General features: G+C 46.6%; 1 protein-coding gene across 4 annotated transcripts; it reads left to right on the forward strand.

Moving 5' to 3' along the window:
• Positions 1-1,304: 1,304 nt before the first annotated feature.
• Positions 1,305-112,922, forward strand: YAP1 (Yes1 associated transcriptional regulator). 4 transcript variants are annotated; one of them, XM_042904530.1, is made up of 9 exons: positions 1,305-1,616; positions 4,891-5,141; positions 56,580-56,695; positions 76,389-76,502; positions 90,788-90,975; positions 93,116-93,163; positions 103,200-103,330; positions 107,034-107,146; positions 109,211-112,922. In XM_042904530.1, the coding sequence occupies exons 1-9, from the start codon at positions 1,305-1,307 to the stop codon at positions 109,447-109,449; spliced, it is 1,512 nt and encodes a 503-aa protein (XP_042760464.1). In that variant the 3' UTR covers positions 109,450-112,922. The 4 variants fall into 4 exon arrangements, with proteins under 4 accessions (XP_042760464.1, XP_042760465.1, XP_042760466.1 ...); XM_042904531.1 differs by having other exon boundaries at positions 90,788-90,963; XM_042904532.1 differs by lacking the exon at positions 93,116-93,163.
• The last annotated feature ends 30,373 nt before the right edge of the window (positions 112,923-143,295 follow it).

Raw genomic sequence — 143,295 nt, forward strand, 5'->3', positions numbered from 1 at the left:
TTGCACAACCCTGTGAATACACTAAAAATACTGAATTGCTTAAATGGACGGTGTGTATGGTATGCGAATCACATCCCAATAAATCTGTTTTTTAAAAGAGCAGATTGAATGCATTTAAAAGCAAATTTTCATTGCTTTAGAGTGATTTCGATGGCCTCCTCGCATACAGGACACTGCCACAGGAGAAGCAGGCATCCAGAGCCCCCTGTGCCTGGCGTAGGGAAGAATGCGTGTAACCTGAGTTCAGCCCTGATTTTTTCTGCGGCCCAGGATGTCATGACTAGGTTCCAAGCTTGAATGCAAATTAAAAAAAAGTTTTCACTTAAAAAAAAATAAACACTGAGTCTCCAAAACTCCTCCCATCCGGGGGCATACAGCCACTCCCCCGCAGTCCCCCTCCCCCCGACTTCCCGCACCCGGGCTGCCGCCGCCCCTCCCCCCCATTCCCTCCCCGCCCCCCACCTAGGTCCCCGGGGTCCCCCTGCCCCCACGCCATCCCCCCACAACCCGCGTAGCCGGGCCCCAGTACCCGCACCTGGGCCCCCGGGTCGACCCCACACCTGGGCCCCTGTCCCTCCTCCCCCTGGATCCCCCCGATCCTGCCCTTGGGCCCCCGCCCGCCCCCCCACCTGGGCCCTCCCGCATCCGCACCTGGGTCCGCGCACCGGCCCCCGCGCCTTGGATTCCCCGGCACGCGGGCCCCCGCGCCCCTCGGATTCCCCCCACCTCCGCCTCCGCGCCCCCCGGATTCCCCCGCACCCGGGCCCCCGGGGTGCCCCCGCACCCGCACCTGGGCGCCGCCCGCCCGCCCCGCCTCCCCGGGGGCCGCGCGCGCGGGTGGGTCACGTGCGGCGGGCCGGCGGGGCGGGCCGGGCGTCTGCAGGAATGCGGCAACTCGCGGGCGAAAGTTCCTGCGCGCGCCGGCCGCGGACCCGGGGCGGGCGGGCGCGCAGAGGAAGGAAGGGCCGCGAGGAGGCGGGGCCGACGCGCCGCTCGGGCGGGCGGCTCTCTCAACTTTAGTTTTGGCGTCGGCGGCGAGTTTCTGTCTCAGTCGGGCGCAGCCGCCGCCGGGGGAGAGAGAGGGAGGAAGGAAGGAAGGAACTCCGGGAGCAGAGCGGGCAGCGGGGGAGGGGAGCCCCCGCCGCCCCTCCCGAGCGCAGCCGGCGGGGGCGCGGGCGGGGGGCGCGGGGTCGCGGCCTGTCCCCCCCCGGCCCCGCGAGCGCCCAGAGGGCCGCCGCCGCCGTCCCCCCTCCACCCCCACCCCGGGCGGAGCCCTCGGCCGCGTCGTCGGGCCGGCGCCGAGCATGGACCCCGGGCCGCCGCCCGCACAGCCCCCGGCCGCCCCCGGCCCCCCGGGCCCGCCGCCCGCGCAGCCCCCGCCGGGGCAGGGCCCACCGCCCGCGCCCGGGCCGGCCGCACCCCCGGGGCCACAACCCCCCCCCGCCGGCCACCAAATCGTGCACGTCCGGGGGGACTCGGAGACCGACCTGGAGGCGCTCTTCAACGCCGTCATGAACCCCAAGACGGCCAACGTGCCGCAGACGGTGCCCATGAGGCTGCGGAAGCTGCCGGACTCCTTCTTCAAGCCGCCGGAGCCCAAGTCCCACTCGCGGCAGGTAACCGGGGATGGGGGGGGCGGGGGAAACCGGGGGGGCCCCCTCCCCGAGTTCGGCGCCGAGGTTTGCCGTCCCTCCGAGGTTCGCGGCGTGGCGGCGGCCTCGGGGGCCGTGCGCCCCCTCTTCCTTTCTTCTTTTCTTCCTCCCTGGGACTCCCGGGGGGTTGGCGGGACGGGCGGGGGAGGGGGAGGAAGGAAAGGGTGGGGGGCGGCGGCGGCGGCCAGGCCGCGGTGGGTTCGCACAATGCGCGCGCGTCCGCGCCCCGCATCTCGGTCGCTGGGACGCGGGCGGGGGGGCGGCGGAGGGAGAGAGGAGAGGGGGCCGGGGGGGGGGTACCCGGTCAGGACGGGAATGCGAGGGGGAGAGAGGGGGCCGGGAGAGGGGGAGGGGAAGAGGAGAGGGGGACCTGGAGGGGGGCCGGCTAGGACTGGACGGGAGGGAGAGAGGAGGGCGGGGGGGGGGGAGGAGATGGGGCCGGGATGGGGGAGGGGAGAACCGAGGGGGCCGGGGGGAGGGGCGGCCAGGACGGGACGGGGGGGGGGTCGGGAGAGAGGGGGCCGGGATGGGGGGAGGGGGAGAGCAGAGTGGGTCAGTGGTGGAGGCGGCCAGGACAGGGTACGAGGAGAGGAGAGGGGGGGCCGCGACGGGCTGGGGGGACAGGAGAGGGGCTGGCCTAGACGGGAGGGAGGGGGAGAGGAGACGGGCCCTGGAGGGGGGGAGGGGCCGGCCGGGACAGCCGCGGGGAGGGAACGGGGAGAAGAGAGCAGAGAGGGGCCAGGGCGGGCGGAGGCGGCCGAGTGTACAGGCCTGGGTGGGGGGTCGTGGGGGGGGGGCGGGGGGAGCCTGGCCGGGGCGGGCGGGGGGGCGGGGGTAGGAGGGTCCGGGGAAGTCCGGCCTGGGAGGGGAGGGGGAAGGGGAAGAGGGTCCGGGGGAGTCCGGCGGAAGAGGGGAGAGGTGGGCTCCCGAGGGAACGGGGGTGGGGGGCGCTGGCGTCCCCGCGGTGAGCGGCCGAGGTGGCGGCGTGGAGCGCGGGCCCCTGTCTTGCGGGGCACCTCGGGCCACCCGCGTCTCCGGGGGAGTCGGATAATTGTTCTCTTGTTTTGCCCTGTTGCTCGGGGTGGGGGTTGGAGCTGGGCGCCTGGTTTCTGGCTCTTTCTCCCGCCCGCTCCCGAGAGCGCCCGGCGGCGTCCAGGCTTTCCTGGAAGGCGCTGCGGGCTTAGCGCGGGGGCGGCCGGGCGTGGGGACCCAGGGGGGCAGTGCGGAACTCTGGAGGGGGCACGGGGGGCCTGGGGGGGGGCGTGCGGGGCCGGGGGGCGCCTCGGCGGGCGGGGGCCGGGCTCTCTCTCCCCCCCACTCTCCCGCCCGGGACCCCGGGCGCTCTGTGCGGAGCGGCGGTGACCAGCCGGAGGCCGGGGACACGCCGCCGGGAGAGTGTTCGCATTCCGACGGTCTGGGTCCTCCGGTTTGGTCACGTCTTTTCTTTTTTTTTTTTTTTTTTTAAAAGAACTTGCTGCAGGCTAAGCTTCAGCGTAGGAACTTTGCCCAAACGTTAATTGGTTTTCCAAATACTGCGACGTAGTTGGTGCAGTAACTCGATCGGGAGGAAGGGTTCTGGCCTCCGGTCCCCCCGTTGGCGCTCTCCTGCCGCACAGCTCGGGGTTCAGGGCCCAGAGAAACTCCCTTGAGGTGCTGGCAAAGCCCCGGGTTAGGCCGGAGCGGGGAACCGCCGCTTCCTTTGTGAGAGGTCGGCCCAGGTGTGCGGTGCCCCCTCCTCCGAGCCTCGTGTGGGTAGAGGTGTGCTCCGATGCAGGTTACTTCCTGCGCTTGGAAAGCGTAACCCACGCAGGAGGATGAACTTCCCATTTTGTGGCATCTGTAGGCCACAAAGAATTGCAACGGAAAAGTTGCAAAAAAAAAAAAAACACACACAATTTTTTAGTAAATGACTACGAGAATTTCCGTCGGCAAGTTTATGGATTCATACTATTCGTAATCTATAGTTTTGTTTGGTTTAGATAGATAAGTTTCTTAACCAAGTGTTGTGCATCTGCAAATTTGATTTTTATTTCTGCTAGGGATTTCCTAATTCGAGTTTATGCTGATCAAGAACTCAGCAGCCCAGCTGATTTTAAGGCATAAATGCCTCAGCTGATTGCTTCCAGTCTTTCCCATATGAATCTAGGAAATTCTTACTTTAATAACCAAACCCAAATTCTAATCAGGAATTAGCTATGCTAGATTATGAAAAGTATGAATGTGGATCGTAAACAGTACTGTTCACAAACTATTGGATATAAGTTCATTTGTGTATATATATGTGTATATACATATCTGTAGATATATAGATGTATATATGTATGTGTATATATATACACATATATCTGTAGATGTATACATGTATGCGAGAAGCTGTTTGCAAATGAGAAAACTGAGGCTTGCGGAGACTGAGATTTGATCTCTGTCACACTGGCCAGTTTGGACTGGAACTCAGATCTTTGGGGTCCGCTTGGAAAGTTTTTTCCTGCCATTATATACTTGTAAACATGTAAGTGTGTATATTCTTACTACATTGCAGTTAAATTGTTGACATTTTTATCGTCTGGGTACAACTGCGCTGTTGTTTTCATTTTGTTAGGTGTCTGTAAGAACATTTGAAAGATTCTGAATCTTTCACATTCATTAAAAGTTGTGTAGTTTGTGATGGTTTTACTGATGGCCTTTGTCCATAGGGAGAAAAAAATGACAGTTGTCCTGCGTTTAGGGCTTGGCTTAGGAAAAAAAACATTGCTTAAAACCCAGTTGAAAAAGAAAAGAAAAAGAACGCATAGTTGTTACTCTTTGGGTTGTGCTCTACCGGGAACATTTTAGAACTCAGAAGAGCACCCATGCTGCCTTGCTCTTTTAGAAATTTGAGAATTTAGAAATTTAGAAATTTTAGAACTTTTAAAATTCAACATATCTTAGGAATGTTCCATCCGTTTTGTACTATTCTCCTCTTAAAATCTGTAGAAGGTACATGTAATGTATACTAGGTGGAAATTAAGTTAGATGGACTGCTAATCAGTAAAGTGACAAATGTTTGTAAAAGTGCACATTAAAATCACGTAAACCATTGAAAAATACACAACTATAAACCTACATTCCTCTGTGTTGACTTTTAAATTTTGCCTTGGTGCTTAGTTACTTGGTTGCAATGAGAATCTTGTCAAGGAAATTTAAAGGGACCCCTTTAAAAACCATTTTTAAGAAATTTTCGTTTTAATCTTCCTCGTAGGCCAGTACTGATGCAGGCAGTGCCGGAGCGCTGGCTCCCCAGCACGTTCGAGCTCATTCCTCCCCAGCTTCCCTGCAACTGGGGGCCGTGTCTCCTGGGACACTGACCCCCACTGGAGTGGTCTCGGGTCCCGCGGCTACACCCGCTGCTCAGCACCTGCGACAGTCTTCTTTTGAGATACCCGACGATGTCCCTCTGCCTGCGGGCTGGGAGATGGCAAAGACCTCTTCTGGTCAGAGATACTTCTTAAAGTAAGTGGCAATGATGGTGGGAGAGTTTTCTAAGAACATATTTTGGAAAACACAGTAAGGTGATATCGGGATGTAGAATGTCACTTATGTTTATTTTACTTTATATTTATGTCAGGCTTAGTTTTATATACGTGTATTTTTCAGTTGGATGTGACCTAATTGCATTCTTGAGCTTGGGTAATATTTTGAAAACTCGATTGATTCTTGGTTTGGAGACTTTTAATAATCTTTTCTTTTGTGGCAGTTTGGGTGTTCTCATTTTGCCTTTGTTCCAAACCTATTAATGAGCTTGGCTTAAAACTGAAACAATACTCTGAAAATTTTCAAATGGTGAGATTTACAGGCTGGCAAAGTCTAGGGAGATGGAGGGCACGACTCTGAGTTTCACGTGCACCTCTTACTGGTGTAGTAGGACTTCGGGAGTCAGATCGCACAGCACTTTAGATGGAGACACGACAGACCCTTTAGCTGCAGTTTGATGTGATTTATTTCTCCTCCAGCCCCCCCCCCCCCCCCCAAATGTAAAGAGAAGTTCACTTTTTCCTGTTGGACACAGTCACTCCGTGGCAAACTTCATTCAAGGTAGCAGATCCTCAAAAACAAAATCCTTCTCTTCTGGGAAAACAAAAACAAGGCTACTATTTATTTTTATGAGCCCTTTTGTCATTAACAGAATGGCAATATTTCATTAAGTCTGAAGAGGTCAAAATAGAATTTTATCCTTTTTCGCTTTGAATTTGTAGGTAAAACCTTCTATTTTTATCTGGCTTATTGGTGCATGTTATAAACTGAAATCGATGTTTTTAAAAAAGTTGTTGATCAGATTGACATAATAAAGTGAGAAACGATCCTTTAAGTTTTGATGGAGATCTGTCTTGACGACCTCCTCCTAAGGCAAATGTAACATTTATTTATTAGCTCAGATAATACAATTAGTGATACTGTTTTATTGTGTGAGTCTTAGTATTTTATGTTGTTTGTCTTTCAGGGTGGGGTTGTTGGTAATGTAAGATAGGGTTTTGAGACCTGCTTATTTAGAAGAGCAGAGAAAGAAGTTAGATCTTGAGAAGTTTCTACTCTTTTTTTGCCCCCCTTTCCTGTAATATATTTCCTTTTAAAATTCGTTTTCTGGTGTCCTGGTATCCATTTCAAAGGGTTAGGTTTCAACCAGAACAATAAAGGGCCTGAGACTGGAAAGTACACACAAGTCTGGCAAACTCATCTGCATGAGCAAGATGGACGACCAAAGTAAATGATTGAAAGAGCTGCTAGCTGGGAGGGATGCATCTTGAAGGGAAAAGGAATGGAAACAAACCAAGTTGTTACAAGGAAACAGAAAAGCTATACTTTCTGAACCTCTCCCTGCTGGGTCATGTGCTGACCTGGGGAGTTGTTTTTTTTTTTTTTTTTTTTTTCAGCACTTAATAGCCTGCTTGTCTCCTGTCTTTAATTGATGCTGTAGCTAAAAGTGTAAGGTTTTTTTTTAAAGAGCAACATTTATGCTCATCTTAGTCTTTTGTATCTTGTAGTAATTGCTTATAGGTGACATCTGCCTACATTTTCAGTTACTTTGAGCTGAAAGAATTATTCTGTACATTTATTTTTAAAAGTTTCCAATGTATTTTTCTTTGGGAAGAAATACGTCTCTTAACGATATTGATAAAGATAAGATAAGGAGGGATATACACAAATACACCACACCACCCTAAATACCGCAATTGAATAGGTCTGTGGGGATGGTAAACCAGTCCAAAATAATATGGAAAGGTATGCCGTATGAAACATGGTTGTAGGAGTGGAGAGAAGCTTACCTGGAAAAGAAAAAAAAGAGAGAGAAAAACATGATTGTTCTTGAATGGAAAAAAAAGAAAAATTAAAAAACAAACAAACATGATTGTTCAAGGTTTTTGAGGGTCTCTCCCATGGAAGTGAACTTGGGCTTATTATATGATACGAAACATGAGCGTTTGGGACTCCATGGAATAATTTTCTCCTATCAAACCTTTCAGAAATACAGGATTTTTTCTGAGAGGTAGATCTTTCCCAGTAAAAGCAGGCAAATCATGAATTAATTGGTACTTGTCAGGAATTGTATCGAGGGCCCCTAAGCATTGGTTTGTGGAAGATAGGTCCTGTGGGCTTATAAAATTTTATATTCTTTTAAAGAGTGTCTGCTTACACCAATATGTAATTTGAAGAAGTTATAAAAAGTTAGTTCACATCCAGTTGTTAGCTCCTTTCATGATGTCCTGGGTTGGATGAGTTGCCATAATAAACAACTTACTTTGGTGTACCGTGCAGGTAAAGGGATTAATCTGTCCTGTGAGTCAAAGATGATGATAAATGAAGCTTTTGGAGCCAAGTTGCTGTTGTCCAAGTTCATTTTTATCCTAGTTTTGTTGTTTTCAAGTTACAAAGTACATAATTGACTGACATTTATACTTGGCATAAAGAAATCTGACTATGAATGGTTCAAACATGGAAGGTGATGTAATTTGGTTGAAAACTTAGAAGTGTTGACTTTGGAAACTAATTGTTGCCTTGTGATCATAGATGAATGACTTTTTGAAGTCACTTGGCCTTTAGTCTCAAGGCAGGATAATTACTGAAAGATTGATCATTGCAGATTTGAGCCCCCCGACCCCCCCACCCTCCCATAGCACATGAGCTGTTCCGGAGAAGAGCGATCTTCGCTCCACAAGTGCGACCAGTGCAGTAGCTGCTACTCTTACCAGCAACACGTGTTGGGGCTCTGGCGTGATTGTGAGGATGGTGGGAAAACTCAGTCTATGTTTCATGTAATATTTGTGCTGCCGAGGTAACGGTTTTAAAACTAATTTCTTCAACATTGTATATTGAGCTTTTATTGTACAGGAATCGTTGGTCTGTGTTACTCTGAGAATTACTGCCTTCTTCAGCTGTCTTAGAGTTTTCCTACAGGAAATGGTTCTTCAAGTAGGTGGTCAACAACTTCCTATTTCTTTATAAGCTGCTGAATAACTTCCTGAATTAGTATTCTATAACATGTCTGGTTACAAGGAGTGTTTTTACTTCTCAGATTTTATTTTATTGAATCTGATACCGTGTAACTATTAATGGTAATAGTTACAAAAAATTTCTTATATATAATGTACCGCGTGGAATTACGATTTTAGGAATTTGATAAAGTGATCGTAAAAGTTTGTGTATTTCATTGTTTTAATAACGTTCTAATTTTTAAAGGTCATTTTGTTTCATTTATATTACTTGTTTTGTCCAATTATTTTCTGAATAATTGGACAGTGTTTTTAGTCCTTGAAGGTTCAAGGTTTCTTGTGGCTGTGATTTGATTAAAAGTTATATTATCTGGTTTTTTAAGTATGTATGTACGTATTTATTTATTTAGTGAGAGAGAGAGAGAGAGAAAACGAACATGCGAGGGGAGGGCCAGAGAGAGGTAGAGACAGAATCCCAAGCAGGCTCCACACTCAGCTCAGAGCCCGAAGTGGGCCTTGAACCAACGAACCCAAGAGATCATCACCTGAGCCGAAGTCAAGAGTCTAACACTCAACGCCCTGAGCCACCCAGGTGCCCCAAAAGTTATATTGAGTATCTTAATCCACAGTTTTAAGAAGGCATTTTTCCGGAGATCTTCAAACAGCCAGTATTCCAAGATTAAATGAACTTGCCTTGCAGATGTTATTGGTAACTGTAATTGGTTTGTTCCTTTTTTTCTTTTTCTTCCGGTTTTTTTTTTTTTTTTAGCTACGTGTTATTTCAGGAGTGAATGTTCCACTGCCCTATTTAAAGCTACCTCGGAAATGTATCAGTTAAATGAGATGAATTAAACCCTTTCCTACTATAATTTGACGTTTGCTTCCCTACTTTCTACTGGGCACCCTCGCCCAGTAGAAGACTAAAAGCATAATATATGTGGTTACCATAATAAAGCTGAGATGTTTTTCAAAGGAACAGCTTCATAAAGAATAAGGCTGTTCTGTTTTCTGGTTTCTTGATATGTTAAGTGTGACCCAATGATTTCCCATTAAAAATGAAGAGCTTGGAATATTGCCATTAAATGTCAATGGAGCTGCAAAAACAAAACAAAAACAAAGCCCTCAAATTGCAGTCACAGAGTGTTTTCTCTGTGAGGGGAGGGCTGCCCATCCCTCTGTCCTGCTTCTCTGTCCTGCTCCCTGGTGGTGGAGGGGGGAGACGGGAGTGTGCCCCCACCCTCTGCTCAGTAGGTAGCCATCCAGGGAAGAAGGGCCGTGGGATTTACGTGGAAAAACTGGAGACCTTGTTGAGTACAGGGGCAGAAGAAAAACACTTTGGAGGTAGCGGATGTGACAGAGTAAATAGAACATAGAGATTAGTTTATTTCCTGAGGAGAATAATGAGCAGTTTTTGTGTGAACTAAGAAAGATCATTAACAAACCAGCTGTGAAATACAGCAAACTCCCAATTGGCTGCAAGATGGTAGGCTAATTTTCTATAAAAAATAACATTCAAAAAAATACTCCTTGCCAAAAGCCTCGTATTAATTAACTTAAGAAAAAAAAGGTAGGTAGCATTTGAATAGTTGAAACTTAAGAAAAAGTGTTTTTGAAATCTTGAGATCAGTCCCCATAAGTAACGTAGAGTAATAAGTTTCACTTGATAGTTAGGAACACAGTGTAACGTAAAATACTATTGCTAGCATAAATCTGAATTGCTTTTTACCTTAAGGTTTTTGGAGACAGGCACATTTTAAGCCTGACCTTTTAGTTGTCAAAAACTGAAGTTTAGACTTAAAGCAAAACCAAGTGAAGTCGTTTTAAAAATCAGTTTAAGATTTAAGATTATTTATACTTAATATTATAGTTGAGTCATTAATTACGGCTCGAAAGTTGAATAATGGTTGGGTGGCATTGGCTAAAGGGAGGCGAGAGGCCTGACGAGCTGTGCGGTTCGCCAGCGGTTCTTACAGAAGGGGCCCCGGGTTCTGGGGTGAACTGGAACTTCAGGCCCTGAAGGGACGTCGCTGTTGTTAGGGAGAAGAATTGTGTCCTGGTCCTGTGGCACCAGGTGTCCCCGGGAACAAGTACTGTGGTGGGAGGTGGGGGGGAGCACTTCTGTCTGCGGAGGGCTTGACCCCCGCTAAGAGCAAACAAAGAAGTTTGGTTTAAATCACAATGGTCCTTTTGCTTTTTCCCTTTAATGTTTTAGACCAGAAAAAGTGGTCAGTAGTTTAATCCTCGTTTGGCTCTTAGCATGAGAAGAATCATAACCTTTCATAGCATCAGTTGATCGGGTGTTTCTCTGAATAATGTGGAAACTTAACAAAATAATGCAGCTAGGGATGTCTGAAAATACCGACATTTTCAGCTTTATCCGGCTGCGGCTGGCACGTCTCCCTCTGCACGGGTGCTGTATCACTGGACTTAGCAAATTCTTCAGTGGCGTTCTGATTGGGGAGCACTGAGGGTACGTTTTGTTAGAAGCTCTATTTTTCCTCTTGCAGTCGCTTGCTTAACCTACAGTGAGCAGGGTTTTTGTTTGTTTTTAAGGTAAAGGCTGTATGAGACCAATAAGTACATTAAGAGAGATGTGCTTTTTGGCGTAGATCTTTTGGTGTGGGGTTTGGAGTAAAGATGGCTTTTTTTATTCAGGGTGCTCCCACGTGCTCCCATAGATCTGAGCGTGGACCACAGAGTTGTTTGGAATTGACCTCATCACGTGTGCTGAAGTGCCTGTAATGGCTGGTGGACTCCTGGGGATGAGCTGAACTAAACCCTGCCACCCAGGAGGAGGGGACGTGGGGACTCCTCTCCCTCTCCGCGCGAGCAGGAGTGTGGGGTTTTCTCTTATACTTACAAAACTGTCCTTCCTCTTCTTACCCGTGCGTCTGATTTTGTGGATTTTTAGCAAGGTGTTTGTTTTATTATAAAAGTAATGCGTGTTCATTAGAGAGAATTGGAAAATTCAGGAAAGGGGAAAGTAGGGGCGGAAACTCCTAGATTCTACCACGGGGAGTCTCATATCTAAGTATATATTTTGATATTTAATTTTTAGTGAAGGAACATATACGTAGAATTAGAAAATCTCCTAGTAATATAAGGCTAATAAAGAAAAAAAGGCATTTCTTGCCCACTTTTCTTTTTTTAAGTATTTATTTATTTATTTATTTATTTATTTATGAGAGAGCTCAAGTGGGGGAGGGACAGAGAGAGAGAGAGAGAAGGAGAGAGAATCCCAAGCAGCTTCCACACTGTCAGCTCAGAGCCCAATGAGGGTCTCAAACCCACGAACTTGAGCTGAAACCAAGAATCAGACGCTTAGACGGAGCCACCCAGGCGCCTTAGCCCACTTTTCTTTATCTCTGGCTTGCATTCTCCAGAGGCAAACACTTGGAACTCCTTAGAGATCTGTTCCCTCCTCACATATGTAAGAAAACTCCTTACTTATACAATGTGCCCACTGCTGTCCTTAAAATTTCTGCCTCCCCTAAAATCCGTTGCTTAATCCTCACAGTCATTTGTGTAACTTTTTTCTTTTTCTTAAAAAAAATTTTTTTTTTAAATGTTTATTTTTGAGAGCGAGAACGAGCGAGAGACAGAACATGAGAGGGGCAGGGGCAGAGAGAGAGAAGAGACACAGAATCTCAAGCAGGCTCCGGGCTGCTCCGAGCTGTCGGCACAGAGCCCAACGAGGGGCTCAAACTCACGCACGGACGGTGAGATTGTGGCCTGAGCCAAAGTCGGATGCTTAACCGACTGAGCCACCCAGGCGCCCCTGTGTAAGTTTTTTCTTAAGACCCTTTGTGCTGTATATGAGTTTCTGAACACCTTTGATATTTTCTTGGAATTGTTCATTGCCTGGTTTCTTCGTTAGTATTTTCGTTGGTGTTCTGCCCCATTGGAAACAGACCTGAGTGCTCTGTGCCCCTGCTCTGGACTGGCTGCTCCATTCTGTCCTCCTGCGGTTCCCGTATTGCCCTTCATGGTTGGGTTCTCTCTTTCCCACTTCCCTTTGTTTGCTCACTCCTAGAATTGGCTCATCCTTTAGGAGTTTCCTGAGGAAAGGGGTACATGGTAAGTAACTGCATTGAGATCCTTTATGTATAAAAATATTTCTGTATACATTTGGTGGGCAGTTAGGCTGTAGGTAAGGTATTTTCTCTTGGAGTTTTGAAGGCCATGCTCCATTTTAGTTTAGCTTCCTGTTTTGTTATTGAACAGTTCAACCCATTTTGCCTCCTTTGGGGATTTCAGTGGTGTGTGTGTGTTTTATTTTTTAGTTTTTATTTTAGAGAGAATGAGAGCTGGGGAGAGGGGCACAGGGAGAAAGAGAGAATCTTAAGCACGCTCCACACTCAGTGCGGAGCCCAACGCAGGGATTTTAGTTTTTTTTGGTTTTTTTTTTGCCTGGGGTAGGGGGGAATCTTGAACTTCAAGATATGCCTTGGTATGTGCCTTTTTTTATTCACTGTAAATATTTCATGGCTTGGAAAGTCCGTCTCCAGTGTGAATGTGCCCCTTGAAGATGTGTGGTGAATTGTCTGAACTGCCCTCTGGTCCTGGGAAAGCTTTCTCTTATTAGTTCTTGGATAACTTCTTCCAGTCGGTTCTGTTTTCTTTTTCTGGAATTCCTGCTAATCAAAATAACTCTTTAATTGTCTTGTCTTTTCTCTGTATTTCTTCACTTATCCTTTAGTTATGTCTTCTGGAGGATTCCTTTTCACTTAGCTTTTAATTTTTTAATCATTGTTTTGTCTTTTCCCAAAAAGCTCTTTATCATTCTTAATTTCCAGAGATTCTTTTGCTGCACTCATTGTTCCTTTGTTGTTTGTAATGACATGCCATTCTTAATTTCATGCGTGTAGTAATATCTCTCTGATGATTTTATAGTGGGTGTGGTTTTTTCTTTTTTTTTCTTTTTTTGTCTGAGTATGGTGGATGTTTCTTTTTAAATTTTCATCTGCTTTTATTTCTTAAGTGGGCTTCACTGTAGACGGAGAGAGCTGGGACCACCTGGGCCTGCCTGTCAGTATCTAGTTAGGTTCTCCTGTGGTGGCTGGTTTCTCCAGATAAACATCTGCCAGTCCCTCCCCAGCAGACAGTTGATGGTGATGCATGTGAATGCCCACCACCAGCATTTGAGGACAGAACAGTTTGGGGCCTGCGGGGTTTTCTCCCTTCTTGGTTGTGCTTTGCGAGTGTCTGAATCCAGAGCCTCTGGGTCCCTCTCTCTGTAACATAAATTTTCCATCTCCTGCTTGGGCCAGGGAGGGGAGCGTGCAGTAGTTTTTTTTAAAGTTTTATGTTGGGGTGCCTGGGTGGCTCATTCGGTTGAGCGTCAGACTCTTGATTTCGGCTCAGGTCATGATCTCACGGTTCGTGGGATCGAGCCCCGTGTCAGGCTCTGTGCTGACAGCGTGGAGCATGCTTGGAATTCTCTCTCTGTCTCTCTGCCCCTCTGCTGCTCATGCTTGCACACCCACTCTCTCTAAAATAAAAAATAATAATGAAAAAATAAAAAGTTGTATGTAAAATGAAGTTTTGTGAATCCAATTTGTAATTATTAGGTCGACTCTGTAAATGTGCCACGTTTCTAAGCCCAGAACAATGATGACTGACAGTTTCATATGATTTGACCTCAATATCCCGGATCACTTTTTAGTGAATACTTAATTACATGCTTTTACTAGGCATGTGATCAATTGCCTTTGTCTCGTTTAATGATGGTTTTGCTAGTTTACATCCTAATGTGTTAGATTTTCCTAAAGGTGGGACTGTATACTTTGACAGCAGAGTTGGCGTTGCGCATTGTGTGAATTTTGTTCAGAGGCTTGGATTCTGAAATAATGTGTGGGGCAGAAGCACTGGAGGCCTGATTTCCTATTCCTGTATGTGACAGTGGGGCCACGCCTGGTTTGCATTGGTGTAGACAGTGGTAGGATAATGGGAATATTTGTGCATATCTAGATTGATTAGATGTTCTTGGTGTACTTATGTAGGTTAGCCCCAGACGTACATAACTTGGCTTTGAGTTAGTTTGGGTGTTAGCTTTGCCTAAGTGCTCATTCTTCAGTAGACCATTGTATATGTCCTAAAACAACATAGAATATTTTCTACTTGTGATATAACCATGGGAGTGTAAGTAGTTATAATTTCATGAAAACTGGGTTTATTTTTATTTTTTTAATGTTTATGAGAGAGAGCGAGCGTGTGTGTGCACACGCATGAGCGGGGGAGGGGCAGAGTGAGAGAGGGACACAGAATCTGAAGCAGGCTCCCAGCTCTGAGCTGTCAGCACAGAGCCAGGTGCGGGGCTCGAACTCACAAGCCGTGAGATCGTGACCTGAGGTGAAGTTGTGCGCTCAACCCACTGAGCCACCCAGGCGCCCCAACGGGATTTAATTTTGAATGGATTCACCCACAGTAGTGTCTGAGGCGTTGATGGAATTTCAACAGCCTCTGCCTTGATTACATATAGAAGTCCTTAGTGGAAAAAGAGGAAGCAAACTTTTTTAAAAAACTGCATAAAATCTTTTTTTTTTTAATGTTTATTTTGAGAGAGCACATGGCGTACAAGTGGGAAGGGGCAGAGAGAGAGGGAGAGACAGAAGCTGAAGCAGGTCTGCGCTGTCAGCACAAAGCCCACTGTGGGGCTTAAACCCACAAACCGTGAGGTCGTTACCTGAGCGGAAGTCGGACGCTCAACTGACTGTGCCACCCAGGTGTCCCTTTTTAAATTTCATTTATGTTCAATAAAACCACATAAAATCATAAATGACCAATGCAAAACCAGACCAGAGCCCTCTAGCTATCAGAGAAGAGAGTTATAATGATACCAAAAAAATGGCAGTTCTGGGTAGTAAAAGGTCTTAAAATGAATGGTACAGAAGAATGGAACAGAATCATTACATGTTAGTTAAATACGTAGACTGAGGAAGTACATTAAGCCATATGTTAAGGTGGGAAATGAGCTAAATGAGATTTCTGAGACCTGCGTGGAACTAATCCTTAGCATTGGTGGGGGTCACAGTTAAAATTTACTGAACTCTCTTGCATAACTTTCTTTTCCCCAATTAAAAAAAACAAAACAAAACAAAAAAACAAACCTCTGGGGAAGAGTTGGCCAAAATACAGATGTTTCTGTTTTTCCTCTACACATGTTCAGACTGATACAGGTTCTGTTTCCGAAATCGTGTAGTTTGGATGGGCTCCAGATGATGTAACAGGATCACTTTTAACCCCTCCCAGGTAGAGGGTGTGCAGACTTTCCTGTTAGGACTGGTACAGATCTCTTCTTATTGGGGGCAGAATAAAGACGGTTACTAGACGGTAATGTGGAAAATTAACAGTACTGTCTTCTGTGTACGAAGACAGAGCCCCGCTCTTGCGTACCTGTCTATGAAGTTTCCAGTTAGTGTCCATCACGCCGTGGGTAGGAATTTGCACAGCGTCATCTCTCAGTAGTCTGATTACCTCCACTTCTTTTCCCAGAACAGACCCGCTTGGTTCTGGATGGTGTGTGTTGGGGCGCGTGTGTTCACATAGTTAATAGTTTCTTTCTCCTGCTCTTGTCTTTGAATTCAATTTATGCGCTCAGAGGTCTCTTGATTTCATAAACACCCGCTGAGTGGTTTTATGTAGCAGGCGTCGTTTTTGAGGGTTCGCTGGGTCCCGCTCTGGGGTTGGGACAGGGTGGGTCTCAAGTCTCCCCTTTCTTGAAAGGGATCCTGTTTGCCCTTTCGCTGCTAACTCTCTCACTGGAGAAACCGCTGAGGCTACCTGCTCGGAGGCTCACTGAGGGTGGACCTTGCCTCTTTGGTCAGCACTATGCATATAGCTCTTGATGTGTTTGCTGACAGATGGCCTCACTTAGACTGCTCATGGATCGCAGAGTCTGCTGCTCCATGGCTTCCTTAGTGTCTGTGCTCCCTGCATAATTACAGTGGCTTTTCAACTCCATCTTCAGAAGATGCCAGAGCATTTAGTTTCTATATTCTGAAGTTAATTTTGTAACGTTGAGGCTCTTCTTAAACTCAAATAACTAGGACTCCTAAAAAAATTCTGCATGTTTTCTGGATATGAATGAATAATGGTTCTACTTCAGGTTATTACAAGTTTGTTCCATGGACAATGAAGAGTTGACTGGTTTAGAATTCAATGATGAAGAAATAAAATTCCGTTGTTGGAAAAGTGATCCCAGTGGGAAGACTGCTCTGGGGGGTCCAGGGGAGAGGTAATAGGCAGTGAGGCCCTGAAGAGGCATACTCGTGTTGTGCTCAACGCAGTTAGCGTTTTCAACTCCGTGCGTAGGCGTGCGGAGTCCACACTGAGCTGCAGACAGGTTTTCTGGGAGCAGACAAAAGGTTTGCCCTTCTCTTGAATGACCTTTGCATCTTTAAGAGACTCCCTCCTGGGGCACCTGGGGGGCTCAGTTCAGTGTCGGACTTCAGCTCAGTTCATGATCTCACACATCAGGATTGTGGGTTCGAGCCCTGTGTTGGGCTCTGTGCTGACAGCTCAGAGCTTGGAGCCTGCTTCTGATCTTTGTCTCTCTCTCTCTCTGCCCCACCCCTGCACGCTCGCGCGCGCGCGCGCGCGCGCGCTCTCTCTCTCTCTCTCTCTCTCTCACTCTCACACACACACACACACACACACACACACACTCTTGCTCTCAAAACTAAGTAAACATTAAAAAAAAAAGACTCCCCCCCTCTTCATCAAAATGAACCTATTGATGGTGGTTAAATCTGTACTCTGACTTTGGTCATTAAAAAAAAAAAAACCCAGTTCCAATGTCATAACACTTGAAAAACCATTAAATGGTTTCGTTCTAGGGGTGCCTGGGTGGCTCAGTCACTTTAATGGTCTGACTTCAGCTCAGGTTATGATCTCACACACCAGGATTGTGGGTTCAAACCCCATGTCTGGCTCTGTGCTCACAGCTCAGAGCCTGAAGCCCGCTTCAGATTCTCTGTCTCCTCTGCCCCTCACCTGCTCACGCTGTCTCTCTCTCTCTCTCTCTCTCTCTCTCTCTCTCTCTCTCTCTCCCCTTCAAATAAATAAACATTAAAAAGATAATTTAAAAAAAAGGTTTGGTTTTATTCACTGCTTGAAAAAAAAATGCTTTAAAAGTGAGGATTGCCCATTATGTGAATGTTTTCTAGTACAATTCTATTCTGTATGCATTTTGAAAGTTTATTTTGATGTTGCACGGTATCTTAAGATTTGTTTTTTTTGACAGAGAAAATGCTAGTTGAAAGGGTTTGTTTTCATTTTTCTCATACTGTTTAAATTTAGCTTCCTGTTCATTTGTTTACCAAGTAAACTTTACTAGCATCATGCAAAGTGAATACAAACCCTTTTTCGTACATTATTTTATATGCTGCACAAATACAATTACTAGTAAAATATGGTGTAAGAAGTTACAATTTTTTAAAATTCAAGTAATCTTTATACCCCATGTGGGGCTCGAATTTAGACCCCGAGATGGAGAGTTGCATGCTCTTCCGACTGAGCCAGCCAGGTGCCCCCAATTTGTTTACTTCATAAAGTTGCATAGGGAAGCTGCTGATAAATGAAACATGTTCTTTCAGAGATTTAAAGAATTAAAAACATTTTTTTTAAATTTTATTTATTTTGAGAGAGTGGGGGCAGGGGCGGAGAGAGAGAGAGCTAGAGAATCCCAAGGGCTCCACGCTGTCAGCACAGAGCCCAGCCTGGGGCTCGAACTCATGACACCATGAGAGCACCGCCTGAGCTAGAACTAAGATTTGGCCGCTTACCCAAGGCCACCCAGGTGCCCCAAGAATTTTTTTAAATTAAACTTTAGACTTCATTTTAGACAAGCAGAATCAGATGGTTGCATCTCTTTTATGTTACCAAATCCAAATAAACATTTGAGTACTTGTTTACCAATCAACTTCATTAAAATAAATGATAAAATCTAATATTCTGCCTATCATCATTTTAAGTTAGTGTGGAAACTAAGTTTTGTTTTTTAAAACACTCTAGCGTTTTATTTTTTTAAATGTTTACGTATTTTGAGAGAGGGGGCGAGAAAGCACGCACGAGTGGGGGAGGGGCAGAGAGAATCCCAGACAGGCCCCCCCCCCCCCCCCGCTCTCAGCGCAGAACCAGACACGCAGAGCCGGACGCGGGGCTCGAAACCACCAACCCGGGAGATCGCGGCGGAGCCGCAGTGGGCGTTCAGGGGGCTGCCCTGCCGGATGTTCACGTTGTTAGCGGCAGTTCTGCTGGAGCGCGGTGCTCGGAGTTCCACCCGGAAACCGCGCTCGCCGCGCTTTGGGAGGAAGGAGCCGGAACGGGGCCCGCGGCGCAGCTCCCCCGGTCGGCCACGCAGACGCCGCCGTGGCGTGCGAGCGGGAGCAGTCGTCCAGGGTTTCCCGCGGTCGTGGTGGCTTGAAGTCCAGGAGCAAGGGGCCAGCACGGCGGTCTTCCTGCTGAGGTGTGTGCCCTAGGGTCGAGGGCCGTCGCCGGGCTCACGTGCCGTCCTGGCGCCCAGAGCTCTCCTTCCAGGTGAGTGGGAACCCGCAGGGCGAAGGTGTCCGCTCCCATAGCGTTGCCAGGTTGCGTGCTGTCGCCTGAGCTCTGAACAAGGTCAGCCTAGACCGGGGGTGTGGGGAGGAGACTGCTACTTGGGAGGCGCCGCGGGGTGTTGCCGCCGGCCCTTCCCGTCTACCACACTTGATCGGACGTTTTAAAAAATAATCTTCAGGATGGGTGAATTATCATCTGAGGCCAAAAAAACCCCAACCACCCAACCAACCAACAAAACCACAGCTGAGGGTGGAACATAATTTCACGGGAAAAGTTTATACTGTTCAGTAAAATGTCATGTTTTGTGAATAATACGAGGTGATAGGTGTTTCCTTTTGGGATACCATCAGATCAGCCCTTATTTTGAAACCATCCAGTGGGTTAGAACATGGGCTTTTTGGTTCCACTTGAGGGTTTGTGTTCAAGACCATGGATTCCAATTAAAGTGTAATACTTCTCATCCTCTAAAACTTGCCTCTTGTATTTTATCAAAAAGCCGTCTCATTCGGAGTTACTGAGCTTTAGATGAACTTAGGTGTGAACCCATGTGGAGAACGGCCGCAGATGAAGCGGAGCCTGGATTTCCTCGCACTGCCTTGTGTTTGGCTTAATTACAGCGTTGCTTCCTTTCCCTACCCGAATGCAGTCTCCACTGTTACAGCCCATGCATCTGACTTTAGTAATTGGCTGTTGGTTGAGTTTTCGTTGGTCGAATTTACCGACTGGTGAGTTGTCTGAACTATCAAGTTAAAACGTGGGTATGTGTGTAAAAATGCATAAACAAGGCAGCGAGGGAGGCAAGTCCTCACAGCGACGTCAGAACGTTGATGATCTGTGACCACAGTGTATCGTGTAGGCTCCAGGTAGCATATGAACGAACACTTGGGGAGCACTGCCTCACTGGGAGTTCACGAAAACGTTCTCAAACAATTTAACTTGAGAACCGAGTCTGTATCTCTTTCTTGAAAGGCCTATAAACATAGCTGCTCTTCTTCCTCTTCGTGAAATTGAGTAGTTATAAAAATGGGTTTAATCCATTGTAATCTATGTTATCTAAAAGTTGAATTGAAACAGTGAATCACATCTTAGCCCTGTGATTCATGCTCCCAAAATGAGTAATGTGGTTAGCAGGATATCCCTAGTTGTTCTCTGGACTTGGAAAAAAAAGGAAAAAGGTCCATGGTGATCCCTCCATTTTTGGTAGTGGAGTTGTATTAGGTCTGTGATGAGGCTTACAAGAAAAAAGAGCAGCTATTTCTGGAGCATTTCCTCAGGCCTGCAATTTGAAGCCATCATGGCAGAGTTGCTGAGTGAGTTGGTGATGACAGGCCAGCGCTCACTGCGGCCCCCGCCCTGCACGCAGTGAGCGTTCAGGACTGCTGTCCGTGCAAACCCAAGACCGGATACACGGTAGAAGCTGGTTTCGGGGTTTTCAGGAAACTGTTCAGCATCCAAGAATACGGTGACTCCCCCCAGTCCCCGGCCCCTTGTAGTTGCGCACAATCGGGTCAGTCTTAGAGGCAGGACTCCAGACCTGTTGCTCAGGCTCCAGGGAGCAGATGCTGGCAGCCGTCTGTCAAAGGAACTGCGGTTCAGTGTGTACGACCCTGACACCTGTAGTCTGTGTTTGACAGGAGTTCCTTTTGGGGATTTACATAAATTCATGGCTTACCTGGGAAAACCTCTTTTGTTTCTCTAGAGTGTTGGGGTTTTTTTTAATGGTGATAGAAAGTAAAATGGACTCACTTGTGTTTTTTGGTCATCTGTGTGAAACTGAGTTAATTGGATGTTGGAAATTATATTTGATTAGATAACAGCAGTAATGAAGTGAGGACGAGTGAACTTCATTCTGCTCGGGATAAAATTAATAGCGGTTTTATCGTCAGGGCATTTCTAATTTGTGATTCTTACATCCTTTCTGCTCTTTGGTGTCAAACTTTTAAAACTTAGTAGGTTTTCTGTATTATAGCACGATGTCTTAAAAAATTTAGGCATTGTTCCACAATATTCTCCACCTTATAAAAAAACATTTTCCCACTGTTCTGGATTCAGTTTCAGGAAAATTTTCAATCATGGAGAAAAATGGATTTTAGTCCTACCTGTAATTTTATTTTATTTATTTTTGCAATACCTGTAATTTTAATTTCAAGGAAGCATCATCTGATAAAATCAGGATTATTGTTACAAGAATTGAAATCTTCTTTGAATTCAAATTCTTTGAAAGTGTTGACATTTGGAGCTATAATAATGTGGGATATTTGAGATGGTTTTCTATCATGGACATAATAAGAGATAAGTATTTCCTAACTTAGGGTCTCTGTCAGTCTCCCCTTCCCCCAACCCTTTACGCAAAACAGCCCGTGACTGTCGACAACACAGACTAAAAGGAAAAAGAACAGTGTTGTGGCAGGATGTCCCCCACATTATTAGGCCTGTTAAAAATGGCTCCCTAATCGCTGAATAATCCTTTTGAGTTTCACAGTTAGATTGTGTGAAGCAGTGAGCTTCAGAGCTGTGGCAGTTAGAATTCAGAGAAATATCTTAGTTTTCAGCCTAAACCGAGATTTTAGACATTTCTGTCTTTCGCTCAACGGTGACTTTTGGGAACTGCTTTTTGGATTTCGTCACCTGTGCACCTCTCTTTTCAGAATTTATTTAGATGAAATACAAATTCTCCTAGAGTGTCTTCCAGATTTTTCCTGGCCCCAAGTGTGAAGTGGAGTCCCCTCTTCGGCCTCCTGTGGGCCTTGCGCTCAGGGAGTGGGGTGTCACAGCCTCACCGGGTCCCCCGCTGAGCGGCCACAAACTGCTCACCACCCAGTGTTGGGAATGTCTTGTAACTGTTTTCCCTAGTCGTTTCAGAAATACTGACTCTGTTTCCTCTGTTCGGCTGCCTTCTGGAGGCTCCAGCTCCGGTAACAAAAGAATCTCGAGCCCCGTGGTCTCTCCTCTGTGAGCAGGCAGGCGTGTGGGAGCAGTTAGAGAAGGCGTGAGCCGGTATCTCCTTGACCCTCGGACAGCGCGAGCTCCCCGACTAGGCCATGCCAGGCACCCAGGAAGAGAAGAGGTTGCCGTGTTGGGGGTTTGTGGGGCAGCGTGGTCTTTGGTTATTTGCAAGGACGGACAGGTTTTTATTCTGTACTAAGTCCCGAATCCTTTTGCTGACTTCGCTCTATTTGTGAATGGTTTGGTAACTTTACAGTGTGTGAGTTTAGTAAAATCCTGCTTCTGGTTTAACAGCCTTTCCCCCTTCCTTCAGTTCCCTGATCGCCTGCCACTCTGCACCCCCCCCCCCGCAATATTGCCAGGCAAAGGCCTGTCAGTGCAGCTCTCTGTCTCAGACACCCGGAGGGGCCCGGTGATGGGCCAGTGGCCGCTCGAGTCACCCACTCCTGGAACCTTGGTTTCCTCCTCTGTACCAGTAGTGGATTGGAATGTGTGATTTGTAAGAAGTTGCCCAGCTTTCAAATTCTGTGAAGATAAATGAGAAAATTCATGTGAATTCTCAGGTCTTTATATAAATATCAAGTCAAGTATTTTCCGACGTGATGTAGTTACAGTGATTTTCCATTTAGCATAAAGTGTACTAAGTTTACTATATAAATCGCCACCACTGAGCAAAACACTTAGTAATGTGGGAAACAAGAGGGATATTCTTAGAGGAGGGATTTTTCTTATTGTGACTTAACTGGAGGAAAATGGAAAGTAAAAAAGCTTAAACACTGACATGAAGGGATTTAAGTAGAAATTAAGGTGGAAAATTGATATTTGCAGATGAAGGAGTTGGACACAAGAAGGCTGACTTTTCTAGATAAAGAATCAGTGATTAGTTTTGGGGTATGGTTTTGGTAAGAATGCAAACTGATTTTGAGAAATCCTGGTTCTCTTTGAGGAAATACTAACATTTCACTACTTGTGTATTATCTGTCGAACTGTAAAAAAGATACTAGAGAAGGATTTGGAGATTTAAGCTTCCAGCTCTTTTTCATGTGTGTCTTCTAGCACAAACTGGGAGAGTTCTGTCATTATTCCTTAGAGCTAGAAAAGGGCTTTGTAGAGCTTTCTGAGGGAAGTGCTTTTAATTGTTGTCAGAGCCACAGCATAGCAGTATCAGACATTTCCCATGTCTTTGGGGATCTCTTCTTCACAGTCCGTTTTAATTTAGGACTGTTTTGATTGTCAAGTGTAACTTAGTTTTTTGTTTTTGTTTTTGTTTTTTTTTATGCCCATTGTAGGCAGGAATACAGACTGCTGGTGTTATTTAGGGGCTTTGTCCATTCCAGGGTGTGGAAGAATGTTAATAGTTTGTGAGTTGGATACTGATTTGTACTAAGTTTGAATTTGAAAGAAAAACATTCAGAGAATTGTCTTTTTGAGTGTATGAAATTTGGTTTATGTACTACCTTTGATATTGCTGCTCTTACTGCTTTAAAGGTAGTCCTTTCTTGAATACTTGCTGTGTGAATATTCAACAAGAACACTTACCATGCCTTAACTCCTTTAATCTTCTGTGTAGTCTTGCAGGTGTAGGTATTACCGGTTTTAGGGATGGGAGGTCTTCCTCGAAGAGGTGAGGAAACACACATTCACCCATCCTGGCCTGTCATTCCATTGCATGAACTATTTCTGTTAAATCTATGTCTCTCTCTTTACGATCATAAAGTTTTTTTGTTTTTGTCCTGCAAGTTTTTTTGTAGACTGGGTTAAATCTACACTGTATTTCCCATACAGTCTCATTCAATATTGAGTACTCGTTTGGGGACTAATAACTTGTTGAACAAATATATATATGTATATATATTTCCCTAGAAAAAGAGATGTTTAATCTGTTTTTTTTAATGTTTACTTATTTTTGAGAGAGAGAGCGCTAGTGGGGGAAGGGCAGAGAGCCAGGGAGACACAGAATCTGAAGCAGGCTCCAGGCTCTAAGCTGTCAGCCCAGAGCCCGATGCAGGGCTTGAACCCACGGACCATGAGTTCATGACCTGAGCCGCAGTCGGATGCTTAACCGACTGAGCCACCCAGGCGCCCATGTTTAATCTGCCCTTGAAGTACACACCAGCATGCTTCGGTTTCTTTACCGTGTTCCTTAAAAGAAATGACACCAGTAAGGATGAATTACTAGTATACAACAGCTTCCCGAGTGATTCTGATGTGTACATCTACTTATCAAATAGTTAAATGAATTGAAAAAATTATTTATTTATTTTAGAGAGAGAATGAGAGCATGTGAGTTGGGGAGGCGTAGAGGCAGAGAGAAAGAGAGAGAGAGGGAATCCCAATCCCAAGCAGGCTCTGTGCTCAGCACCGAGCTGCACATGGGGCTCCATCCCACGACCCTGGGTTCTTGACCTGAGCTGAAACCAAGAGTTAGGTGCTCAACCCACTGAGCCACCAGGTGCCCCTGAAAAGAATATTTAGGTTTAGCGTGTACTTACATATTCTTTCATGTTATTAAACACAGACGTCACACTGTGAAATGGGTGAGTTTTCATTTTACGCACGTGGAAGTTAGCCCTTCCTCCTCTCTTGCCACCACCTCTGCTGCTGATTTACACGTTCCTTTTATTGTTTCATGTGTATTTGTGATAGCGTATGTGAGAGTGCTGCATAAATTGTGGAGGGGCATGTAAGTTCTCTTTTATTCCCTGCTTTGTTGATCGCTAAGAGCAGGTCACGTAGGAGGCGTTGGGGGAGGAGGTTGCATAGACCTCTTGCTTTATCTGAAGATCAGTGTTTTTGTCAGACAAGTTGCTTGTCAGTGCTTATACGTCGGATTAGAGTTTGATAAGGATTTCATTTAGGCTTGTGTTGCTCTGCTCTTATAAAATAACTGAAAACAGTAGCAAATTCAAATTACACTATTTATGATGACTTCCCCAGTGGATCTGTCCTCGTTGGGATTTCCTGTTTCTGGGAATGTTAAGCAGCAGGAATGGTTAAGATAGAGTGACCTTCTTCGTAAAGATGAGCACACGACTAAGCACATGGGTAGGTTGGCAGGCACGTGGCGGAGGGCACCCCAGCACTGGTGGTCCCTTGAGAGACTGCGTTCCCGTTGAGAGACTGCGTGGCTTCCTGGGCACCTTCCGGCTCCAGATCTGTGATCAAGAGTGGTAACTAACGCTGTTTGAACGCTGAAAGCAATGATACCAGACGAGTCAATTTGAAATAAAAACTGAAAATTCATGGCATTATAAAAGTTTTTCACACCCACACACAGATGATTTTTTTTTTTCCCCAGCTCTGCCCCAAATTAGTTCAAGTTCTATAGTTTTGTCATGATCTTAGGGTTGATTTATTTCCATGGCAGGGCAATATTTTATTATATAATTTTAAGCACAGAAAGAACGCTTTTATTTAGGGAATTTACCTATTGACATTTTAGGAACTCTGGTATTCTGTATGTTAAGACACCTGTTGTGTGAATTTGAAATGAGGTGTACTGATTTTACTAGGATGCCTATTTTTAAAATACAGAATAAGCTTCTGCTTTCAGGAATTCAGCCTAGTGTTTCACATGAGAGCGTGTGTATTGCAACATGATTTCATCTATTTTTGTAAAGAGCTGTTAATCACTTGGTGCCGCCCGGTCTGAGTTGTGTGCTGTGGATGGTCTCCATGAAGTCTCTTGATACAGCCTCTAGACTCTGCAGAAGTTTTTCCTATATTTTTAGCCCACTATGCTAGTGTGAAGCTGAATTGTTTCATAGAAATATTTAGACACCAGAAGCTTACTTTCAATAAAATCTTTATTGCACATGTTGCTCTACTCTTTGGCTCTACCTTTGGCTGAAAACTGCTCACTCACTTTCTCTTTCTCTTTCTCTTTCTCTTTCTCTTTGTGTCTCCGATTTTTTTTAAGCACACGGGCTTTTATTTAAAAAAGGAATTAGTATGTCCATCCTGCTTCCATTGTATTTTGATGTTTGAAGTTTTGCCGGATATTTGTTTTTGATGGGACTGCCATCTAATGCTTCTTGAATTATTCTGCAGGAGGGCCAGCACGGGGTGTGAACTGCAGTTCTGATGTGAAATGTGAGGCTGTGGCCTCTTGATCCAGGAGTGTTGGCAGCGGATCCAACGCCTGCCGTTTCCTAAGAATAGAAGTACTCTGCCTAATGATTGGAGTTCGAATCTGTGCTTATGACGTCCTCCAAGAATCGGTCAGATTCTCAGATACACTGGCTGGTTTTGTATGTCTTTTGAGTGGACTCGCAACTGTGTCTGTAGGAGGGACAGAATGTGCAGGATTCTTCAGAGAGCTCGGGAAGAGTTCCAGAGGACCAGTGGAGCCCGTACCTGAGACCCCCGTCCTCACCCCGTAGAAGCCACCTTCAGGTGCGGAAAGAAGTGTCCGTATTTACGTGAACTGTAACCACTTGAAAAGAAACGTGTCCTATGTATATACCACGTTAAGTCTTTCCGGGCTTGGGAACACAAGCCCTAGAAACCGTAGTATTGAACTGAGAGAACAGTACAGAAAGGTTACTGGAAAGCATCAAGAAGTGGGTTTGTCTGTGAGGCGTGAAAACCTGGCCGAAAACTTGAACCTGTTAGTTTGAAATGTTGACAGTGAAGACAGCCTCCTAGGTCTGCATCTGATGGACAAGATGAGTCATACCTCAGAAATTCAGGATTCTCGTTCTCTGTTCCAGGCTGCCTTCTCTGTTTTTCTACGTTTTCTACTCGTTTGCTTATTCATTTTGTTCTTTATGCTTTTTAAAATTGGCAGCGTTTGGATGCCCGAATATTTTGGAGTCTTTCAGGACAAAAGTGGTTACAAAATCAGTGGTCCACTGGGGAGATCTAGAAGAGAAACTCCCCCAGGTAGTTAAGACAGGTCACTTAATAGAAATGTGGTTAGGTTGGCTTAGTCCAGTCACTTACATCAAGGAGCTAGTTTGCTTAGTTAAATCAGTTTAAGACGCATGTAAGTGATGTTCTTGTACATGTCTGTGCGACCGCTTGCCTAGAGATTGGGGCCTGCGGCCTGGCCCAGTCTCCTTTCTGGCCTCACTGCCCCCAGCGTGCACCACCAGAGAGCGCGCGTGTGCATTTGTGACTTCGAGTGGCACGTTCCCTCTGCTGCCATCGGCGGTCTCCTCAGCCGCTTCCTGTTGTAAGGCTCAGATGCGGCACTGATTTTTTCCATAGCTTTTACTGACCGTGTTGGAACCTCCTTTCTCAAATTCTGGAACATTAACTGCACTCATTTTTATCTCTATAGCATTTCTTCGATTCTCATGTAGTTTTCACATGTGAGCCTCTGAAATGAGGGTACTTCTTACAGTTTACGAACTGCTAGGTTGGGTGAAATAAGGTCCCCGTGTTCTGGGACCTACTGCAGACAGGTGAGGTTCCATGGTGCAGCTCCGGGCTCGAGCTGTCAGCACAGAACCCAACGTGGGGCTCGAGCTCACATACCATGACATCATGACCTCACCTGAAGTCAGATAGTTAACGGACTGAGCCACCCAGGTGCCCCTACCTTTTGAAATCATTAAATTCACTTGCTGAAATGAATCTAGTGCTCAAGGACATGAGCTACACCCTCTGTACTAAAGGAAGACAGCAGCGCCCCTGTTCACAAATGAGGGACTCCAGACCGAGTGACCGGGGCCCTGGTGGACAGGAAGCCAGGCAGAGTCCAGGACAGGGCTGGGTCTCTGCCCCTGGGAAGGACCTTGAAGGAAGCAGGTCCCTTGTGGTGCTATTGTATTCTCAGTTTTAGGCTTTTGGAGAGGTCTTTTTTTCCTCACCATCCTTTTATTCTACCAGAGAATTACTCCAGAAATCATTCAATAGCCGTTAAAAATTTTATAACCTTGTGTTTATATTTAACGTTAGTTTCTCTGCCGGTCACAGCATGGGCTTTAAAAACCTGATATTTTAAGTAAAAGAAAGGAGAATAATAGTCATGAAAAAAGAGAAGGAAACCATTGACTGTTAAGGTTTTAGAAGTTACTTTGAATATCTTGTGGAATTGGGGTAAAATAAAGCTTTAGAAAAGTTTAAAAAGCTTTGAAAGCATCGTTGTGAGTTTTCGAAGTGTTTATTTAGAATAAGTAATACAGAGTCTACATCAGAAATGAGAATTTGGAATGTTTTTTAGTTTGTTGTAAGTTCTAGCCATTTCGTGACAAGAGAAAGTAATGGGGCGTGCATGCACTCGGGACACTGTGTCGTTTCTTAGTTTACGTGTAAGAGAGATCGCAGCTTTGATCTCTACACTGCAAGGAAATATCCTGAGTTACCTGTAAATACCTGGTTCGTGGCTTTTTAGGAGTCTAAGAGCACCACTGGTTTGAAAGCGGAACTTAAGTGTAGGTTTATATCCACCTGTGTTTCTGCAGAGAGCGGACAGGTTTGGATTCACTTTTATCTGTCTGGAAAATCTGGTGTAATAGATAAGAACCGAACAAACCAGGCCTACAACTCAGTCCTCCGTGGTTCAGCGGTGGTCGGTATGATGCAGTGGGTCCTGTGTGCTTCCCGAGCACCACACGTTAGGGTTTCTGGATGCCATTGCTGCCAGGTTTAAGGATCCCATGAGGGTGCCGAGACCTAGTTGGTATCAAACTTGGGGTTGCCAGACAGAACTGGAACCATCACAGGTGTATTTGGTTTGCCCTTTTCAGTACTGTCTTACTGTTCTCCCCGGGCGCCTGGTGGCTCAGTCAGTTAAGCGTCCAGCTCTTGGTTTCCATCTCACGGTTTTTGAGATTGAGCCCCGTGTTCGGCTCCACGCTGACAGTGCAGACCCTGCTTGGGACTCTCTCTCTGCCCCTCTCCTGCTTGTGCGCTCTCTCTCTCTCTCTCTGTCTAAATAAACTTTAAAAACAAATGCTACCTTGCTACTCTCTGGATACTATTCTGCTCACCAGTGCCTGCAACGTCTGTATTCAGCATTTGCCAGGTCCCCACTTAAGAACAGTCCACTTTTAAAAACAAATAAAAGTTGTATTTTTTATTGCACAAGTGGTGGAGGTTCAATAAAGTGGGGAAAATTAGAAAAACAGGCAAAAAAAAAACCCCTCAAGTAAGTTACTTATGATCTCACTACCCACTGATAACATTTTTCTGTATTTTCAGACTCTCTGTACTGTGTCTAGTCCTTGGACGTGATCAGATGGCTGCCCAGTAAAGATACAACTATTGGGCTTGCCCTGGTGGCAGAAGATAGAACCTGTTTGAACAGGACATTTTCACTGCTGTTTGTGGCATTTTCGTGGATTGCCTGGTGTGTCTCCATATATTGCTATGTAGTTTTTATTACATTTTGAAGTGAGTTTTTTTTAAGTTGTCCAAGTGACCACTGTGGGCAGAACATGGTCCTGTAGGACTTGAAGGGACGCTTTTGGACTAATTGCGTGAGCGAGAGAATGCACCTTTCTGGGGGATAGTTCAACACCACGACGGTCCTGTGCAGGGACCTGAGGCTCTCACTGCACGTACCTTCTCCGGGCTAAATATGCAGGAAAGTGAGGGCAGAGGGGCCGCGTGGGGTTGGTTCCCCTGCAGCCACTTGCCGAGAAGGAGAAGCAGTGTGCCCATGTCCTTTCACAGAGCTTGGCAGTGTCACTGTAGCGTCCCTCGTCTCGTGTCTGTCAATAAGTCTCAGATGTTTTGGTCTTCGGCCAACTGAAGTATTGTCCACCAGCATTTTGGCAACTTTGAAATGATGGGTCAGTGCTCATTTATCTTGCGTGGCAGTTTGTGGATGTAGAATCTGATGAAGCCTGAGTTAGATGATGTATTTGGTTATTGACAGTTTGATCCTCCTCTCTTCCTCCTTTGAGATGGCGTTCCCGAGAGTAGGGGTTCCCTTGGCTATTTTTATTTCATCAGTTTCAGAATGTTGATAGAACATTTATGTGTGCATGTATGTATTTATTTGTAAACGTTTATTTTGAGAGAGAACAAGCAGGGGAGGGGCAGAGAGAGGGAGAGATTCCCAAGCAGCCTCTGCACTGTGAGCACAGAGCCAGATGCCGGGCCTGATCTTACGACCCTGAGATCATGACCTTGAGCTGAGATCCAGAGTTGGACAGTTAATCAACTGGGCCACCCAAGAGCCCCTATTTATTTATTATTTTAGAAAGATTTTTACTTTATTTTTTAAAAAATTTTAAGTTTATTTTTGTGAGAGAGAGAGAGAGAGACAGACTGCGAGTGGAGGAGGGGCCAGGAGAGAGGGAGACAGAATATGAAGCAGGCTCCAGGCTCTGAGCTGTCAGCACAGAGCCCGACGCAGGGTTTGAACTCATGGACCACGAGATAATGACTTGAGCTGAAGGCGAATGCTTAACCATCTGAGCCACCCAGGCGTTCCAGAAAGATTTTACTTTAAAAAAAAATTTTTTTTAATGTTTATTTTTGAGAGAGAGAGACAGGGAGTGTGAGTGAGGGAGGTGCATAGAGAGAGAGGGAGACACAGAACTTGAAGCAGGCTCCAGGCTCTGAGCTGTCAGCACAGAGCCCGATGTGGGGCTCGAACCCACAAACCGTGAGATCATGACCTGAGCTGAAGTCAGTCGCCCAACCGATTGAGCCACGCAGGCACCCCGGAAAGATTTTACTTTTAACATTTACACCCACCCTGGAGCTGGAGCTCAGATCCCTGAAATCAAGAGTCACGTACTCTGCGCGTTGGACTGGGGCTGGGCTCCCTACTGATAGAACCTTTAAAGGGTGACAAATTCTTATACATGCAAATCTTTTTTTGTATTATTTTCTTACGGATATACATCTATCCAAATTGTATTTTCTTTCATGTGCTTGTGATCATAGTGTGAAATTTCATTTTCTCTACCTTGATGAGATTATGAAACATTTTTCAGTCCACGTAGAGTCTTTATGTTGCCCCTCTTAATGCTTTGGGATTCACTTGGGAGACGTAGCTGGGATTTTGAGGATTGTGTGGGGAGGTTCTACACCGCTGCCCCCAGCACTTCACCCTACACACCTTGACGTTCTGCTTGGACTTGTATCCAAACCCGCTATTTTCAGAGCCCCCTAAATTATGCCGTTGCTATGAAATGAACCTGGGAACCTTTCCCCGAGAGGAGTTCTCTCCTGGCCGAGCGCCGGTCTCCACGAGTGGCTTCTCCGGAGGAGCCCCTGCCCCTTTCTTGGCTGCCACGCTTGTGTGCCGGCTGTCAGAGCCTGGATCTGCCCGCGGCGTTTGTGGATCTGGAGAGTCCGCTGAGTTGCACAGAGATCTTTTCTTTGAATTTTCCTTGTTTGCAGGCTCACTGCTGAACTTCTTTGAGATGAAGTTGGTTGCAGTTGTTGGGAGACAGAATTGAAAATGTGATTCAAGAGAGTATTAGGAGTTTCACCAGGTCTTCGGCTGTGAAAGAGAAACATCCAGTATTCTGCATGATTAACTTACTTGCCTGTGAAATCATTTTTTTTTTTTTTTACTGTGGTACAAAACACATAGATACATTCCATAAAATTTCCCATTTTTTTTTTTTAATGTTTGTTTATTTTTGAGACAGAGAGAGACACAGCATGAGCAGGGAAGGGGCAGAGAGAGAGAGGGAGACACAGAATGTGAAACAGGCTCCAGGCTCTGAGCTGTCAGCACAGAGCCCGACGCGGGGCTCGAACTCACGAACTGTGAGATCATGACGTGAGCCGAAGTCCGACGCTTAACCGACTGAGCCACCCAGGTGCCCCTAAAATTTCCCATTTTTATATACATTTTTAAGTGTACAGTTTGGAGCCATTAAGTATGTTCATGAGATTGTGCAGCCATCACCAGTGTCCATTTCCAGTTTGTTGGTAACCCCACAAACTGTGCATGTTAAACAGCAACTCCATTCTCCTTTCCCCCAGCCCCTGGTGGAAACCTGTTCTTCTGTCTCTATACACTTGGCTGTTCTCTGCACTTCATAGAAGTAAAAAATACAATATTTGTCCTTTGGTGTGTCACACTTCGATTCTTACGGCCGAGCAGTACTCACTGTGTGTATGTCCTTTTGTTCAGTGTTGAGGGCACTTGGCGGGTTTCCCCTTTGTGCTGTTGTGAATGATGCTGCTGAGTGTTGCTGTACGCCTATCTGTTGGGTGTGTGTCCAGAAGTGGGACTGCTAGGTCATACGGTAAGTGCAGGTTTAATTTTTTGAGGAACTGCGGCCTGTTCCTGTGATAGCGGCACCACCTCACGTTCGCGTTAGCGTCGCAGGAGGGTCCCTACCGTGCCACATCCCTGCCGACACTTGTGGTTTTGGTAGTAGACGTCCTTGGTGGGTGTGAGGTGGTCGCTCGTTGTGGTTTGATTTGTACTTTCCCAACAGTGGGTGTGTGGAGCGTCGTTTCGTCTGCCTGTTGACGTTTTGCGTCTTTGGAGAAGCGCTCACTTAAGTCCTTGCTCACCTTGTTGATCCAAGATCGTAATCACACTGAAAATTCTGAATCCTTATTTTTTCTGTGTGCAAGGTGAGTTCAGAGCCTATGCAGACTCCTCAGGAAGTGCTCTCGTGTCTTAAACGTGCGAGTGGACGTGTCAGATACTGGCAGCACTTCCCTGTACTTTGTATTATGACAGGCTAGGTTCTGCCGGGTAACAAACAGCCCAGAAACCTCAGTGACTAAACACTCGATTTCTCACTCACAGAATGCATTTTGTGCTCTGGTAGCTCTGCAGGGTGCTCCCTTCCCTGTGGTGTTTCGGGCGTCCATGCCATACGTCTCTCTCACGTGACTTTGCCATCTCACACGGTGCCTTTATTGTCACCACACAAAGGGGAAAGAAACATGGAAAATTCACACCTGTTGTTCAGTGCTTTGCCTGAAAGAGAGACAGAATTTATTCCAGCCCGTTGGCAGGAACGAGCCCCTAGACCCCTCGCTTGGAAAGAGCGTAAGAAATGCGCAGGAGCCTTCGGTGGGTTTTTGATAATCAGTAAAAGTATCTGCCACGTAGAGATAATAGAGACTTGTAAATTTGGAATCAGAGTTGTGGTGTTTGATTCTTAGTAAGTAAAGACTGACATGACGGGTGTTTTCTGACGGTCTCCGCCACGGTATCCGTGCCTATTGCTGTCGTGAACACTCTCTTTGCAGCCGCGTAGCCGTCCTTATCCTGCTGATTCCTGTGTTCCTAGATCTGTTCTCACTTAAAAATGTTCCTGTTTTATTAACCTCGTATTTGTTAAATGGTAATGTTTTAATGTAGCACCTTAGTTCTGTAATAAGGGACTCTTGGGAGTCGAATGTGACCTCTGTTAAGACTTAATCAGGATCGGTTTAGTCTGCTTGCTCCCTGGAGGCATTTGGTAATGTCTAGAGACCAGCTTGATTGCTAGAATCGTGGTAGTCTTTTTCAGCCAGGGGGGTGGTTAGTGGGAACCTACAAGGGCTCCTTTATTGAAGTGGACAAGATCCCGCGCTGACCAGCTCCTGGCACAGGTCAGAGGTTGCCTCCTCTGCGTGTCCTCTGTGTCCCTCAGGTGGGCCAAGAACCTCTCCACAAGCACTGCGAATCTCCCTATGTGTATTTTAAAAACATTTTTTTTAATGTTATATTTATTTTTGAGAGAGAGGGAGACAGTCAGACAGACAGACACAGAATCGGAAGCAGGCTCCAGGCTCTGAGCTGTCAGCACAGAACGTGATGTGGGGCTAGAACCCATGAACTGCGAGATGGTGACCTGAGCCGAAGTCGGATGCTCAAATGACTGAGCCACCCAGGCATCCCCCACTCTCTATCTTGTTTATGAAAATTTGTTTGTTGTGGCTCCTCCCCTCCGGTAGGAAACCTCTCTACATCAGGGACCACGTCTTCTTCATTTTGACGTCAGCAGTACTTGGCACTTGGTACGTATTCAGCAAGTGTTTTAAATGGCCCGTAACTCAGATACTACTGTTGGCTTTGGGTTTAGTTTTCTCATTTGGTATGGGAGAGTTTTGGGGTTGCAGAAGAAAACTCTGATTGAGAGGGGACTTGGATTCTAGCTCTCCCTCTGCTGGGTACTCTGTCATGATCTCTGGCAGGGGGTTGAGTCCATCATGGATCTCCATTCTGTTCTCTGTGAAGTGAGGGAAGATTGGACTTCGCAGGTCAAGAGTAATGCTCAGCCTGGAAACATGGTATCACAACCCACAGAGCCAGAGGCCAGGCAGCCTTATTGAACACAGCTGTGTGTCCACAAGGGCACAGAGCAGGCCTTCGTGTAACTTCCAGGTATTTTCCCTGTAGTTTAAGGCGGGGGATTAGAAACAGTAGTCAACAGTAAGGAAATGCCAAACACTCGGAATCCAAATAAGGAGGCCCCTCCTGTTACCAGTGTAGGAAAGCTTAGGGTGTGCTTTCTGCTGTATTGATGACCTGGGTAAGCGAAGTGTTCTATTCAGTGTGGGTCACATACGGTCTTCATTGAGCGCTGCTCACCTGGTAATGAAGAGCTTCAAGATGCTGACGACATGGCTTGGCCGTGAGTTGTTTTTCAAACTCTGAGTCATTGGCATCAAAGCAGTCGTGGATGGTGCTTCTACCAGTGACCTTGATGTCAGCAGATGTTGGGACAGGTGGGCAGGGCCCGCACCTTTCATCCTGGCTTCTCTAAACCAAGCGTCTCGCTTTAAGAGATCAGTCTTGGTGTTGCCTCCAGAGGCCAGTGCTCGGAGTCTGCAAGTCTGTGCTGCAGCCCCGTTGCAAGCACTTAATGACTCTGTCTTTCCATTTCGTCATCTATAAAATGGAACAGTTGGTCTGCAAGCTTCCTTCTGGGTCTAACATTGTACTGTTCTGTGTAGGTTTCCCTTTTGATTTCAGTGATTCTTTTATATGTATTGACCTAATCACCAGTTAGTGATTCAGAAGATTCAGGTTCTGCCTGGAACATAAGCAAATGGTCTGAATATAATTTAGCATCTGCTTTAATTGGTAGAAGTCAGTTGTGTCGTGATGAAGTGATTGGAGGGTAACTTGATCAGCCATCCTGGAATAGATCGTGCATATTCAGGGTTTCCTCCCATTCAGTAACTCGAATTTGTTATTCTGTGCCTTAGTCTGTACAAAAAAGGAAAATAAACATTTGCTTATGAATAATAAGCAAATACTTAGGAGCCTTTTGTAGAATTAAAGTCTCTCACAACCGAAGCATTTTTGACCATCTTTGTTTCCCCTGTACCTGATACCGTGGTCAGTGTTAGGACCTTGAATGGGTAAAGGACTGGACGATAAGTAAAACACTGTAACTACTCTAAGATTTTGGGAAAGATCATTAGGGTTGAAGTGATTAAGACAGCTCCACGAGACCTAAACAGGTTACTGAAAGAACACACAGATTTGGGGCTTTCCCACCAGTTTTATTGAGCTCGAACTCGCATACAGCCCCGTACAAGGTCAAGGTGTGCAGCATCATGCTTTGACTTATGTACATTGTGAGATGATCACCATAATAAGTGTAGTTAACACCCATCCTCTTATGTAGACACAAAACGAAAGGAAAAGAAAAACCACCAGGCGGGGGAGATGCCTGGATCCCGAAGGTGGTTCTCCCAGGGCGGAGGCCTATCCACTGTGCTGCAGGGTGGTTCTCCCAGGGCGAGGCCACACTGGTGTTGTGTGGTTTCCCCAAACCACAACTTGACCTCAGCCACACAATTTCTGTGAGAGGGGTTGGGGCGGGGGATAGAAAAGGAATGTTTTCCTTGTGATAAGAACTCTTAGAGGGGCGCCTGGGTGGCTCAGTTGGTTAAGCGTCTGACTTTGGCTTAGGTCATGATCTCGTGGTTTGTGGGTTTGAGCCCCGCGTCAGGCTCTGTGCTGACAGCTCGGAGCCTGGAGCCTGTTTCGGAATCTGTGTCTCCCTCTCTCTCTTCCCCTCTTCCACTCATGCTCTGTCTCGGTCTCTCCCTTTCAAAGATAAATAAACATTAAAAGAAATTAAAAAAAAAACAAAGAAGTCTTAGAAACTTACTCTCCCAACAGCTTTCACGCATGTCCCAGAGCAGCATGCATTATGCCCCCAGGACTCCTGATCTTATCACCAGACATCTATACCTTCTGGCCACTTTCCTCCCCTTACCCTCCCTTCACCCCCCACCTCTAGTGGCCCAGGTCTGATTTCTTTTCCTAGGACTTTAGTTTTTTCGTTTCAAAATTCCACATCTCAAAATCTTACACATCTTACTGTGTGAGCTCCTGTAGTCTTGTCCTTTGCCCGACTGACTTCACTTAGCATGACGCCCTCACGTTGCATCCCTGTAGTTGCAAATGGCAGGATTTCCTTGGTTGTTTGGTGGCTGAATGATATTCCCTTGTGTGTGTATGGATACGTTGATCTGTAGATGGATATTCAGGTGGTTTCTTTGTCTTGACTACTGTAAACAATACCAGTGGGAGCTCGGGGATGCACAGATCTTCTGAATTTGTGTTTTTGATTCCTTCGGGCAAATACCCAGAGGTGGAATTGCTGGACCGTAGGGTAGTTTTATTTTTAATATCTTGAGGAACCCGCACACGGCTCCTCACGGTGGCTGCACCTGTCTGCAGTCCCACCAGTGGGACACGAGGGTCCCTTACTCTGTCCCTGCTTGTGTTTGTCACGTCTTGTCTGTTGTCGATGGCCGTGCTACCAGGTGCGAGGTGGTAACTCCTTGTGGTTTGCTTTCTCTAATGACCAGTGATATTGAGCCCCTTTTCACGTACCCGCTGGCGGTATGTAGATCTTTGGATAAATGCCTGTTTAGGTCCTCTATTTTCAGTTGGATTAATTGCGTTTTTTTCCTGTGAAGTTGTGTGAATTCCCTGCATATTTTGGCTGTTAGCTCCTTATCCGAGGTGTAGTCTAGCAAATATTTTTTCCTAATCCATAGGTTTGGTCTTTTTGTTCATTGTTTCTTTACTGTGCAAATTTGGGATCTTTATGGTCCCCAATATTGGTGGTTTTATCAGGGCTTTTTTTGAGTTGTTTTGGAGGTTGCTTAAACCGGCAGGTCGTTTTTGTTTCGCTGTCCTACCTCAACTTCCCTGCCCACGGAAGCCACCAAGGTTGCTTATTTGGACTTTGGTTATAGAAGAACAAGTCCGTTTTACCACTGATTGGGCATTTTCCCAGTCTGTGACCTGATTGTGTTGGATTAGGAAATTCTGAGATCTTGAGAGGCTCTTCTAACAAATACTGGGTCTTCTCCCTGATGTACTTGTCTGATCACATAAAAATTCTCTTGATACAGATGTGTTTCTACTTTAACTCGTGCATCTGAAACGATTTGTGTAATAGAGTCAGGGTTTAGCCTAATACTTACTAGCAAAACAAATTCTCAGATCCTCAGATTTCTTCTCTGCTAGATTTGTTATGGTGGCATGGTTCTACTTCCCCATAGTGCCTCCCACTTCCATAGAGCTTCCCAAATCTACGCAATTGCACACGTGTTCTCTTGGCTCCTGAAGACGTTCGTGCACGTGTGTCGAAGGTCCTGAGCCTCCACTGGGCATGCGGTACGGTGGGGGTTGGACGTGCACGTCCCTCGGTCGTTGTGGTGGCACCTCTGTAGAAGTTTTCAAGGAGATAGGGGCCTCCTAGGCTTCCTAGGGGGAGCCTTCCTAGGTATGGGCACTTCAGCTGGCCTCAGGCTTTTGATGGCTTGGAGACATGAAGGAGTGATCAGTGGCTGAAGTTTTCCTTCCGGTGTAAAGTTTTTGTTTTAATGTTTATTTATTTTGAAGCAGAGAGAGACCGTGTGAGCAGGGGAGGGGCGGAGAGAGAAGGCACAGAATCAGAAGCAGACTCCAGGCTCTGAGCTGTCAGCACAGAGCCTGTAGTGGGGCTCGAACCCATGAACTGTGAGATCATAACCTGAGCCGAAGTCGGACGCTTAACCGACTGAGCCACTCAGGTGCCCCTAAAGTGTTTTTTCATAGTTTAAGAACTTTAGAATCTGCCTTTCTTTTGGTGTTGTAGTCCTGTCTCCACTTGGGACTTGAACTTTTTGGACTGGGGCATTCTGGTCAGGCCTTGGACGCTTAACTGACTGAGCCACCCAGACACCCACTGACACTATGTTAAAGAAGCCATTGTTTTTATGTAAGTACATGATATGTGAGTTACACTTTAACAAAATGAATTCCACCAGTAACCAAATAAAGTTGCTGCTTTTGGGAACCTCTTTGAGTTATTAATCATTTTAGTTAACAAAAGAGAATTTTAAAGAGAATTTCATTGAAACTCGCAATCTAGTAGTGTCTTCGTTAATGTTTTAGATTCCTAGAGCTTGGATTTGTTCTCAGTAAATTGGTAGGCATCCAGAGATTGGAGCCATGCCCTCTTCAGACACAAGAACTCTTAATGACGACACACTCTTGGGAACTGTCCCTTGAGCAGTGTGTCTTCCTACTAACAGGCTGCCAGAGGTTGAAGCAGTTCCTACTTGCTCTTGGTACTTTGTTAACAAAACAGAATAACCGTTTTGTTAGTTTCCTTTTAATGACCATGACCGTGACTTTTTAGGACATCCTACCTATATGCAAAAAAAATCCCTTCAATAAGGTGTTAATGTATTTTATAGTATAACTGAATTCCAGAGTCATTTAATTTGTAAAGTTCAAAGAAGAAAACTATTTTCTTTTTTTTTTTTTTTTTAATTTTTTTTTTTAACGTTTATTTATTTTTGAGACAGGGAGAGACAGCATGAACGGGGAAGGGTCAGAGAGAGAGGGAGACACAGAATCTGAAACAGGCTCCAGGCTCTGAGCTGTCAGCACAGAGGCCGACGCGGGGCTCGAACTCACGGACCGTGAGATCATGACCTGAGCTGAAGTCGGACGCTTAACCGACTGAGCCACCCAGGCGCCCCAGGAAAACTATTTTCAGTGACAGGATCATACTTCACTTGCAAGTTGAATGCTAGGTGTTCTGTTTGTGTTTTTTTAGAGAGCACGAGTGCACACCAGTGTGAGCGGGGGAGAGGGGTAGAGGAAGAGAGAGAATCCCAAGCAGGTTCCGTGCTATCAGTGCACAGCCTGATGCAGGGCTTGATCTCACGAAGTGTGAGGTCATGACCTGAGCCAAGATCCAGAGTCAGATGCCTAATGGGCTGGGCCACCCATGTGCCCCAACCCCTGCTGTTTTTTGTTTTGTTTTTTTTGTTTGTTTGTTTGGTTTTTTTTTTTGTTTGAATGCTAGTTTATAGTGTGAACAGATATTCTGATTCTGCTGAACTGGGGAATTTACAGAGTGATTTTTCTCTTTTTAATGAACATGTTAAGCCCGGAGAAGACAGAAGAGACACATTTAATCTGTATTTATAATTCATTGTCGATAGATTGCCGAGTAGTCTCTGTGAGCCAGCCCTATGTAATAAGATAAGCTTGGTTTGAACAGGTGTCTAGCATTCGATTTCTTTAAAAAAATCAAAATAAAAAAATAGCAGCATGGCATGATGACACAAACGTAATGGATAGAGGGAGGATGTGGACTACTTGGCCATAAATAAGAATCCTATTCTCCCTTTGTCACATTCAAAATACACAGGTCTGGCAAACCACCCTATTATCGTCTGTAATAGTGCTTCATGTAAAATTTATTAATTCATTTATGATTAATACCAATAACTAGTTGAGCTAAGTGGTTGTATCACTGCATTCAAGATAAATTTTTTCTAAGTGTCCACCTACTGATGAGTGGATAAAGAAGACGTGATACACACACACACACACACACACACACACACACACACACACACACACACAATGGAATATTACTCAGCTGTCAAAAAGGATGAAATCCTGCCGTTTGCAACAACATGGATGGAGCTAGAGGATATTTTGCTAAGTGAAATAAGTCAGGGAAAGAGACATCATATGATCTCACTCATATGTGATTAACAGGATTTCAGAGTTATCCAAGTAACAGCTTCTGATGTGACATCTATTAAATAACAAAACATCAAAATAAAATACTTTTTATATAACTTGTAACGGATTGCAATTAAGGCTAAGTAAGATTGTGCTTACTGCTTATTTCCGTAGAAACCATCTTGCACTGTTCGTCCTGTTCATCCCGAGAGTGCAGCATAGAGTAGTACAAGTTAATGTTCAGGTTTTGGGGTCCCTCGCCAAGTTAGGGTGCTAATTCAGGCAACTGAAGACATCCTGCAGTGTCGTCAAAGTGTTCATGGCACACGGGGATTAAAGACAGATGTGCAGGATTCTTCAGCTGACTCTAGTATCCGGGGCTGGGGGACCAGCAGTCTTTTAGAAGTTCCCCGTATGTCTGTTCGGTGGGGCTATCTGCCTGCTCTCTTAGAAGGGTTTATTGTGGGTTTTCAGCTGGTTAATGTGTGTGGGGCTGCTGTACTCGTCCTGTGCTCATATTTTGGGTGGCTGAAAGCATGTGAATAGCTGAAAACTTGAACATAGCTGTAGATACCAAGTGAATGTGGCTCTCACAGGAGACACGTGAGCCAGCAGAGGGAATAGGTCCTTATTTGGAAGCCACTGGTGTCTGAAGAAACACAGAAGGCTGATTATAGCTTTGTTGGATGCCTAAACCTGTCTCCCTTCTCGGTCTTTGGTTGAGGCCGCAGGCCTCTGAGTCACCTCGCTGCAAATGAAGTCAGAGTTGGTGCACAACCATTTGTTTGCTGATCTGCACGGGGCTTTTCCCAGCTCCAGACGGACAGTTCTCGAATGAAACGGTAACACTGCCAGGGTCTCTAACGTGTGGTGAGAAAGTTGACTTCTTTTTTGACCTCTGGCATATATGTGGTAGTTTCATTTAAAACAGGATTTGCTCAGGAATATCAATATAAGCAAAACAGGGGAGTAGGACAGTCATCTGTTAAAGAGATTGGATCTTCTGGGTAAATAACCGCATTACTATTCTATGTAAGGATCTCAGATTATGAAAGAATATGTATGGGGCTAGATCACTTATTGTCCAATCTCACTGTGTTTAAAAATACCGAGGAGCCCTTAAGTCTTGCACTAATTCTCATGTAAGTGGTTTCAGGACTGTACTTTGAACAATATTTGTGTGTGTTCTGGACCTTTAAATTTCTTAGCTTTTTTTTTTTTTTTTTTAAATTGTGGCATTCTTCTCCCTTTTTTTTCTTTTCTCTCTCTCCCTTTTTTACAGTGATTCTTAAGAAAGGACCTAGGTAGCCCTTATAATTTAGAGAGACTTGACTTCTGGTCTTCGCTCTTGTACCACATCTGTGAGTCTCCGCGTGTACGGTGACAATCTTCACTGTCTGCGGAATAAAATGGGGACACAGAAATACTCCTTGAACTTTTGGGAAGATGTTTTCAGTCCCTGTGGCGTTGTGAACAGAATACAGAGAAAAGCTGCCTGGGATGAGGGTTCAGAGAGGTGTGCTTGTTTCAGGAAGCGAATGCTCAAGCTCTGGCCAGATTCTCCCCCCTTCCTTGAGGAACAACCATTTGGAAAGGGACACGCTTAAGTTACTCTCACACGGCCATGTGCTGAGGCTGCATAAGTTGATTTCATACTTGGGAGCAAATGTTAATTTTGTTTAACCTAAAGGTATAGGGTCTGATTACAGTTTATACAGTGTGATCAGTGGTCTGGTTTATTTTATGTGTTTCTGCCCACACTTGCTCATATTTTAACCCATTTTTAATGCCTTAGTGACAGCCCAGTTATTTAAGTTTCAATTGAAGATTCTGATTTCTGGTAATGTAAAACCTGTGTTATCGTAAGGGCAAATTCTCATCCTTATCAAGAAATTATAATATGTGTATATCTCTGAACTTTTGAGGGTTCTAAAAATAGTCCATGGTAGGTACGCACAGTTATAAAAAGCGTATGGTTGTGGCTTAGGAATCGTAGCTCAGAGAAGGATTAGATTGAAGAATGTATCATTGTTCCTGAGTCAATTAAGCGTGTAGGTTTAGCTTGGGAACGGCCTCCAGCATGTGACTCTATAAATAACACTTGCACAACAAACAGGGCTTGATAAGTGAGCAATAAATCTGGGCCGACTGCCCACTTCTCCAAATTTTAGAGCCAGTCCTGCTGTCGTAATACTTTGAGGGCTTGAAAGCAGCAGTACAACTTTTAAAATTAAAACGTTCCTTGTATCCATTTTGTGTTATTCCTGGGTTTCTGGTTATAATCTTATTTTGTTGTTCAACTTTTCTTAGTAACAAGAATCCTTTAGTTTGGTTGCTTGGCTTCTCATATATATGTACAAACGGGCTTACTTTCTTTAGGAATGGCAGTGATTTGGTTGCCTAGATGTTTCTAACATAAAAGCAGAGCATAGTTCTGTCATTTCATTTTTGTTCACCTTTATTGGGAAAAATCAACAATTTTGTTTTAATAAGACTGGTTGTTTTTTCTTTGTCTTCAACCTTTTTTTTTTTTTTTTTTTTAACTTTTATTTATTAAAGTCTCTCTACCCCAGGGTAGGGCTCGAACTCAAAACCCCGAGATCGAGAGTTGTATACCCTAGTGACTGAGCCAGGTGCCCCAGAAAATTAGGAATTTCTAACAGTGCCCATGGCATAGTTGCATTACAAGCCCATGCAGCAAAGATGATGTGACAAAGGTGCATTTTATCAAGGGTCACTACATGCCTGCCAAATTTTTTGGTTTTCCCCTACACAATGAAGAAGGTCTGAAAGGTGTTTGAGGAGTTTAAACACTTGTCAGATGTATTTTTAGATAGTTTCTGTTCATATAGTTTATTATGTTGTTAAATTCTTAAAATTGATTTGTGCCATCAATCAAACACCACAGAATCTTGGCTGAGTTGGAAAGAACCAGTCAGCCAGGTACAGTTTAATGAGACTGGCTTTTGTGAAAGGTAGGTTTTACTGGTTTAGAAGAAAAACATTTCAAATTAGTAATCAAAATCTCCCAAAAAACAAGAGTCCAGGGACGGATGGCTTTCCAGGGGAATTCTACCAAACATTTAAGGAAGAGTTAATAGCTCTTAAGGAAGAGTTAATAGCTCTTAAGGAAGAGCTATTCTCTTGAAGCTGTTCCAGAAAATAGAAATGGAAGGAAAGCTTCCAAACTCTTTCTGTGAAGCCAGCATTATCTCAATTCCAAAACCACACAAAGACTCCACTAAAAAGAAGTATAGACCAATTTCCCTGATGAACATGGATGCAAAAATCTCAACAAGATACTAGCCAACCGGATCCAACAATACATTAAAAAAATTACTCACCACGACCAAGTGGGATTTATGCCTGGGATGCAGGGCTGGTTGAATATCCGTAAAACAATCAATGTGATTCATCACATCAATAAAAGAAAGGACCAGAACCACATGATCCTCTCAATAGATGCAGAGAAAGCATTTGACAAAATACAGCATCATTTCTTGATAAAAACCCTCAAGAAAGTAGGGATAGAAAGATCATACCTCAAGACCATAAAAGCCATATATGAAAGACCCAACGCTAATATCATCCTCAATGGGGGAAAGCTCTCAGTTTTTTTAAGTCCGGAACAAGACAGGGATGTCCACTCTAGCCACCGTTATTCAACATAGTATTGGAAGTTACTTAGCCTTAGTGATCAGACAACACAAAGAAATAAAAGGCATCCAGATCCTCTAGGAGGAGGTCAACCTTTCACTCTTCGCAGATGACATGATACTCTATATGGAAAACCCAAAAGATTCCACCAAAAAACTGCTAGAACTGATCTATGAATTCAGCAAAGTGGCAGGATATAAAATCAATGCACAGAAAATGATTGCATTCCTATACACCAACAATGAAGCAACAGAAAGAGAAATCAAGGAATTGATCCCATTACAATTACACCAAAAACCATAAAATACCTAGAAATAAATCTAGCCAAAGAGGTGAAAAAATCTATACACTGAAAACTGTAGAAAGCTTATGAAAGAAATTGAAGAAGACACAAAAAAATGGAAAAATATTCCATGCTCCTGAATAGGAAGAACAAATATTGTTAACATGTCAATACGACCCAAAGCAGTCTACATATTCAATGCAATCTCTATCAAAATAACACCAACATTGTTCACAGAGCTAGAACAAACGATCCTTAAGTTTGTATGGAACCAGAAAAGACCCTGAATAGCCAAAGCAGTGTTGAAAAAGAACACCAAAGCAGGAGGCATCACAATCCCGGACTTCAAGCTGTATTACAAGCTGTAATCATCAAGACAGTGTGGTACTGGCACAAGAACAGATACTCAGATCAATGGAACAGAATAGAGAACCCAGAAATGGACCCACAAATGTATGGCCAACTAATCTTTGACAAAGCAGGAAAGAATATCCAATGGAATAAAGACAGTCTCTTCAGCAAGTGGTGCTGGGAAAACTGGACAGCGACATGCAGAAGAATGAACCTGGACCACTTTCTTACACCACACACAAAAATAAACTCAAAGTGGATGAAAGACCTCAATGTAAGACAGGAAGCCATCAAAATTCTGGAGGAGAAAGCAGGCAAAAATCTCTTTGACCTTGGCCGCAGCAACTTCTTACTCAACACGTCTCCAGAGAGAAGGGAAACAAAAGCAAAAATGAACTATTGGGACCTCATCAAAATAAAAAGCTTCTGCACAGCCAAGGAAACAATCAGCAAACCTAAAAGGCAACCACCGGAATGGGAGAAGATATTTGCAAATGACATATCAGATAAAGGGTTAGTATCCAAGATCTGTAAAGAACTTGTCAAACTCAACACCCAAAAACCAAATAATCCAGTGAACAAATGGGCAAAAGATACGAATAGACACTTCTCCAAAGGAGACATCCAGATGGGCAACTGAGGCATGAAAAAATGCTCAACAGCACTCATCGTCAGGGAAATACAAATCAAAACCACAATGAGGTAACACCTGACACCTGTCAGAATGACTAACATTAACAACTCAGGAAACAGCAGATGTTGGCAAGGATGCAGAGAAAGAGGAACTCTTTTGCATTGTTGGTGGGAATGGAAGCTGGTGCAGCCACTCTGGAAAACTGTCTGGAGGTTTCTCAAAAAATTAAAAACAGAACTACCCTACGACCCAGCAAGTGCACTACTAGGTATTTATCCAAGGGATACAGGTGTGCTGTTTCAAAGGGGCACAGGCATCCCCATGTTTATAGCAGCACTATCGACAATAGCCAAAGTATGGAATGAGCCCAAATGTCCATCGATGGATGAATGGATAAAGAAGGTGTAGTATGTATGTATGTATATATATATATATATATATATATATATATATATATATACACAATGGAGTATGACTTGGCAATCAAAAAGAATGAAATCTTGCCATTTGCAACTACGTGGATGGAACCAGAAGGTGTTACACTAAGCAAAATTAGAGAAAGACAAATGTCATATGATTTCACTCATATGAGGACTTTAAGACACAGGACAGATGAACATAGGGAGGGGGTGCAAAAATAATATAAAAACAGGGAGGGGGACAAAGCAGAAGATACTCTTATTCTCTTCATTCTCTTCATTTGTCTTCATTCTCAAAATCTTGCTGACTCATTGCTCACAGTGGCCACGCCCTCTGGGACAGTTGACCCCATTTAGGGTTTAGGTCACAGTATTACTTGGGGACCAAACAATAAGCCAATGGAATAAGCTTTCTGTTTCTCACATGCTTATTGAGCGCCGTGTTCACATCTGAAATAGAAATGGAGTGTGAGGCGGTTTACCCTGCAGAGAAGTTCATGATCTCATAGGAGAGATCAGTTATAACCTGGTGGTGTAGAGACACTTGTTCTCTTGTTTGTAGCTGGTGGTCCTTCTCGCTGCCAATCCGCGTCAGCCTCTTGTAGCAGAAGATATTCTGGAGAGGGTGTATTATTTTAAAATAAAATTCATAGGTGATAGATTCATATGGAATTAACTATATACATAATTAAAAAAATCAGCATCTATATAATACGGAGGAGAAATAAAGTAACTTAGGGTAAAATAATATATGTGTTAACATATAAATGCTTGGGCATGAGTGTGTCAGGAGTCTCGTGCTTGTGTCTCTACCTATGGGCACCATGAACATGACAGTTCTGAATAAGGACCAAGTGTGATGAGTTAGTAACTACAAGTACCAAGGGGGCATTACTCTCAATAATGTGATCATCCAAAAAGGATATACCATTAACAGTGTTCCAAACAAAAGTAGCTGTGGTTGATTGCCTTCCAGACAATTTCGGCATATAATTAAAATTGTGCAAAATGTGCTCTTGAAGTATAAAGTGGAGCTTTCTAGTAGGTGCGGATTTACCTCATGGATGTCTCGTCAGACGCTACAGTTGTTGGAGACGGCGGGCGTTGCGGGAAACCTGGCGTCCGGCACCCCCTCCCCAAATCAAACGTTTGCAGGAATGCGATAGCCGAGGATGCCACCCACCACCACCCCCGCTGCCCCCAGTAAAATGCTGGTGCGGAGTCAGACGGGAGGTAGAAAGACTGCAGTGGTTCTGGCTTTGGTCCCCGTCACGGGCAGGCACGATGGGACAGTGGGACGCAGAGCAGAGTGGCCAGCCAGCCAGCGGGAGGCGGGCGGGACTCACGGAGTTCGCCGTGCCCTTTTGCACGAACGGGGAAAAACTTCGAGTTTTCCCTGCAGGTTGTTGAATTTTGCTTTCCTGAAGTCTGGCATCTGAACCGTGTAGTTCTTCACGGACACGGAAGAGTTAACCCTGCAGGCGTGAGCCCCTCAGCAGAGGTGATGGTGATGGTTGTTATGCCCAGAATTCGTGATCCCCAAATACCACCAGGGAGCCGAGTCCGATGTAAAAGCAAAAGAGCCTTTATTCGAGCTAGCCCGAGCTCAATCCCCTACCTGCACCGACGCAGCGGTGAGATACCAGGGAGAGAGAGCGAGTTTCAAAAGGACAAAGGTTTTATTGGGGCCTAGGGGCAGTTGGTGAGGTAAGGCTGTGGCCTCAGCCGATTGGCTGGGGAAGGGTCCGAGTCCTGTTAGGCAGGTGAGGGGGGGGTTACTCCAGGGGAGGAGGTGTGGTCAAGGTGAAGGGCACAGAACAAGATGGAGTCGGCCGGCGTAGGCCCGCCCTTTCAATGGTGATGGGGTCGGGGTCTCACCCTTGACTGTGCAGGCTGCTCTCCAGGCGGCTTGGGAAGCTTCGGATTTACTGCAGCAGCAGCTCTGTCCCCCGCTCCTCACCCCCCCCCACCCCCGTAGCTGGCCTGAGGCCACCCTTTGGGGGGGGGGGGGCGGCTTCTGACCGGGACCCCTGCATCAGCATCTGTGTCTTCTGCTGAAGTGGCTGCATGGAGCCTCACTGGCTTACTTTTCCAGTACTTTTATTCGTGAGCAGCATCAAGTTCATCCCAAGCGTTGGGAATAGATGTAAGGAACTCCTCCGTGTTTCTGTTACTGTAAAACCCGTTTCCCGTGATGTTGGCTCAGTTATCCCTTACAGGATTAGGTGTTCAGTGTTTGATAACAGCATACGAGCACGAATTGGAAGAGCATTTTAGAATTTGTTGGGGTGGGCTTTGCTACTTAAGAAATGTTGCCTCTCCCCCTTTTGTCTTGGAATTTAGATTAACAGAGTTGAGCCTCTTACAGCCTATGTGAAAAAATGATTGTACGAAGAGATTTTCAACAATGAACATTCTGAGACGTTTGGTTACAGGACTGAGATTTCTCCTTTATCCCCAAATTCCGTTGTTGCTCTTGTCCCAGGAGTCAGTCTGTCTACACCTGGGTCGTTACAGTTCTCGTTCCTTCCTATTCGTAGCTGGGGGTGTGTGCAAATTGAACTAATGGTCCAGAAACATTTTGGTCATTTCTGTTTCCTTCCCTGAAAGTTGTCCTGTCTCCCTGCTGTGTCTCTTTGTCGCCATCAGGTGAAAACCAGACTTTTTCCCAGGTGCTTAAACGTTCTTGACTTGGCCCATCCATTATGAAGTTTTTCCTATTTTATTATTATTATTATTTTTAGAAAAGCATCTTTTGTTTTTCTTTTTAATTTATTTTAAACAGAGAGAGTGTGAGTAGGGGAGGGACAGAGAGAGAAAGAGAACTCAAGCACTATTAGTGCAGAGCCTGACCTGGGGTCCAAAGTCCCGACTCGGTGACCTGATCTGAAATCAAGAGTCAGATGGACGCTTGACCAACTGAGCCGCCCCGGTTCCCCGAGTTTTTCCTATTTTAAATAGTGGGCTAGCACAGGAACAAAGCCAAGAAAGATATTTGATGCCTTTGTGTTGGAGAGGCCACATTACTACTGCTTTTATATAACTGAATTTAATCCTTGCAGCCCTAGGAAGTAAGTAAATAAATCATTCCCGTTTTAGTGAAGATGAAACATTTTGATAAAATGACATGCCTTTGGGGCACCTGGTGGGCTCAGTCACTTAAGCTTCTGACTTCGGCCCAGGTCATGATCTTGCAGTTCATGAGTTCAAGCCCCACTTTGGGCTCTTCACTGAGAGCACGGAGCCTGCTTGGGATTTTCTCTCTCTCTCTCTCTCTCTCTCTCTCTCTCTCTCTCTCAAAATAAGTGAATAAACTTAAAAAAAAAAAAAAGTGACCTGCCTGTACAACCCAGATTATCATTGTCAGACCTGGCATTTCAATCCATGTCTGTTTTAACTTTTCTTGCTGTTCCACAGAGAGGTTTCTAGAAGGAGGGATTTGGGTCTCTGAAAGGGTAGATGGAAGTTAGGTGTTTTATAGTCCAGTTGGGGAAAAGATGGCCTGAAGTAGTCTGGAGAAATGTAGCAGATGTTTCATTTTTTTTTTTTTTTTAATGTTTTATTTTTTCTTGAGAGAGAGCATGAGCGAGGGAGGGGCAGAGAGAGAGGGGGACACAGAATCGGAAGCAGGCTCCAGGCTCTGAGCTGTCAGCACAGAGCCTGACTTGGTGCTCGAACTCTCGAGTGGTGAGGTCATGACCTGAGCCGAAGTCGGACACTCAACCGACTGAGCCACCCAGGCCCTGCCCCCAGATGTTTCAAAAGAGTAAGAGATTCCTGTTAGGCTAGATGGCTGCTGATTATATGGTGCTGACAGCACCTGGTTTGCATGAGGGGTTTTTAAAGAAATATGTGTCGTCTAAGCCATTGTGTGTGGCGCACGGCTCATCATGGAACGCATTTGTGTTGTTGAGGTAAACACTAGGAAGAGTTACTTTTGGTAGATTCTGAGGACGATTTAACCGGAGTCTTTGACGCCAGTGTTTTTACTGGCGCTCAGACACTGCCATGTAACAAGAAGACCGTGCCTGGAGACGGAAGCACCGTGTGTGTTAGCACGTATCTCAGGTTATACCAGTGCCAGAAAGCTTGTTTTGAAGTAAGAAACACAGCAGGGGAAACAAAACCAGCATAAATTTTTAGAGTACAAACCACCAATTTAAAGGAATAGAAACACATAGTACCCCAAAACCAATTTATGTCTTTACCAATTAACTGATCGTTAACATTCTTTAATGATGATCGTACATTCTGTGTAATAAAGGTCACCTTCTCTTCTGATGGCAGAACTCATTTGCTAGTCCTAAAAATTCAGAGAGAGAGCCAGCAGGGTAGGAGCAGAGAGAGGGAGGGAATCTTCAATGGGCTCTGCGCTGTCAACACAGAGCTGGACGCGAGGCTCAAACTCACGAACCATGAGATTGTGATCTGAGCCAATACCGAGAGTTGGTCACTTAACTGAACCAAAGGCGGGCCGTGAAAAGAAAGCATTTAAAAGGATTCCGAGAGGCACCTGGGTGGCTCAGTCGGTTAAACGTCCGACTTTGGCTCAGGTCATGATCTCAGGGTGGGTTCGAGCCCCACACCAGCTGTGTGCTGAGAGCCTGGAGCCTGCTTCAGATTCTGTGTCTCCCTCTCTCTCTGCCCCCCCCCCCTTACACTCAGTCTCTCTCAAAAATTAAAATTAAATATTAAAAAACAAAAGGATTCTGAGTCTCTCTCTCTCCCTCTTTTTAAGTTTTATTTATTTTGAGGCAGAGTGCTAGTGGGGGAGGGACAGAAGGAGAGAGAGAGACTCCCAGGCAGTCTCTGCACTGGCAGGTCGGAGCCCGCTGTGGGGCTCAATCCCATGACTGGGACATTGTAACCTGAGCCAAAACCAAGAGTTGGATGCTCAGTCACCTGAGCCACCCAGGCGCCCGAGTCTCTCTTTTAATTACGTTCCTTGAAGAAATTCTCTTGTGCTAGAGTGGCAGTTTAGCATTTTAGAAAACCCTTTTCTACTTAGAGACCAGTAAGATGAGGTGGAAAGAGCACTGAGCCAGAAGGTAGAAGACGTTTTAATCCTGGCTCTGCTGCTTGCCAGCAGTGTGACTGAGGGCCAGCTCTGCTGTCCTCTTTGTTAAGGAAGGACTGTTCTTGAGCTGTGGACGAGGGCAGATGTGGGGGGTTCCGTTCTCAGCTAGGGAAGTCCTGATCGGGCCCGCTGCCTGCTTCTCAGCACCGGGTTCTCCCGTGCAGTCCCTGTCTGTGCAGTCCCTGTCTCTGCTGTCTCTTCTGTCTCTGCGGTCCCTGTCACTGTGGTCACTGTCTCCATGGAAGAGCTACAGCATCCTGGGAGAAGTCAGCAGAGGTTGGCAACTTTCCTCTGCACAGTAAATCCTAGGGCTTCTGTGGGGAGCCAGCATGGTATCTGACGTGTGGGAAAGTGTCGATGGGTCTCGTCTCGTGTCGTCTTGTCTCGTCTCTTCTCTCCTCTTCTCTTCTTTCAGATTTTACTCATTTTAAGTAATCTCTATGCCCAGCGTGGGGCTCAAACTCACAACCCCGAGATTTTGCTCCTCTGACTGAGGCAGCTGGGCACTCCTGTGGGACATTTGACATTCAGAACCTATATGGAGGGTTTCCCCTCCCCTCTTCCCGTAGTATCCAAGGGGTCTGGGAGAGGTCATGTTTGTGTGTCACTGATCCCATCCTCCGAAATCCTGGCAACTGCTCTCATCTACCACAGTCCTGTCGTATGTGAGCGGGAGAGATTCAGAAGAATGTGATCCTGGGTTTCTGTGCTGGGTGTCGTTACAGATATTTCTGTCTACTCACGCTTAATTCTGCGAGGACTGGAGGACGGAGGTGGTGATGGCGAGGTTGTCTTAAGGCATCTAAACAGCACCCCAGATGCTCTCACGTCATAAGAGGAAGCGTCGATAGTACAGAGACTGGAGATTTCATACCAGTGTTGAGTACATCCCAGCTCATCTGCCCTTGGACAAGTCTCTTAATCTTAATAAACTGTAGGTTGTTGTCTTTATTGTTTTGTTGTTGTTATTGTTAGTGTTTTTAACAACCTTTCTGAGAGAGTCCAAACACAATGGCACGCTGTCATCCTCCTTGCTGAACAGCGGTCCTGGGGGAATGAGGGCTTGGGCCCTCCCGTCATAGCTTCCTGTTCTTATGGTTTCCCCAGTAATTTGGAGGTGTGGCAATGATAGTGTTATTCTTTTTAAGGTCAGAGTCCCTGCATCTTCAAGGCCCAGGTTTGAGCTTCTTAAGGTGTACTCCGGACGGGAGAGTGTAAATACAAAGCTCCTTACAGATTTTTTTTTTTAAGTTTATTTTATTTTGAGATTGAGTGAATGAGTGCAAGCAGGAGCGGGGCAGAGAGGGAGAGAGAGAGACAATCCCAAGCCCCGACGTGGGGCTCGATCTCACGAGCCTCAAGATCATGAACTGAGCAGATACCAAGAGTCAGATGCTTAACCAACTGAGCCACCCAGGCGCCCTGAGCTCCATAAATATTTGTAAATACCATAGCTGCGATGAACTTGTGGGACTATGCAGAACGTCCGTTTTCTAGTGGTTTATTTACTTCAGTATTTCTGCCCCTTTTTTGGTTGTGTATACATTTTGCTAAGTCATCTGGTACGTGAGACCAGACTGTGCCGTGTAAAGTAAGACCGACAAGCCACTGTGTATGCGGGAGAGACCGTTGTCAGGCGTGGACCTCCGTCGAGTACAGCCGCTTACATTTCTTCAGTCCCAAAGTTGGCAAGTTCATTGTCTGCCGGCTTTTGCTGCTCCAGGGTGAGATCATCGGGTTTATCTTGGTCCTAAATCCAGTTGCTTTTCTGTTCCAAAATAATAGCGAAGGTTTATTTACATATTTTTAAGGTGCTATAAGATTTCACACTTCCTGTTTCCTGTAATAAGTTCAGCATCCAGACTTTTTAGAAACATGATGAACTGAACCTTTGTTTCTATGCGGTGTATAACCACGCATATTTTAAAACTGGGAAAATACTGTTCTAGGAGTTTCCCTTGATTTGGTTTTCTTGGTGTATATATTTTGGTTGTTATTTATAATTTGACGGTTTTTAGAATCGGTGTGGTTTGAGCGACAGTTCTTTTCAAACCCTTTTCATAGTAGCATTTACGTGGACTCTTCGTCAGCCATGTTCTTCAGTAGCGCACGCTGGTTTAATGTGCATTCCCCCGGGAACGTGCCGAGCTGCGCTAGGTCCCCGCGCTCTCCCGGGTGCACCTCCTCCAAGCAGCTCACATCCTAGTGGTGAGAACAGTTGCGTTTTTTAACATTCTGGCGTCTTTCATTGAATCTTCAGTACCCATGTCTTTTTGTTCTACCCTCTTAGCATTTATACAATACTTTTCTTATTTGGTATGTATGACCCAGGACTTCACATTTTTGAGTGTTGTCCTTCTCATCTACCTATTCGGTACATAAATTGTTTTCAGAATTCCTGGGTACCACGTGCAGTCCTCTTGTGCACTGGACGTGCGACCTCGTGCCAGTCCCCGAGTCTTCGTTTGCGTAGTGGGACTACCGGTAATACGGCCTCATCCGCCGTCTTGCTGTTGCGTAATCGGGAGAACGGAAATCCTCACACCAGAACCCCTGCTCCCACCAGCCAGGATTCCTTGCTTCGCCCCGTCCCCCGGCTGATGCAGCGGAAGCCGGGCCCACAGTCCGTTCCTTCCCACCGTGTGCAGCGACCCCTTGGCACATCTTCAGCTCGTCTCTTTCTGTCCGCGTTTAAGTGTGTCTGTTTTCCTCTTAAACACCAAACCTCTTCCGCATCGGGTCGCAGCTCCGCCTGCCTCCCTGGGCACAGCTCGCTCGGCCGCCTCACCCCCGTTTACCGTGCCCTCTTCCTGCTGCCCCCGCCCCTCTTGCCAGCGTGGCCCGTGCCCTCCTTGCTGCTCGTTCTGCTGGATCTCTCATCCCGAGTGGTTTCTTTCCTGGAGGAGGTGGGTGGGTGACCTTGAGAGAAAGTTTGATGTTCTTGGGGCAAAAAAGAAAAAAAGCTTTCTTTTCATTAATTCACTGACAAATACCTGTCACGCTTCTAACCACCGAAGATAATTGCAGTTGATAAAACGGATAAAAGTCCCTATTTCCCTGGAGCTTTTTGTTCGTTGGAGGGGACAGGCAAACAAAATAAGTAACATATGTCAGATTATCAGGAAAAAAATAGAGCAAAGAAGCAGACCGGGTTTTGACAGGACACATTTTAGGTGGCGTGGACAGGGAGGGCCTCAGAGAACACGGCTCCGGCCCAGGGACCGGCGGAGGTGAGGGGGGATGCCGCGCGCGTGTCCGGGGGGACGGGAGGCTTGCAAACTGTTTGCTTGGAGTTTTCAAGAATACCTCTGTGTGGTATGAAATGTTTTGGTAAAGATTCTTGTTCTTATGATAAAAAGGAAGGCTGGATATTTTGGGGTATACTGTTTCAAGTTGACTTATTAGGATAAAACAGTATTTTTCATGATTTAATCTTACAGACTAAGCGAAAGCAAATTCTAAGGTAAATTTTATTTTATATTTTCTTTGGCATCTAAATGATTACACGCTTTTATGGTCGGGCAATTTAGATAATGACATCTTTATTTCTTAAGGAGATTTAGATGGTCTTTTTTTTTTTTTTTTTTAATTTATTTATTTTGAGAGAGAGTGGAGGATGGGCAGAGAGAGAGGGAGAGAGTGAATAGCAAGCAGGCTCTGCACTGTCAGCACAGAGCCCGACGGGGCGGGGAAGGGAGGGGCTCAATCCCATGAACCATGAGATCATGACCTGAGCAGAAACCGAGAGTCAGATGCTTAACTGACTGAGCCACCCAGGCGCCCCGAAGATGTAGATACTTTTTAAGCAAATGGGACATTAGCTGAGGTAACATAGTACAGCTTGATAGGGCTCTGAATTAACTGGCTGGGGTTTAAGAGCTTTTTCAGGAAGAGAAATTTTAGCATTTGTGTGCTTACATAACGTTTCAGCAAAATAATTGATCTTTTGACAGCAGTAAAAGTATACATTCTCTGTATTATATTCAAAACCATAATTTATTTCAAGGAGAAAGATGCATTGAGAGCATATTTACACATTGGTGCCCACATTCCAGAATGTTCATGTGGTGGTTATGGTTGGCCATCAGAACAGGGTCTTCTCAGCTCTCACGTAGAGGCCAATTTAGTTATAAGTCGGTTAAGACGGTTTGTGTCATTGATTAGTTTTGAGAGAAACCCAACTGCTGAGTATTCAGAAACTTGGAGCAGTCCACATCCTGAGCCTGCTTCCAGTGCACCCCACTCTTCTCCTTGGTCCTCGCAAGCGGAGGGCCTTTAGGAAGCCTGGAGACCAGGAGTATGCAGTGACACATACTTTGAAATTTAACGGCCCGTAGTAATCACTTGGCCATTTCCTTTCCTGCTTGCTTAACATTAAACAGGCGGTGAGAAACATTTCTCTCCATTTTGTTCTTGTGGATGTTAAGCTTGTTTCCGGTATGACTACATGCATTACCTTGTGTGAGATCTGTAAGTGTGAGGAGCACCGCACATCTAGACATTTTACACTTTAATTTGTTGCGTGGCTCCTAGGGAGGCTTGAAGAGGAGGAGGAGTAAGCTTTTACTGGGTTTGCTAAGGACTTGGTCTTCTGGAATGGGGTGCTTCCCTGGCAGGACAGAGAGCAGGCTGGGCCTCTGTATTGTCTGCACCTGAGCAAGCGTAGTGCTGCTGCCGAACAGCCTACGACTGCTGGGGAAAGGAGTGCTGCGTGGGAGGTTGCGGTTTGAGGAACCGTGTGCTCCACCAGATAGACAAACACTCCCTCTGCTGATGGTTGGCCTGCAGCGGCCTCCACTTGACAGGTGCCACTGTCACTCTGAACTGTGCAGACTCCGTGTGCTTCATCCCCTCCTCCCATTGCCAGTAGGTAATACCTAAGGTTCATTCTAGCCAGAGCGTAATGATCCTTTTTTCCTGTCTTGTCAGGAAGATTTTGTTTTTGTTTTTTTTAATGTTTATTCATTTGTAAGAGGGGGGGGGGGAGGGAGACATAGCTTGAACAGGGGAGAGGCAGAGAGAGAGAGAGGGAGACACAGGATCCGAAGCAGGCTCCGGGCTCTGAGCTGTTAGCACAGAGCCTGACGTAGGACTCGAACTCACGAGCCGTGAGGTCGTGACCTGAGCCGAAGTCGGATGCTTCACCGACTGAACCACCCCCGGGCGCCCCGGCAAGATCACGTTATTGAGGAGATCTGTTCTAGCTCCATTTCAGAAAAGTTAACGACCGCGTATCATTTCCTTACCGTTGACGCGGCAGCTCATCTTGAGATGATTGAAGAAGAGACGACTTGGATATGAAATTTAAACAGCTGCACAAAAAATGATTGAGGGGGGTACCTTTTAAAAATAGCCTTTTTTTTTGGCCACCTCCCATTCAAAAACAATGTTTGTAAATGACTGTTTGATGGTAGGAAAACCTAGCATTAGCGAAGCAGAGTTCTGTAATTTTGCCATCCAGAAATAAACACTAAAACTTGTTGATGTCTGTCCTTCTCATGTTTTCAGCACATTTAAAGTTAGCCTCACACTGTGCATACTGTTTTACAACCTCCTTTAAAAAGCAGTACTACAAACATTTTCGTTATTAAATGTTCTTCTAAAATATTTTCAATACCTGTAGTAGTCTACTGTACGATATAACATTTAGTTAGCCAGTCCCTTTCATTAGATGTTAGCTGGCTTTCAAATTTTTGCTTTTATAAATTTTACAGAGAGCACTTTGCATGCATGTTTGGATACTTCTCTGGGTACTCTTTAAACATAATTTCTTAGGTAGTTTTATGTTCATAGTGATTCTAGTTACTGTTTCACTGAAACGGACTTTGCTGGAAGAAGAAAACTTGAACCATCCTACGTCGGATACCGTGCTAGACACGTTGGAGTCTTCTAGTTCGCAGAATCTTCGACCCTTTGCACCCTAAGTTTTACAGATTAAAAATATCCACGTGCATATGTAATAAGATATTTTGCAGTAAGTTAACAGTATGCAGAAAACGTTTAAATGTTTTCTTTAGCAACTAACAAAGGCCTTTGATGGTCACGAGACACTGAAAACTTAATAGATCTAGGTTTTACTTCTGTTTTGGCTTTGGAATATATATTTGTAATATATAAGTTTTATTTAATATATATTTTAATATATATTTAATATTTATTTAAATATTTAATATATATTTTAATTTAATATTTAATTTAAATATTTAATATATATTTTAATATATAATATATATTTCAATATACATTAAAAACCTGACGGTCTAAAAAAGTATATGTTAACTGGCATTCTTAGTTCCCAGAGGAAAAAGTGGGTGGTTCTCTTGTGAATTTGGGGTTCTGGTCACGTGACTGCGTCATAGGTGATTAATTTACAAATCGCCTTTTATGTGTAAATTAGAAGCAGCCAGTAATAGTCTCCTAGGTGAAAATGGTGTTCCCTTCCCTTAAATTCCAGGCATGGTTTTTCACATCTTGTTCCTGTAGGATCTGGGTGGTGAAAGTGCAGTGGGCACAGGCCGAGGAAGGTTCTCACAGAGGACGGGCGGGCAGGTGACCGTGTGAGAGGCCTTCCGTGGGTGCACATAGATCTCCTCTGCTTTGGGAGGTGGGGTTGTTGCTTTGAGGACCTGGTGTTCGTTGTCTAACGCGGTGGTTTGTTTCGTCCCAGTCACATCGATCAGACAACAACATGGCAGGACCCCAGGAAGGCCATGCTCTCCCAGATGAGCGTCACGGCACCCACCAGCCCACCGGTGCAGCAGAACATGATGAACTCGGCCTCAGGTGAGTGAGACCCTGTCGTTAGAGCACATGGAGGGAAGGCTTGCGCACCACAAGGACCTTCCATGGAAAATAGTCATTATCCTTGTAAGAAAACTGGAGCATGGGCGACTGTTAATTTCTACCCGTCTTTTGTTTTTGTTTTTTTAACCCGTTCATTTATTTTTGAGAAGGGGGATAGGGGTAGAGAGAGAGGGAGACACAGAATCCGCAGCAGGCTTCAGTCTCTGAGCTGTCAGCACAGCACCCAACGCGGGGCTCGAAATCACGGACCGCAAGATCATGACCTGAGCTGAAGTCGGACGCTCAACCGACTGAGCCACCCAGGCGCCCCGTTTCTACCTGGTTTTTTTGTGGGAGACTTCGTCCTTTATTTCAAAATCGCATGCTTTACCCAAGCCTTGTTCAGTTACTAATGTATAGAAGGGCTGCAACCAGAAGGCACCGTTCTTACAGTTTCAGTTCTGAAGTCAGTGTCTCCCGATTCTTAGTTTGGTTAATTTTGACACACTTGTGTTTGAGTCGACTGTGACCCACTGCTTTTTTCTGTCTGAGGTCTTAAAGTTGGAGGTTTCTTTTTTCTCTTAGTGGTTTGCGTGGGAAGCCAAGCTGTGGTGTTCTTAACTACCTTTTAACGAGCGTATTTGTTCTACCTTGAAAGTAACCGGAAGGTCGCGATGTAGAAACCACTAGTATGTGTTACTGAACGCAGTCTGCCCTTTTCACTCATGATAGACCTGAGGATCGCTCTTTTCTCTTGGTTGGCAGTGTGTTGAAACATGCTGGTTTTCTCATCTACAAAATGGGGATTCTGTTGCCCATTACTACAGAGGGGGAGATATTAAAGGAAATAATACATACAAAGCTTTTATTTACAGTTCTAGTGCAGAATAGGTACTGAGTGAAGGTTTAGTGACTTCCTAGTCAGTCAGGTACCTCTGCTGTGTGGGCCCCAGCCCATAGCTACCCCCTTGGGCCTCTTCGTGCAGAGGGGGAAGGGGTGCCCCGGGAAGACACGGCTCCGTGTTTGCATCTGGGATTGGAGCCTTCGGGTTGGGTTTCTGCCTCGGCCCCGGTTCGGAGCACAGAAGGCAGCGGCCGTAATGGGCCACCTTCAGGGCCGTGACGGTGTGTTTGTCACGGCCCATTCCTCTTGCTCACCCGGCAGACTGACCAGCCCACGTGGGTGGCTGCAGTGTAGGCTGTCTTCGGCAGCAGGCTTTGGAAAGGACTGCTGGCCTGTGGGGACAGCAGGCCAGCCAACCGGCTCTGGGCCCAGGAGAGCCCAGGACTGGAATCGTCCTTCTGCCCCGGAAGGCGGGGCTGGCGTGTGGGGTCTCTGGTCTGTCCTTGCCCTTGCTGGGCCAGACACTTGAATTCTGAAGAGTTACGTGCTGAAAACAAACATGAAGAAAGATTCATGACGAAGCTTTTCTTGTCATAAACTTTGTTTATATAAACTGTTGAAAAATTCATTCCCTTAATCTTCCATTTAGCTTGTTTTAATGTGAATACATTTACTTATTCTGCAGAAACTTATGTGTGATGTTTAAGTCTTAAGGCAAAATATTATGTATGTATTTGACTAATATTTTTACTTGACATCTAGTTCTATCAAATTTCCAAATAAAAGTTGTGAAAGCTGCCTTGTATTTATAGTCCAAAGAAGATGACTCACATTATTCATTTTGTCATGTTCCACCTAAAACCATGCCCTGGAAGCCAGTAATAAGTAGGTTATTAATTTAAAGTTTATTTTGGAAGATTTAGGCATTTTGCATGTAACAAGTTTGATTGTGATTCTTTAGAACATGGGTTTAATTTTTTCCTATTAACATTTTCTAATGATAACGGCCTGAGCAAGTAGGGAGAATTTGTATTCAAATTTGTGTTTAAATTCAAAAGTATATATCAAATTGGTTATAGTGGGTTTTAGAATATTTGCATGTATTTTTTTAGCTCCGTGTTTTGGTTGTAAAGTATGTTTTATATATCGCACATAAACCAGTAGGCACGCTTGCCCGTAGCTTTGTTTGGTGAACAGAGTGACTCTGGCAGGGACTGTTGGGGCCAAGTGGCGTCCAGCCAAGTGGCGTGCTGGGTTAGGAGTGGGGGGAACAGAGTTGACCTGAAATGGGACAAGCCCCCGAGAGAGATGTGGGCATGTGTCGGAGAGAATGGTAGGAAGACATGTGAAGGGTTCTGGGGTCCTTTTGTACCATCTCCCTTAATTCTCACAGTGGCCACTTAAGTTAGGTGCTTTCACTAGACTCCCTTCCCGTATGAGGAAACTTACATAATTGTCCCCAAATCACACAGTTGATAAGCGGTAGAAGCCAGGATTCAGGGTTTGCCGGTGGAGGCCCAGAGCCCATCCTCTTAATCTACGTGTGAACCAGGCTTAGAGTCAGTGTCCGAGGAAAGCCTCCACGCAGCCGGAGGCGGTCTGTCAGTGCGCCCGGCTCACGGGACAGCTCTTCTCCAGAAGGTGGTGGGTGTGGGGGGCTCGCTGAACAAGGCTCCGCACCGCACGCCGCCCAGTACATACTGCACCTTAAGAAGAGAGAACATTTATGGAGGGCATGCAAGGTCATTGTCTTCAGTGGGCTGGTGGCGCAGAACGATGCTTTAAGAAAGGAAGAGACAGGGTAAAACCAAAAAGTGTTTTGTTTTGTTTTGTTTTGCTTTGTTTTAACTCAAAGACAAAAACTGATCCTAAAAAAGAAAAGGAGTCACACAAAGTTTCAGAATGAGAGCAAGATGTTAAGGGGATATGAAAATTCTTACAATGGCACAAATTTAAATCTAGATTTTTCTGAACTTGGTCACAAACACAAATGGCGTAACTGCCGCGTCAAGTGCTGAGGCTGTAGATGGCATGTGTATGGTCTGAATTCACACGACTCCATGGTTGGCTTTTTTTCCAAGCTAGTGGACATTTAAGAATAGGGGACTTGTACACGGTATTGAAATGCTTTGGAACGAATGTCACATCCTCCCTTCCTGTGAAACGACAGCTCTCATGTCACGTCAGTCAGGTCTTAAGCGAGGGGCTCCCCTTTCTCTGTTGGGACGCACGCAAGGTGCTTGGCGGCTGTGCTTTCCGGAGTGGGGTGGTGCGTGCCGGTTCCGCAGATCACCACAAGAGAGACTGGCCGGATCTGCCCCCCTGTGCCACCAAGGTCATTTCTTCAGGAGAGTTTTGAGCCTGGAGACGGTGAGCAAGAAGAATTGTGAGGGTAGGTATTTAAATACATTCGAGAATGTTCGCTGTAACAGAACAGCAAGGGGCTTCCGGCTCAGCAGGGTACACACAGTGGTCACTGCACGTCTCTCCTGAAGCACTTTCCTGGGTCGGTCGTGCTAAATGCAACTTGACTTCCATTTTTGTCCTTAATCATTAAAGCAAGAACTTTTTCGTTTTTGCTTTTTAAAAAAGAATTCTCCTCCTTCAAATATTCGAGTCTAGCTTTGTGTTCTGGTCTGTTTCTAATCAGACCACCTCCTTAAAACTCTCATTTTCTTTAGACTCTCCAGACCCGTTTTCTGTATCACTTTTTAATGGTTCACTGAACTGACTGATCTTTTAAAATTCTCTCCAAGTCTGAGATTGGATGAAATCCTATTTTTTGCATTCAGTGTAATTTAGTTTAGCAAAATGATGAGTTTACTTCTGTTTTCCTAAGTTCTTTTTCAAAATATGAGGTTGAAGTGATGGATTCCATTGCTACACTGGCTACTCGTGGTTTGTAATTGGCCAAATTTCTTAATATGTATCATTGAGAAATCACTGATTTGCCAGTTAAATGGTACACCGGGAGAGGGTTCTAGAGACCTGATTTACTAGATTCTTTTTTATTTTTAAATGTTTGTTTATTTTTGAGAAAGAGAGCGAGAGAGAGAGAACAGAGGGAGACAGAGAACCCCAAAGAGGCTCCACAGTGACAGCACAGAGCCTGACATGGGGCTCGAACTCGTGAACTGTGAGATCATGACCTGAGCTGAAACCAAGAGTCGGACCAACTGAGCGACCCAGGTTCCCCAACTTAACTAGATTCTATGAAGTAGATTAATTCATATCCTTTAAGTGTCCACCTAATTGGCATATAAATGGCAGTGAACTTTGTAAAAGGAATTTGATAAGTGAGGAAAAGAAAACTAGAGATTGGAGCCATTCAGTAAGATAATATTCCTATTTCATTTTACGTAAAAATCTATAATAACGTGTACCTATATAAAAGTATGTAGAAGCCCTACTCTCTTACATTACTCTAGATGATGGGCGCCCAGCGGCTCAGACGGTGAAGCAGGTGACTCTTGGTCTCGGTGTCAGGAGTTTGAGCCCCACTTTGGGCATAGAGATTACTTTAAAAACATTACTTGAGATGATTGCCCTCGAGAAATTCTGTCAAGTGTGTTATGTTTATAGCGTGCAAACAGCTTTTTGTGCATGCTCGTGATCTGTGTAAAATTGGTCTCCATATGGAGAGTTTGTGGGACATTAGTGACTTTTATGATAGACAACGTGATACTTCCTTAACCAGCTTTATTTATGTGAAGATATTAAATGTTGAGTAGTAGCTCGTTAACTATAACCGGTAAGATTGTGGAATCAGAGTAACGGTAAAGTCAAGGACAAGTATACCATGTGATGATCCACAGATAACTGAATGCCAGAGGCTGGTGACTGTTCAGAATCATTAAAAATCATCAGCCTTGATTTAAATTAAGCAATAATCCAGTTATCTGCTTTTTAAAAATGTACCTTTGGTACCCATGCAGAGTCAGATGTCCTATTTTACAGGTACATTTTAAAGAATTCATTGTCTGTATGTTTTAGAGTGAGGCATTTATTTGACTAATGTCCAGATCTACCAGTGCAGCTCTTTGAGATTTCCCTGCTATGAAAACCTGCATGGAACTCCTAGGAAATGCCTCGAGGTGGGTGGAGAAAATGGCCTCCTGATCACCAGAGATGATACGTGTTAGAGGAATGTGCTGACCCCCTTCTTGGCAGTGGGGGAGACCGTTTGGAAGCAGGCGGAGAGAGGCACATGGAGCTGCCATCACGTTTGCTGGCCTCACGCAGTCTCTGTCGGGGCCTCCTAACCCGTGGGGAAGAGAGAGGGTTACCAAGAAAAATGACAGGCAGAGAGTGGATGCGATGAGGTCGAAGGACCAGTAAAGGGTAGATCGGTGTAAGGTTTTTAACTTTAAAAAGCAAAGGGCGTGGAGCCAAGTGGCAGAGCTGACCGAAGCTTTAGGAGCCGCTAATTCCTGCTTCCTGCTTCCTGACTGTAGCTCATCAGCTCTGAATCCTGCTTTTCACCTTCTGAGTGAACAGAGGGATGGAGAATAAGGGCTCAAGTCCAGCGGACGTGGATTTGCATCCCGGCGCTGTCACTTACTGCTTGCGCCATCTTGGATGGGCTGCAGGAGCGACCAGTGTCTTCACCTGAAAAATGGGAATAGCAGTTAACATTGAACTTACAGTAGGCTTGCTGTGAAGATTAACACAGTCCACGTAACGTGGTTGTGCATAGTTAAAAATTACTCAAGATACATCGCGCTTGGTATCTGTCAGGTGTATAAGAGGTAAGTAAGTGTGATCTGATCTGATATTTTACATTTTAAGCAGTTGATAGTAACAGGTAGCCACTCTCCCTTTAAAATAATACACACACACACACACACACACACACATAAATATTTGTAAGTTTATTTGAGAGAGTGAGAGAGAGAGAGAGTGCACACACATGCACAAGTGGGGATGGGCAGAGGGAGGAGGAGAGAGAAATCCAAGCAGGCTCTGAGCTGTCAGCACAGAACCCGACATGGGGCTCTACCCCACAAACCTTGAGATCATGACCTGAGCTGAAGTCAGATGCTTAACTGACTGAGTCACTCAGGCACCCTTAAAAGAATTTTTTGTGCTCAAATACAGGTCATTGGCTCTCATCCCAGTCATGTGTTATTTTCTGGCTTTTAGATTCTTACACATTTCTCTAGTATAGATGGTAGACTGTTAAATAAGGTTTTCTTCTTTTACAGAGTGAAATTTTTTTTTGATTCTTCTGAAAGGTCTTGACGGTTATAAGATGGAAATTATTTGTTAACCTGAAGTGATTATATATGGACTGAGAGTATACTAAAATATAGCAAACAATAAAACAGCAACAAAGCCCAAATACAGAGCAGTGAATGGTGTAAATGACAGAGACCGTGTTTCACTCATTACTCTCAACCTCCTATCCCAGATTATCATTATTTAAACCAAAATTGCTTTTTTTTTTCCATTTGGAAATGTAGGTAAATTAGGAAAAGATGGCCACAGGATAAGAGAATAGTAAAAAGCAAAAAAGCATAATAATCCAAGACCAATATAACTAATTCTCTGGAAACTTGGGGTTTTTTTCTGTACATAGTTTATGTCTTGATTGATTTGATAATGAAGTTCCTAGAAAATGGTAATGTGGAAGCAGCCATTTTTTTGCTTTAAAAATATGGGCCTGTCTAGTTCATATTATTAAAAGTCGCAAGTAAACAATATATGGGAACTATGAAGATAAAAGTATTTGTGAAATAGAAAAACTAACTCGGGGAGGCTGGGTGACTCAGTTGCTTGAGCGCCTGACTCTTGATTTTGGCTGAGGTCATGATCTCATGGTTAGTGGGTTCGAGCCCCACATCGGGCTCTGCGCTGACAGCACGGAGCCTGCTTGGGATTCTGTCTCTTCTCCCGTCTCTGCCTTTCCCCTGCTTGGGCACACGTGTGCTCTCTCTCAAATAAATAAACGTTAAAAAAAAACAAGAATAGTTAATTCAGTGTGAACGTCCAACCAGGTTGCAAGTGACAATAGCTTGCAGTTATCACGTGTCTTGTAGTTTGTCCTTCTGAAGTCTTGTTAGACCCAGTGACGTACTACATAGGGCACTTCTCAGTCTTGGTGGCTTTGGGACTTTGCTCTCAATGGAGTGTGCCTCTGGTGTCGAGTCAGCTAATGGCCTCTGTCGTGCTCTGATGGGGAAAGCTAAACTATTTTCTAAATAATATTAAAACTCAGAATTAACCTGGACAAGGTAGCAACATTTGGCAAATGGAACAATAGATATTGGCTGATAAATCGTCTTTCTTTATGTTGAGTCTAAAATAAGCACCCTGTGTAGGAATCTCCCAGTCCCCAAATACAGAAGCAAAACTGTGAGGTCGCTTATTCTGGAATTGAGGTATGTGTTTATATATTAATGTGCTGCCTATACAATCTGTAGCATTTTCAAAGTATCCATTTCTTCATTCCTTTATTGGAGACAACCCAGCTAATCATGTTGAAAGGTAGATCTATAGAGTTTCTTCATTTTTCTTTTTTTAAATTTTTTTTTTAACGTTTATTTATTTTTGAGACAGAGCATGAACGGGGGAGGGTCAGAGAGAGGGAGACACAGAATCTGAAACAGGCTCCAGGCTCTGAGCTGTCAGCACAGAGCCCGACGCGGGGCTTGAACTCACAGACCACGAGATCATGACCTGAGCCGAAGTCGGCCGCTTAACCGACTGAGCCACCCAGGCGCCCCGAGTTTCTTCATTTTTCAATAGCTTGAGGATCAGAAGTTTTTATAATGCCTCTGTTTTAGATAAAGGAATTCCTTCCTGTCTTCTTTGCTTCATGTTAGAGGTTCTCTTTGTGCAATGATTGGAAAATATACAGAAACTCAAGGCTGTTGAGTTCCCTTGACCTGGTCTTAGGGCACAAATAACAGATATTTTTAAAATTCTACTAGGAGTTTTTGAAGTAATCATTTGGGAAAGTGAAGCTCATTTGAATTCTGGAAGTTACTAAGATTTTAGTGTAAATACTGAGCCTAATGTTCTGTTATTTTACCCAACAGACTAACTTGTAGAGTAAGAGGATATTGTTAAAGAACATACAGGAAAAAGTTGGCATGTGAGTGTCTTTGCTGCCAGCTTCTCTGTGACATGAGTTGTTGGATATTGGTGCTTACAGATAGAAGTGGCCATGTTCAACTTTGTTTTCAGTGATTATTTGTAGAATTTTGGAAACGTTGCTTGGCTTTGGAGTAGAGAGGATGAGAAAGAGATTCAGTTATTTACATTTAACAAAAAAATAAATGCCTGTTTTATTTCTTCTCCTGACAAGTGTTGGAATATTATTTTTGTCTTTCCCACTGATTTCTACATACTTCTGGTTACTCTTTTGCCACAGTAATTTTATGACTCATAAGAGGAATATTTGTGTGAAAGATTAAAATGCTAATTCTTTAAAAATGATATCCATAAACTACCATATATAGGCAGCATCAGTGAAATAAAAAGAATCCTGCAACAATAAAGAGTTTTCCAAAATATTTATTCTTTTAATCAGTAAGATAACGAGGTGGCAAAACTTCAATTAGGTTAAAGTTGGGGGTTTTTTTTCAACTTTTTTTTTTTTTTTTTTTAATGTAGACTCCACACTGGGTGTGGCTTGAACTCCTAACCCTGAGATTGTGAGTTGAGCTGAGATCAAGAGTTAGATGCTTCACCAGCTGAGCCACCCAGGCGCCCTTCATTGCATCTTTGAGACCCAGATTTATTTCCTGATCAACCTGACTCTGTGCATTGTGTATGAATTGTAGTAAAGTAAATATATTATTGGAACAAAATCGCACAACTATTCCAGGAAAGAGTAGGGAACTGACTTAAAAAGTACCTGCCCTACTTTACGTCAAGTTCTTCTTGTAAACCTCTCCCATTGAATGGAGTGTTCGTCTCCCACTTTGTGGATAAGGAAAGGAAGTTTCAAGCAGAGTAAGGAACTTGCACAAGGTTAGAAGGTTAATACAAGATCCAGCAGGGTTGACTGTAGGTCCATCTGAATCTTGAACCCTTTTATTCTTCTCTCTAAACTAGGCTGTCTTTCTAGAGTGTTAATATAGAGCTGAAATCATACTTAATTGCATTTTTATGCATCAAGGGTGTTTTGTTTTTGTTTTTTTACTAACCAACCGAATTGCACTGTTGCTGTGTTGGTGATGTTTGAGCTAATGGTAGGTCGTTCTATAAGAGTTTAGTGAACACAGGTGAGCCTTATTAGTTTTTTGTGTTATGGATGAGTGGTTCTTAATTTGTGGCGGGAGGGGGGACCGGCTGGGGGCGTGTTAAAATCAGACGGTGACCCAGTAGGTCTGGACCTGAGGCTCCACGTTTCTAACACGTTTGCAAGTAGTGTCCATGCTGCCGATTCATGGGCTGCACAGAACAGAGGCTCTAGAATGGTGAACTTGAGACCACGGAAGTATTATTAAGGTCTACTTTGTTACTTCTGTGTTCATATTATTCCTACTTTCTGTTGGAATAAAAGCTACACAAGTGATAGATAGGAATATGAGAGCTTATTTAATATAAAAATTCTGTAAAAATGGTACCAACTTTTTTTAATGTTTGCTTATTTATTTAGAGAGAGAGAGCGCGAGCGTGCATGAGTGGGGAAGGGGCAGAGTGAGGAGGAGGAGGAGGAGGAGGAGGAGGAGGAGGAGGAGGGAGAGAGAGTTCCAAGCAGGCCCCACACCGTCAGCACAGAGCCTGATATGGGGCTCAAACCCATGAACTGTGAGATCATGACCTGAGCCGAGATCAAGAGTTGGATGCTTCACCAAGTGAGCCACTCAGGCACCCCAGTGGTACCAACTTTTAAAAAACCTATGATTTATAAAAGCACAGACTAAAGATCCGAGAGATTGTGACTTGATCAAGACCAATCAATTATTCTTCCCACAGGTAGGTTTTTAATCATTTTCGCCCCACAGAGTTTGGTTGTGTAGTGTGGCCGTGCTCAGCTGTGAGGATACCAAGACGAAGAAATCAGGGTGTTTGTTTAAGACTCAGGGCCTGATGGGGGAGGCGGGGGTGGGGGGTAGGCGAGTGAGTGGTGCACTGCGTGCAGGTGAGCAGCCTGGCTTTGGGCTTGGCAGCGTGTCTAGTCGTTGGGCACGAGAATCTTCCAGCGGCCTATAGGAGCACATCCGAACTTGAAGGAGAAAAAGAAATGGCTCGTCACCACCCTTGCGTTTACTTTTGTGAAACAGATTTTAATCGGTATATTTATAGTCTTTTTAGCTTCTAGGCCTGTACCCAAAAATGATAGTTTTGACCGCATGACCTAGGGCTGTGTGCTTTAAGTCCACTGTTGCTGTAGATACCAGAAGGGAAATCATATTTCTTTTACCAAAACTTGATTTTATAAGCTGTTTTCCTCAACCAATACATTTATAAATACTTGTCCCACATTTAGATTATTGAAGGCACACAAAAAGTTAGTGACAATAATACTTAATGATTGTACCTGACAGTTTGAGTGTGTCCACCTAAGAATCTGTCTCGTGTGGACAAGATTTTATGAGGGATTGTCTAGGGTTTAGAAGACCAGGTATAGGGATTTCAGACGCGTATGTCTATGGAAGACTCCTTTGGATACAGAACTGCTGAAGAGTCAGGGGTGAATATATTTCAGTTCCCACATATTCTGAAAACCTCAAGTCTGCAGAGCAGAGTGTTGCACACTAGGCCTAGTGGTAGTTTCTAATGTTGCCATGTTTTTTCTCATCCACCTTGCAGAATTGAGCACACTTGCTTATAGAAACAAAACAAAACTCTTTTTCTGTGTTCTGGGGCAGAATGATGTATCTTCCCATGCCACTGACTGGCCTCTAGTTAAACTCAGTGTAAAAGAGTAAATACAAGGCAGTGTGCAGTATAAACCTCCAGGACATCTAAACAAGTGCAATTTCTTTTTTTTTTTTTTTTTAAGTTTGTTTATTTGAGAGAGACAGAGACTGTGCAAGTGGCAGAGGGGCAGAGAGGGGGACAGAGACTCCCGAATAGGCTCCGCACTGCACCACCACACGGGAGAAGGCCAGCTGGGAGGCTGCCGCTGAAATACCACGCCATCCCGGAGATGTGAAAGTCTGCATGCCAGTTTGGTTTCAGGGGCAAGTGCAGCTGGTGGTACTTTAAAGTAGAATCCAGGGGCGCCTGGGTGGCTCAGTCAGTCCAGCGTCCGACTTCGGCTCAGGTCATGATCTCACGGTTTGTGAGTTCGAGTCCCGGATCGGGCTGTGTGCAGACAGCTCGGAGCCTGCAGCCTGCTTCGGATTCTGTGTCTCCCTCCCTCTATGCCCCTCCCCCACTTATGCGCTGTCTCCCTTTATCTCTCTCTCTCAAAAATAAACATTAAAAAAAATTTTTTTTTTAAGTAGAAGCCACTCAGAATATGGGAACATGTTTTGTAAAGTGTGTCATGTCCACTTGGTGAAGAGAGAGAGGCTGGTGCCTCGGGTGAAGCGCGAAAGGTGTGGGAGCCATCATGCACATGGCACTGGCGCCTGCAGAAGAAAGCGTGTGACCGGTGCTGGCGGGCACGCATCCTGGGCGGCCTGTCTGTGCCATCGTGTCCTCATCTGTAAGGTGGGGGAAATGATAGTTCCTGTACTGCGGGGCTGGTAAAGGAGTTAACACGCACTCGCAAAGAGCGTCGAATGCCCCCACGTAAAGTAAGAGTTTGTGAGCTGTCCTAAGTGCCAGCTTAGGACCAGAATCCGAAACTCTCAGAGGTCAGCAGCAGATTCCTTGTAGAGGCCACGGCGTCTTTTACAGCAGCTCCTCCTACGTTCTGAGGAAATGACTTGAGAATTCTGTACTTTGAACCACTCATCAGGGTGTGTTTAGTGAACTTTCTGAGTCGTGGGCGTCGACTCTACCCCTGAATCGTGGGGCAGGCTAGTAGGACAGGTTGCTCTTCAGCTTGCGGGGTGGCTTATCCAGACTTTCTTGTTTGATAAGACATTGCAAATGGCAGTCATTACTAATGCAAAAGTGGATGTTGAGTCACCATCCGTGTTAGGACCTGGAGTGTTTTATTCCTAAAATATTGCAGGAAGTTATATTGCTGTAGCAGATAAGTTATCGTTCAACCAGTAGTAAATCCTACCTAAAAATTTATTTTCCCCGAGGATAAGTAACTCTGATTTATGAATTATTTTAACAGTAGCCTAACACTCTTCTTCCTCTTGCTTATCCCAGTTTGGATTTCTCACCTTTAGGGCGCCCGGCTGGCTCAGTCGTGACTCTTGATTCTTGGGGTCATGAGTTGGGTGTAGAGCTTACTTAAAAAAAAATTCTCACCCTCCTTACATCTTATTAAAATGCTGACATATTTCTGCCTTCTTGATTAGTGCTTTATTTTTTTTTTTATTTCCCCTTCTTCCCCAAAAGACTTCGGTGCTGTGGTCAGGTGTGATAGGTTGAAAAGCTCCCATATCTTCCCTGTGTCTGAGGGCCTGTCTTTAGCACACGTGAACATGACTTAGCATGAAAATGTTTATTGTCCACTCAGACTCGTTTCGAGGTTCTCCCTGAGCCTGGAGAATTGGTATCACCCTGGAGCACTGGTAATTTGTGTTAGGTATTATGCGTGCAGCCCCCTCCTGGTTGGAACGATGAAAGCTGTTTGGTCAAGTCTTGACCGTCAAAACCGTGCCCCACGTACCTCTGTCCTCCACCCGGTCCCACTGACTGGGATGCTCCTCCCCGGCTCATGACAGACTTCAGCTCGCACCCTGTTGGACTCTCTGCTTCCCGAGCAGCCCACGTTGGCCCATGTGTCTAAAAGACCCTTTCCAGGTGTTTTGCATCCGTGTTGCTTTATGTCTTTTTGCTCAGTGCACTCATTAGCCAGCACTCTTCTGTCCATATCTGTCTGTCCTCCCGGCTAGAACAGAAGCTCCATGAGACAGGGATTGGTCTGCTCACCGCTGTACATCTCCAGTCCCAGAAGTGTGTCTGGATGTAGTAGGACCTTGGTAACTATCTCTGTGTCTTTGGTTTAAGTCATGCTGGATAATGGAGAGGTTGAACTTACACGGAAAAAACACTGTTTCATGAGTGTAAATCAAGGATTTTAATCGAAATCCATGTTGATTAGTTTCAGACATTTATTCCCCTTTTTGAGTAGAGGGCCCTCGGCCCTCTGCTAGACAATAGAATAGAAAAATGCACCGTGTGCACAGAAACGGACACTGCTGTGTGCAGGCACTTCCCCGTCTGGCCTGGACAGAAACGCACAACCAGTTAGAGCCAGATGACGAGTGGGGGCTCCTCATTTCCACCGGGACAGAAAAGCTTTCTCAGCCAGACATGGTGTCGGGCCAAGTCACCGGTGAGATTCCGGGGATCTCATCTACTCGTCTCACCTCCGGGGTCCCCGTTCTTCAGTTCCACGTAGTTCTCACAGGCAGAAGACCTGTGAGCTGCTTCTCCTTAATAGTTGCTGGAGCCATTCAGGTTTTTCACGTGTTTACAGGAAGAGCACCGCTCAGGACTTGTTCGGTCCTGGTGGACGTAGCCACTCGCGTCGCCCTCTCCCGGCAAAGGTGGTGCCTTTCTCCCAGACCTGCAGCGCTTGATGGTTGGGGCTCTGAGCCGCCCACGGTACCTGCTAGTGGACACTTGTGGTGTAGAGGTGCCGCCTGACCAGCCCTCAGCGGTTGTAAGTGTCCCCAGGCCGTCACCATCAGTGCCCTATGGGCGAACCTTCTGAACCTGGACTCCTAAGGGTGGGGCTTTCCTGGTGATTTTGATCACAGATTTAAGATCATCTGATTTAAATAAAATAAAATTTGACTACTTACATTTGCTTCATTTCGTGTGCTCCATATTGAAGAAATTTATAACACATTAAATCAGAATATAAATTGAACTCAGAGATCATTCTAAATTTATTTTGATCAATTCCTGCGGTTTTCTCTTAAGAATGTAGTTTTGTGGGAAACCCAGATTTCCCCTTGGACTCAGTACTTTACTGTGTCTTAAGGTTAGCCCAAACACATGTTTGAGTCAAACTTTTAGGAGCCTGCGTAACCAGTGACTCAGTCTGTCGCTCTTGCTCTCTGTGCTTTTCATGGTTATTCTTTTTTTTTTTTTTTTTAATTTTTTTTTAACGTTTATTTATTTTTGAGACAGAGAGAGACAGAGCATGAATGGGGGGAGGGTCAGAGAGAGAGGGAGACACAGAATCAGAAGCAGGCTCCAGGTTCTGAGCTGTCAGCACAGAGCCCGACGCAGGGCTCGAACTCGCAGGGCTTGAACTCACGGACCGCAAGATCACGACCCGAGCCGAAGTCGGACGCTCAACCGACTGAGCCACCCAGGCGCCCTTTTCATGGTTATTCAACAGTTAGCTTATTAGTTTAGCAGAATGACTTAGAATCCTGCATTAAGGATCAAGTCACTGGATTTCTTCTAAGGACTACTTGACTAAAAATCTGTGTGTGTGTGTAGCCCAGATCTGACTATATGTCTGTATATATTTGAAGGGCAGAGGGAGAAAAAAAGAATCCCAAGCAGGCTCCATGCTCAGCATGGAGACCAATATGGGACCCAATCCCACAACTCTGGGGTCATGACTTGAGCCAAAACCAGGACTCGGACGTTCAACTGACAGGGCTACCCAGCACCCCGATATATTGTTTTCTTTCATTCACATTTAAGGTTGAAGATCTGTTTCTTGTCTGTTATCTTTTTCTGCTACTAAGGATTCAGTTGTGGTACAACACTATTTGAAGGTAATCTTTGCTCATCTACGCCTTTGCCTTTGATTAGTACCTTTCTCGGTATCCTATTTTGAACCATCTCTTTCCACGTAACATCATATTTACCCAGAATGTTAAATGAAAAATACAGATGAATATATAAAGCGTTATTTTCTTTTCTGTTTTGCATATTAGCATGCTTCTAAAATTGTACAGTAATTTTTAAAAAAAATATTTTTAATGTTTATTTTTGAGAGACAGAGCGCTTGCATGGGAGGGGGCAGAGAGGGGGACAGAGGATCTGAAGTGGGCTCCGTGCCGTCAGCACCGAGCCTGATGTGGGGCTCGAACTCACCACAAACTGCGCGATCATGCCCTGAGCTGAAGTCGGCCACTTAACTGACTGAGCCCAGGCGCCCCCAGTACTTGTATGTCATATGCACCTTCCTCAAGTAGAAATAGGTGTGAGAATCGGCAGCAGTCAGTAGTTTGCACTGGGATTGTTTCTCCTCTGTACCTTCGTGTCTAAAATGAGGGCCATCAGAGGTTCAGTTTGGATTGTTGATGGTGCATAAGAGTGGAATCAGTGAGAAGTCTCCGAACTTAATTTTTGAAGTTTGCTGTTTTTAGTGAAATACTAAACATTTATTGATTTACATATAACAAATAATATTTAGATATAATAAATATGGTAAGTACTTAATGATTTAACTTGGGTATAAAGCGATAAAGTCACTATTTCCATTTTGCAAATTTAATGTATGGAAATGTATAAGCCTTGGGAAATAGGTTGTATGTCTTTGGGAAGGAGCATATTGTATGGTTTAAAAGTGGAAGCTCTCAAGTCAGAGATCGGAGTTCAGATTTTACCTTGAGCAAGTTTACGGTCGACCTTGGGTGGATGACATCTCCAAATGTCCCTGTGTTTCATCTGTGTGACCGTGTCCTTACTGGCGCTGCCGTAGCTGCCCCCAGCGGTTGTGCGTTACGCTGACAAAATTGAAAAACGCCTGTGGCCCCTAAACTTGTGAAAAGGGAGAAGTGAATTCTGATGCAGGCATGCCTCATTTTAACGTGTTGTACTTCATCAGGCTTCTCACACGCTGTGTTTGTTACAGACTGAATGTTTGTGGCCACCCTGCATCAGTCAAGTCTGTCACACGTTTTCCCGGCAGCATTTGCTCACATCGTGTCTCTGTCACATTTTGGCAGTTCTCATAATATTTCAGACTTTTTCATTACTATATTTGTTAACGGCAATTGGTAATCCGTGATCTTTGATGTTACTGTTAGAACCGTTTTAGGTGCTGTGAACCATGCACACGTAGGACGGCGAACATAATCAGTAAACCCTGTGTTGTGTCTGCCCCACTGACAGCAGTTCCCCCCTCGGCCTTCCTCTTCCCTGAGACACAGCAGTAGGGACATTGGGTCCATTAGTGCCCCTACAGTGGCCTCCCAGTGTGCAAGTGAAAGGAAGAGTCACACGTCTGTCACATTAAGTCAGAAGCTGGAGATGATCGAGCCCCGTGAGGAAGGCACGTGAAAGCTGAGACAGGCCAGTAGCCGGGACTCTTGTGCCAAATAGTCAGCCAAGTTGTGAGTGCAAAGAAGTTCTTGAAGGACCTGAAAAGTGCTTCTCCAGTGAACACATGAACAGGAAAGCCAAGCAGCCTCCACGCTGATCAGACCATTCCCAGTGTTCGTGTGAGCCACAGCCTAATCCAGAGCAAGGCTTTGACTCTCTTCAATTCCGTGAAGGCTGACAGACATGAGGAAGCTTCAGAAGAAAAGTCTGAAGCGAGTGGAGGTTGGTTCATGAGGTTTAAGGAGGGAAGGAGTCATTTCTATTTTCAAGTCTTTTATTATTTAAGAAATACATTTCACAAGGCTACAGGCAGTGGTTCTTCTGATTGAATCTGGGCAAAGTAAACTGAAAATCTCTGGCAAGTGTTTTTACCATTCTAGATGCCTTAAGAACAGTTGTGATTCATAGGAAGAAGTTAGCATCAGCATTAACGTGAGTTTGGAGGACATCGATTCCAGCCCTCAGGGATGACTCGCGGGGCCCAGAACTTCCGGGGAGGAAGTCACTGCCGACGTGGTGGACACAGCAAGAGGACTTGAATCACAAGTGGAGCCTGGAGATGGACTGACCTGCAGTTTCGGGATCAAACGTACACGGGTTGGTTCGAACGGACGAGCAAAGGAAGTGGTTTCTTGAGATGGAATCTACTCCTGGTGGAGACGCTGCGAAGACTGTTGGGATGACAACACAGGATTCAGAATAGGGCACGAACTTAGTTAATATAGCAGCAGAGGGTTTGAGAGGATGGGCTCCACTTTCGAAAGAACTTCTGCTGTGGGTAAAGTGCCATCTGACAGCCTCCTGTGCTCTAGAGAAATCCTTCATGAAAGGAAGAGTCACTTGATACAGCCAACTTCATTGTTGAGAACATTTTGAGAACTTGCCATGGCCATGCTGAGCACCCTGACCAGTCAGCAGCCCTCTGCACTGAGGCAGGACCTCCACAAGCAAAAAGGGCACAACTTGCTGAAAGCTCAGCTGATGGTTGCCATTTTTTTAGCTATAAATATTTTTTAATTAAGGTATGCACATTGTTACTTTTAATAGAGATAACGCTATTTCTCACTACCGTAAACGTAACTTTACATGCACCAAGAAACCAAAAAATTCATTTGGCTCACTTTATTGTAGTGGTCTGGAATGGAGCCCACGACGTCTCTGAAATATATATGAAGCATTAAAAAGAAAAAGATCTATGTGCTGTGTCAAGAAGAGATGCCAATAATATATTTAGTGAGTAAAGTCAGTATGGGACACGTAGAGTATGACATGTGTGGGTATACATGTGTTATCAAAACACATGCATGAGGAATAAATGCAGAACATATCACAAAACTGAAAACTGAAGTTGTTTAGTTTTTTCCCTGATGAGTAGGACACAAAAAACTTAGGCTTTTTCTTTCCTTTTTTTTTTTTTTTAATTTACTTATTTTTGAGAGAGTGAGCAGGGCAGAGGCAGAGAGAGAGAGGGGAGAGAATCCCAAGCAGGCTCCATGCTATCCATGTGAAGCCTGGCGCCCAACACTGGGCTCAGACTCCCGAATCGTGAGATCAAGACCTGGGCCAAAATCCAGAGTCGGACGCTTAACCGACTGAGCCACCCAGGCGTTCCTTAGTCTTTTTCCATTCTGCCTTTCTGTAGTTGTTAACATTAAAAAAAAGAGTTGTAAAAATAAATACACTTAGGAAGAAAAAGTTTGCTTTAAGGAGCACAAAGTACTGAATTTAATAACGTCATTTTTGTTTATAAACCTATTAATTGAAGTGTATGTACTACATGGTTTTAAGCTCATTTACAGAAGGTTCGGAATGTTCAAAGGGAGGCCCTCCATTCTTCCTCAGGTATTTACTGTGCAGGGTCTGCCGGCCTGTGCCCTAAAGGCTGGGTGAGCAGGTCACTGGCAGGACAGACAGGTCATGGCGGCTCTGTCCCGTACGTGGGAACGCAGCCTCGAAGAGAAAACTAGTGTGTGTGGTCAGGGAAGGCTGATGGGAGGGGTGACATCTGAAGGAGGAGAGCCTGGTGGCCGTTCGGTAGAAGACCCTGGAAACAGGGGGCGTGGTGAGAAGTCGGGCTCTGAAGGAGGCTCCCCAGTGGTGAAGAAGGAAGAGCTGCTGCCTCTGGAGGCTGAGTTCTTAGCGATACCGCGGTGCAGACGAGGCGGAGACAGTGCAGTGGCGCCTGCCTGCCGGGTGGAGGGGACAGGGGAGGCAGGTGTGTGTCCAGGATGGTGCTCTTGGTGGAGAGCCATAACCGGTAGAAAAGGCAGAGGTACCTGCGCGGGGGCAGGCTCGGGGACGGCGGCAGGGCCCGTTGGGGGAGGTGTCCGGAACCGTCCCGCGACTGCTGCCGACTTGTTCCTCTCTCGGCTGCTCAGGAACTTGGAATGTCAAAAGCGATTTGCCACCGGGCCCTCTTCCCAAGAAAAGGTGGAGCCCAGCCATTGGGGTTCATTTGTGGAGGTTCTGCCTTCCCAGTAGTGGCGTCGAGCCCACCCGACAGTGACTGCCGCTGAGAAAAGCAGTTGGGTCTGTCGCGTTCACCGAGGTTACTTCCCACTCGCCTGCTGGTAGACAAGCTGCAGCCCTGGACGCGGCTGGCGCTGGGTGCCCCAAGCCGGTGGGCGGGGCGGGGGGGGGCCGTTTAGGAGTGCGTGTGACCCCATCAGTGCCCGGTATCAGACACGAAGCCAACTGGCCTGTGGCCGTGGGCGGGGGGGATGCGCAGAGCCCCCTCAGGGTCACTCCTAGGGCTGGCCGGCACCTGCCAGGGCTGGTACGTGGAGGAAAAGAGGACTCGGGCCGTGCGGGGTGGAGTGAGCTGTGCGATGTGGTAGCACGCGGAGCCCTGTCGTGGTTCAGTGTTGCCGCTGGAGTGGGGTCCGCGCCGCTGCCGTGGGGGTTCGGGGAGCGCACACGCACCATCCACTTGGAATGGCCCTCGGTTCCGCCGATCTGCACCTGTACCTCGCGGAATTCCAGCCAGCGCTCTGACTCCCGTCTCCACCTGACTCGCCTCCCCGGATCCTGGGGTAGGCGCGCAGGTGGGCCCAGAGGTACCCGGAACTCACAGGTCTGCCCTGGGCCCCCCTCTTCCTACTGCAGCCCTCACAGCCCAGCCGTCCGGTAGCTTCCTCCCCCCAGGAAGGTGCAGGAATCTCCCAGCTCCCTTCCCGGGTGCTGCTCCCTCTCTCCATAGCTTTCAGATGGGGGACCCTGCCCCCTTCTTCGCCCACCTCCCCCAGCCACTTCTGGGTTGCTGAAATGGCACCTTTTCCTGACACCTGTGGACTGCAGTGCCCCTCGCCGAAGAGCCTTGTAGTCATTTATTAATTAGTAGTTTGTATAAAGAAGTGGAGACGGGTCAGGAATCGGGATACAGGTTTCCTTTTCTCCTCTGAACATATGCTCAATTCTGTGACGTTTTGTTTTTAAATATGCACTCCCCCCACCCCCCCCTTGTTTTTTTGTTTCTACCAAGTAAAAACCAACGGTGATTTTTTTTTTTTCTTTCTGTATTTATAGGTCCTCTGCCTGACGGATGGGAACAAGCCATGACTCAGGATGGAGAAATCTACTATATAAACCATAAGAACAAGACCACCTCTTGGCTAGACCCGAGGCTTGACCCTCGTTTTGGTAAAGGTTCAACTCAAAACCTTTTTTAGATATTTTTGATAACTGTGTGTGTGTGTGTGTGTGTGTGTGTGTGAATTTGGGAACAGCCCCTGAAATAAAATTGCGTTGCTTTCTAGTATTGAACAGGAGGACTGCCCAGCCAGCTTTTCCAGTCCTGCTTTTATACCTCCTTACATATGTTCACTCTGCACCTGACACATGCAGGCGTGAGTCTGCTCTGCAGCCTGGGCGCCTGGGCTGGGGGTGGGGTGGGACGGCTTGTGGCAGCTCACTAACCAGAGTCCTGCTCCTTTCACCCTTTGAGCGACGCAGTGAATGTGCGTAAAACGGTCTTTCTAACTGCAGTGCTAGTCAGGCTGCCACGCCGCTCTAGGGCCTGGGATGCCGGCTTTGGTCCTGACCCAGTGTCTGCCTCTGTGCACCTGAGCGAGGAGTGGCCTGTGCTGGAGGCCGTCTGGTTTTCTGTCTCCACTGGGCTGGAGCTGTCACCCTGGGGAGGCGCCAGTGAAGGCATTTTCTCTGTTCTTCTTTCTCTGACTGGCTTTCTTTTTTTAAAGGAAGGTTCCTTAGTTTTTTATTCGGGAAACAAAAAAGCAAAGGCGTATTCCCTTCTAAATCACCCTCTGCACAAAGGAACACGCCCCTCCCAAATGCACACGTTCACATTCTGATAATCATATACACCCTCTTTAGTGCCTTTTTATCCCGTGTTTTTCCGCTGTTCTGTTATTTCAGTGGGGTTTCTGAGACACTCTCCCAAAGCCACGGAAAACTGAATCTAAAAAGGAGCAAAGCCTTGTGGTTTTGAAGTTTGCATTTTGGACTGGATACAGCTAAATGAAAACAACGTGCAGATCATCGAGTAGGTCAGACTGAGGAGTGTGGGGCTTTTGAAGCTCTACGGGGTTGACCTAACAACGACTGTGGGGACTCTTACGGGAAGGAGGAATTAACTCTGTGAATGCCTTCAAAACACAGTCCTGGGGGGAAAAGAAACTCTGCCCAGAGCTGCTTGGGTAAAATTACTTCCCTCTCAGAGACATTGTGAATGGTTTGGCTGTGTCTGTATGTATGCCTTCAGAAACCTGCAACATCTGGGTTTCCCCCAAGCTGACTGGTCATTGGTGGGCTAGTTGGGACCCCCTGTTCACACGAAGCCAAGGTGGATCGGAGAACAGACCGTCCTTTTGACGGATAGCCGGTTTGGCTTAAATGTTAGACTTTTGAGCTTCAAAGTCTGTTTGGGTGTTAAAAAAGTAATGTGGCGTGTTAATAATTTGCAACTTCAGATTTTATTTAATACTTCAGTAAGCCTTGTGGTTGAAATAGGAAACCAAGTAAGGTAGAGAATTTTAATAAATGTTGCCATTTGTACGGACTGGAGCGAGAACAGCCATGTTTCCTTAAGTCATATTTAATGAAATGGATTCAGCTTGTCCACATTTTGGAGATTTTTTTTTTAAGTGGTCTGTGGTTCCCCCCCCCAAACATAAGGTTATGAAAGATGATAATTAACTCTTGGCTAACTCCAGAAATCAGGAATTGGGACAAAGTTGTTGTTGTTTTTGTTTTTGCTTTGTTTTTTTCTGTAAGTGCTTTCAGTTAAAATAGTGAAATAAAGCAACTTGACCGTGACCCTAGGTAGATCCATTAATTACGCACAGAGCTTGGTCTTTTGTTTTGAGTAAGGAAGAGTACTGAAAACAATTCTCTCACCCTGCCTTCTGCACATGCATACGCACATTCAATTGCATATTCCAAAGAAAAGTTCCATAAAATTCTCTTACTGCCCATAGTTTCCCTGTTTGGGCCCACTGTGTGTGTGTCTTCCAGACAGGCTTGATAACCTGCCAAAGCTTTTTATTTTGTGGCCTGACTTTTAATCTGTTCCAGACCTTTTCAATCAGAGCCCCAGTGTAACAGGGGGGCGGGGGCTTCTCCAGGCTGGGGCTCTGGCGGTTAGAGCCAGGCTGCTGAGTGCAGGGGTGCTCATGAAGTCTGAGGTTCGAGACAGGAGAGGGTTTTATCTCTGCCAGAAAAATACAGATTGTCCGCTTTCTGACCCTTTGAGCTGTGCACATACAACAAACGATGGGTTCTTGTTTTCGTGGTTGTGAGGTTGCTTTCCTGTACTCCCCAAATCTGTATTATTTACCTGTGTTTAGCTTGGTTCAAGTTAATCTTCTCTTGTGATGTTGTGGAATAGAAGGTTCCACCTCTGTGTAAGCTGTGTGAGCTTGACGTCCCTTCCCTTCTTCAGACACCAGCCTCTTAACATTTTAGAATCCTGTGTCCGTCCTCCTTCTTGCAGAAAGTTAATAAATTATCCATATGATTTTAGGAAATTAAAGAGTAATTTGTGGATTGCTTTTCTTTCATCCGATTTTCTTGTTTAACATTTAAAAACTATACATTTTTGACATTTACGTTATTTTAGGGAATTTACTAGTAATTTGTAACAAATCATGAAGTGACATCACTGACAATAAGGATTCCCTGATACTTATTGGCTTTGAGAAAAGAAGGGGTTTTGTTTGTTTTTAAGGATTCCTGTTAGGAATTTTGAATTAATCCAATTAGGAATTGGTGCCTGAATATTATGTAGGCTGTTACATTACTTCATATAATGACTCTTTCCTGGAGATTTTAAATATGTAAGTGTATTGTAAACGTGAAGAGTCTCAAGTTTTAAACATTTCCTTGTTATGTAATGGTCCTATGAATAGTGTCTGGTAAAAGCCCTAATGAAAACACACAAAAATATCATTTCTTTTTAGAATGAAAGATCTCCAAAACACTAATAATCAGTGGACTCATCTTTTGTGTCATGTTACTGTCCTTACTGTTTATATAAAAGGGCATATTAAATAATGTTAGCAATTTGTGTTTCTGGAAATAAGTGCTGATGGTACCACTGGAAAAAAACATGTTTGGTGTAAATGGAATATTGGAACCAGAGATTTGGGCTAAAAAATATATCTTTTGAGTCTTAAACGATGTAATGAACAATCTGGTGTGGCAAAAACAGAATAGTCTTTAATTCCTAACAGTTCTGTGCATAGAAATTCTGTGCACAGAAATGTCAAAGGTAATCAAAACCCAGATGTTGATTTTGGTTCTTTGTTTCAGTTTCCCAAAACTTGGTGTGTGTGTGTGTGTGTGTGTGTGTGTGTGTGTGTGTGTGAGAGAGTGAGAGAGAGGGAATTTCCTAAAACAAAGATAACTAAAATGAAAAAAGGAAGAATAGATAATTTATTAAGACTCATAGCCAAAGTGAAGCACATATTTCTTTTTTATTTATTTTTTTTTAATGTTTTATTTATTTTTGAGACCGAGAGAGAGAGAGCATGAGCAGGGAAGGGGCAGAGAGGGAGGGAGACAGAGAATCTGAGCAGGCTCCAGGCTCTGAGCTGTCAGCACAGAGCCGGACATGGGGCTCGAACTCACAAGCCACGAGATCATGACCTGAGCCGAAGTCGGACGCTTAACCGACTGAGCCACCGAGGCACCCCAAGCACATATTTCTTAATCAAGGTTAAATCTTTGCATCAATAGTGAGAGGTTTATTAAAAATTTTAACTTTTTAGATATACATTAACCTTTTCTTTTTAACACCAAATATTCTCGATAGCTGTTGTAATAAGTGAAGTAGTACTTTACTTTTGATGAAAATGTACCTAATGACCAACTGAATACCTAAGTCTGCTCTAGTGGACACAGGAAAATGCACTGAAGGCTGTGGACACTGAACTGTACCTCCGTGAATGGAGTCTTGGGTGGATAGAATGTCAACATCTAACCATTTGAACTTTACTAAAACAAGTGTCTGGATAATCATGTGTTAAAGTATTTTTTTTCCTTACACTCTTTTAAATCTTTCCTGGTGATCCCAAATTGTGCATACTGGGTTGTAGACTGCATTATTCACTCCTTAGGAGAGAGGGAAAAAGATAATTCATTGTATTTTAGGTAAGAAGAACTGTTGCTAATGAAAAAATTTTAATGGATAAACCTCCCAAAATTTGGCCCTGGAAAGAAATGTATAATGCCTCTAACCCGCATTTGTCAAGATGTCAAGGCGGTGTCAAGGGCGGTGAAAAGTGGTATTCTGGGGCTGGGGGCGCTCAGCATCCCTGGCCCTCACTCACCAGTGCCACTCAGTCGCTGTTGACTCCCCACACCAACACATAGGTGCTTAAAAAAAAATAATGGGGGAAGACATACGAAGAATTGCTCAAAATAGGTGTTCCTCTGAGACGTAGGGAAACTGTGACCTGTCCAAGGTTCTATAGTTCTGTGACAGAACTGGAATCTGAACTTGATCTTTTCAGACCTAGAAGTGTTTTGAAATTTAGATTTCATGCAGTTACTGTTTTAGAAACACCCCTAATTCATCAACACTGAAACATGGACATTTCAGAGGGAAGAAGGTGACAATGGTTAATGCATTTCTATTGTGACTCACCTTGAGGAAATTACTCGGAGGTTTCCAGTTACAGAAGAGATGGCCTGATGGCAGCGGAGTGTGAAGCCGTCCGGATGGATTATCGTGCCACCTCCATCATGTTCTTAAGAGCCTGTCTTCCAGCCTGTTTTGACCTTTCCCTAGAGTAAGAGCTTAGCAGTTGGTTCTATTTAAGGAAGGTTCTAATGACCAGAAAGTATGTGTCCCTTTATTACCTAGAAATTTACTTCCTGTCAGATTTGTGAATACAGTTCAATCCCAGAAGCATTCTCTGTCCTACTGTGGCTTGTCCTTTTTTTTTTTTTTTCGTGCACTAAGAGTTCTGGGATCTCAACCAGGTCGCTCCCCTTCTCTGGACACCGTTTTACTGCTGACTCTTTAAATGTAACACGCAAGGTAGTCTTTTTTTATGTGTGCGTTTTCCACTGAGAAAGATAATTAGGGTGTGTCTCAACTTTTATATGCCTTCCAAACATCCTGTTTTCACATCCACAGAAGGTAGCTAGCCTCCTGCTTACTGTGTAGTGGTTATTCCGTAATGTGCTGAGTTCAAGTGAGCTCTGATGCAGAAGATGTTACCTGCTCAATCGGGAATCGAGCTCTGAGCTTTTCTGGTACCACAGACTAACCCAACTCACTCAGAACAGTACCTGACTTCTCTTGACTTACATGTGATGAGATTATACTGGATGCTTTTTGAGGATTATTTCTGGCACTTAATTAAAATTTAATAAAGGATGCTAGATTGTGGATTCTTCAGTGACTGCTTTGGACCCTTGCTTAAGGCTACTCCCCAGCAGCCTTATGGACTCGAGCCCATGAGGTTTCAGAGACACTTTTGGACTTTTTATTGCATCATCTCAGTTTAGCCCTTGGCCCTCCGGTCACAGCTGGGAAGTACTTTTGAAGAGGAGACAGAGAAATCTTTCAGCCCTTAACCTAAAGACGAGCCTGATCCCGTGGTGCGTATGCCCAGGAAACAGACCTGATGGGGGGGGGCCGTTCTGCGTCGAACAGTTTGGTCCTCACTCAGTCTCTGGATGCAGAGGAGTTTAAAGATGCTTACATTAGCAGGGTTCAGCTTGGCTGCCTTAAAGATGGTGCATCTTTGGTATGCTTTGTTTCTAAAATGGAGAACTCCTGTAAAGCTGCTCTGATCAAGGCAAAAGCCTGATGGAAGCTGAGGTGAAGTAATATCCCAGGCTGTGTACGTAGTGAAGTCTGACTTAAAACACAGTTCGAGATTGTTAGCAATTATTACCCTTATTTTATGCTTTTTTTTAACTTAAGTAAGCACTTAGTGAAATGAATATCTATTTTTTGAAATGAGTGTTCTAACGCCGAAGATTATAGAATATCAAAATAATTTCAGTACCGGAGGTTTGCTGTTTTATTTGTGTACGTGTGGTTTGTTTTATCATGTTTGGTTTTTGCTTTTTAATGTTACATTCAGGAGGATGGTGCCCAAAAACTTGATCCCTGATGATAAAAGCAGTCTCACCAAGGGTGAGCACACGTAGTTTGTATTTGATGGTGGTTTACGGATGCAGTCACATAGTGAAGAAACATCTTTTTTTTTACGGGAGTTATCCATGTGGAATTTTTAAAACTTAAAATCTTTAAAAAAAAAAAAGTTTTCCTTTTAATGTTTACTCATTTTTTGAGAGCTAGAGAGACAGCTTCAGTGGAGGAGGGGCAGAGAGAGAGAGGCAGACACAGAATCCGAAGCAGGCTCCAGGCTTCGAGCTGTCGGCACAGAGCCCAGTGCAAGGCTCAACTCACGAACCGTGAGATCACGACACAAGCTGAAGTCAAACGTTTAACCGACTGAGCCACCCAGGAGCCCCTTTCATGCCAGTCTCTTGGTAGATGTTTGAAAGAAGTTGAATTGACCTAAATAATGGCTTGTTGTCAGTATTTTTTAAACAGTTTAAAGATTTAAAGTCTTAAACCCAGTTTTGGGGGCCTGTGGGTTGATGTTTGGGAAAGGAGCAAAGTACAGAGTGTGAGAGGGAGGGACTGAGGGATGAGGGACTCCCCACCCGCTGCCTGTGATGAGACCTGAGCCCTGGGACTCAGAGCCTGCAGCCAAGCCCTGGAGCTGGGGCCTGGAGCCAGGGTCTGGAGGAGGTGAGCTGCTGTCACCTAAAAAAAACCACAGTGAGATGCCGGCTGGTAGCCAGTCAGACTGCTAAAATCAAGGACAGACTGTGCAAGAGTTGACCGGAATAGGGAGAAGTTGGAACCCTCACTCGGTGCTGAGGGGACTGAAAACTGATACAGCCGTTTGGGAAAACGGTGTTGGCAGATCCTTGAGTTGGACACACAGTCACACTAGGGCCTCGCAGGTCCTTTCCTAGGTGTTTATGCAAAAGAAGTGGAAACCGTGCATCTGCACAGACACCTGAACACGAGTACTCAGCAGAGTCCTTCACAGCAGCCAAGAGGTGGAAATGACACAGGGACCCATCAGTTGATGAACGGATGGAAAGGGTGCTACATCCCATGGTGGAATATTACTTGGCAACAAAAAGACCGGAGATGCTGGTACATACTGCAAAGATGGCTGAATCTTGATACGTGCAAGTTCACGTGAAACCCGCCAGTCCCAGAAGGCCACGTACTGTTTTACTCTGTTGACCCGTTCTGTCCAGGATCAGCACATCTACAGATGGGAATCTGTCACTGTCTCCCGGAGTTGGGGGCACGGGAAGTGTAGTGCTGAGGATACCCAGTCTCTTTCAGGGGATGAAGATGTTCTGAAATTGGTGATGGCTACACAATTCTGTGAATCTTTACAAACTGTTAAAAGGGTGACATAAGTCAGTAAAACTTATTTTTTAAGATTTTATTTTTTTTTAAGTCTACTTATTTTTGAGAGAGAGACAGCATGAGCAGGGGAGGGGCAGAGAGAGAGGGAGAGGGTCATTCCCAAGCAGGCTTGGAGCTGTCGGCCCAGAGCCCTACACCAGGCTCAAGCTCGTGAACTGTGAGATCCTGACTTGAGCCCAAACCAAGTCAGACACTTAACCGACTGAGCCACCCAGGCCCCCGAGATTTTATTTTTAAGTAATCTCTACACCCAACATGGGGCTGGAACCCATAATCCCAAGGTCAAGAGTTGGTCGCTCTACCGACTGAGCCATCCAGGCACCCCAGTAAAGCTTACTTTTTAAGAAATCATTCCTGGCACAGCACTGCCATTTGAGTACATAGCTTAATCAAGAGCATTCATTTCTTTTAACAAGTCTATTATTTTATAGTCTTGAGTATCCTTGTAGGTATGTGCAAAACCTAAAATTTGTTTTTAAATGTTAAGAACAGACTAATATGCAGGCATGCAGTGTCTGAGACTTGATAAAATATTAGACAAAGTAAAACGTGCCTTCTGGAGTCATGAGGGACTGGGTGTAAGTTAACGTTTTTAAAAGTTCAGACACTGGTTCCAATTTTAAATTTATGCTTAATGAAGGCATCACTAGGACTGAATGTATTTTCCCAAAGTTTATGGTTGTCAGTTCTGTAACACTTTGTAATATTTCGAGATTGAGGTTAGCAATTATGAAGTCTTAAAAACATTCTGAAATTTGAAAATGCAGGTCCTGAAGATGAAGTCTGGGAAGAGACCCGCCAGGGGCATGGCCTCCTGTGTGTTGAGAAGGTGGTGTCTTTCCAGTAATTGCTGAGACCATAGCTTGCTACCATAAAGCTGACAGGACTGATTTGTTAAGTGAAACTTGAAACAGTTACTATTTCATAGTCCAAGCTGCACAGACTCTGAATTTTAAAATACAGAATATTTTTTTAAAATCCTGTCATATTTCTTAAAGCCTTTTTTTTCTCTTTACCTTCTAGAAATGTTATTAAAAGTGGAGGAGACCTTGGGATTTCAGTAGTTGATCACGGAGAGAAGAACTTCGCACTGCTGTTCTGTGTGTTTTTTTTTTTTAGCCGCCCTGCCCCCTTTTCCTGGGAAACAAAGCCTGTTTTGTTTCTCCCCTGCTTGTGAGGTCTCTGCCAGGCCCTTGTGGGTGCGCTGCTCTGCTTTGTTGAAATGCGTGAGATACTGAGAAGGTAAAGAGCAGGATGCTTCTGGAGGGAATCATTCCAGCTTCCGTAGATCAGCGGGGTTGTTTGAGTTGGTCACTGAAATACGCTCTTCATAGGGAAAGCTTGTAGCACTGTTTGTACCCACAGGTAACAGCATTTGGGCAGACACAATTAAGTCCTCACCACTGTCAGCCAGAGAGACCATATCTGTTGCTAGTTTTGTGCAAACTTCGGTTCAGTTCTGCAGAGTTGTTTTTCCTTCATCTTTTGCTCTCCTGTTTCTCCCTTTATGTGGGTTTTGAATAGTTAAATAAGCTTAGATCTGAAAAAGATCCTACCAACCAATTCAGGAGCCTTCAGCAGCCCTCACTGTCCTTGATGATCACCGCTAACAGTATTTAATTCTGGAAAACTGAAGGGAAGCACAGGATCCTTCCCTCTTTATTTTCAAGCAATTTGTTATTGTCCATTTTCACAACAGTACATATTTATATTAACTTGTTAAATGTTGTATTTCTTAAAAGTCCAGTGGGGAAAGCTGAATTTTCAGATGCTTCTTACTAGATGAAATATGTAAGTGTATAGCTCGAGAGTCAGTTTTGCAATCAGTCAAGTTATTAATGGGCTATTTTGTAGCAGTTTCTTGTTTAAATTATTTAATTGCTTGGAACCAAAAACATATTTTCCCCAATAGCTGTTTGTTCTAAGTTGCACTTTATGAGGTGTTCACTGCATGTGATAGGTTCTCAGATCATCCCCTCAACTCCTCCACACTGAAATAGCAAATGTATAGAACATTTCTGAGGGGAATATATCGAGTACTGAGTATTGTACTGGAATGCCAGGAGTGTGTTTCACTAAAGGAGAAGGATGTCTCAGGGTTGAGTTAAGACTCCACTACCCAATTTTTCCACTTAGATCTTACTGGAAAGATAAATATTCATATCTCTGAATTGTAGTGTACTGACAAACCGGGAGTGGCCTGGTAAAGTGGGAGAAGGCAGAGGGCAGCATAATTATCTGTAGGACTAGGAATCTTAAAGTTTAGGAAGTGCCCCAGGGAAGGAACAAGGTAGCATTTATGCAGCACCTCTTGTCCCCAGGGCCAGAGTGTGTGCTCTGCATAGATTAATCTCCACAGTGTCTCTGAAAGGGACATACAGTATCCCCAGACACAGTTGAAGAAGCTGAGGATTAGAGGAATGACTGAATTGTGGGGTTGGTTTGACTACAAAGGCAATGTGTTTGGTATTGTGACAATACCTGTTGGTGACAAGTAGATGTAAGCAGTTGTATTAAATGAGATTGTTGATTCCAGACTTAAACGTGTTTGGAAGCATAACGGTGTCCTGAATAGCCTATGATTTAAATGGAAATCACAATACAGATTGTGGCAGATCTTAGCACTTAAAATTTCGGGCTTATTTTTTTGTATCCATTCCCCTACAAAACACTAAACTACAACCGTGATTATGAAACTTTAAGCCATTTATTCTTTCTAAAGACAGATCATAAATAAATGTGATTTTTGTTGGGCAGTATAAGACAACTAATCCGGCTTTGAACAGCATGGTCCTGTTTTGACGTCCCGTCTCTGCTCTGCCAGACAGAATACCAAAAAAAGATCACCAGAAAGACATGACTAGGGTCACAAATTGGGGAAAATAATCTCTGTGGGTCAGAAGGTAAAATCCACATAATACAGTGAGCAAGGGCAGGCAGGTTTAGGGGCCTCGGGTCCTGAGGATGTCAGGAGCTCAGAGTGTTACGGACAAGGGAGACAGGACAGCTGTGGGCCTGGCCTAGTCCAAGAGCGAGGACTCACCACGCATCAAGTACAAATCTCAGCAATCCGTACACAGACCCTGTTCTTTTAACTACAGTGCAGTTAAATTAGATTCCTATGGGGCGCCTAGGCTCACTAGGTTTAGCGTCCACTAGGTTTAGCGTCCGACTTCAGCTCAGGTCATGATCTCGGGGCTTGTGAGTTCAAGCCCCGCCTCAGGCTCTGTGCCGACAGCTCAGAGCCTGGAGCCTGCGTCAGATTCTGTGTCTCCCTCGCTCTCTTCCCCTACCCCCCTTCTCAAAAATAAATGAACGTGTTAAAAAAAAAAAAAAATAGTCCCGATAAAAAAAGTCAGCTTCGAAAAATGTATATGGTGTGCCCTCCCAGCCATTAACACATATCATTAATGTTGGGATTAAAATTGTGGCATCTGGTATAAGATTAATGAATAGAAAGTCCAGAAGCAACGTAATGTGGAAATTTAGTCTGATAAAGATGTCTTTGGGGGAAGGATATACTTTATGTGGGTGGTGGTGGGCAAATAGGCATGAAAATATAAAATTAGATTTATTCACTCCATATTCCAGGATAAATTCCAAGTGGAGTGGATTGAATTGCCAAATAAATACATAAAAAGAAAGTGAATAGCTTTTGAATTAAAAAGTTGATGAATTGCTTTGTCATCAGGGAGTGGGGAAAACATAGCCCAAATTTCGAAAAGACTGATAAATTTGACTGCTTAAAAAATACAATTATATGGAAAAAGCAAACTAAAAAGAGAGATGGTAAACTGAGGGAGATTATTTGTAACATATATGTGACCACAGCTGTCTCCCCCTCATATATAAAGATTATCTAAAATAGAGAACGTAGGGGCGCCTGGGTGGCGCAGTCGGTTAAGCGTCCGACTTCAGCCAGGTCACGATCTCGCGGTCCGTGAGTTCGAGCCCCGCGTCGGGCTCTGGGCTGATGGCTCGGAGCCTGGAGCCTGTTTCCGATTCTGTGTCTCCCTCTCTCTCTGCCCCTCCCCCGTTCATGCTCTGTCTCTCTCTGTCCCAAAAATAAATAAAAAACGTTGAAAAAAAATTTTTTTTAAATAAAATAGAGAACGTAAAGAAAGACTAGCAAGTCTCTTGGAAAAGGTACAGACACAATTGGCATGAAAAATGCAAATGGCCCTTTAAAATAGGGAAATTGATCAAAGTTTTGAAATAAAACGTAGCAAAGTAAAATTACATTGACCAACCATTTCTCACTTTCCAGATTGGCAGAAGTCCAAAAGTTTGGCAAGGATTTCATGGGGAAAAAAGACTGTCCTACATCGCTGGTAGGGATACAGCCAGGTACAACCCTGGTGTGGGAGGGAAGACGCAGGGAGACTTGGCAAAAGTACTCACTTTCAACGTGAAGTCAGCCACCTCTCCCAGCTAGGGCTCCACCCCAAGATACAGTAACAAAGAGACAAAATAATGTGCGTATGAGCTTATTCTAGGATAGTGAAAACTTAACAGGAAGTTGGTTGAACGGGATACTAATAAGCTATTTTAAAAAGAAAATGAGAGAAAACCCCCCTATATCCTGCTTTGGAGTGGTCCCAGGGATATGTTGTTGTGAGTAAATAACAAAAAAGGCGAGGTGGAGACGAGTAGAAAAGTAGCCTTAGCGTACGTGCCGCCCTGTGTCTACGAAGCGTGCGTGTGGTTGCGTGGATTTTGCAAACACTGGTGACTGTTGGCTGTGAGCTGGTCAGGGTGGGGGAAGTAAGGCAGGTTTCTCCAGTTCAAGAGCACGGTGTCCCAAGCGAATCTGTAAATTGAGTTGGTGGCCATGTGACAGGGAGAGGGACTCTTAGGTAACTAACCCACAGTGATGTGACCGTATGTACCTAATGAATGTTTTGAGTCAACAGTGACAAATTAGAAACTCGTAATAATCATTTTGTTGGGCATACGTTTAACAGTCTGGAGAGGGCAATACCTACTAATGTTGTTAGAACCAGGTTTTTCAGCATAAGAGAAAATGCTTAGAAGATCAAAGAATCCAAGTAAACACCCCGAATGGTAGGTACTGAGATTACGTCTGGATGAAAGGCTATGATGTTTGCTTCAGAATAATCGGGGAGACAGCAGGATAGAAGGGACTCCACGTGCATGGATTAGGATGCTGCCTGATGAGCACGTGAAGATCTGTCATCTGTGTTTTTTCTACTTCTCTCTCTGTGGAAATTATTTGGAAACTTTGAAACCTGTTCGGAAGCATTGCAGTGTAGTAAATAGCTCATGAGTTAGATGGAAATCTCAGTAGAGACTACAAGTATTGGGAATGGAACAGTCATAAATTACACTATTTGAAGATGTAGGACACTCGGGAAAAGCATGACTTAAGGGTACATTTGTTGATTTAAATCCTCCAAGAAAAGATTTAAACTCAACGACTTCAAGTCAAGAAGTTAGGAAAAGAACTGGAGAAAGCCTGGAGAGAAAAGGCGGGAGCCTCATCACCTGCACACTGCCCACCCAGTAGGCCGGACTGAACGAGGCCGTTGTGCATGAGTTTGGCCTGTAACGGTCTTTCCTGCGATGTCCTCAGCTCCGTATCAACACACGTGGTGCCCCAGCAGAGGTGGCCAGTCTTCGGTGGAATTTGCTCGAGTTACACATTGTCTGTCTTCACTACTTACATTTCTGCCTCAGTGAATACTCAACTCGAGTTTTTTTCAGCACTGACCTTGTTCTAGATGCTGCAGAGCCCCGAGGATACATAGGCCATTCCTGTGCCGGCGCCTGGAGGGACGAGGGTCTTAGCGCATCGTGGATGCTGCGAGATGCCGGGCAGTTCCCTCAGATCTCCCAGAGTTGGCACCTACCAGGCGGCCTCTGTGGCACAGCCGAGGATGCATGAGAAACTGTCATGAGGAGTTGGGTACCTGCCCGGGGCAGCAGTGGGTCGCAGGAGCTGTCCGCGTACATTAGGTCGGGTTTTGGTGGTGAGGGTCACAAGAGAGGTTGGTCTGAATGTTCCTTTCTTCGAATGCCCTGTGTCAGGATTGTGTTGGCCTCGTGAATGCTGTGTGAAGTGTGTCTTGTTTGCTGTTGTCTGGAGAAGGTGGTGTGAGATTGGTGTTCTCATTCAACATTTGTGAAGTTGTTTGGGCCTGAGGTTTTGTTGGTCAGTGTGTATTAACGATTTAGTAGAAGCAGGGACCCAAAATCTCACCTTGAACCGTTCTACACGTGTCTGAAAAGGGGATGTGTCCTTCCCATTTTCACATAATAAAACTTCCCTCCGCGGGAAATCCAGTAGAATAAGGATCCACCCGTTTCTGACTGTCACATGGTTACAGGTTCAACTAGGAACCAGCTCCTGAGTCTCCCTGGGCTGTGTGAGGGGACACAGCGGTGTTGCTGGAGATGAGCCTCCGCTGTCCAGATCTCGTGGGCTTGTTCGATCACGAGCGAGCCTCCCGTCGTGGAAATCTGCTTGTGTGTTAAGGGTTGATCATTTTAACGGGCTTTGCTGCTCTGAATGCTGAGTGTCATTTTGTGGGACTTGCATCTTTATATTTGTCATAAACCCTGTGCTCACGTCATTCACACTCCAGAAGTCACCACAGACGTCCCTGCCGCTCAGTCCTTTGTCAGCCTCCCAGCTCTAGAGGCAGCGGACATGACAGGTCCCCAGCCTGCGCTCGATCCTCTCTGGATGTGCGTGTAACGCGTCCTGTGCTTCCTGTGACATGCTTTGCTTTTACGTGGCATGTCTTCTGCCCCTGTCGCTGCAGGTGAGAGCGTCCTCTTGTTTCGGGCTCTCACCTGGCTGGCATCTTGTAACGGCAGCAAGGGTGACAGCGAGAACAGTAAATTAACCTAACCGTCATCCTGTCGGTGGCTTTCCTGCTACACTGACTGTGCCCAGATGCTTTTGAAAACCTGTCCTTTGCATTTGCGATTAGATTTTTAGGACCGATGTTTTGTTTCATTTTAGCCGTGAACCAGAGGGTCGGGCAGAGCGCCCCCGCGAAGCAGCCCCCGCCCCTGGCCCCGCAGAGCCCACCGGGGGGCGTCCTTGGCAGCGGCGGCTCCAACCAGCAGATGCGGCTGCAGCAGCTGCAGATGGAGAAGGAGAGGCTGCGTCTGAAGCAGCAGGAGCTGCTCCGGCAGGTGAGGCCCCAGGTTAGAGGCCAGCCTTCGCTTTTCGGGCTTCGCTTGCCGCGCGTGGGGCGGGGGGCTCGGCGCTCTGTCACGGCCGGGGTGACGCAGACGACGCGCCGGCTCCGTTCTCGTCCTGCTTCCCCGACCCGGCCCCCATCGCGGGTGGGCGCCCGTCCCCCCTGGGCTGCGGAGCCGTAGACGGCGCGGCTCGGACCGTTTTGCCCTCGGGAGACCCCTTTTCCCGGAGACGGAAGTCCCTCGGGGGTGATAGGTCACTAAGGCGTTTCTCAGAGGACACGTGGGATTCGGCGTGGCTGAATCCAGGGTGTTTGACTTAAAACGTAATACACGTTGCCCCCAGTTGAGAAGGTCCCTGCGCTGGGGGCTCTCTCAGGTTGGCCCGGGTGCGGCCTCCCCCTGGATGGCTGGGAACCTGTCAGGACCTGTCCCCGGAGTTTCCCTTAAGAAAGTGCCGCTGGTCTTCGTGTTCCACCAGGGCAGACGGTCCGTCCCCTCAGGATGCGCTGGGCCCCCGCCTTGTTCCGGAAGGCGAGCTGAGGCCACAGGGTTCAGACACCGGGGTGCGGTCTTAGAGTCACTCACTGTTGAAGTTTTACGTCAACTGTTGTGACAGTCCACACGACAGGGAGTGCCGATTCTGGAAGTGCGGGAGGCGAGGGTCCGCGAAGACAAAGCCTCCTCCTCCTCCTCCTCCTCTGTGTCCTGAGTTCCCTTCTCGGGCGTCAGTCACCACCAGTTTCTCATTCTGTGTTTCCAGACACATCCTCTGTGTTCACAGACGTGAAACACGTGCGTCCGCTACTTGTCTCGCAATTGCAGCGTGCCACGTGTGGAAGTGACCGCATCGACCCAGGTGCGGGCGCTTCTGGGGGCCGTGCGCTCACAGTGTTCCTGGAAACCGTGATTTGAGAAACTGGAGCCCTGGGGAAGGAACCTAAGCCGGGGAAGTCCCAGACAGACTCAGCTTGAGGCCGTGCTGCCCGCGACCTGTCGTGTAACTCGAGCGTGCTTGGCGCCCACGGCGGGTCCTGACGGCAAGGGCTGTGCCAGGGCTGGTGTCAGGGAGCCGTCGTGACGGACGGAGTGCTTACCTGCCCTCGACAGGGTGCAGAAAGGAAGCCGACGCAGTTCGCTGTGTCTCTTTCCAACAAGTTACTGGAAAGGGAAAATAATTTTCCTTTAAATTAAACTTTATCCTCGGAACAAGGGAATACCATCAAGGATGTAATTATGTCTCTGTTAGAAGAAAGAACGCAGCGTTTCACTCCATCACTGATCGGTCCTAGGTGGTCTAAGGAAGGACAGAGCTCAGTTTCACACACGGGGTGAAAACCATCAAAACTGAGAAATCTCACTAAGAACAATTAGTTAATTGCCAGTGTCAAAGTCTTAATTCTTTTCAAGTGTCCTGAGTTTTTTAAAGTCTAGAAATGGGCCGTCCATCATTATGTTGCATTCCGTAGATCAGCCTGGGCTTTTTGTTTGTCTGTTGTATTGTCTTGTTTTTTTTTTTTTTGTGATGGGCGATGCTGCTGTTTATAAAACTCTTCCTCCCAAAGAGTTTTTCCAAGTCTCTCTCTCACTCTTCCTGTGGGTGATGGGTCCTGGCCAACATAGCTTAGCTTCCTTTATGGGTAATTTCTTTGTTTCTTCTTTACTACTGACTGTGTTGTTGTCTTTTCTTAATGTGGAAGTGACAGATCTCCTCTATTCTTATACTAATAGTCTGTTTGTTAGGATTTTTTGGCTTTGTTTTTTGGCAATCAGTATAAATTCATTATGTCTTAAGTCTTTTGGCTTCCTGTGAATTTGTTAGTTTCTGTTATCACTGAAACATTAAATTATATTTTTTTTCCTGCTTCTGATTCTCAGAAGCAAACAATCGACCTGACCAATTCGCATTTTATTTGGGTCCTGACACCTCAAGCCTTTGCTGTCCTGTCCTTGCTGTTGAGTCCTCGGGGAGGTTTTGGTTTCTTGTGACTCCGTCAGCTCCTGTCTTCCTCGGTCTGCTGCTTCCTGGGCTGGCTTGGGAATCCTGTGCTGTGGTCATGTGTCTGGATGAAATTTGTAAGTCAGCCTACACAGCCAAACCATGCGGCTCAAAGTAATTTTTATCCATCTTATCTTTTACTCTTAGGCAATGCGGAATATCAATCCCAGCTCAGCAAATTCTCCAAAATGTCAGGTAGGCTCTTACTGATGTTTTAGCATTGAAAAAAAGAAAAAAAAGATACTAAATTAGGAAAGTGAGATCCTTGTGCTCAAGGGGCCTGTCCACACTGAACGTTAGCTCAGGTATAACTTTTGAGCCATCTTTCTCCCAAAATAACTTAGGTTCATATTGCCGCTCCCGGAAAGCCTGTGCTGCCTGCTTCCCGCTCACTCCCCCCAGGAAGCTGCTAGTTCTCATTTTGATTCCATGGAAGTCTTGTTTTATTCCACATTTGAAGCGTATTATGTCTCAGTTGCACATCCCATCAGCCTTCAGGTGTGCCTGATTTTCATTCGCATAGCTTAAAATAGTATTTATGATGATTTAGGATTTATAGGAATTAATCATTAGAACAGCAACAGGGTGACACAGATTATTTCCCTGGTTAGGCCACTGGAAGAAATCTCAAGAGTCATGATGGTGCTCTTAGCAGAAACCGTTTTTGCAGGGCGTTTCATAGGAAGAAGATCACGATTCTCAGAAGAGAGGAGGGTCTGCTGGGGTAGTGTTTTGGGTTTCTTTGTTGACGTTATCCACATTTCTCCCTGATGAACCCCAGAGAGCACTGGTTGAGAAGGCATCTTACGGGGACGGCAGGACTGTGGCCCTGTGTCCCTTTGACTGCAAGCACTTGTTTGATTCATGGAAGATAGACCTCTGTGCTCAGGGTTCACAAGGTTGGAAGGACTGAAGCCTAGGGGACGCGGCTTGTGTCTCAGGTGGACAGAAGCAACCAGGAGGCGCCGTGTGGCCGCTGCGTCAGCATTAGCAGCAGAAGCGGGCTTTGGCAGGGCCCCTCTTGGTTTGGATGTTGTCACCTTGACCGTGGGATACCACCCTCCCAGAGACTAGATAACTATGTGAGAGGGAAAGCGGTTCCTTAGCCCACAAATGTCTTCTTGAATCAGGAGATTGTGTGAGGCGGGTAAGTCAGGACATTTGCTTCGACAGCGGAGCCCGATCCTGCCCCGAGAGCCGCTGCTCGCGCGTGCGCCTGGAGGCCACGGTTGTGGACCTTTAAAAGGAGAAGATCCGTGCCCTTGCTTTTTCTCCGGAGTGTTTATGGAAGAAGGCCAGCTGATGCCTGAGATTTATTTAAGCCAGAACAAGAAACCTGGAAGAGGTGTTTTAAAATCAACCTCGGATATGCTGGAGGATCAAACAGGATTTGTTACAGGAGTTTTGGTCACTGTGTTTCCCTGACAGTCGTGGAAATGTCAATAAATGTTAGGAAATTTGGCACGGGGTTAAATTTGAAATAGCTCAGAACACACAGAACATGGTAGTGTTTGTGTCAGGCAGGCGTGTGTGTTCTTGCGTGTTTTCTAGATGACCTGATAGAGCCAAAGAACAAGCTCACAAAGAGGAGCCTTGTCTTAAGTGCGGATGGCTTCCTGCAGGGTTTCCAGGACGATCAAGAAAGCCAGGAAGACCTTTCCAGTCTAGAGGAACCGGACCTGTAAAGGAATAGTGGAGGAAAGGCGACAGGTTATTCAGTAGTTCAGTGCCAGTCACTGTTCACAGTTTTCTTTTACTTTTCTAATAGAAATTAAGTGCAGATGAGTTCCCAAGCAACAGGAAGTCAGTGTCATTATTTTATAATTTTACATACGATCATATACTACGTTCAGACGCTGTGGGATGTGGGAAGGTACCAAACTTCACAGTGTTGCTGTCTTTCATTTTTTCCAAATAGGATTAACTAAACAGATCTGGACAGCGGGGTTCTCTGGTCGTGTAAACTGACGACAGTATGCGTGAGGTTAAGGCAGAATTCTGAAAAAGTAAGATAACTTTAAAAGGATTGGTAGATCTTAGTTAAAGATGGGAAATAACCACCTTAATTTTTTAGGATTTGATTGCAGAATTTTGGAAAAAGTTGTCTTCAGAGCACTTAAAAATTTTAATTTCATTTGGATTGTCCACTATTTTTATGTTGGAAAAGCTATTTGTATCCTCAGAAAACACTTTTTGCAACTACAAATGTCATGTCCGCTCCTGAGGCTGAGCCTGTAACGCTCACTTTTCTGGCCGCGTCTCTTTCTCCTCCATCAGTTGGAGACCTTCCGAGAGGGTTGGTGCCGTGTGCGCTGTCTGTGGTTTTCAGTTCCATTTCTGTTTCGGGGTCTTTTGAAAGACATATTTTGAGAAAGATCGTGCCCCGAGTGTGGACGCTTTTGCCTTCTCCCGTTGACTCCCGCCCCGCTGGCTGCGTGCACTCTTGCGTCCGGTGGCCCTGATCCCGCTCATGAGCGATCCCCCTTCCCTCTTGCCCAGTGAGACTGTCCGGTTCCTCTTCGAGGCCTGGACGTCAAAACCCGTTCTACGTGGCCTTCTCAGAGTCCTCGAGACCATTCAAGAAATGGAAACAAGACAGCTGTGCATAGGTATCTTAGCTTTATTTCTGAGCAAATAGCTGCTTCAGTCTTCATAGAAATGATAGCTGTAAGTAGTTTGCCGCTAATGACTTGGCGTACTTGCCGTTTCTCGCAGGTAGTGCTAGATGCACCCGAGAGTGAGACCCACGGTGTCCGTGTGGAGGACGTGACGCCACACTGGTCGCCTGCAGTGGTGAAGAGGGTTGGATGTCCCTAGTTTTAGCCACATGGAGCAACGTAATACCACTGCTCAGGGTCACGTGAAAACAATGGCCGTTTTTTTTCCCTAGAATTTAAGAACGGTAAAGAATTGGGCTTTTTGTTTCTCCAAGTTGTCTTTCTTGTTAAAGCTGTTTCAGAGTTGACTTTGCCCAAGATGATCTCTCTTCTTTTTGAAGTCCTAGTACTGAATAAACCACAAATTCATTTAGGTGTTTCCTCATCAATTTTTAGATTGTATTTTTAATAAGCGTGTTGAAAATTCTGATATACTTCACACCCGCGTATTCTAACATGTTATCTCATTTGTGTTATTCATTAAGGTCTCTATAATTTTTCTTAATTTTTTTTTAACGTTTATTTATTTTTGAGAGAGAGAAAGAGACAGAGTGCGAGCAGGGGAGGGTCGGAAGGAGCGGTAGACACAGAATCTGAAACAAGCTCCAGGCTCTGAGCTGTCAGCACAGGGCCCAACTCAGGGCTCCAACCCGTGACCCGTGAGATCATGACCTGGGCTGAAGTTGGATGCTTCTTAAGTAACTGAGCCACCCAGGCGCCCTGAGGTTTCTGTTATTTGAAGAAAGTTAAAATAATGTGTATTACTTGAATTGACACCATAATTAACAAATTATTGAAGACCTAATTCTGGAGATCTTTCAGAAAAAGTGTTGAATCTCAGGAGAATGCTGGGAACACCAGACTACAAATCTCTTTTGGACAACCCCTTTCAGATTTTTATTATACTGTCGTTCTCAAAACTGCCCCAGATCCATGTGTACAGTTTTTTAGTAAAAAATGTTCTGCAGCTAAAGATAATTTGGTGAATGGCACACATACTAAAACACCAAAAGCATTCTAATCATTGACTGAATGTTTTCATCACTTAAAATGTAAGGAAATATTCTGTGTTTATAGCTGGGTTGGGAAGCGGGGTCTGGCAAGGTCTCTGGAACAGTGGAAGAAATGGCCTTTTTTTATCCTCTGTTTTTAAAATTATGGACATAACCTGCTATCACTAAGACAAACTATTATAAGATGTGTATTTTCAGAGTTACTCTCCATTTCTAAGTTTGGGTTTCTGGTTCACTAAACTAGCCTTCCTTAAACAAGTTGATTACCCTGAAAAAAACACGCCTTCAGTCACGCACCATGTGTTACCCTAAAGTGGATGCACTATTAACACAGCTCAGTGCTTGCTTGCTAAAGACAGACTTGATTTAAAAAAGTGATTGAAGTTGACATTATATTTTATAGAATTTTCTCTAAGTGGAATCATAACCTTTCACCTGTGATTATTTTGAGATTCACTCATGTTGTGTCTGTACTTTTTTCTTTTTAAGTGTACGTATTTATTTTGAGAGGGAGTGAGTGGGGAAGGGGCAGAGAGAGAGGGAGGGAGAGAATCCCAAGCAGGTTCCGCGATGTCAGCGAAGAGCCTTACACAGGACTCTCTCCCATGAACTGTGAGGTCATGACCTGAGCCAAAAACCAAGAGTCGGTTGCTTAACTGACTGAGCCACCCAGGCACCTCTGTCTTCTTTCTTTTTATTGCTAACTAGTATTCCATGGTAGGGCTATCCTATGATTGTTTCTCTTTTCACTTTTTGACGGACATTTGGGTTGTTCCAAATTTCGACTTTGTGTAGACACGTGCTTTCATTTTTCTTGGATACCCTAAGAATTCAGTAACCCAGAAATGTTCTAAATGTTTCCGGACTGATGACTGCTTCTGCTGCCTTTCTCCTTATTTTTCTAAATGACGTGAAGCAAAGTACTCATTTTTTATGGGGGAAAAATACTTTAACTACCAGATATATATTATCTTAAAGTGTCTTTTTCACCCTGTGGGGAAGGATACTGCTATTTAAGCGACTGGAGGGAAACGTAAAAAGGGCCAGTGGCTTCTGGCGAGACCCCAAGTCCATAAAAGTCCACGACGTAACGAGGGCCAACTTGAGTTTGCCCTCACAAGCCACCCCGGAAAGTTCCCTTTGGACCAAGCTGGGACCATGCGTGTTACTCACAGTGTAGATAGCTGTGACTCCCAATGTGTCTGTGCCACATTAGCTAAGATTTAGAAGCTCGCTGGGAAAAGCTGCCGCATTTTTTTATTATTACAGAAGAAAAAGAGCTAAAAATACTTGGTTCATTTAGAAAAAGTCAAATGCTCTAAAAGAACTTTTTGACCTTTGAAATACAGAAGCATGATTAAATTTTGGCCAAATTTCCTATAACTTGTTTCTCCGTTTTTGAAAGTCTGTCAAACTATTTATTCTAACTACCTTTGGGAAAAAGAGAAGCTTAACAAACTTGTATTTTTAGCTTAGTATTCTAATTTTAGGCATTTGTTCACAGTAAAAGACTCCTTAGAGATAGACATAACTTTCAACATGAAGTGTTTCAACTGAAATCAGTTTTTATAGACGATCCAGTTATGTCCCCAAACTTGTTTTGGAACGTCTATGCCAGATTCACTGTCCATATTTGTCCAGAGTGAGTTCTGCTAAAACCACTTTATTGCACTAGAGTAGGCTTATTCTATACAGGTTCGTATCGATGCATGCAGGCGTAGTTTTAAATGCCGTATAATGGACAAAAGGTTTCTGTGGAATATATTTTGTGACTAAAACATTCAGCTTATGTAGCTTTTTTCATACCTATCCAGTTATAATTATTTTTCTCTAAAGTCACTTGCAAAAGGTTTATATGGCTCTGAAACACAGTTCAGTATTGTACCGCTAAAATTCTTAATTTTACATAAGTTGGTTCACTTTCACATTTCCATTTCTTGGCCAAGGGTACAAGCAGTTGTAAGCTTGCTTTCAGTGAAAAGCCAGGATTTATCAGTCCCCGCTGACTCCACAGGCCCTTTCCTCCAGAATCTGACGAGGCAGAGCATGGAGTCAACCACTTCCCGAAATTTCCGTGTCACCTCTGAGGCCTGCCTTCACAGGACTCTCTGTGTGGGTGTGTGGTGCGTGCACGTGTGTTTGTGCGGGAAGCACATAGGTTGTTCTCTTTGCGTTCAGTTGAGCTCCAGTCATAAGTTAAGGGGGAAATAAGTTGGTCTGTTACCCTGCGTGAATGCGTAAATGCGTTTGGTTTCCTTCCCCTGTTTTTGACAGTTTGTTTCAAATATCAACAAAATTTTTCCATCTTCCTTACTGAACCCAGTGGAATAAATTATATTAACAGCAGATGGAAACACGAACATTGAGAATTAATGACTTGGGGAGGGGGCTACCAAGTTGACTTTAATTACTTAAAGCAGTTTTGTCTTCAGCAAATACTAGGCTGTGTTAAGATTATCCATTTTTGGGTAATATGTGTATAAGTACTTATACATCATTTATCCTCAGTAAAACTGTTCAGAAATTACGTAGGGCATTTAATCAAGTCTGTTCTTTTTGCTATGTCTAGAAGTTTCAAAACTGGGCTGAATATTCCTACCTTGCTTTGGTTTCTGTGATCTGTGTGTATATGTGTCACTGGCCTTACCACGTTATGTTTGTTTTCATGCCGCTGGCAATGCTGACGCCCCCACCCCACCGACACCAGTGCAGTAAAATGGCATTTTCTCCTGAGCCTCTCGGACTCACTTCACATGAACCCGACACGGCCCCTGTCACGGCTCCCGCACAGATTGGATGAGAAGCGCGTCTCCGTGGTCCCTTGTAGCCCTCAGGCGGCTTCAGGCACATCTCCAGATGAACTTCTTTGCGAGTGTTGGCGGCGGGTCTGTGGTGGCCGCTGACAACAGCAGTTCAGCTGTCAGAGACCTCAGCCGACGAGATTCGGCAAAGTGGTAAAATCCAGAGTAGCAAAAACATGGAGAATCTGTGCCTGACAGTTAGCTTTAGCTTCATAAAATGATGTCGAAAAAGTGGGAACTTCATAAACAAAAGTAAAATAAAAATTGGTTAACATAAAAATCATAACCAATTTATTGGTTATTTTAGTAACGAGTCGGAGTAGTGTCATGTCCTGTGTTTGCTATGCAGAAACTGGTGCCTGCCTTCTTTGATAGGAAGTAGAAAGCAAATGAGGCTCTCTTTACAATCTTTGCAAGGTACTGCCGTGTTCTGACAGATCTACAGCTCCCTCCCTCACAGAACTCTAAGCATCAGCTTCATCTAGAGCTTACAATACTAGTCGTTTTCAAAGTTCTTCCTATTTACATCCTCATGTTTTAATGGCAGCATAAATTCTTCAGAGCCTCAGAAGTTAAGGTATTATGCTCCAAAACCGTCCATTCGTTCATTCATTCAGTGTGCCCTCAAGGAACAGAGGAGAAAGAAAGGAAGGAAGGAAGGTGGGAGGGAGGGAGGAACGAACTACAATATTGTGTGATAAGTGTTAAGATCATGTTATACCTGTGCTCAAACTGTTACAGGGGCGCCTGGGTGGCGCAGTCGGTTAAGCGTCCGACTTCAGCCAGGTCACGATCTCGCGGTCTGTGAGTTCGAGCCCCGCGTCAGGCTCTGGGCTGATGGCTCGGAGCCTGGAGCCTGTTTCCGATTCTGTGTCTCCCTCTCTCTCTGCCCCTCCCCCGTTCATGCTCTGTCTCTCTCTGTCCCAAAAGTAAAATAAAAAAAAAAAACGAAAAAAAAAACGAAAAAAAAAAAAAACTGTTACAGATGTAACCTCTCTCTGTCCAGTCTGTCCGAAGATGGAGATGGGATCATGGCAGAGAGCTCCCCTCCCCGGGGAAGGGAACAAAGTCTTAGATAACAGGGAAGAGAGCAAAGCGCCCTAGTCGAAAGGCGGGTGTGGACAGCAGGGCCGTGCTACAGACCCTCGCAGTTCTGAAGTTCTGGTCACTCAGCGGGAGGGGTTGGCGAGGGTGGAGAGCATGGACAGGAGTCAGATGCACCGAGTCCCCAGAGGCTGCTGGGAGAGTGGCTTGGCCTTCGGCAGGGACAGGGGAGACTCGGGGACGAGTTAAGAAGAGGAGTGCGACTGGGGAGAGCTTTGCGAGAGGAGGAGGCAGAAAGCCAGACGCCTGGACGGCCTGTGCGTTCCTACTGATGTGGGACAGACGTTTGGATGACCTTGACTGCGTCGGGCTTGAGAGCGTGTGCCGGGTGTGGGGCAGTGACGGTGGGGACGTGAGAAAACAGAACATCACAGAGTGGGACTGTGGCCGTTCAAGGCCAGAGACCCCATCGATTTAGACTAGTCTGGACAGTTGTGTGTTTCTCTGGCATTTCTTAGCAATCCTTTTGTGGAAATGAAGGAAGCGCGTGTGTGGTACTGACTCACGGTGTCAGTTTGCTGTGAGGGGGCCTCTTGGGTATTTCAGACGATCGGCTCAGAGCTCGGGCTTGTATCCCTGCGTCATTACTCACGGTGGCCAAGACCTGAGATCTGTCGAAGTGTCCATTTAGCTGTCCCCCACTTGCCAACCTGAGTGTCCTTTGATAGTTGAGTGGATGAAGGGGTGTGTGTGTGTGTGTGTGTGTGAATCCTGCCATTGGTGACAGCACGGATGCACCTGCAAAGTGTTGTGCTAAGTGAGAGAAGTCAGTCAGAGAGACAAATACCTCATGGTCTCCTTACGAAGTGGAATCTAAAAACCAAAACAAAAGCCAAGTTTGTAGATAAAGAGAACACATTGGGGGTTGGGGGATGGGGACCAAAAGGTACAAACTTCCAGGTATAAAATAGGTCATGGTGACTACAGTTAATAATTAACAGGATAATAATCGCATATTTAAAAGTTGCTAAAAGAATAAATATTAAACGTCCTCATCACAAGAAAAAAAAAACATAGCTGTTTAGGGATGGTATCTACTCAGGTGATTGTGGGGGTCACTTCACAATGTGTACTAATGCTGAGTCTTTATGTTACACACTGGAGATTAATGTCGTGTGTTACTTACACCTGAGGGATTTTTTTAATGGGAAAAAAAAGGGGAAGCCACTCAACTGGAACAGGAGGAGAGGGGAGGTGGGTGGAGGTCACACAGGAAGCTGGTGGGCAGAGCACTTGTGGTCCCAGAAGGCAGGAGGAGTGTGTGTGAGATTTCTGAGGGAGGACTGTCCGTGCCTGCTCCGGGGTGATGCAGAGGGGTTTAGGGGTTGAAGTACAGTGGTGGTCACTTTTACTGCAATTCAGAGATCCAAGAGTTTGGTGACAGATGATTAGGTAGGCGTTGTGCACAGGTGTGACCCAGGGTGAGCCAGTGCACTGAAGTGACACAGTGATCACTGTCCCAAACGTGACTCGAGGTTTTAGAGGTAGGTTTGGTCTTAAACCACACAGTCTCAGCTGTACAAGTGGGTGACGGAGGTGGGTGTGGGTCATTGGAATCTGGAAGATTGAGGAGCAGTCCTGTTGAGCGAATCATTCACTTGGTAATTGATGTGTAAGTAACCAGACATAACAGCGTGTCTTATAACTACGTAGCACTGAAGTAGTGATGAGCATGAGTGGTAATTTAAGATATTTGCAACTACATTATGATATGAACATGTTTTCCATTGATGGAAAGTCAGAGGGTATAACAAATACTGCTGTTTAGTTGCCTGTATTTGTAACTGAAGAAAATGCTAAATTGCAGTTGAAAGTTGGTGAGAAATAAAGGTGGCATTTTCTTTTCTTCACCCAAGTTCACAGACCCTCTGCATTCTGTCATGATCTTCCGGTTAAGAAACCCCCGTTCGTAGGCTGTTGTATTCAGCAGGCGTAGCCCTGGTCCAGTGGGAGGTGGTGCAGGCTCAGACTGCAGAGGAGGGAGGAGGGTGCGCTCTGCGGGGGCGGCGTCCTTTGGAGTCAAAAGCCACATTTCAAGTCAAACCAGAAAGCCAAGAGAGAGGAAGCTGCACACCTGAGCTTTAGGAGAGTTTGAGAGGCAGGGCGGGGACCCAAGGGGAGTAGAGGAGAAAGGACAGAGCAGCAGAGAGAGGTGCGTGGCCTCGGCCGGGCTTGTCTGGGTGCGCGGGTGCAACCCCAAGTCCAGCAGAGAGACAATAGCGGCTGCTCAGAAACCCTCCGATGGCGTGTTTCTGACTTTATTCCTGGTGCAGACTCAGAGGACAGTTGGCGCGTAGAAGTAAACTTGAAGAATTCTTTTTCGGGAGACCAGAGTTGCCGTCGTGCCCGGTAGGGCGGGCTTGGGAGTGTCTGCCAGAGTAAGAAAAAATAACAAAATGAAGTTAGGTAGGAAAGTGTGTACATTTGGGGGATAATAAGACTAGATCAACTTTGAATTTATGCAACTTAATTTTTAGTCATTGGAAATGCATGTGAGAACTTGGTCTTTCTGACCAGGAAAACTGTTAGCTTTGAAGTAGACAGTTTAACACTTGAACTTTGTATGTACTTGGCCCCCTAGTGTGCGTTTTATTCCTTTCATTCGAACAGTACATCTGTTGTCAGTAGACTAATTCTGTTTGTTTTTTTTCTCTAGGAATTAGCTCTTCGTAGCCAGTTACCAACACTGGACCAGGAAGGTGGGACTCAGAACCCAGTGCCTTCGCCTGGGATGTCTCAGGAGCTGAGGACAATGACGACCACTAGCTCTGATCCCTTTCTTAACAGGTGGGTGAGGGCTGTTCCCGGCCACTGAGAAGGGGAGCAGCTTTAGGAGCGTCGGGGGGGACGCCAAACAGCATTGCTGTAAATGGTGAGGACAGTGGAACTCCAGGTTCAGAGCCGGCTCCCGTGGGAGGACATGGCCCGTGGGGACCTGGGGACACATTCCCAGTCACGTGTTGGCTTCTGTCTGTTGACTGATGGTGACTTAACACCACAGAGTTGGCGGGCACGTGCGTGCCCTTCCACGAAAGCAGATGAACGTGGTCCTAAACGTACTCAGGCCTGCGTTTGAAGGATCCTGGGCAGGAGTTTCCCACATGAGTGTGGGCCCTGCGCTTTCGCTACAGGAAGTTCAAGGACATGAAACGTAAGGTTGTGCCTTTTGTAAAAACACACAGCTATCAAAGATACTGCTTCAAACTCACGCAGCCCACAGGTCCTTTTCAGTGAGTTCACCCAGATGGGTTTCCGGCAGAAATGTCGGTGCCGTGTATGAAAGCAGGTCACACTCAGTGCCAGGAAAACCGTTTACAACTAAGGCTTGACTACAGTTCATTCTTCTGGGTTGCAAGGTATTTATGGAATTTCGGTTTTTAAAAATAAGGAACAAACGCTGTCTTGTCTGTGTACTTTTACTTTTGGTTTTGTGTGTGTGTGTGTGTGTGTGTGTGTGTGTGTGTGTGTGTTTAACCAGTTCGAAGCAATGCACTTTTTAAACCATTTAAAAAATGCTTTGGTTTAGGAAAGCTATTGTACCGTGCTTCCAGTTAGCACCAGCTAAGCTGAAAACTTCATGATCTTAGAAAAACAAAATTTCTCTCATGTGACCAAAATACTTAGTACCGTAGAAATCCCATGGTTTGCTTGGTGGTAAGATTGGCACTGGTGCCCTGCTTCCCAGGCTTGATTTCGAAGGCCATCGAGAATGTATTTCAAGTTTGTATTGGCTCCTTTGACACATCCAGTTTAAAGTTGGGCCAGAAGTTGAGTGTATTTACACAAGATTGCAGTTGTGAACTTAAACGAGGTTAATTTGGAAAGGTTGAAGCCAGAACTTTGTTTTTTCCCCACAAGGAAAATCCAGATCAGTAGAATCCAGGGCCCATTTGGAGACCTGTGTTGGCCTCGGGGTACAATTGGACCGTAAGGATGCAGGTGGACGGCATGTCCTTCTGGCAGCTGTTCGTGAAGATTCTCTTAGAACTTCACTGAAGGCTGGGCTGTAGTTGGAGACTTTCCTGGTAAAGGTCACGGGGTGTCCGATCATCCATGCTGCTGTTGTGGGGGCAGTCCTTTCTCCACTCGGTGAAGTACCCCAGCTTCTAAAGCCCGTCTCACTGTAGCATTTCTCTTACAGAAACTGGATGGCTTCCCTGTTGTCTAGTGTTCAATTCAAACGTATCTTAGCTCCAAACACTTGGGACCCCACCTTGCCACCATGCTGACTCTTGTCCCTCGTGTGGCATCCCGTATCCCCTCTGCCCTGACACCCTCGGAGGTCAGGTTCGTGTCCTCTCCATAGACTTTTCCACACCCCTCTCTCTTCGCTCTAAAAACACTTTGCTCACTTAACGCCGGTGTGTGATTCGTCACTGTGTTTGTTCACCTCCCTCCTTGATGTCGTGAGCCTCTCAGAAAGCATCATTCGTAGGTTTTTGTTGTTCCCTCTCTGTCTTCGGGGCCTGGGCTCAGGCCCATCCCGTGGGAGCAGGTGCCCAGGGAGCATGTGTGAGGTGGTGGGCTGCAGGCCCCAGGAGTGCGGGCTCCTCGGAAGAGTTGTGCATGGCCCCGTGAGTCAGCCCTTTGCCCCCGAGTGCCCTGTGCGTGGTGCGTGCGTGCGCTTTTGGTGGAAGGGAAACCGAGCATATCCTGAGGGAGGCCTGCTCCAAGGCAGCTGTATCTTACACAGACGGTCTCAGACGCTCATCTGTGCTTTCTTGTATCTTTGTGAGGCTTTCGCGTCTTGCCAGAATCTGGCAGAAGCGTCGGAGTAATCCAGCAGTTTCGGGGGGTGCAGGGTTGGGGGGAGGACAGAGCACCTGCATCAGGTAATAAGGGAGGAAATGTGGGGAGATTGGGTGTTCAACCCCGAGTGACTGTGAAAGCTGGTTTTTATAGCTTTAGGTGGGTTTTTTGGTGTACTTTTGTGTGAGCTAAAGAGCTGCCCAAGTGTCCAGGCGTTGAGAAAAGTTACGGTTCGCATCCCTGTCAGAGACCATCAGGAACCCCACTTTACCATAGATTTTTAAAAATTAGTAGTCCCAGATTTTACTGTCCATGCCAGCTGCTGGGAGTGCCACGAGCTCAGGACGATGTTCTGTTCACGCAGCCAGTGAGGAGATCTACCGTACTGTGTGCTCAAGCAGGCAGTGAGATCTCCTACTGTGTGCTCACACAGGCACTGAGGATATTTAGGCTAGACTGTGTGCTCATGCGGGCAGTGAGGGGAGATCGTGTGTTCATGTGGGCAATGAAGACTGACTGTGTTTAACTTCATTAGCCTAAAGTTAAAATCTTGATTCATGTTTTTGTTTTTCCCCAGGGTGTGTGCCCTGTAGTTGTTTTCCAGCCCTTTAGCTGGAACGATAAGGGTTCCTGTCTTAAGCTGAGGTGTTTGGGGTTTTTTCCCCTACACAGAAGCAAGGAGATTTGGTTAAGGAAATTCTCACCTTGTCGGCGGTGACTCCGTGTGTTTTGGCCCAGTCCAAAAGGAGTTCTGGTTCTTTGTCTTGGGTTGGTGTTTCCTTCGCTTGAACTCTGCACGGGCTGGGGATCTGAGTGTAGTGCCAACCTGTCTCGCCAGTACCTGGAGTTGCATTTTGACTCAATGCCTGTGCTGTCCCACCTGGGAGATTAAGACCTTGAAATAAGCAGACTGTGTGCACCCACTCCACCCCCCCACCCCCCCCCCGCCCCAGACAGAGATGGTGTTGCAGAGAGCATACCTACACAGAGAATTTCTGTCATCTAGGAAAACTGTGGCTGTATGTTTTTTTCTTTTCTTTTCCTTAATGCTTATTTAATTTTGAGATAGAGAAAGAGAGCAGAGGAGGGGCAGAGAGAGAGGAAGAGAGAATCCCAAGCAGACTTGGCACTTTCGGCACAGAGCCTGACGCAGGACTCAAACCCACGAACCGTGGGATCATGGCCTGAACTGAAGTCGGATGTTCAACCGACTGAACCAACCAGGCACCCTCTTCTTTTCTTTTCTTGCCACCTGACCCAGGACCTTCAGAGTGGTTTGGGTTCCTTAAAGCTGCCAGCTTAAGTCAGGGTTAACTTGTCTGGGGCACCTGGGTGGCTCAGTTAAGCATCCAGCTGTTGCTTTAGGCTCAGGTCATGATGTCACCGTTCATGAGTTTGAGCCCCATGTCAGGCTGTGTGCTGATGGTAGTGCAGCCTGCTTGGGATTCTCTCTGTCCCTCCCCTACTTGTGCTCACACATGAAATTTCTCTCTCTCTCTCTCTCTTTCTCTCTCTCTCTCTCAAATAAATAAACAGACTTTGAAAGAAAAGGATGCACTGGTCTGCCTCCCTTCCCTCCAGGGCTGTGTAAGATCCCAAAGGAGGAGGGGCTCGTTTCTTACGCTGCAGGGATGGTTACTCGTCATCTTGGAGAACCGTGTTGGTCCTCAGCAGGCGTTCCATGTTTACCTGGAAATCATTGGAAACCCTCGTGTTGCTCTGTAACTGTCCTGTTTTGTAGTGGCACCTACCACTCCCGCGATGAGAGTACAGACAGCGGACTGAGCATGAGCAGCTACAGCGTCCCTCGAACCCCCGACGACTTCTTGAACAGTGTTGATGAGATGGACACAGGTGGGTGTGCTTCATTCTTAGCGATCCGTCAGCAAGACACGGCAGGTCTGTCAAGCTGCTGTGAGCAAAGGCAGTTCAGTTCGGAAGAAAACCGGTTAAGGGGCACCTGCGGGGCTCAGTCAGGTAACATCTCACTTCAGCTCAGGCCGTGGTTTCGTGGTTCACGGGTTCAAGCCCCGAATCGGGCTGTGTGCCAACAGCATGGAGCCTGCTGGGGATTCTCTCTCCCACTCTCTCTGTCCCTCCGTAGCTCGTGTTCTCTCTCTCAAAATAAGTAAATACCCTTAAAAAAGTAAAACCAGCTAAAATCCTGAAAACTTGATTCAGGTCAAGCCTGCTTTGTTTCTCCATGGCACTTTGTAATCTGTTTCCCAGTTTTCAAATATCCTGGACGACTTAGCTCTGATGACGACTGGTGATGTGACCTATCTTAGCACTTACATATTGAGTTTAGCTGGCAAGGCCTTTGAGGACCCTCTCTGATGACTCAGTGTATTTCTTTCCTTCTCTTGTCTTTTTTTTTCCTTTCTTCCCCTCCCTTCCTTTAAAAAACTTTTTTTTTTAAACATTTATTCATTTTTGAGACACAGAGCATGAGCAAGGGAGGAGGGGCAGAGAGGGAGACACAGAATCGGAAGCGGGTCTCAAACCCACGAACTGTGAGATCATGAGCTGAGCTGAAGTCAGACGCTCAACTGACTGAGCCCCCTGGCGTCCTGATGGCTCGTGTTCTTAATCTTGGAGAGAGACTTCTGTCTGCGATCCGCTCGCCCTCTATCGAATGCGACTCGGTGTGCGCCTGCCCCTTCCCTGAGGGTTCTGCTCCAACTTAGGTGTTGGAAAAACCAGGGGGAAAGACGAGGCTGTGGGGCTCACCTGCTTACTGTCAGAATAGCTGCGGGGCATCTTGCAGGAGCCGAGAAGGGTAATCAGGGAACTGGCGAGCACCGATGGCCCTGGAGTTGGCAGCGAGCGCAGGGCATGCACTGGCCGAGAGACGGAGCGGCCCCCCGGCGGCTCCAGCAGCCGGTTCCCTTGCTGGCGGGTCGCTCATCCAGCTCACGGCTTCAGTGCTCCTGAGAGTGCGCCCTGCCACCTTCTTTGCTTCCCTCAGACTCTGGCCCCCCTTCCCGTGCCCACGCTTGAGACCCATCTCATGCCCAGCACGCTTCCCCTGCCCCTCCCCCTCCCCCTCCGCTCTTCTCCAAACCCCTGTGCCCTCCATGCTCTGTGCTGCTTTCCCGGGAGGTATGTGCCCAGGAGCTCTAAGGAATGCGAAAGTGGTCATGCTCCAAAAAAGGTTTCCTGGCCAGGTAAATCAGGGAACCCTTAGAGGGAAGGCAAGGGAGGGTTATTTATTCACGGGCTTCCGGGAGGCTTGTTTTGCCGTGAGGAACGGGAATCTCCAAGGCCGGAATAGAGTTTTCATCCAGTCCTTTTACACTAGTGCTCCCCAGGGTGTAACACCGAATCCCATACAACAGGAGGATCGCAGAGAGAAGTCTCTCTCCAGGTTTAAGATTACAAGTCATTGGAGAGGGTCCTCAAGTGCCTTGCCAGCTAACTCAGTATTTTAAGTGCTGAAATAAGTCACCTTACCAGTTTTGGTCAAAGAGCGCTTAAGCTGTCCGCGCTGTTTTAAAACCGGGAAAACATCAATTTCAACCTGCCGTAAAGTGTGCCTAAATTCACTCCACATTTATCACTTTTACATTTATCTCACTTAGTGGTTCCTCTCTAGAAGAGCATCCAGTAGCGATGCACGTGTGTGATGTACATGTTCTTTCTCTTACTGGAGATAGTTTTTCAAGGGATTTCGGTTTTTCCCGTGACCCCCTTCAGTGCTCAGTACATAGTAACAAGCAGTCAAGCTGCGGCTTTAGTATCTGAACCCATGTTGAAGCAAAAGTAAACTTGGCATTATTTTGTCTTCGGTGAGTTGTTCAGCCTGAAATAAACTCTGGGCATCGGTTCGGGGCTGAGTCCGGCGTGTCTGAAGGCTCACGTCGCACAGCTCTGATGTCCGCTTTTCAAACCCGACTCTCTCCTCTCCGTCCCAATTAGGCGACACTATCAACCAAAGCACCCTCCCCTCTCAGCAGAACCGCTTCCCAGACTACCTAGAAGCCATTCCTGGGACGAACGTGGACCTCGGGACGCTGGAGGGGGACGGGATGAACATAGAGGGGGAAGAGCTGATGCCTAGTCTGCAGGAAGCCCTGAGCTCAGACATCCTCAACGACATGGAGTCCGTGCTGGCCGCCACCAAGCTCGACAAAGAAAGCTTTCTCACATGGCTATAGAGCCCTCAGGTAGACCGAATTCCAAACCTGTGAAGGATCTGAGGAGATGTGCCCGAAATTTCCAGGCATAGCCGGTCGCAGTCTTGTGGCTGATACAGAGAACGATGAACAGACGTCCAGCAAGATTCTCTCACCCACTGTCTCGCTCTTCCTTGTCCGTTGCTGCTGTTAATATATTGCTGACCTCTATCCTAGTTGGCCCTAAAGACTCGAGACTTTTGTTGTTTCTTTTGCTACTATAACTACTGTTCGTTTTGGGGGCTGGGGGAAGTGAGCCTGTTTGGACGATGGACGCCTTTCCTTTTGCCCAGTTAGACACTCGCCCATCACCCTAACCGAATACTCAGACTTGGAACTTGGATGCTTCGTGTCACAGCATTTACTCTGTCGGGCAGTTGTTTCTTCAGCTGCGTGTGGTGTGGCCAGTGGAAAACCACAACTGGCTCGTCTGCCAGGCCAGGAATGTCGGGTCTGATGTTACGTACTTCGCGCAGATTTGATGAGCTAGCTGAAACCGAGGCTGAAGACTGTTTTACTTTCAGTGTTTTTTTTTCCCTCCTAGTGTTCTCGTTAGTCACATAGTGACCTTGATTTTATTTTAGGAGCTTATAAGGCATGAGAGAGTTTTTTCCATAGAAATATATTAATTATTGCCACATACTCTAGTATAGGTTTGGGTGGGTTTATTGTGGGTTTGCTTCTTGTTTGTTTGTTTCTGTTTTGATTGGTTGGGTTGTGTTTTTGTTTTGTTTTGTTTTTGTTTTTGCCCCCACCCCCACCCCCCAACCTAGACAAATTACCATAGTAGCGAAGAATCTGTTTATAGTTGTATCTCGGGGCGGCTATTGTAGTGCCTTTGGTAAAAATCTACATTTCCTGATTTTTTTAACATCTTATTTAAATCATGATTATCTGCTCTCTCTATATATACCCACACACACACACTTATAATCTTTGTAATAGTGTGATAGCAGAATGTATCTTTTTTTTTAAGGTTTCCCTACTTTCCAATTTATTTTAAAATGGTAGTTTTGAATGTATGCATTTAGAATACATGACTAGTAGTTTATATTTCAGAGGTAGTTTAAACCTGGTTGGGGCAGTCTGCAGACATTTGGGTAGTTTAGTATTCTAGAAAGGGCTGTTTTTACGTAGAGTGTTGAGAGGAGCACAGTCTGCCCTCTGGCACACAGTATTGTCTGATGAATTTGAAAGAAGAAAACAAGATAGGGCTTTATTTTCCCCTTGATAATCCCTGGGACTAATTTTAAGCTTTGATGGGAAATCACTGAATAGGTTCATAATACACGTGACAGAGGTAAGCTTTACATAGTGGTTTTCCTTCCTTTAGCTTTGGAAATTTACCTTCGCCCTAGTTTTGGGAGTAAATTCTAGTACCTTAGTTCTCATTTGTAACAAACACATTAAAGACTACATGGAAATATTGCCTACAAGATAGTTCTTAAAAGACTTGCTCCTACTTCTGTATGCTGAGAGCTGACCCTGGACAGTACATAGAATTCTGTCGAGGTTGTGAGTTAGCTGGTAAAGTGATCAGATTTAAGAAATGTATATCGGTAGTTGAGTTTAGCAAAGAAATAGAGATAATCCTGATTATACTTTTATTTTTACAGGAAGAGATATAACTAGAGTATGTGTCTACAGGAGTCATAATGGTTTCCAAAGAGTATTTTTTAAAGGAACAAAATGAGCATGAATCAACTCTTCAGTATAAGCTATGAAGGTAATAGTTGGTTGTGAATTATAGTGGCACCAGCTAGCGCCTCTGTGATTAAGGGTCTTTCGTTGTTTCTAGAATAAGCCCTTATTTTCAAGGGCTCATGACAGACATAGAAATCTATTTTCCTGGCTAAAACTGTTAATGGAAGATATGCTTGGGAAGATAGATTTTTTTTTTTTTTTTAATTACAAAATCAGAGTATTTTGACCCTTCAGTTTAGAGGAGAGCAGAAGTCAGGAGTGAGACATTTTAGATTAAGTACCTCCAGTGCTCAAACGTGCAGTCGCTGTGCTGTACATAATGATCCTTAGGTTGATCATTTGCAATTACTGGTTCTAAGGGTTTTATTAAGAAAACAACAGAAAGAGTAAATCTTGACTTACCTGAGGGGAAATGGCCACTGTGCAGATTCACTGATTTTTTTTTTTTAAGAGCAATAATGAAATTGTACCTAGGATGCATAATTGAGTAAATGGACGATCCAGCATGTTGTTTTTTCTCTTGTGCTGAAGGTCAGAGCTACTCGGAAGGCACTCCCAGTTTGCCAGTAAGCTGCATCTGAAACAGCCACAGAGTAGGCTTAGGCCCGGGGGCGGGGGGCGGGGGGGAGGGGCATGGCAGGGGTCTCGAGGACTCAATGGGACCTTGGTAGAGGACTTGATGAATTTCTTTTTCTTCCATAAAGACTGGTCCTGCAACTCGCTGTCATTAAAGGTGGTTGTTCCTAAAGTTTCAGTCACTTCAGTACAGCCACAAAACAGGAATAGGAGTTCTTGTCGCCTCGACTTTAGCTCGCCTGGTTACACCTTGGTGCTGAGGCACCTGACGGCCACCATATTTGACCTTGTTATACCCTCTGTACTGATGACCTGACAGAGACCTAGGAGTCCTTCCTCTGATCACAGCGTTGATGTGGCCTTTCTTGTTGTATGTCCTCGTTCCTAACGTAAAAGTGTTTAAGTGCTTCCTGGTTGTATCGGGTAGCGTTGGGATAAGATTTTAACTGGGTATTCTTGAATTGCTTTCACAATAAACCAATTTTATAATCTTTAAATTTATCAGCTTTTTACATTCTGTGTTCTTTTCAGTTAGGGCTTCTTAGAGCTACTCACACTTGATGGAACGTGTTGATTTGGGGTTTCAGATTTTCCAAAGCACTATGTGTGGTCATAACTATTTTCTAATAAATATAGTGTCTTTTTTTAAAAAAGAAAAAAAAGCATTAAGGAAGTGACTTTATATACAAATAATATTGTTTCAAGTATTCATATTAAATAGGTGCATTTTATTGGGAGCTTGGCAGAAACATTGAAAAATAACAGTAATTGATTGTAATTCATAACCCACACCAGTGTTGACACTCACAGTGCAAAAGCGAGAAGCGGTGTCCAATGACTGACAAGTGCGGAGTGTTCACATCTGAGAAGTGAGTACTCAGATGTATTTTATCTCCGGTAAGCATGTTTTTGTAAGGGTTGTGGGTGTGCCTATCTTAACAGTTGTCTTCTGTATCATGAAAAGTATTCTCCACAATTTAAATGTTTTATATTAGAGAATTCTTTAACGCACACTTGTGAAATGTACATATATAGTACCCATTACCTTTTTGTTATCTGTTTTAGATGTAAGAGCATGCTCAAATGTTAGGTACTTACATAAATTGTTACATTTTTTTTCTTATGTAATACTTTTTTGTTTATGTGGTTCAAATATATTCTTTCCTTAAACTCTTCTTTGGTGTTTTTAACAATTAATATATTTAAGACCTTTTGGCTTCTTACTGGTCTTCCAATAGAGCAAGTCCTAACGACAAGGAAATATAAAGTGATTATACTTGTGACCAGTAGACACGTTAAACTTAAGGCTGGTTTGGCTTTTGGACCTTTTGAAGCATGGATGTCATTCTTTGGGTTTTTGTTTAATTTTTTTTAATGTTTCATTTATTTTTGAGAGCAAGAGAGACAGAGCGTGAGCAGGGGAGGGGCAGAGAGAGAGGGAGACACAGAATCCGAAGCAGGCTCCAGGCTCCAAGCTGTCAGCACAGAGCCCGACACGGGGCTCGAACTCACAAACTGCGAGATCATGACCTGAGCCGAAGTCGGACGCTTAACTGACTGAGCCACCCAAGCGCCCCGGACGTAATTCTTTGAATTTTATGTTGTGTGCTCTTCACGTGGACCACGGCCATTGTTGGTGGTGTTCAGAAGAAACTGAAAGGAGCTTTATGCAGTCTTTCAAAATAGCCTTTGGTTTTTCTTTCTCCACGGCATTTTCTCATGGTCTCCAAAATTTAAAACTTAGGTTAATGAAAATTATTAGTTACTGTTTTATAAATAATAACATTCACAAATTTAGGTGGTAGGTCCTGCACTTTGAATAAGAAGTAGATGTGATTGTCCTTGAAAATGATTTATTTCTGTGCTTGTGTATGTAGTAATATCTTTCAGTTAAACTGTCACACATCAGTATTGTGGAGGGAAATCTGAAAACTTCATCTTCTGTTATGTGTAATTTCTTTACAGTGGAGGAATCCTAATTTTGTGGCCCTGGAACCTTAGCTTTCCCCTTATCTTGTCCAACGTGTCGTGGTTGTGCCTCTCGGTTCAGAATCGAGCCTCGTGTGTGTAGCGTGGCCTGGCCCCCCTGGGGCTGCTCTGAGAGGCCATGCACTTGCCGGACAGCTGGAAGCCCAGTGATAGGAGTGCTGCCCTCACTCTGCATCCCGTGGGTCCTAATTGTACAATCTTTAAATAGTTGGTTTAGTGAGTGTGGCACAATACTCAGGAATATATTAATTTGGATGTGGGAAGAAGAGCCTCTAGGGAGAGCAAGGGTGTGCCTTCTAAGTGTTTGGGGAAGGGTTCGGTGTCTTAACTGAGAACCTGATGTGCAGTAATTTACTTTTTTTTTTTTTTAAGATAGACCCAGAACTACAGTAAAATATGCCAGTAAGTGAATTGCTTAGCTGGTGAACAGAAAAATGGTTTTCCAGAGAAAGAAAGAACAGTAACTAGTAAGCCTACGTGATGACCGCGGGAGTGGTCAGTAGACCTGTGAGTCCTGTTCAGTGCCCGCGGCCGCTATCCTGTCAGCTGAGGTCCTCCCCGAGGACCCCATCACGTCTCCTTACCTTCTGCGAGAACAGCCAGCCATCCCTGTCCTGGGAACCACAGGTTATGTTAGCTTTATATTCAGTTTTGTAAGTCTGGCTTGCCAGGTAAATTTGTGTGCTGTGGGGAACCGGCCGCGTGTCGTCTCGCTTTACTCTTTGGACACGGAGTTGCTCTGTGTCACTGATCACAAGAAACTTCGTAAAGGTTTGTCTTTTTCAATTAAAAATCTAATTAATTAGAAATGAAATTGAAATTGAATTCCATGATATCACTTACTGCAGTTTTTCCGCATCACACATGGAGTATTTTTGGCCATATTATCTGGATACAAAAAACTATGTAAAATTGATAACTTCCTGAGCGTAAACACAGCCAACATAATATGGTCACTGTTGAAAACAGGTGCAGAATAGAGGCATGGGCGAAACTAGGTGGTATTTTTTTTTCATTTTTTTTTTTTTTAACATTTATTTCTGTAGGAGAGAGAGAGCATGAGCAGGGGAAGAGCAGCGAAAGAGGGAGAGGGAGGGAGGGAGGGAGGGAGGGAGACACAGAATCCCAAGCAGGCTCCAGACTCCGAGCTGTCAGTACAGAGCCCAATGCCCTGTGAGACCATAACCTGAACGGAAGTCAGACGTTTAACCATCTGAGCCACCCAGGCGCCCGCCCCCAAAACAAGATGGTATTAAGAAGAGATTCTGAATTTTAAAATCTACCATATTTCAGCAGAAAACAAACTTCTGGACCAGGATACCTGACCTCCAAGCTGCTAGGAACCTGTTAGAAGTTTAGAAAACAACAACCAGAAAAAAGGGAAAAAATTGATTATCTGCCTGCTATTCAAAGCAGTATTTGGAGATACCTGAGCCAAGAGCCTACTTTGCAAAATCCCTAAACAGCTAATCTGGTGCTTAGAATGCCTTTTCCAAAAGGGGGAAACTATTAAAAACTAGCTACTCTAACTTTGTGATTAGTTAGTACTCCAAGTGGATGAGTGGACAGGTCTTGATTCTTAGTAAAAGGAACTTCTTTAAGAAAAAGAAGAAAATAGGATCTAAAGCAGGAGGATACCCTTAGTTAGCATGATATTGAAGCCTGCTGGCTTCTTAGGGTAGGATACACCTTTACCCGCATACTTCTTCCTGTCTTGTCCCCATGTGTATTTTATGAGGAAACTAGTTCCTGTGACCTCCACAGAGTCTACGAGTTAAACAGCACCTTTTGGATGGAGTTTGCGTTGTGGGATATTAGAAGTCACGTCTGAGTCCCTTTTAAGGCCCTTGGTTCAGTTACAGAGCAAGTTCTTGGGTTGTAGGGATTTGCACAGGCTGAACAAGATGCTCCAGCTGACTGGAAGTTACTCAAAGCTGTGGATCAAGTGGCAGGATCTGAGGAAAGGTCATCTCAGGAACACCCCTACAAGCTACCGAAGGCTGCCGCTCCAAGCCGACATCGTGACAAGTGGCTGGAGATCGTTTCTCCCCGAGGGAGCCTCGAAGCAAGTAGTATTTAAGCACCTCTCCCTGCCGATGGAGAGAAGCGTGTGTCCAACTGGGGTTCGGTGCCGGGGTCTCGGCTGTGAGTCAGCAGGATCTAAATGAGAGAGTATCGCAACCCACGGCACTCAGATCACTAGGGTGACCATGAATCAAGACCTTAGGTTTTATGAAGGGTACAAAGAATCCTATTTGTTGAGGAGGTTGAAGTCATGCTCTAAAAGTTCCCACATTTGCTCCAATGTTTTTCTCTGGGCGCCCTTATAAAATAGTAACAATGGGATTGTACGTGGTGGGGGGAACGCGGCCTTGAGACTCGGTTGTCTTCTATAATCCACACCAGGAACAACGATGTACCTCTTGCTACATTCTAGGCCAGAGGAATTTCCGTGGGATTCTGCAAGGGGATCTGCAGAACAGCATGAGCCTGGCTGGTGCCTCACGGGGCACGTGTGTGTTAACCAGCTCAGAACTCCCCTGAGGACACATGGTTCATCTGGAACAGGGTGGCAAGCCCTGACCAAGTCTGGAATATTGCTGAGGGAATTTTATAGTAACTTGAACTAAAAATTAACTACTGACCGAATCTCTCAGGCTTCCAAAGTCATTACAGCACAAATCTCAGGGCCTGAACGTTTACAAGAGTTTTCATTGTGTTCTGCTAAACGTGGCAAATTTCAAAAGCAAATTAATCAAGTTTATGCACTCCTGTCGTCATTTACTGAGGGAATAATCTGTGCAGTCTCCAACACTGGGCGTGAGGACCAAAACAAAACGTTAGGATGACTGGCACACTGATAACCCTTAAAAGCGAAGTTGTTTAACATAACCATGGTCTTTCTCAGTATACCCTTCAATAGAGGCATACTGGTCCGTTCAGAACCCTTCACATCTGAGTAGGTCTGCCCTGTCATCAGTATACACACCAAGTCCCTTCCCCTCCCCAGTTCTACAGAAGTGTGCTGTTTTCAGTAACTATTTTAATCATAACTTACGGGAACATTTGCACCTGTTACCTTCGTTGGTCATACCAAATCCTTAAAGATGCAGGCGTTTTTGCCATGCTTAACTGAGTGGCTTGAACCTGGATCCAGACCCCACGGTGTCGTTCTACAGGGGCTACCAGTGGAGCGGGAAGCCTGTAACGGAAATGTGTGTGCGCGAGGTCATACTCCCTGGGGCTCACGACTGTCCTTACTTCTTGGTTCTGGGCTTCCCTGCTCCACTGCAGCTGTGACTTGCTCTCCGTGCAGACACAGTCCTAAAGGGACCGCGCAACACTGACCATGCTCCGTCCTGTAGGTCATTAAATCTGTCCCGTTTCTCTGAAGTCCTGTACGTCGGTTCAGCAAACACACCGTTGGGTAATACTCGAGTACCTTCGTCACGTTGCCGAAGAGACGAGAAGGTTAAGTGCCGACCAGCACGGTCCGCGTGATGTGCCGCGAGAGCAGAGTCTTTGGGAAGTTGCCCTCCTCCCGAGACGAGCTCAGGCTCCGTGCCTGTAGGACCGAACCTGGCGTCGAGGGGCTGTGATGGAGCCGCCTGAAGCGCAGGTGTGGGCAGAGGACATAGCGCGGAGGGAGAACTAGGGACGTGTGGGGTGGGGCTGTTTCAATTCGGGCTGCAGACAGTGGGTCATAGAACTTGAGTGATGTGTGCAGGGCATTAAATCTTAGGCTGCTGGACGGGCCAGGACCGGGTACTGTGCGCTCACTCTGCCAGGCTCTTCCCACGTACTGGCCTAGTGAATCCTGGCAGCAGGCCAGTGACGGAAGGTCTGCCCTAGTTTGGCAGGTAAAACTGGCTTAGTGCTCGCTCACCCCAGTGCTGCTTCGGGCTGGCTGCTCCGGACCTGACCTCTGACCTGACCTCTGCCGCCCGCTGCTTCCGAGTCGGATCCCACAGTGAGACGTGTGCACCCGAGGAGCAGCGGAGGCCTTGGAAGGTCCTCTGCACAGAAGGATACTGCTCCCAAAAGTTACTGGAAGTGCAGGCTCTCAAACCGAATCTGAAGCAAGTCATGATCGAACTCACCCGAAGAGCAACAGGAAGAGGCTGACACACAAGTGAAGTTATGGATTTCTGGACGCACCTCCCCAGATGTAAACCGTGGGTGGGGTGGAGTCGCTCCCACCGCGTCCTGGGTCTGTTCTCCTCATCTGGGAAATGGGGGACAGGAACGGGAGGGGACCTTGAAGGCTGTCTGCTTTGAGAGTTACCGTAGAAGAGAGTCTGTTCATCGGACGGACACGAGCCGGTACCGTCTGAGCACGTTCTTAACTTGTGAAACTTACCTCAAGTGAAGAAAAACGAGGCCACCACAAGCCCGTGTCAGGGGAGGGTCCTTGGCAGCAAAGCCCGACTCCTGGGCTCATGGGGACGGTCCTGGCTCCTCCCTATGTCCAGACGGGCATATCCTGCAGGCCATTGTGAGCTGGGGCCAGGCAGGCCTAGTGTACGAGCGCACCTCGGTTTCACCCGGCTTTCGTGGACCCCGGTGGCGACAGGAAGCCGGCAGCTGGACCGGGAGGGGAGAGTCGTGGCTCAGAAGCTCTCCAGCGGGTGCCCGCGGAGGAGCCACAAAGGGAGCAGGAACCCCAGTGCCCGGTGCTGGTGGCACCCTTCACACCTCACTCCTCCAGGGCGTGTGGGCAGGGTAGCGAAGGACAGCCTCCCTCCCTGCAGCGTGGCGGCCACCTGCAGCCGTGGTCGCTCAACCCCTGAAGAGTCAGAGCTCAAGGGCCCTCATCTGGTCGGGGAGTGAGGGAGGCCGCACACGGGGACCCAGAGCACGGGTGCGGGCCAGGGGCCAGGGCAAGTGGACCGGCGTGTCCCCCACAACCTTGAGGCAGCGGTGAGCTGGAGTCAGCCCCCAGGACGGCGCAAACGGAGCACCGTGTGGGGAGCCCGAGGTGGATGCGGCCGGGCAAGTGACCGGAGGACGGGCGGGTGCAGAGAAAGCATTCGCCAAGTGCAGCTCGCTCTGTGTTAATCTTGGGTCGTCACGAGGCGCAAGTGACCTCACCACCTTAACCTAAGGCAGCTCTCTGGTGTGTCTGACCCCGTTCAACTCGAACTCGACACCCAGGAAACCCCACAGACGACAAGACCAGTCCGCAGTGCCCTTAGAATCCGGAGCAAAACCACCCAAAGAAACCAAAACCAACACAGAGCCCTCCAAGGTGCACGACGTGGATTCAAGCATTTGTCACTCCTCTATTTTAAACCCCGTTAGCACATACCTGCATATGGTCAAGACCTGGTGCCACCAAGATTCTCATTTAAGGCAACGCACGTGACGAGGGAAGGTTGGCAATCCTGTTACTTCATCCCAAACAGAAATAGACCTCGTTTCTCCAGTTCACTCTCTGCGTCTTAAAGTGGAACAGAACCACCTGTGTGTCTGATGACACCGTGGGGGGCGGGGCCTGTTCCTGATGAGCTGCCGGGCCGAGAGACCCCCTGGTCAGGCCCAGTGAAACCCCAGAGAGCAGCCTGGGCCGGACCTGCTGGAGCGCTCTGTCCCCAGGACGGCACCCGGGAAAGAGACCTGTGGTCTGCCCTCCCCTCCGTACGGCAGAGTGTTTGTCCCTTGGGTTACAATGTAAATGACCACTGGTCTCCGTACCAGCTACTCAGCCCCACGGCTGCTGGGCCTTCGGGCCGGTACCGACAACCCCCTCACCAACCCCTGGAGCCGAGAGGCTTCCTGGGGTCTTGAGAGGCACCCGGGCAGGGTTGCCAGGGGCGAGGCCCACGCAGTCGTGACTGGGGAGTCAGATCCACCAGGCCACAGAGTGAGACGAGAGGGGTTAAGACAGGGTGCGTCCAGCTTCCAAACTCAGAATAGAAGTCTCCAGAGAAGAATGGGGCCCAGGGAGGCAGGGACCCTTGCTCAGAGCCACACAGCTGATAGAGCAGTCGAGCCAGGAGTGGAACCTGAGACTTTTGGCTCCCCATGAATGTATCCTGTAACCACATAGGTAAAAATCAGAGTCAAAATTAATCTCAGAAACTCAAATTGTGTGTATATAGTACAGCAAGGGCTCACACCTTGGCAGACACCCAGCATGCAGCCTGATGGAGGAACAGCAGACCCGCATCCCCCTGGGACCTGTGCTCACGGAGGGGAGGGTCCGTGCAGCCGTCCAGCCTCGGAAACCTCTCGTTCTCTCTCCTCTGTCTTCAGCGCACGTAGCTTGATTCATGCAAATTCAGGCTGTGGGAAGATGCCCGTCGGAGGGCCTTGGCGGGTAACTGCTGCTGCCAGCCACGCAGCTGGGCACACCGGGCGCTGGTCCTAGAGTGTTAGGACTCATCTAATACCAATGATGAACGAGCCCGCACTCTGCTTCCAACCAGTTCATTGTTTAGAGAAGTAGTTTCAAATACTGTCTGAATATTAGAGTCGCTGGAGTGAGAGGGCATGAGTGAGTGGGAGAGGGGCAGAGAAAGAAAGAATCCCAAGGAGGCTCCACGCTCCATGCAGAGACCACGTGGGGCTCCATTTCAACCCTTGGATCCTGACCTGAGCCAAGATCAAGAGTCAGACGTTTAACCAACAGAGCCACCCAGGCACCCCACTTTTGTAAGATATTTTTTTTTTTTTAAATGTTTGTGAGAGAGCGTGAGCAGGGCAGGGGCAGAGAGAGAGGGAGACACAGAATCTGAAGCAGGCTCCAGGCTCTGAGCTGTCAGCGCTGAACCTGATGCGGGGCTCAAACCCATGAACCGTGAGATCATGACCTGAGCAGAAGTTGGACAGTTAACCGACTGAGCCACCCACAGGTGCCTGTTTTTTAAAAATCTTCACTGTATGTATTTTTTTAAATTGAAGTGTAATTAACATACAACGTTATGTTAGCTTCAGATGTACAACATAGTGATTCAACAATTCCATCCAATATCATATTATTGACTATTCCCTCTGCTGTGCTTTTTATCTCTGAGACTTATTTATTTTATAGCTGGAAGCTTGTACATTTTACTCCCCTTTATCTATTTTTTCCTTTTCTCCCCACCCACCTTTCTCCTGGCCATTACCAGTATGTTCTCTACGAAGAGTCTGGTTTTTGGTTCGTTTCTTTGTTTCTTTTGTTTTTTGGATTCCACATGTGAGTGCAATCATACGATGTTTGACTTATTTCAGTTAGCATAATGCCCTCTAGCTCCATCCATGATGTTGTAAATGGCAAGATCTCATCCTTTTTGATGGCTGAGTAATATTCCATTGCACATATATACACATCATGTCTTCTTTATCCGTTCATCTGTCGGTAGACACTTCGGTTGGTTCCCTAGCTTGGTGACTATAATGTTCCAATAAACGTAGAGGTGCATGTATCTTTTCAAATTTTGGGGCTTTGGGGGGTAAATACCCACTAGTAGGATTGTTGGATCATAGAGTAGTTCTACTTTTAATTTTTTGAGGAACCTCCATACTGTTTCCACAGTGGCTGCTCCAATTTACATTCCTGTCAACAGTACAAGAGGGCTCCTTTTTCTCCACATCCTCACCAACACTCGCTGTTTCCTGTCCTGTTGATTCTAGTGATTCTGACAAGTATCAGGTAACACCTCATTGAGGTTGTGATTTGTATTTCCGCGATAATGAGCATCTCTGTCTGCGGGTCATCTGGATGTCTTCTTTGAAAAAGTGTCTATTCAGGTCCTCTGCCCATTTTTTAATTGGATTATTCATTTTTTTGGCATTGACTTTTAGAAGTTCTTTATATATTTTGGATATTAACCCCTTTTCAGTTATATCACTTGCAAATTATCTTCTCCCATTCTGTTGGGTTGCCTTTTCGTATTGTTGAAGGTATCCTTTGATGTGCACAGTCTTTTGTTTTGGTGCAGTCGCAACAATTCTTTAGCTTTTGTTTCCCTTACCTGAGGGCACATATCTAGAAAAATGTTGCGATGGCCAGTGCCAAAGAGATTACTGCCTGTGTTTTCCTATAGGAGTTTTATGGTTTCAGGTCTCCCAGTTAGGTCTTTAATCCTTTTGAGGTTTTTTTTTTATGTGCAAGAAAGTTTCATTGTTTTGCGTGTGGCTGTCCAAATTTCCCATCACCATTTGTTGAAGAGACTGCCTTTTTCCCAATGTATATTCTTTCCTGCTTTGTGGAAGACTGATTGACCATATGGTCCTGGGTCTGTTTCTGGACTCTATCCTGTTCCACTGATCTCTGTGTCTGTGTTTGTGCCAGTACCGTACTGTCATGATCACTACAGCTTGGTAATATGGTTTGAAATCAGGGAGCATGATATCTCCCACTTTGTTCTTCCTTCTCAAGATGACTTTGGCGTTCGGGGTATTCTTGATTCCATATAAAGCCTGTGATTATTTATTCCAGTTCTGTGAAAATTTTGTTGGTATTTTGATGGCGATTGTGTTGAATCTGTAGATGGCTTCAGGTAGCATGGACATTTTTAGCAGTATTAGTTCTCCAATCCATGGGCCTGGTGTATCTCTGCATTTGCTTATATCGCCTCCAGTTTCCTTCCTCATGTCTTACGGTTTTCGGAGTACAGGTCTTTCACCTCCTTGATTAAGTTTGTTTCTGGGTATTTCATTCTTCTTGGTGCACCTCTCAATAGGATTATTTTCTTAACCTTGGTGAGCTTTGAAAAACCTTCATGTGTGGGTTCTCCCCACAGAGATTTTGCCTTAATTGGACAGGTATAGAGCCTGGGCATCAACTCTAATGTGCAGCCAGGGTTGAGAACCCCTGGGCTACGTGAGGAGGCAGACATGGAAAGTGGCAGGGGTGGCTCGGTGCGCCATGGTCTGGGTCATCCCCGTGGGCCAAGGAAAGCCATAGTGGGGACACCTGACCCAGATACTGTGGGTCAGAAAGTGTCAGAGGAAGTAACCGTGAGAGAGGGCCACTTGAGGCCTCTCCCTGAGCAAGTGTGTTCAAGGGGAGTCTCCCTCCCATCGTGCTGCTTTGATTCACAGCTGCTGGTCGGTCCTGCCCGCGCCAGTTAGGGTCAGACTGGCTCTCCTGAGGGTAAGGGGCCAGGCACCAGGTATGAAGGTTTTCATACCCAACAGGAGGTGTCTGTTCTCTGCCTGGATCCGTGGTCAGCATCGAAGCCTGTGTCTCCAGGAGGGGCTGATCAGGAGAGGCTATCAGGAAGACGGGGTCTGGCTGGCCTGACGAGCCCCGCTTCTTGGCATAACTCTCCATAACCCAGCATAATTTTTAGGGTGAGCGTTGGGGTCTTGGACACAGAACTCCTCATTAATATTGCAGCTGCACCACAAATCAAACAGACTTGATGTGCTGAATTAGGGATTGAGAAGTATCCCTTACCTTGCTTTTGATGGCTAATCTCATTCTGGTTCCAAACAAGCAACTGGCAGAGAGTTCTTAGAATATAACCCAGCCGTGGAGATCGAGTCTATATAATACAGAGTATATCCAAGGTATTAATCGGAGCTGCTGAAGGAAGTGGGTATAAAATATATATCTTTATTTTAAAATCCTTATTTGGCCTAGCTATATCAGTGAAAAAGTGTCAGACTTGTGATTTATAAATCTCTACAATCTGAACGTCTGAGTAGACACTATTCCTGCAGGAGAGAATCTATCTTCCTACAGGATGCATCTCCAGTCTGAAACCTTGTGCGTCACTTGCGTTAAGTAAGTACGGTCATTACACGTGATTTATAGCCTCTCAAGCTGTTTTTCAAATGTTACGTCTGGATTTCCAAGGATGATGAAGTCTGCGTGATACTGCAGTGGTGGCTACGTGACATGGCGCACTTGTCAAAACCCGCAGAACTGTGAATCACAGAGACTTGTCCATAATGTCTGCACGTTTGTAAAAGACCATTTACAAATTTAAGTTTACAAGTTTAAATTTACGAGTTTAAGGGGGTCCCGGGATGGAATCCAGAAGTCTTGAAACTACCTCTCTGAAGCGGGTGGGGGAAACGTTGCTGACCTAAGTAGCCTCAGAAGTGAATGGAAGTCTGTGCACGGCCCTGCGGTCTACTCGATAATGTTGGTCCTTTCCGATGCTCCTGCTCCTGTGCCCTGGAACTGAGCGATTAACCAGATGGATGACCGTGACCAGGGCCGGGTTTCCTGCTGCTGGAGTACGGGCTCGTATACGCAAGACGAGGGTGTGTGCGGTACCGGGCTAGACCGGGGACATCGGCACGAACTCGGGTTTGGTTCAGTGCGGACACAGCTGATGGCACACTTGTGCAGACATGGGTCCGTACACGGGGCAGTGTGCACACGTGCTTCCTTGCCGTCAGCTGAGTCTGGAAGCAGCAGCAGCAGCACACAGTCCTGTCCCCACCCCCTTTCTTAGACAGTAGCGCATCGCGCACGCTGTTCTGTCCCTTGCTTTCTCACTGATCAGTGTAACCTACGTACTTCCTCTATCAGCACTGAAGGCCGCAAGTGTTTTCACAGCTGCACGATGTTGTGTTGTATGCACACCCCGTGGTTGGTGCAGCAGCCCCGATCGGTGGACGTGTGCTCTTCCCAGTCTCAGGCCGTTTCCCGGTGATGCTGCAGCAAACGCACTGGTCCGTGCAGGACCCTGTTCGTGTGCAGGTGCGTCTGTCGGACAGAGTCCTCAGGTGAGAACGCCGAATCACTGGGCATGTGCCCTTGTAGTGTGATCAGTACAGACACGTTTCAGAGCACGGAAGTTCCACTTTTATGCTCCTGCCAGTAATAGGTGAGAGTGTCGGTTTTGCACCCACCTTACCAACAGAGCCTCATGTCTTTCTTCCTCGTCTGGCATTTCGGCACCTCGTTCGGTAAGAAATGGTATCTCTGTGATCCTAATTTGCATGTCACTTGTTATGAATCAGGCTGAGGATCTTCCAGATATTTAAGACCCGTTTGTGTTTGTTTTACGCTGAATTGTCCTCTGGGTCGTTTTCCCATTCTGTTGAGTCAGTGGTTTCTTGCGGCTGGGTTTCCCCCCCCCCCATGAATACAAAGGAATTATTTATGGAAAATTAGCCCTCTGTCTCTGACAAAAGTCACAGAAAATTTCCCCCATTTATCACTAGTCTTCTGACTTTGCATAAGATACTATGTTAACATGTGAATATCTGTTTTTACAGGTGTATTTATTAATCACTTAACCTTTACTTAGGAGAGAATATGCCAATGTGCTCTAGACCTGTAGACCCTTTGGAACATCACGTCAGCCCCTGGGCTCATGTGGGATTTACCCACCCTTTGGGGACGGAGGCATCTCACTGAGGTGTCTGGGTCCTCCTCACCAGGTCCTACCAGCTGTGAATCTGTAACTCACCGGAAGAGTGATTCACAACACGCCTCTGTTCACCAGACCTAGAGATTTGGTGTTTTGTTTTGTTGTTTGTTGTTACGTGGATCAGGCAGGACCTGCCTGGGCTGCCGTATCATTTGGCCGCAGGGAACTCACTTAGTCCCTGGCTGCTCCTGTAGGTTGGACGGTTCTGACGATGAGCCCGACCCTGCTGCCTACTTCTGTCGTGACACTCGCTATGCATCTGACACTTCTCGCCTCTGCCCTGGGATCGTCCTCCCTGTGGGAATCAGGACGCTCACTTCAAGTGCGGTCATTCCGGAGAGCCACTCTGGCCCTACGCGAGGCTCCGGTCCTTCGCTTGCTGCTACTTCTCAGGGTTTTGTTGAATGGTGTCTTCCTGCCCTTCAAGGGACACAGCCGGGAGAAGAGTGAGCAGTTCACCAGCCCTCCCATCCCCCCCCACCCCCAGGTCTTTGACTCGTTTCCTTCCCGTTACACCAGGGAATCGCTAGCATATCAAGGGCAATGAGCCCGGGTCACCTGGGCCGGACCCCATGGGCAGGTCTGTGTCTTTGCAGCCCCGGGGATGGCAGCTGAGACTTCGCTAAGACTTGACTTTACAATTGCTTCAGAACATACACAGTTCATTCAGGGTACAGGCTGGTGCGCGTAGACAAACGCCTCAGCCTACCTCCCCCCCCGCCCCGTTAATCACAGAGGTGAAGCCTAAGTTCGGTACCCTCAGCAGTGTTCACACAGTTAACGAATTCGTCAAGTCGTCCGCATATAGAACCATGATAGACACCTTTCTTTTCTTTTTTAAAGTTTTTTTATTTATTTGGTGAGCGAGCGAGCAAGGGAGGGACAGAGAGAGAATCCCAAGCAGGCTCCACACCCAGAGCCCGACACGGGGCTCGAACTCACAACCCTGGGAGCATGACCGGAGCAGAAATGAAGGGTCAGTTGCTCCACCCGCTGAGCCGGCCAGGCACCCCAGGAAGCTGCCTTTCATATCGCTTTAGGCTGAAAGAGGGAAAGCCCAGGTCGTCGCTCAAGGGTCCACCTATGTCCATAAAAGGGATTTCTTAGTCAACTGCAGAAATATAATATGGTTCCTGCTATTTTCATGGCTTTCTGCATTGCTGGGCCTGTGAGAAACTGTACCGTAGCAGGCCTGGGCAGGAGCGGGCCCAGCAGCACAGCGCCTACTATAAAAACAGCACATTTGGAATGGCTCCCAGCTGCCGGATCCAGCCCAGTGATGGCAGGATCTCCGGTAACCTCACCCACATTGACTGTCTTAGTCTAACCTAAAGTTTCCATCTTTACACCATCAGAGCACCGCTAAGCTCTTCTTTCTTTCCTATCGTAAGCTGGCAAAATCATCTCCCATCGGTTTGACTCCGTAGCCGACCACGCAGGGCGGGCTGGGCTCTGAGTTTGGCGACGGCTTGTCACGCGGTGGAGGGACAGGGCACACGCAGAACTGGTCACACACGTGATGTGGTTGTACGGCCTGCAAGCCAGCAAGTGAGACAGTTCGTGAGAAGGGAGGCCGGGCAACGTCCTCTAGCAAGGGAGGCTCACAATACGTTGGGGACACATTTCAGTTCTTTGGCAGCATGCTTGCCCGGAGCTCTGACTTTCACTTCTTAGAACTGGGGAATCTGAATTCGACTAATGCAGCAACCAGCAAGATCAGCTTCGAGTCTGGCTTCATCCACCTCAGCCCAGTCGCTGGAAGACACATATTTCCCTTTCAGGGCCATCATAGAAAGGCTCTTGTTCTCAGCTGGCCCGTGGCCAACAATTTAGGACTTCAGCAGCCACTACCCACTCCCATAGATGAATTCCTTGTGGCTTTCATACTGTTCTGTGTGGGTCACCGCTGCTTTCTCCATAGTGTTGCCTTTCACGAGCACTTGAGACGCGTTTCTGGTTAAGAGCTCGCCACTGTGTGCCCAGAGTTCTGTCCTTTATACTAGTTGGACGTTTCCTGCTGTCCCCAGAGTCCAAACGAGGACTCCCGAGTAGGTCACAGACTGCAGGAGCCAGACCATCAGAGTGAGAGGCTGCCGCTGAGCTGGGAATTATGCCCAAACATGCCCTAGAGGGGGGTGTGCTGGGCACACACTGCCACCTCCATGGCTCACCCAGCTTGGACCAGGACACAAAGTGTCTGTCACTGCTGCCCCTGTGAAGTGGTCACAGCAGCCACCTCCGTGGCCACCTGTGCCAGAACAGAGTCAGAGTGGTCTCTTTTTTTGTGTGTCGCTGGTTTCCAACTCAGAGTCCTGGAGAGGACTTCTACTGGGGAACACTTTGGCCACACGCCTCCTCTCCGGACACACAGTAGACCCGGAAAGCAGATATCCAGCACTCCAGCTTCCGTGGTGCACACGGGGCTTCTGCGAATACAGCACCTGCTGCTCAGAGGCTGGAAAGCCAAAAGGAATAGTGTATGTCCAGCTCGGCTTATGAGATCGATTGACATTTACAAAAAGAAGAAATTTCTCTTTCAAACTCCTCAATGTTAAAAAAAAAAAAAAAGGGCATTTAAAGTCTCCACTTTAGGGGCGCCTGGGTGGCTCAGTAGGTTGAGCATCCTACCTTGGCTCAGGTCATGATCTCGCAGTTTGTGGGTTCGAGCCCCATGTCGGGCTCTGTGCTGACAGCTCAGAGCCTGGAGCCTGCTTCGGATTCTGTGTCTCCCTCTCTCTCTGCCCCTCCCCCACTCACATGCCCTGTCTCTTAAAAATAAATACACATTAAAAACATTTTATAAAGTCTCCATTTTATTTACTGGTCTACAATGCATTTTTGCTTATCTTTCTGTATTTTCCCCGAATACGACAGTAGGGGTTAGGAAGATTCTAAATATCAAATTATTAAATTTTATTCTGTCTTTGTACTTTACTGATCTACAGAACGTATCCCGTTTTCAAGTATTAGATTTTACACAGATTAATTCAAGATGGTTTTTATTTCTTATATGTTAAAATGTTTGAAAAATAGCAGTTATAAAATAAAGTAATAGAAACAGACTCTTTAAAGAAAGGTTTACTCTTGATATTTGTTGGTACAATATCCTAAGCCTTCCTGAGTTCATTTTGCTTTGTTTTATTTTAGGTAGAGCTGACCGTGGTCCCGTCTCTGTGCAGGAAATTGGACTTAGGCAAGTGGCAGTCACAGCCACATGGCGAGTCCTTAAGTAACAGTCAGTTTCTAACACTGAACCTCTAGACATCACACCAAGCCTGACGATGTAAGAGAAGGAGCCAGATCGAAGCCCATTTGGGAAAAGAAAGAAAATAATCTCAAACTGCTGCTTTGATGTCACATTAGGCCATTAATATGCATCACGTGTGTTTAGGTTAAAACTTTTGCCTGGTGCTGGTATGACTTCATTGCATGCCTACAAGACCCAGCATTAAGTTACTGTGCATTCGGACAGGAAACGTGACTTGGGCCATTGTTACTGATGAGGCTCAGAGTCCGGTCCCCGGTCCTGCGTTCTCTGCACTTTCCACCGGCCTGACTGCCTGTTCCTTGTAAACGATGTATTCGGTGGACGCGGGAACCATACATCTGCCCAGAGATGGTTCTACTTGGGCCTATCTGCTCTCTTCCTGGATGCTGCCTTTTGATTCCCTAGAGTCTTGATTCCCTAGAATAGAGCATACGGAGTTTGGTGACCAGTCCTTCCGGCCCCACCTGGTCTCATGTTGGGGGCTGTGGGAGTGGTTGTTAGCTTTTAACAGTAGAGTTGATCCTTGAACCACACAGTTCACACTGTGTTAATCCAGTTACATGCAGATTTTTTGATACATACAGTACCATAAATGTATTTCCCTTGTGATTCTTAATAACATTTTCTTTTCTCTAGTCGAGTTTGGATTAAGAATATGGTGTATGATACATGTAACATATAAAATATGGGTTAATTGATCGTATATGTTATTAAGGCTTCTGGTTAGCAGTAGGCTATTCGTGGTTAAGTTCCGGGGGGAGTCCAGAGTTAGACATGGGTTTTCGACTGGGTGGGGGCCGATGCCTTCCCAACCCCCACATTATTTAAGGGTCAACTATATCCACCCTTCAGACCATCATCTCTATTCATATTCCAAGTATTTTTAGAACGTGGTCCTAGTTTTAGATTTTAGAAAGTTTCCCCTTGAGATTTTCTCAAGCTTTGTGCAAAAACTGGAGGAGGAGGGCTTAACGATGATATGAAGGGGCGTCGTGAGCTGTGTTCACCCCTAGCCAAGGGGGGAAACGCAGCAGTTGCCTAGCAGACTGCAGCAGAGATCAGCTCAGGCTCTCACCTCTTGTCTCCACAGGAAAGAGGGCAAGGCAGCTGGGCGTCCGCAGAAAGGAGATGGAGGGGTGACCAGCACTGCTGCAGAGAGCACAGGGCTGCATAAACAGGGTCAGGGCAGGGATGCTAACTGGGACAGACTAGTGTGGCTGTGTGAGAACTGACACTGTCAGGAAAGGGACACCCAATACGAGACAGACAGCATGATCTGAAACCATGAGCATCACCCATAATACTTAGGTATTTATAGACACATTTTTAAGAAAGAAAAGAAAGAGAATTCTTAACAGTTTGGCACAATTTTAGTCCTCAAGGGCGCCTAAGAAAAGAGACACCCTTTAAAAGTTACTGTGAGCTTTAGATGAGCCTCTTGTTGTTAGCATACATAGGGGACTGAAGGACACACATTAAGGACAGAAGGACACACATGAGGACAGAAGGACAGAAGGGACAGAAGGACACACAGAGACAAATAGGAGACAGAAGGACACATGGGGACAGAAAGACACACATGGGGACAGAGGGACACACAGGGGACAGGACAGAGGAGGGACACACAGAGGAGACAGAAGGACACGTGGGGGCAGGACACACATGTGGACAGAAGGACACACAGGGCAGAAGGACACTCATAGGAGAGCAAAGGACACACAGGGGACGGAAGGACAACATGGGGACAGAAGGACACACATTGGTAGGATGGGACAGGACAGGGTGGGAGGTGGGGTGGAGAGAACTAGAATGATGAAGACCAACACAGCCAAGGTCACAGTTACCCAGCTCTCCTGAAGGTCATTTATTGAGCTCTGACTGAGATCGACAGGTTAGGGTAGAGAATCTGCAACTTCCCCGAAACAATTTCAAGGAAAAGGAAAGTAAGGAAAGTGAACGCGTATCCTCAGGGATTTGGAGCCATGACCCCATGCGTTTCCTCTGGTGAAATAAGGTCAGTCAGTCATGCTCCTTTTTGGTTCAGAAAAGGCATTTTCGTCTATTTGTGTTGAAAGAACACTAACTGTGAATTTAAGAAACTAGGAGGGGAGTGGGGACCAGAAAGGTTTCTAGCCTGCTCGTCCTGCACTCAGAATCCCAGGTATTTGAGGTGTTACCCCAACGAAACAAGGCTGCTTTTCTCATGACCTTTAAACATGTCAGAAAATGTTTTGAGAAACGACAGCATTGTTAAATGGACATATAGCCTTCTCCCAAGAAGGCAGCACTTACTTGAATATTTAAGTTAAAATTTAAACATCTGTAACTGAATGAATGTTGTAGATGAGGTTAAGCACGAATTCCTTCCTTTGAAAAGTGAAAAATCATACCTGGGCCTCTGCGGTCATTGAAAGTAATAGCGCCCGGTTCCCGTACTGCCCAGGGCTCCTTCTGCACAGGGACAGGTGGAGGAGGATGGGGTCGATCGAGATAAAAATCTCTTCCATGAATGTAAGCGATATGACCATTTCTGAATTCCCGCAGTAATTTTTTTTTTAACGTTTATTTATTTTTGAGACAGAGAGAGACAGAGCATGAATGGGGGAGGGTCAGAGAGAGGGAGACACAGAATCTGAAACAGGCTCCAGGCTCCGAGCCGTCAGCACAGAGCCCGACGTGGGGCTCGAACTCACGGACCGCGAGATCATGACCTGAGCCAAAGTCAGCCGCCCAACCAACTGAGCCACCCAGGCGCCCCGAATTCCCGCAGTAATTTATACGTGCTGTCAGCGTGGGTTAGAAATGGGGAGGAGACGATGGTGGATGTAAAATGCTTTAATTTCCAGCTGTTTGCCTCAGAATCTAGCTGAGTAGCTTGGATGCATAGAAGGTCACACGAAGGGGACGTTCACCTGCTTGCTTGCAATGCCTCTTCCTTTAGGTTGATCTTCCTCTCTGGTGTCCCCCACACGGCCTTGCATGGGCCACGGGACAATTCACTGCTTGGAAGATTTCCCTGGTGGCCGTTGGAGAGACGCGGGCGTCCTACAGCCTTGCCTCTGAGTGCCAGGACCGTGCTGACGCAGGGACAGCAGAGCAGGCCCTGACCTAAGGAGCTCCCCGTCTCTGGGGAGGCAGCGCCACAGGTGAGTTGAGCCCACGGTGTCCCAGGGGGACGTGTGCAGAGATGTGTGTCTCGGGCTCAGAGCAGGACATCAGAGTGCACCGCTGGCAGGTGCCCAGGAGTGCACATGTGCGAACCAGGCCACGCCCGGGGACTGGGTGACTGTGCCCACAGCCCTGCGCCGGCCCCCCCACCCCCAACCCCCGGGCACAGCGCCCAGCTCCCCTCTCCCCTCCCCCTCCGGGACAGAGCGCTCACCTGCCCTCCCCCCGCTCCAGGGCACAGCACCCACCTGCCCTCCCCCTCCAACGCCAGGGCACAGCGCCCAGCTGCTCGCAGCTGCACCGGGCATCCCCAAGTACCCCCGCACCGGGCAGAGTGTCCAGCTGCACTGCCCCCACCCAGGGCGCCTGGTCGAGGGCTGGTCCCTGTCGGGGAAATGTGGCCGGCAGAGCGTGACCGCCCTCGAACAAGGTGGAGATGCTGCTGTCCCGGACGGTGCCAGCCGCGCCCGCGTCTGTTCCCGGGGCAGGCCGCGGGACACCTCTCTTTGCTGACCACCTTTCCCACTGTCTCCGGGCCGCACACCTAGGGCGCGTGACCACTTTCCCACAGAAGCAGCCCAGGGTGTGGAGGAAGCACTACTGCCCTGGGTGGCCCCGCGGGTGGGCGGAGCACCTGGGTGAGTGGGGAGAGCACTAGGCAGGAGTGGGCGGGGCATCCAGGTGGTGGGCGGGACCTGCACAAGGTGGGCGGGCACTCGGGAGGATGGGACCTCAGGCTGGGTGGGCGGGGCACCTGGGTGGTGGGAGGGACCTGGACACAGTGGGCAGGGCACTCAGGGGAAAATGGGACCTCAGGCTGGGTGGGCGGGGCACCTGGGGGGTGGGGGGCCCCCCTAGGCAGGAGTGGGCGGGGCACACAGGTGGTGGGCGGGGCATCTGGGTGATGACAGGGCCCTGGGCAGGAGTGGGTGGGACATCCAGGTGGTGGGCGGGGTCTGGGCAGAGTGGGCGGGGCCTGCGCACTGACACCTGCTCCCAGGCTTGCACAAAGTGGCTGGTCCGCTGCGCAAGAGGGCGTTGTAGCTGCTGACCGCTCCATCCTACCTCGTGCGTTCTTTGCCAAAGTGAACTCTGGAGACTCGATTTCATTATCCACGAAATGGGGTGAATGAGCCACTTTAGGGCTGTTTGAGGGTTAAAAGAAAGATGTATCTAAATTACTGGCGTGCCTAGCACTGGTAGGTTCTCATTGGCATTAATTTCTTTCCAAACCCCATCTGATTCAACCCCCGGCCGCTGAGCGTCCACTAGCTTCCAGGCACTGGAGACACAGTGTGAAATAACACTCAAGAATCCTGAGCGGGGGAGAGGAGGGACCAGTAGGTGGCCGCGGGGAGAGCTGTGATGGCAGAATTGCTGGGTGCTCCCGGGCCACTTGAGAGAGGCCTCTAGGCCAGGTTCAAGGTGTCAGGAGGGCTTCCCGCAAGAAGAAACAACAGAAGGCCATGGACGAGTGGAGAGGGCTGTGGAGGGAGGCAGGCTTGCAGTGGGTCGGAGGCGGGCTGAGCAGGAGGACCAGGGCGCTGGGAGGAGCTCACACCCGCTGGAAAGGTGCGGCTGGAGGCTGTATTGAGGAAGCCCTCAAAGAATAACCACTGAAGTGTCTAAAGCAGAGTCCGATTTGGACTCTAGGAAGGTTCTTAGAGTCCCTGGATCAGGTCCATGCGAGTGCGGTTTAACACCAGGTTCGCCGTTAGCGGCTTCCCTGGCCAAATGAAGAATTCTTCTAGAGCGTTGAAAAGACTATTTGGAATTTTTCAGGTCAGGCCCTGTAACCCTGAGTTCACAAGTGACAGCAAGGATTTGTTAGTTTTTTTCTCTACAAGCCAGATTGAGCTGGTTTAGAGTATCTCCTCTACAAACCAACCGTGGTTCCACCGTGAACTGTATCACTCAGGCGGGAAAAGAAGTAAAAGTTTTATACCTGTTCAACTGCCTCTGTGTAAATTTGGTTTCTCACTCTCCTCCACGCTCCTTGCTGCTGAGTTCCAGAGGCCAGGAGGCAATGAAAGGTGCTACCCACCTTGCATAAGACCAGTCCCTCCCTAAAGATGTTCTGGAGAAAAAGCTGAACAGGGTGGGGTTGGGCCGGGCTGAGGCTTCGGGCTGGGATTTGAGGCCTGGCTTGGTGGGTTAGAAGCCCTAAGTAAGCCGGCTTGCTCCTCTCCCTTTGTTTCCTGTTAGATGATACGTGGATGGTCGGTTGGTTGGTTTTGTTTTGATTTCAGTGATTCGCCCCTGAATATTGCTTTTGAAACAGCAGTTTTCAGGATTAGCTAATAACCATGCTGTCGCCCTTGTTTAGACCCAGTGAACAGTGATTTGATCCCACGCTGCTCAGCACAGGCTTTGGGCCCTGTGGTCCTAGCCCTGGCCTTGCATGGGGAGGGTGACTGAGCAGGTTTGGGGATGAACTATTCGGTTTCTCCAGGTTGGGGGAGGGTGTTGCAAGAGATTGAGTCTTGTCAACAGCAGATCCGTTTGCTTCCCACCCGGTTGACTATGTAGGACACAGTGAAGATCTGGAATTTACCCTGAGCTGTTCCTCATTTGTTGCATGATCTGGGGTTACTCGTTCAGTTCCCTAAGGCTGAATTATAAAATGAGAGTTTGAGGGGCGCCTGGGTGGCTCGGTCGGTTGAGCGTCCGACTTCAGCTCGGGTCATGATCTCATGGTTCGTGGGTTCAAGCCCTAGGTCAGGCTCTGTGCTGACAGCTCAGACCCTGGAACCTGCTTTGGATTCTGTGTCTCTCTCTCTGCTCCCCCCCCCCCCCCCCGCTCATGCTCGCTCTCTCTCTCTCTCTCTCTCTCTCTCTCCCCCTCAAAAATAAACATTAAAAAATTAAAATGCGAGTTTGACCAAATGCTGGAAGTTTTCCTTCCTGATCTAGGCAATGCGGGTCATCGGAGCGGTCAGTGTCACATCCCTGCACTTGAGGGCAGCGCATGAAACTAATCCAATGACCCCTCCTCCTCAAACACCTGTTTACATCTGCATACTTGCCTGTCAGGCCTTCTTGTCATTGGAAATTGATTTCTAAGTGAAATTTTAAATCTTGTCAAATTGACAGGATTACATCAAGTTGACCATGGTAATGTTGGAGATGGCAAAGTGTTTGACTAACGAGAACTGAGCTGGTTGAAAATACCTGAAAACAAGGCAAAATCAGCCAGGGTGGTGATGAGGTAAGTGCTTTAATTAGCAACAGATTTCATGCAGACCTTGGGGAAAATTTCAAGAAGCCTTTTTATGTTTTTATACAAAGGGTCCTCTCTGTGATGATGTTGGGAAGGGCAAATATGATGAAGGTTTTCGGAGAGTGATGCCAATAATACAGTAAATTCTTGACTCTTTGGAATTGTAAACTAAGAGACAAGGTACTTATTTTTATTTCACTGTGTTTTTCAAAATACAATGCAAAAATACTTATTTTTCTGTGAAATTTTGGTTTCCTGTTAGAGTTCATTTTATTTTTTTTTTTTTTTTTTTTTTTTAATTTTTTTTTTTCAACGTTTTTTATTTATTTTTGGGACAGAGAGAGACAGAGCATGAACGGAGGAGGGGCAGAGAGAGAGGGAGACACAGAATCGGAAACAGGCTCCAGGCTCCGAGCCATCAGCCCAGAGCCTGACGCGGGGCTCGAACTCACAGACCGCGAGATCGTGACCTGGCTGAAGTCGGACGCTTAACCGACTGCGCCACCCAGGCGCCCCTAGAGTTCATTTTAGATGGCTGCTTTTGGATACCAGTGTCTCCTGTATTTGCTAATTTTCCATGTTACTTCATTTTTTAAAATTTTTTAATGTTTATTTATTTTTGTGCACACAAGAGAGAGAAAACATGAGCAGGGGAGGGGCAGAGAGAGAGGGAGACACAGAATCCGAAGCAGGTTCTGGGCTCTGAGCTGTCAGCACAGAGCCCACCACGGGGTTCGAAGTCACAAACTGTGAGATCATGACCTAAGCTGAAGATGGGCACTTAACCGACTGAGCCACCCAGGTGCCCCTTTTCCATCTTATTTCAAAAAAAAATCTAAGATATCGAACATTCTTCATTGATTATCAATATATTTTAAGTTCTTTCCCACCAAAGGGATCCATTTCCTAATACCTCTCTCATGATCCTCATCTTTAAAATCTATTTTGCCTGCTAATTTGCATTTTTAATTGGTAAATTTCCCACATTAAATAAGACAGTGTGTGTGTGTGTGTGTGTGTGTGTGTGTGTGTGTATATAATTTATTTTAGAAATTATATATTTAAATTGTATGTATAAATTTTGTACGTGCTATATATACGGCTATCAGTCATGGACGTGACAGTTTTATGTGTTTTTTATATATAAATATGTGTGTATTTAACAGTTTTATATACTCACTTCTGATTAGCACTACACATAGTTGCTATGATCCTAGCTAAAAGTCGGGGTGTGGGGGCTCAGTCTCTGGAGCACGTGACTCTCATTCTCAGGGTTGTGAGTGCAAGCCCCACATTGGGCACAGAGGCGTGGAGGCTGGGGAGGGGAAGGGCTTCTGGGATGGGTGGTATCCAGGGATTGGTCAGGACATGGGAGCCAAGCTGTGAGGAGGGGGAGACTCCAGGGGGAGTGACTGACCTACCGAGCAGTAAGTCTCAGTCTTTGCAGGTCTAGGGAGCACATTCTGAATTTACGTTCCCTGGTTTGGGAGTCCATTCAGGCCAGGGTTTTGGTGAGAACAGGGAAGGGAAGAGGGACTATGGGAAACATGCTGTATTGTATTGTATTGTATTGTATTGTATTTTATTTTATTTTATTTTATTTTATTTTTAATGTTTATTATTTTTGAGAGAGAGATAGAGTGTGAGTGGGGTAGGGGCAGAGAGAGAGGGAGACACAGAATCTGAAACAGGCTCCAGGCTCTGAGCTGTCAGCACAGAGCCCGATGCGGGGCTCGAACTCACGGACCGCGAGATCGTGACCTGAGCCGAAGCTGGACGCTCAACCGATGGAGCCCCCCAGGCTCACTGGGAAACATGCCATATTTAAATAGATGGGGAACAGAAGGTGAGGAGTAACAACAAATGCTTATTTTTTGTCTCCCTTCACATTCTCAGGGGAGACTGAGCGTATGAATTTATGCAAAGTTGTTTTCCTTCATCTTTCTTTTCTGTCCAGATCTGCTTTCTCTTTTCTTACATCAGTGAGCTGGGGCGGTATCGTGCATGGTGGTGATGATGACAGGTTTATTAGTAGGGCCAGACCAAGTGTGAGATCGTTCACACCACTGCTCTGTTTCCAGGAGCCACGGTGAGAAGACAGTAAGCACAGTTTAAAATATTTAGTTAGGGGCCCCTGGCCGGCTCAGTCGGTGGAGTGTGGGACCCTTGATCTTGGGGTTGTGCATTCGAGCCCTGCGTTGGATGTAGAGATTACTTTATTTTTAAGTAATATTGACACCTGTAAGATCACTTAGAGAATAGAAAGAATAAAACGAAAATCACCTAATAATTCCACCTTCCCTCGGGCACCTGGGTGGCTCCAGTTGGTTGAGCATCCGACTTCGGCTCAGATCACGATCTTGCGGTTCGTGAGTTTGAGTCCTGCATCAGGCTATGTGCTGACAGCTCGGAGCCTGGAGCCTACTTTGGATTCTGTGTCTCCCTCTCTCTCTGCCCTTCCCAGCTCGTTCTCTGTCTCTGTCTCTGTCTCTGTCTCTGTCTCTGTCTCTCTCTCTCTCTCTCTTCTCTCTCTCTCAAAAATAAACATTTAAAAAAATCATTAATTCCACCTTCCCTAAACTACAATCCATGTTATCATCTTGGTGTATTTTCTTTTTTTTTTTTTTTTTTTGTATGCCTTTTGCTTCTTTTTAAAATTTTGTATCTTTTTCTTTCACTTATTCTATCAAAAACATACTTTCATGTTGCAATATGGTCAGAGAGCTCATAATGTCATGGCTGAAAAAAATCATAGTTTCCTTATGTTATTAGTAGACATTTAGATGGCTTGGATTTTTTGGTTCTGTCTTTTTAAGATATTATTTTGTTTAAAATTTTTCTTCTTAATGTTTATTTATTTTTGAGAGAGAAGGAGAGAGTGAGCAGGGGAGGGCCAGAGAGAGAGGGAGACACAGAATGTGAAGCAGGCTCCAGGCTCCGAGCTGTCAGCACAGAGCCTGACGCGGGCAGGGCTCAAACCCACAAACCGTGAGATGGTGACCTGAGTTAAAGTCGGACGCTTAACCGACTGAGTCACCCAGGCGCCCCTTGAGATACTGATTTTATGGGCTTTTAAGGAGTATTGTTTATTATGAAGTGGGAGAAAGAAGTGATTTTATTAATCCATTCTAAACGAGCACTAACTGAAGAAGATGCCGTGTTAGGCACTGAGAGTAAAAGGCTCCCAGGACAGGCCCACCTGTTCTCTGCTCGTCGCACAAGTAATGCCAGGCCGGTGTGAGACTGGCCCCAGCTAATCCACGACAGCGTCAGGGACCAGAGCTCTGCAAACCAGAGGCTGGTCACAGCATCGCACCTGTGAGGCCGGCAAGCCACTGGTGTCCCTCCCACGAGCACACCTGTATAGCTGGAGGTCAGGCAATCCCTGTACATGTCCCTGAAGTTCATATTTCCCCAGCTTATAGAGAAGAGTAAGTTGGGGCGGGGGGAAGGAACCATGTGGGGTGTTGACTAGCTTGATGTGATCATTTTGCAGTGTAGACGCATATCACAACACCGAGTTGTGTGCCTTCATGTATGGAAATGATTTTTGTCACGTAGACCTCAATAAAGAAAACAAATGAGCTTTACGCTTTGTTTCGAAGAGACTGCACGCTCTCTTGCTTAACAAGCCGTCAGCTCGGCTTTTCGTTCGGTGGCTTCTCCCTTTCAACAGCGGTATCGAGGATGAAAAGAAAAACAAAAAGTATTCCTTTCCCTCAAGGGCACATGACCTACACACGAAAGCCGTTACCGTGGCGTTGCCACGGGAGACGCGCCAACAGGAACCACATGAGTGCAGGGGCCTCGGAGCTTCGCAGGGGGCCCTGGAGGAAGGGTGGCCGGGCTGCCCACACCTGCCCACACCCTCCCAGCAGCAGCCACAGGAAATATTCGTCGTGTCTCATTCTGCCTTCTCCTTGCGGGATCCAGCAAGGTAATACGTGTAAACTAACGAGAGACGCGCCTGGGACACAGAGAGCGTTCTCCGCACGGCAGCCCCGGGTCGCGTCTCAGCTGGCGCGGAGTGTCATCTCCCAAGCGGCACTGTGGTTCGGCCAGGTTCCCGGGGGATCAGGCAGCACAGACAGACAGAAGCTGGCTGTGCACATCGAGCTGCGAGGCCTCCCAGCCACTCAAGTTCACTTCCTTCTCATTTCAAGGTCGAATGGACTTGCAGAATTTGTCACCGTCTGCACACCGCCACTTCCCCAGGCACCAAGGCCGGGCTCTGAGCTGATCCCAGACCCTTTCCTGTACCTTGTACCTCACGTCCCTCCTTTGTTCAGCTGGTGTTTATTACAGCTGCCATCAGTCCCGGGCATGCTGGCAGGCGCGGGACCAGGGACAGGCGATCAGTCCCGGCCGCCGCTGGCAGGCGCGGGACCAGGGACAGGCGATCAGTCCCAGCTGCCGCTGGCAGGCGCGGGACCAGGGACAGGCGATCAGTACCGGCCTGGGCGCGGGACCAGGGACAGGCGATCAGTACCGGCCACCACTGGCAGGTCCAGGACCAGGGACAGGCGATCAGTACCGGGCACCACCCACCAGGGATGGAGCCGGAACAGACAACAAGACCGAGTCTGTGTCCTGACATCACTCCCACTCTTTGTTGTCCAGTCAGGGACACCATCTACAAACGAGAGGAAATTATACGGTCAGGTGACAATCTGTACCCTGCAGAAACATGCACATGGGTTAGGAAATGGGGGGGCTTTAAGGAAATCTGACCGTACCTGTCTCCCCGCAGCATCTCTGCGCCATGTCATTTCCTTCCCATCGTCCAGACCCTGGATCATTGATTCTGTACCTCTTCATGTCATACTCGCGTCCCAGTGGACCAGCTGCACTGGCCGCGTCTTCCTCTGTGGCCGCACACAAGTGTCACAGCTCCTGCCCCACCACACACGCACCTGCTTGTTGCCCATGTGCTCCGCCCTTCCTGCCCACACCCCCTACTGTGTCCCTGTCCCCCATCCCCGCGGGGATGCAACACCCTCCCTCCGCGGTCTTCCCTCCCCCATGTGCACCACTGAAATCCCTTCTTCGTAAACCCTAAGTTCCCCTTCTTCCCCTGGTTACAGCCCGTCCTGCACACTCTTCTCCCCTTCTTTCCTGACTCCGTCCCAGTCAGGCCTTGGACCTCAGCAGCGCTTCTGTGGAGGTCCCCAGTGACACCCGCCCTGTGGGTCCAGAGGGCTGTCGTCGGCCCCACACGGTGGACAGACTCTCCCGACTTTGTTTCCAGACGCCGCAAGGTTCTTGGTTTCCCTCCTGCCTCCCGGGCTCCTCTCTCCCTCTTCCCTTGCTTTACTTCCATCCCAAAGATCGGGGTTTGGTTCCCTTGTGTGCAGTGCACTCAGGCTCTTGCTGTCAGCGTTCAGCCCCCACGCCGTCTGTGTCCAGCCCGGGACCCTCCACAAGTCCACGCTCAGGGGTCCAGTTGGTCTCCAAACCCGCTTTCTCGCGTCCGCATCTTCATAGACGACGACGCTGTCCAGACGCTCAAACCAGAACCTGGAGTTGTTACTCTCTTTCCCATCCAACCCTCACATCCTTCAAGTCTTGGCTCGAGGTCACCTTCCCATTGACTCCTTTCCTGTCCTGATTCATTCTCCCGCTTTCCTGGGGCCGACGTGCTGGCGTTGACTCGGTGTCTCGGCTGGGAGCGGAGGGAGGGAGCTTAGAGGGCTCATATTCCGACTTCCCCACGAAAGTGGTCCTTACCCCCCAGGCCAAGCCTCCACCGTGAGGTCCCCCTTTGGGGATGAGGGTCGTGTATGCTGCGGTGGCCTGCAGAGCGGGCGGGCCCCTGTGAGCTGGCCTCCACTTGTACTCCGCCCTCTGCGGCCCTCTGTAAGGGGACCTGTGCTGTCACCTCAGGTCTCCATTATTCATGTCAGACCCAGTGTTCGAGGATTCTTGAAGTATCTGGTCATTCCCTTTCCCCAGCGTGCAGCTAGGTAAGTCCACGGCCGCTGGTCTCTTGGGCTGGGGGGATCTTTACCATGTAGATGTGGTGTTTCCTGGAGCTTCCTCTTGGGGATCGGGCTTCTCTTTTGGTCATTGGGTTCCAAGTTGGAAAACTGGTTCAGATTGAGATATTGGCAAAGAATTTGTGACTTTTTATTGAGGGGCTGGCTTTAACTTCCTTTTTATCCATCCTTGATTTCTTTTGACTGTACAGATAGAGTAGTCTGTCCTGTATAGAGACTTTCTGGCTACGCATCTTTTTTGCCCGTTAGGAGGCTGTGTTCTGTTACCTCTGAGTTTTCCGTAACTCTCAGTGCGTCAGGCTTCCCTGGCCTCCCCTCTCATCTTGCCACTTGCCTTTTCCTCTTGTGATTAGATCCTAGTCTGGTCCTTGGCTCTGTCCCCGTTCCCCCCACGGGCAGCGCGAGCCTCTTTCTATGCTGCCAACAAGGCCCTCTGGTTTTCACAGTAAGCATTTGGTTACTCTTGGCCATTTGTTTTCTTTTTCCAAAGCCTGACTTCTGCTTCATAAGAACTGCCCGTAAGTGACTATTTCCCCCATATTTCTTGAACACCTGCTATGTCACACCTAGTGCACATCCATCTACAAAAAACCCATTCCGTTTTGTTATTGGTGCCAGTTTTTCCTAGTTCCACTTACTGCCTGTGCTGGACTGTGTGTGCACCCTCAACTTCCACGGATGGGGTCCCCGTTTCCGAGTGGGTGGTGGCCGGTCCAGCCCCCACCCCATCCCAGTTTCGTTGGTCCTTCTGGTACCACGCAGTGTGGGCTGGGGTCCCCAGGAGGCCCACTCTGAGCCGGCGGTCAGTACAGAGTATGTAACCGGTGCAGGCTCTTGGGGTCACTTCCTATAGAGGGGAGGGGAGGAGGGCAGGAAGGACATTTGGGTTGAGGGAGACGTTGAGCAGCAAAGCAGGGTCCCTAAAGTCAGGAGGGCCTCCGGGATCGTCCTGAGTAGGGGTGTGGGCGCAGGGCCTAATCTGGTCAGCGACCGAGGTGGCTTCTCTGGGAAGGCAGCATGGCCCTCATCACTCAGGCAGGCTGTGTGGGGCCACAGTGCTCCGGCGGCTGGCCACTGAGCCCTCCGTCAGGTGCACACGGTCATCAGGTTTGCATTTCCGCGGTTTTGTCCAGGGACTGGGGAACAAGAAGTGCCTGTGAGCTCTTTTCTGCCACTGTTCGTGCCTGTCTCCCTGTAAATCCGCCTTCTCTGCCTTAACGTCCCAGGGCCCTGAGGCCTGAAAGCTGCCAGCCCGGCCCCTCAGGTGTGATGGAGCCTCTCTAGCAGCTGGTTTCTCCTGGACTGCCTGGGGCATCGTGACATGGCTGTGACCTGCCTGGGGGCCACCCTGATGGCACCTGTGACCTGCCCGGGGCCATCATGACAGCAGCTGTGACCTGCCTGGGGCCACCATGATGGCCTGTGACCTGCCCGGGGCCCATCGCGACATCAGCTGTGACCTGCCTGGGGGCCACCCTGATGGCACCTGTGACCTGCCCGGGGCCATCGTGACAGCAGCTGTGACCTGCCTGGGGCCATCGTGACAGCAGCTGTGACCTGCCTGGGCTACCATGATGGCACCTGTGACCTGCCCGGGGCCCATCACGACATCAGCTGTGACATGTCCGGGGCCCATCACGACAGCAGCTGTGACCTGCCTGGGGCCATTGTGACAGCAGCTGTGACCTGCCTGGGGCCACCCTGATGGCACCTGTGACATGCCCGGGGCCCATCGCGACATGAGCTGTGACCTTCCCGGGGCCCATTGCGACATCAGCTGTGACCTGCCTGGGGCTACCCTGATAGCACCTGTGACCTGCCTGGGGCCCATCGCAACATCAGCTGTGACCTGCCTGGGCCCATCGCGACATCAGCTGTGACCTGCCTGGGGGCCACCCTGATGGTACCTGTGACCTGCCCGGGGCCATCGTGACAGCAGCTGTGACCTGCCTGGGCTACCATGATGGCACCTGTGACCTGCCCGGGGCCCATCACGACATCAGCTGTGACCTGCCTGGGGCCATTGTGACAGCAGCTGTGACCTGCTGGGGGCCACCCTGATGGCACCTGTGACCTGCCTGGGCCACCATGATGGCACCTGTGGCCTGCCTGGGGCCATCGTGATAGCAGCTGTGACCTGCCTGGGGCCATTGTGACAGCAGCTGTGACCTGCCAGGGGCCACCCTGATGGCACCTGTGACCTGCCTGGGCTACCTTGATGGCACCTGTGACCTGCCTGGGGCCATCATGACAGCAGCTGTGACCTGCCTGGGGCCATTGTGACAGCAGCTGTGACCTGCCTGGGGCCACCCTGATGGCACCTGTGACATGCCCGGGGCCCATCACGACATCAGCTGTGACCTTCCCGGGGCCCATCGGGACATCAGCTGTGACCTGCCTGGGGCCATCGTGACAGCAGCTGTGACCTGCCTAGGGCCACCCTGATGGCACCTGTGACTTGCCTGGGGCCATGATGACAGTGGCTGTGACCTGCCTGGGGCCACTCTGATGGCACCTGTGACCTGCCCAGGGCCATCATGACAGCAGCTGTGACCTGCCTGGGGCCACCCTGATGGCACCTGTGAC

This window comes from Panthera leo, chromosome D1 (assembly GCF_018350215.1).
Source record: "Panthera leo isolate Ple1 chromosome D1, P.leo_Ple1_pat1.1, whole genome shotgun sequence".
Classification (NCBI taxonomy): Eukaryota; Metazoa; Chordata; class Mammalia; order Carnivora; family Felidae; genus Panthera; species Panthera leo.

Bases quoted from the DNA above. Each gene is read 5' to 3' on its own strand.
- YAP1 (XM_042904530.1), top strand. From the start codon at position 1,305: ATGGACCCCGGGCCGCCGCCCGCACAGCCCCCGGCCGCCCCCGGCCCC. The intron at 76,503-90,787 runs GTAAAGGTTCAA...GTTTCATTTTAG, and splicing joins GAGGCTTGACCCTCGTTTTG to CCGTGAACCAGAGGGTCGGG. The intron at 93,164-103,199 runs GTAGGCTCTTAC...TTTTTTCTCTAG, and splicing joins CAAATTCTCCAAAATGTCAG to GAATTAGCTCTTCGTAGCCA.